This window comes from Miscanthus floridulus, chromosome 8 (assembly GCF_019320115.1).
Source record: "Miscanthus floridulus cultivar M001 chromosome 8, ASM1932011v1, whole genome shotgun sequence".
Taxonomy (NCBI): Eukaryota; Viridiplantae; Streptophyta; class Magnoliopsida; order Poales; family Poaceae; genus Miscanthus; species Miscanthus floridulus.
The window spans coordinates 103,490,571-103,634,749 of record NC_089587.1 but is presented as its reverse complement, the minus strand read 5'-3'; the positions used below and the strand labels follow the sequence as shown (position 1 = coordinate 103,634,749).

Below are 144,179 nucleotides of genomic sequence, written 5' to 3'. Positions count from 1 at the left end.
GATGCCCTCATCATCAAGAAACTCTTCAACTAGAGTGTTCTTGAATTCAGTCCCATTGTCACTTCTTATCTTCTTAATAGGAAGACCGAACTCCCTTTGTGCTCTTCTCATAAATATCTTGACTTTCTCTTGCACCTGGGACTTATCATAAACAAAGAACACCCAAGTAAAATGGGAATAATCATCAATAATAACTAGACCATATTTGTTACCCCCGATGCTTAGGTAGGCGACCGGTCTAAAGAGATCCATGTGAATCAACTCCAACAGTTGTGTGGTGGTTATGATGCTCTTTGGTGGGTGAGATACACCTACTTGCTTTCCTTCTTGGCAAGCACTACAAATCCTGTCTTTCTCAAATTGAATATTGGTTAGTCCAAGGATGTGGTTGTCTTTTAGGAGTTTGGCCAAGTTCCTCATCCCAACATGAGCTAGTCGGCGATGCCATAGCCAATCCATGCTAGATTTTGCCACTAAACAGGTCTCAAGCTTAGCTTTACTTTTGTTGAAATCAACTAGGTAAAGCTTGTTCTTGAGGCAACCCGTAAAGACAATAGAGGAATCCTCCCTCTTAGAGACTTCCACATCCTTATCCGTGAAGAGATAATTGTAGCCCATCTCACACAATTGAGAGACGGACAACAAACTATACTTCAAGGAATCAACATGTAAGACATTTGTAATTGAATGATCAAGTGTAATAGCTACTTTACTAAGTCCAATCACACCCCCTTTTGAATTGTCACCAAATATGATATTCTCATCTGAGTTTGTAGTTGGGGAGTATGATGAGAACATACTCCTTTCTCTAGTCATATGATTTGTACAGCCACTGTCAAGTACCCAACTTGATCCACCGGAGGAGTATGCCTACAACACAAGTTTAGTTCCTAGTTTTAGGTCCCCAAATATTCTTGGGGCCTTACACGTTAGTCATAAGAACTTTAGGAACCCAAATGAAAGTATTAAGATAAATATTTCGACCATTGCCAACAAACTTGGCAAACACTTCCCCTTGCTATTGTGCTGCAAAACAAAGTTAGAATTCAAATATGGTTGAGGTGTTTTTGCCTTTGGTTGATAAGCATATCTATTTAGAGTGACCCAGATAGATTTCTTTGGTTTCTGGACAACCTGCTCAGGACAAGACATCTTCTTCTTGGGCTTGACATGAGCAGAGGAGGAGGTGGTCTTCCCTTTTCTATGGGGGGCAGCACTGCTGTCCTTCACAGTGGCACTACCGCCCATAGGCTACGGTGCTGCTCTAGGCTGGCCTTGTGCCACTATCTGTGTAGACCTATCTATACCTTCCTGCCCTTTGCTCATGAACTGAACACACTCATATCTATTGATTACCTTTCTCCCATTGGTTTTACCTCCATGAGTGTGTCCAAGCCCATCCTTGATGCGTGGATTTCTTTCATCTTTGTATTGCGGCCTCTTTAGTTGTTCAACTTTGCCACCAGCAGATTTCTTACCTTCCATGCACCTTTTGCCTAACATAGCATTGAGCCTAGCAATCTCCTTTTTCATAACCTCCATGTTTGCAAGGTTAGTGGAATAAACATTTAAGTCAAGATTATAGCATTTTCGACACCCTTGGCTAGTGGAGGGAATAGAAATGTCATTTCTGTTGGAGGGCAGTGGGGTGCTCTCGCATAGAAGATTATATTGCTCCTCAAGTTTGTTGTGCTTTTCAACTAAGACACAATACTTGTCATTGAGTGCAATATTTGTCTTCTTTGTGAGAGCATGTTCTCTTTGTTCTTCGGCCAAGGCCTTGTTCAAAGAGTCCACCTCACTTCTCTCTAACTCAAGAGCTTCCTTGCAGCCAATATACATCTTTTTGGTTTTCTCAAGATTTTCATCTCTATCGGCTAGCTCGGCTTTGACACTTTCTAATTCCTCTATTAGATTTGTGATGAAGAGCTTGGTCTTAGGATCCAAATTTTTAGTCAATTTAGCATATTTCTCAACATCACTAGTTTCATCATCACTAGAATCACTAAGTTCACTACTAGAGATGTCACTAGGAGATGAAGGAGATTTGGCTCTTCGTTTTATCTTCTCACCCTTTGCCATAAGACAAATGGGAGTGGAGTGGTGGTCATCATCATCGGACATGTTGTTGAAGAGCCTTGGTGTAGAGGATGGCTTTAGAATGGCCACGGTTGCAACCTTCACATCCTCATCACTTGACTCTTTAGTTGAGTCCCACTTCATACCCAATGTGTGCCTCTCCCATTTGCTTATATCTCTTTTTATGTTCATGCTTGCCTTCATTGTTGTCCCTCTTGTATTTGTTGTCTTTCTTCTCATAGGGACATTTAGCAATGAAATGCTCGGTGCTGCCACAATTGTAGCAAGTCATCTTCTTCTTGTTTGGGAACCTTCTTTGCACTATTTTATACCCATTCCTTTTTTGCCCCTTGTGATAGTTCTTCATAAACAAAGCCATGTCATCAATCTTCATGTAATCAACCCCATCATCTTCATCTTTACTTGAGGATGAACTTGGATCATCATTTTGTGGAGTTGACTTGATTTCCTTGGGCTGACTTGTTGATGCTTGCTTACTGCCCTTCGCCTTGTTGGAGGTGCCTTGATTGCTTGATTTATTGGCCTTGAGAGCTACTTCCTTGATTTTTATGCCTTCTAGCTTGGCTTGCAACTCACCAAGTCTTCTCCTCTCATTGGCTTCTTCTCTTTGTATGTCAAATGTCAACAATCTTCCAAGCACATCATTTGGTGTGAAGTGCTCAAACTTCTTCTTATCTCTAATCAAGGTAACTACGGTCTCATTTCTTGGTGAGTAGGCTTCCAACATAACCTTCACCACTTTGTGATCATCAAGCTCATCACATCCATAGCCTCTAATCTTGCCCACCAAGATCATCAATCTATCAAACATCTCTTGTGGCCCCTCTCTATCAACAATCACGAACCTATTGAGCTTAACCATCAACAAATCAATCTTTGTTTTCCGCACTTTATCAACACCTTCATGTGCTAGATGCAATGTGTCCCAAATTTATTTTGCAACATTGACATTCATCACTCGGTTGTACTCATTTCCATCCAAGACACTAAGAAGAATGCTTGTGGCTTGGCCATTGAGATGGACAACAGCTAACTCCTCATTTGTTGGCACTTCGTGATCTTCCGGTGGCTGTAATCCATTCACCACAATCTCCCAAAGACCGGGGTGAAGACCTACAAGATAGGCACTAATCAAGTGCTTCCACTTGGTAAAGTTTGTCCCATCAAAATGGGCCAACTTGCCTGTGGGTACATTGATAAATGACCTTTTGTTACGGTTAGACAAATAAAAATAATTAAAGGATACGGCGACATATTTGTTCTTGTTGTTGTTGCTGCCCTTGTCATCGCTATCCTTCTTCTTGTCCTTGCTCTTCACCTTCTTGCTCTCTTTTGAATCATGGTATGACACATCATCATCTCCATCATCCGAGCTACTAGAGAGCTCACTAGATGATGCATCATACTCATTCTTCTCTTGCTCTTGAGCTCTTGCTGCCCTTCTCTTGACTCTTGCCTCTCTTGTGATTCTTCTAGCTTCTTTTCTCTTCTTCTTGTCCTTGAGCCGTTGCTCTTCCTTCTTCTTTTCTCTAGCTTCTCTTGTTGCGATCTTGGTGGCTTTTCTTTCTTTTCTTGCCTTTCTTCTTTTGGCATTAGTGGTCTTGGCTTCTTTGATGGTGCCATCACTTGTTGTCGACATGGATAGCTCGCTGCTGCTGCCGACATCCTCGATGTGCACACCACTTGCGTTTGCATCGCGAACGGTCCTCGAACCTCCTCCTTCTTCCATACTTCACGTAGTGAAGCGTATATGAAGCAACCTTGCTTCGATACCACTTGTAGGATCTACAGGAAGATAAAGGAGTCCTAGAGGGGGGGTGAATAGGCCTATAAAAATTCAACTCAAAACTCTGTTAGAACTGAGGGTGGCACTGCCGGCCTAAAGGGCGGCACTACCGCTCTTGGAAAATAAATCAACACAGTTGAGATTTTATAGAGATGAACCTGACCCCACTAGCTGCTTAATCCTACAATATAAAGATAAGATCCAGTTCGAAGACTGAATACCACAAAAACTCCACACAAGAGTGGATCGAGCAACCAAACCCTAGCACCAGCTACCAAAGAGCTAAACTAGCAAGTAAACAAGATAAAGCACGCGAGACACAAGATTTATCCCATTGTTCAACTCACCACAAAGGTTTATCTAGGTCCATGTTGTTGAGGAAGCCACAAAAGGCTTGGGCTTGCCACTAAGGCTTGCTTTACCCTCGTTCTCAAATCAAGAGAATGAACTCTTGAAGTGAGAGGTGGTTTCTTAGCTCTGAGAATGAGGTTACAAACCTTCTAAGACTGCCACACAAGTTGGCAAGACCAAGGGCGATGCCTAGCTAGCTAGGAGCAAGCTCTAAGAGTAACAAATCCTAGAATTGCCGGCCAAACATGAACCAAATGCTCTTAGACTTTGGGAATCAGTGAATCAACTCTTCAATCGAGTTTTGTTGCCTTTTCTCTCAAGTTTTGATGGTTGGAATCAAGGATTTACTTGAGGGATGGAGGAGCAACAATGGAGGAGAGAGGGTGAGCTTTGGTTCTGTTCTGTTTCGAGTAGAATAACTGAGTGAAGTAGATGACCATTGTGGGCTGGGCCTGAAGGGTATAAATACCCTTTGGGTCCAACGGTCAGTTAAGGGCGGCACTGCCGCTCTTAACAGGGCGGCACTACCGCCCTAGCCAAAACAGGTAGGTTGAGGTAAAATTTGGCTAGCTATTTTGACTAGGTGAGAGGATGTAAATCTGAGAATTTGAGCATCTGATTCAATAGTTGACCAACTGTCCTAAAATCCCTCTTAATAGTACGGCTTTCCCTAAACTCAATTTCAACACATAAAAGAATTTAAACCTCCTTTGAGCTAGGTCTAGCCACCTTTTGTAATTAGGACACCTACAACCAGTACATCATCCTCATTTTTCGATTCCCTGCTTGTCATCTCGATAAATCCCATTAGTCCTTTAATTTGGTGGTAATCAATGCCAAAACCCACAATAGGACTTGATTGCACTTACACAGTGCCATAATTTCGACAACGCATCGTGAGCTCTCTTTTGTTTTCTGTTTACATCCACAGATGAGGATATATTCTCATTATCACATGCAACATTCCCATCATTGCATACAACATTCACATCATCACGTAGTGATAACAAATAAAGCTCATTTTGTAAGATAGCAAGACCAACACATGCATTATTAAATGTTATCTTACATTTGCTCTTTCCAAAATGGCAATCATATCCATCATTGTCCAAGCATGAAACACTAATCAAGTTTCTCTCTAGGGAGGGAACATAAAGTACATCTCTTAGTAAAAGTATGAAACCATCAGCAAGCTCTAGAGAAAGATCGCCAACGGCTTCAACATCTGCTCAGACTCTATTTACAACTTTAACGTGTCTTTCGCTTCTTTGTGTAGTCCTCATCGAACGGAATCCCTGTAAAGAATTAGCAACATGAACAGTTGCACCTGAGTCAATCCACTAAGTAGATTTTGAATACTGTATATACATGGATTTATTTATGAACATAATAATGTTCTCACATTTCTTTGCCATGATTATCTTTAAGTAATTGGGACAATCTTTCTTATAATGTCCCATCTTCTTGCAATAGAGACACTGTTCTTTCTCTACTATGAACTTGTTTTGCTGAGGCTGATGCAGCATGGGACCCTTTCCCTTTGACCTTGAGGAGGAGTTAGAATTATTATTCTTTTTCTTATTGTTTTTCAAATAATTGATAGAGCCATCATTGGCAACTTTCATTCTCTCCTCCTTTTGCACACACATAGCCTTGAGCCTCTCCATGTCCCACGTCTCGAGCTGTATGTTGTAGTTGACAACAAAAGTGTCAAACTCTTTTGACAAGAAAGTAAAAATCAGATGGATAAGAAATTCTTCCTTGAGAGCCAGATCCATTGGTTTTAGCTTGGATGCCAAATTGCTCATCCTTAGTATGTGCTCTCTTATGCCACCATTACCAGAGTAACTCTCTATCACCAGCTGCTTTATCAGCTAGATAGCATATGTCTTTGAAGAGCCAGTGAACTGACTCTTTATTCTATCAAGGTACTCGGTGACCGTGTCACACTCTAGGATTGAGCCCATAATTGCAGGCTCAATCGTGTTCTTTATCATAGCTAAATATTTCTTATTGGCAGTGACCCACTTCCTATGCTCAAGGTCATAGGGTATGTTTTGGGATGCAAAATCTCTCTCTGGTTGCCCAAGCGGCATCAGCCTCGTTTGTCTCCCTCACCGGTGCCACAGGCTCAATGGGACACGGTGAGGTGACTACCCAGTCCACCTCAGCCAAAATGAAGGCTAGGTCAATCTTTTTTTCCACTTCGTGTAGTTATCACCTTTGAGAGTGGAGATCTCTTTGATACAACCCATCAAGTTGTATCTGTCTGAAAACACAATTCATATAGAGTGAGAACATAAACATAATAATAACAATTGCATGCCTTAGTTTCAATGTTGGTCAAATTAAAACATACAATTGTCCTCTACAACAATTCTACATCACCGTTGGGTAGAAATAGAATTAATGCAGGACAAAACATCATAATATTGCCATTAATCAACATTGGTCAGAATAATAACAATATTATAATAAACTAAAACATATCCATTTTTCAAAATTAAATTCTCCCGTTGGTTCGAATTTAATAATGAAAATAACAACTTTAAATATGCAGCGGAAAAATAATTCAATTTAATGAATTTTGCCCACAGGACCAATCTCTTTTCTTTAAGTCATTAATCAATTTCTAGGAAATAAACATTACTGAAAAAAGAAAAGGAAAACTGATTCATTTTAGCACTGTTCCTTCGGCCCAGCCGGTAAAATGGCCCGGCCCAACTCCTCTGCGCATGCGCTGCTCGCACCCAGGTCGCAACCTGGGACTGGGCTGGCAAAGCCGCGCGGTGCGCTCGCCCGCCTAGGCCACGAGTCGGCCCGATCGATCTCGGCCGCTCAACTACATCGGACGGCCGTGCACGCGCGTCGGTCGAACAAAACAGCTCCACGTCGCCCTAACCCGAAACCCTAGTCATTCTTTCTTTCTCCTTCCATTTCTCACTCACTCAGCCCCGCAGCACACCGAGCAATAGTGAGCATAGAGAGCCAAGCCATGGCGGTGCCGTCGCCGGTGAAGGGTTGAGATGGCGGACTAGAGGGGGGGTGAATAGTCTTTTCTAAAATTAATCGCGTCGGCTAACCGAAACAAGTGCGAAATTATAACTATCGGTCTAGCCAAGACTACACCCCTCTATATATGTTCACTAGCACCTTGCAAAGATAACAATTATGCAACAAAGGTGCCGAGCTAGTTAGAGCTCTCCTAAACAATTCTAGGAGCAAGGTTACACAAACCTATGCCACTAGTATTTTAAGCAACAAGGGAGCTCCTACACATGCTAGTAAGCAAAAGCAAAAAGCTAACAAAGCTCACTAGCAATGCTCAACAACAAGGCAACCAATGCCTAATTAGAGAGCACAAATACTTAGCTACACAAACTAAGCAATGTGACTAACAAGGTTACTAAAACCAAATTAGCCACGCAAGGGAGCCACTTCTATGCTACACAAGCAAGAAGATAATTAGCAAGCTACACAAACTAACTAATTACTAAAGCAACAACACAAGCTCAATGTATATGAAAGTAATTGCAAGCTTATGTAACGGGGATGCAAACCAACGAGAAGAACAAAGGTTGACACAGTGATTTTTCTCCCGAGGTTCACGTGTTTGCCAACACGCTAGTCCCCGTTGTGTCGACCACTCACTTGGTGGTTCGGTGGCTAATTAGCATCACCCGCTAAGCCCGCACATCGGGCGCCGCAAGAACCTACCCCTTGAGTGAGGGTAGCTCAATGACACGCTTTACTAGAGTTGCTCTTCGCGGCTCCCGCGGGGCGAGCACAATGCCCCTCACAAGCACTTCTCCAGAGCACCGCACAAGCTTCTTGCGCGCTTCGATAGAGACCACCACCAAGCCGTCTAGGAGGTGGCAACCTCCAAGAGTAACAAGCACCACCGGCTTGCAACTCGATCACCTAGTGCCACTCGATGCAACCTCACGATACAATCGTACTAGAATCGCTCACTTACACAATCGGATGATCGCTATCAAGTATGTGTGAGATAGAGGGCTCCCAAGCACTCACAAGCATGGACACTAAGTCCCTTGAGGTGCTCCACCCCAGCCATGGCCGAAGGCCACTTCTATTTATAGCCCCAAGGGCTAACTAGCCGTTACCCCTTCACTGGGCAACGGTCGGGCCAACCGGACGCTCCGGTCGTGTTGACTGGACGCTGGACCTCAGCGTCCGGTCGCCCATAGACGGCCACGTGTCCTAGTTCCAACGGTCACTTGACTTGACTGGACGTAGCAGCACTCAACTGACCGGACGCTGAACCCGCAACGCCCGGTCGTTTCCAGTAAGGTACCGACCTCAACCGGACGCGTCCGGTCACACTTGATCGGACGCAGCCAGCGTCCGGTCACACTCCAACTTCTGCGTTATCGTACGTCAGCCTGACCGGATGCAGCCTGCCAGCGTCCGGTGCATTCAGATCCAGTGTCCGGTCAGTTGACCGACACCAGCATCTTTGCGACCAACGCGTTTTCACTTCTAACATCTTCACCCTTGCTCCAATGAGCTAACCACTAAGAATTTGCATCCGGCGCAATAGAAAATAGGCATTCCATTTTCCCGAAAGCGCCGAATCCCGCCGAGCAAGCTCGGCGGGAGAGAGAGAGGGACCCAAACCCATCTCACCCCTGCAAACACCACCTCCTTTGTAAATGTGCCAACACCACCAAGTGTACACCACCATGTGTAAGTGTAACACCCTTGTGTTACATTGTAACGTTTTGCTGAAACATTTCGTAAGCATCTGATTTATGTGCATTGGTGTATGATAGGTTTTATAATCCATGTTTGGCTTGGAAACATTTTTACGAAATGGGAAAGCATAAGGTTATGTTTCGTGTCACATAACGCATTTATTACCTTAATTGATTTATTGTTAACGCTAAATGTTATAAAACGTTTCGTGAATGACGATAAAAAGGGTGCGGCCGATGACATGGATGGCTAGCACGTACGTTCCGGGGGGTCGGGTTTGGGGATTCGACGCGAAACCTTTCAAATCGACGTCCTCCGCGTAAGTGTTTGAAGTGGCCGATGAAGCCATCTTCGGCATTAGTTGTAGAACAATTGGTCTAAGAAGGAGAGCAATGTCGCGACTGATGGTGATGGCTAGGTGTACTCCTATTCGCATCGAGAAATTAGATTAGCGTTTGGAACATGGCGTACGAAATTTCTAGCTGCTTTAAAAATCGTGCACGCCATCTGGCTGAGCGCTGGGCGTGGTCACCACCTCGGGTGGCTTGCCAGCGCGCTCTGCCGCGTGGGCCTAAGCCACTGCCATGCTCGGCTGCGCTCACGACGCCGTCCACGCGCACGAACCGCGTGTCCTGACCACCTGCTCGCTGCTGCCGCCTGCGCGCTCTGCCTCGCTGCTGCTCGCCTTGCCAACTGACGCGTCGTGCTCAGACGCCGGCCGTGCTCTGCCTGCCTTGCCCTGCCCCCGCTGTGGCCGTGGTCGGGCGGGGTCCCGCGTCCGCATCGCTAGCGGCTGCGCTCGGCACCGCTCAGTTGACCCTTTGGCCGCTTACGCGTTAGAAAATTGCCGCTGCGCTGTCGCCTCTGCATCGCATCCGCCGTGTCCTTGCCTGACGCCGGCCGCAGATGTGCCATGCCAAGGCTTGTTGTTTGCTGCTGTGGCCATGCGGACGGCTGTCAGGAGCACGCCCTAGGGTTCCCCTTGGCCAAGCACGGCTGTACCTCACGTTGACAATCGCAGACGAGCCATGCCGCGCCGGGTGTTCCTCTGTCTCCGCTGTCTCCTTGCCGCCATCACGTTTCTTTCCAATTCACCGATGCGGTTGCACCACGTTCCAATTGGACTTGCTCGTAGCTCCGTTGGGCAGCCGGTAACCCTTCCCGCCCCTCATGGCAGCCTGTAGCGCTGTCCTGAGCGCCAATTTTGAAGGACCGAGCTCTCGGGCCATTAAGACCCGAGGTGCTGCGCTGTCGGTTTTCATCGCCGCCATAGCTGCTCGGCCAAATTCCTCGCGCCACTAGCCTTCCCTTCTGTCAGTTGTCACCATGCTCGCCCTATCCTAGACCCTACCGCCATAGTGCATCCCGTGGCGCGGCCGTGCCATTGCCATGCTCTGCTGCTCTCATCGTGCGCACGTGGCCGGCTTGGCCTAAGCCACCTCCGATCGCTTCTTCCCATCTTCCAGTTCCGTGCTGAGTCACTGGTACTCGTCCACTTCTTGTTTTGTCCCAGCAGTGCTGTTGTTCACCGGAACAGCATCGCCATCCTTGCAGGTTGCCCACCGTCATGGTCCGTGCTCGCTGCGACGTCTCGGCGCCTGTGTCTCCGCCGGGTGGGTTGCGTTCGCACGTAGGTGAGTATCGGCCCTTTATTTTGGTATGGAGAGGACCGGGGTGGCCAGCGTAGGCGTCCAGTGCCGCGCCGTCGTGCCGGTGCATGCTCTGGATGGCCAGGGACCTCCTCGCGGTGAAGAAGATGAAGTGGGAGGGTGCTGGTGTAAAACGGTAGACTAGCAAAACAGTATCGTTGAGCTCGTGGTAAATGCTGAGTTCGTCGGGGGTGTTCGTGCATTTTTACCGCCGCGCGCAGGCCTTCCCCTTCGCGGGCCGTTGGCCATCTGGGCCGCGCCTCCGTGTGGGCTACGCGCCTGACTGCTGCCGCGTGCGGGCGGGATGACGAGTTGGATCAGGCCGCGCGTCATGGGCCGGCCAAGAACGTTTCGGTTTCTCTATTTCATTGTATTAGAAATTGTTTATCTATTTAGGTTATGAGCCAAACTTCAATAATTAGTAGTAAATTGCATGGTTGTCCAAAAATAGCGAAACAAAGTTTGTTAGGTTCGCAAAAATGTCGACTACCTGTTATTACAGTTGGTTCCCCATTAGTGGTTAGGATGGTAGGCCCATAAGCTTGAAGTAGAGGGCTTAGCGGTATATCGATCTTTAATTGCAAAAATTGTTGTGGTGAACCGACGATAACTTTAGCTTTGAAATCGTTACCGTAGGTTCCTTAGGCATTTATATACTTGCTGTACAAATGGTAATCATAGAACGAGTCGTTGGATGACGTAGTTGTTATCCTTGATTTATCATAAACTGACATTAGGAGTATGAATATCCGTAGTCATCGTAAGAATGTAGGACACGGTCATACTTGTTAGTAGTACTGGTATGTGGCTGAGACTTTAATAGGAAGACCTCGCTTAGTGATGTAATAGAGGTACGTTTGCATTGAGAATTTCTGTTGCCATAGTGTAATCATTGCATCGTCATTTCATGTAGATCATGAACAGGTAGACTTCGTACCCGTCGGTGATCCAGAGTACGACAAGGTGATCGAGGAGTACGAGGAGGAGCTTTTCACACAGGGAGGAGACCAGGAGCCTGTTGGTACTGACTTTGCTGACTCGGCACCTACCCAAGGCAAGCCCCGGTGCATAACCCCTATTTTTAAATGATCACTGAATATATTTATATGATATGCATTTACGTTACAGGCATTTTATGGAAACTACATGCATAGATATATCCACCCTGAGTCCTACTAGTGCAGGTCGAGTAGCTGCTATGCTCAGGATGTCGGTAGCGTGAGTAACCTGACGTTACTCGCAAATAGGTGATTACACTATAATACCATGATGAAATAAGGGGAAGGAAAAATGGTGACCGGACAGGGATGTGGATTTGATACTGGTGGGTGTGAGGGGTTGTGTCCTGCGGCCAACAGGGCATAGCCCGGTTACACTTTTTCCCTATCTGTGTTGATTAAGGACCGGTCGTTGCATATGACTCTAGGCAAGTCACAGACTTTTGTCCCAAGCACATACTTGGGTATGGGCGCAGGGAAGGCTTGCTGCTCTCTTGTCATGGATCCGGCTCTTTCTGGACCGACTGATGGGAAGAGGAGGTGGAGGAGGTCCTTGCACCGCACTGAGTCCAGGATTCAGAGGCAGGGGCTTGGAGTCCAAGTTTGGACGGGGACCTGGACACCCGGGACAGGAGAGTGGTGGGTTAGTCCCGCTTGTGCCCGGGGTACAAGCGGGGCATGTGTCTTCGGGGCACCCAGCTGGGCACATTGATTCGTGAATCGCCGGGTTACTCGGTACGGCTTGTCTACGGTTTAGCACCGTCGTAAGAACTGGAAGTGGAAAAGGAGAAGAAACAGTATCGATTGCTCAACTCTTGCTTGAAAGTAGCACAGGTGCTTATATAGATTGACTAGATAAAAACTTAATACGGCTGATAGTAATAATATATCAATAAGGACTCACTATTAGTACTACTTTTGGCTAAAAGAAAACCAGCAACCATAAAGACTAGCATATTCCTTGGAGTCAGGAAAGTATTCCCACTATCGGATAAGTCTTGCGAGTACATTGTGTACTCAGGGTTTATTTACCCCTGTTGTAGGTGATGCTTGAGGAGTACCTTGTGTGGAGGATTCTTCTAGTGGGCTCAGACGAATCCTCGTTATCTTATCGCTAGACGTTATCTTTAATATTCCGCTGTTTATCATTCCGAACTCTGTATTTGGTGTTGTAATAATGTATTTTTTAGAAACTCTAATGTATGAGATGGACTTATGTTGTAACTTGTTTTCATTATTGGATCCTTGGGGAAAAATGTGGATCTTTTGGGCTCTCCCTCGGGGTGTGTCCGACGGATACCGCTCGCGGTATTGGCTTTCGGGGTGCTTAGTGTCTGGTGGAAGACGAGCGCCTCTGTAAGTACGCTATTTCGGGTGGTTCTACCACAGTTGGTACCAGAGCCAATAATGGTCACGAGTTCCTCACTCTTTTACAAAACTAAAAGTTTGAACAACAAAAGTTTTGCAAAAAGTAGGATGCGATTAAGTTAAGTTATATAAGTATAAGCCCTAGCTATATGGTATATCTAGGATAGCGGCACTGGTTTTAACTAATCAGTTTTCTGCAGGTACACTGACTTGCGTCGCGTAAGAAATCGCTTAGTATACGGAAAGTGAGTGTGCGATGTGCCAAAAATGTTACGAACGTCGCTATATTCCGGCTTGAGTGAACGTATAGGTCGAAGCATGCATCATATAATAGCATCTTATTGAACTAGGAGTTCCCCCTTCATGTATAATGAAAGTAGTAAATTGGTAGGACTAACTTAATGAATACCTTAATAAATGTGCTGCCATCTCTTTAATCCCTAGATTCTAATCGGAAGGGTGTTCTAATGGATGGTTCGTCTCTCTTACAGATGAATCTGAGGTCCGGACGTGGGAGCACCAGTTCGGGAGCGGCCAACGAGGGCCATGGTGACAGTACTCGGGCCGTTGAGCGTGACAACGAGGGAGCTCGGGAGGTTCCACCTTTGGTTCCTCATCCTTTCCCACCGCCTCCGCCGCTGTCCGCCGCGGAGGTCATGGTGGAGTTGTTGGCTGCTCGTCAGGAGTCAGCCGCTGCTCGATAGGAGACTGCTCGTGCCTTGGAGATTATGGCATAGGCCGTCGCGGGTCTCGCCCGTGGAGGCCCCGGAGGCAACGGTGGGAATGGGGGTGGTGCTCGTTGTCCTGAGGGACAGTCCTCTTACCAGGACTTTCTCAAGACCCACCCACCCACGTTCACACCGTCGGACGATCCGTTGGAGGCGGAGCACTGGCTTCGCACGCTGGAGCAGAAGTTTTGACTGCTCGGAGTGGCCAACGAGCAGAAGGTGCACTTTGCATCCCAGCAGCTTTTGGGGTCCACAGGTGCCTGGTGGGAGACTTTCCTGGCCACGGAGCTACCGGATCATCCGGCAACGTGGCAGGAGTTCTCCACAGCCTTCCACGAGTTCTTCATACCTGCTGGCGTTATCCACCAGAAGGTGACCGAGTTCATGGAGTTGCGTCAGGGGAGCAGGACGGTAATGGAGTATGTGAATCAGTTCAATCACTTGGCTTAGTATGCTGGTAGTCAGGTGGACACAGATGACAAGAAGAAGGATCGCTTCTTTCGTGGTCTCACTCCTGCTCTACAGGAGAAACTGTACCTGGGGAACTATTAGACCTTTGGGGCTCTGATGAACGCCGCCATTGCTCTTGAGGGTTTTCAGCGGGCATCTCAAGCGAATTGGAAGCGGAGGAGGGTGGCAGCTAGATCCTCCAGCCACCCTCATACTTAGAAGGTGCAAATTGTGAGGCGGGGGTCCTATCAACCATCTGGCAGGCCTCCGTTCTGGTCACCTCAGCAGACCCCACAGACTTCCGCTACTCAGTACAAGGCACCTCAGCAGCAGGTGCAGCCCTAGCAGACTTAGGGACAACAGATCCCACCTTGTCAGGGATTCGGGAACAAGCCTGGTGCTTGTTTCAAGTGTGGCAAGGAGGGCCACTATGCCAGGGAGTGTCCTCAGCAGCAGACAGCTCAACCGTCTTAGCCGTCTGCAAATTCCAGGATGATTAAGAGGACTTTCATCAAGAGGAAGGTGCCCAGCAGATCTGGTCAGGTGCACTTCACGGATGCTCAGCAGGTTGTGCATTAGGAGGCAGTTATGGCTAGTATGTTTACCATCGAATCCCATCCAGCTTTGGTGTTGTTTGATTCTGGTGCATCGCATTCCTTTATGAGCATGGGGTTTGTAGAGCAGCACAACTTATCACTTGTGGCTATACCGTATGCCTATAAGATCTGTACAGCAGGTTCTTAGATATTTATCAATACCCGTACGGATACTGTAAGTTTGGTATTAGCCACCCACACTTACCATCTATAGTTCATGATAATGCCTGGGCAGGGCATTGATGTTATTCTTGGGATGAACTGGTTGCGGGTGTATGGGGTAGTATTGGATATGAAGAGAAGAAGTGTAGAGTTATGGCTTCCGTCTTCTGAGGATAGGATGTCTCTCATCATACCCTCAGAACCGGTCTTACCTGTTGCTGCCCATGCTGAAGCCATTCCTGATCTTACCTCCATTCCAGTAGTATGTGAGTTCCCTGATGTTTTCCCTGAGGATCTTCCTGTATTACCACCGGACCGTGAGGTAGAATTCTCCATTGAGCTTGAGCCTAGTACTGCTCCTATCTCCAGACGTTCGTACCGCATGGCTCCAAGAGAGCTAGCAGAAATGAAGAAGCAACTGGAGGAGTTGATGGACAAGGGTTTCATCCGCCCAAGTTCTTCACCATGGGGTTGCCCAGCGATTTTCATGAAGAAGAAGGATGGTACACTGCGGATGTGTGTGGATTATCGCCCCCTCAATGCGGTAACAGTTAAGAACAAGTATCCCTTGCCCCGCATTGATACTTTGTTTGATCAACTAGCTGGTGCCAGGATGTTCTCAAAAATAGATCTCCGATCGGGCTACCATCAGATCAAGATCAGGCCACAGGATATACCAAGGACAACTTTCTCTACTAGGTATGGGCTATATGAATACCTAGTGATGTCTTTTGGCCTCACCAATGCCCCAGCCTTCTTCATGTACCTGATGAACTCAGTTTTTATGCCAGAGCTAGATAAGTTTGTGGTAGTTTTCATTGATAACATCTTAATCTATTCCAAGAATGAGGAAGAGCATGCCCATCACCTCCGGATAATACTGACTCGGCTAAGGGAGCACCAGTTGTATGCTAAATTCAGCAAGTGCGAGTTTTGGCTTGATCAAGTGTAGTTTTTGGGACATGTGTTGACACCTGAGGGCATTTCTATGGATCCCAGCAAGGTGCAAGATGTATTAGATTGGAAGTCTCCAAGGTCTGTGCACCAGATCCATCCGTTCCTTGGACTAGCTGGATACTATCGATGTTTCATCCCTGATTTCTCCAAGATAGCCCAGCCCATGACTAAGCTGCTCCAGAAAGAAGCTAAGTTTGTTTGGAGTCTAGCTTGTGAAGAAGCTTTTCAGTCCCTGAAGACTTTTCTGACCACTGCTCCTGTGTTGGCTCAACCGGATATTGAGAGGCCCTTTGATGTTTACTGTGATGCCTCGAAGACGGGATTGGGGTGTGTGCTTATGCAAGAAGGGCGTGTGATAGCTTATGCTTCGCGCCAACTGAAGAAGCACGAGGTGAACTACCCTACCCATGATTTAGAGCTAGCTGCTGTAGTTCACTCTCTGAAGATTTGGAGGCATTATTTGTTGGGCAACAAAGTGCATATCTTCATGGACCACAAGAGCCTTAAGTATATTTTCACTCAGTCTGAGTTGAACATGAGACAAAGGAGATGGTTAGAGTTGATTAAGGATTATGATTTGGAAGTCCACTATCATCCAGGAAAAGCCAATGTGGTGGCTGATGCTTTGAGTCGTAAGTCGCATCAGGTTGAGGAAATACCCTTGTCACTCCACCACACTGAGGTGAATTGCTAGAGCAAATTATTCAGGAACAGAAGGGAGATCACGGAGAGGTTCCTCATATCAAGAAGTTGCTAGCAGAAGGGCGTGGACCTCATTTTAGCATTGATGAGCAGGGAGTCATAAGATATAAGGATAGACTAGTAGTTCCATCCAATGAAGAGCTAAAAAGAAAGATTTTGCAAGAAGGCCATCATTCCAAGTTGTCTATCCACCCTGGTAGCAACAAGATGTATCATGATCTGCGCAGGCTGTACTGGTGGTCATACATGAAGCAAGATATCACCTAGTTCGTTGCGGAATGTGACACTTGTGGCAGAGTCAAGGCAGATCATATGCGTACTCCTAGATATCTGCAGCCCTTACCCATTCCTGTTTGGAAATGGGAGGATATTTCCCTAGATTTCATTGTGGGTTTACCCCGCACCTCCTCTGGTTTTGATTCTATTTGGGTCATCGTGGACCGTCTCACCAAGTCTGCCCACTTCCTTTCGGTGGACACTAGATACAATGCCAAGAAGTATGCGGAGTTATACTTTGATCGGATTGTGACCCTACATGGAGTTCCTCTTACCATTATCTCTGATAGAGGGTCAGTTTTTGTCTCTCGTTTCTAGGAGAAACTCCAGGAGTGTTTGGGTACTCATCTTCTCAGAAGTTCGGCATACCACCCCCAAACGGATGGTCAAACTGAAAGGGTGAACCAGGTGCTCGAGGATATGCTACGGGCTTGTACCATCTCTTTTCCTGAGAAGTGGGATCATTGTTTGAAGCTGGCAGAATTTTCATATAATAACAGCTATCAAGAAAGTATCCGCATGGCGCCATTTGAAGCTTTATATGGACAAAAGTGTAGGACACCCCTAAACTGGGTTAAAGTAGGAGACCGTGGGTACTTCAAGCCTGATTTCATAAAGGAGGCTCGAGAGAAAGTAGATATAATTCGGGAACACTTGAAGTCAGCTCAGAGTCGACAGAAGGCTTACGCAGACAAGCGAAGAAGGCCTTTAGAATTTGCAGCTGGAGATTATGTGTATCTCAAGGTATCTCCTATGAGAGGGGTACATCGGTTTGGTGTTCATGGCAAGTTAGCCCCTCGGTATGTGGGTCCATACAAGGTGTTGTAGCAGTGTGGTCCCATTGCTTATCATCTCCAACTCCCTGAAATTCTCTCGGCAGTTCACAATGTATTTCACGTCTCGCAACTGAAGAAATGCCTACGAGTTCTTGAAGAATCTATGGAAATAGAAGGACTTCCGCTCCAACCTGATCTGTCCTATGTGGAACATCCTATAAAAATCTTGGATGAGAAGGAGAGAGTGACCAGGAACAGGGTGATAAAGTTTTACAAGGTACAATGGCAAAACCATTCAGAGGACGAAGCCACCTGGGAGCAAGAGAGCTACTTATCAAAGCATTACCCCCATCTCCTCTCTGGTTCGGATAGTTAGTTTTGCACATGAATGTACTCCATACCTCTTTCTCACACTAGGCACATGAAATCTCGGGTCGAGATTTTGTTTTAGGGGGGTAGATTTGTAACACCCTTGTGTTACATTGTAACGTTTTGCTGAAACATTTCGTAAGCATCTGATTTATGTGTATTGGTGTATGATAGGTTTTATAATCCATGTTTGGCTTGGAAACATATTTACGAAACGGGAAAGCATAAGGTTATGTTTCGTGTCACATAACGCGTTTATTACCTTAATTGATTTATTGTTAACGCTAAATGTTATAAAACGTTTCGTGAATGACGATAAAAAGGGTGCGGCCGATGACATGGATGGCTAGCGCGTACGTTCCGGGGGGTCGGGTTTGGGGATTCGACGCGAAACCTTTCAAATCGACGTCCTCCGCGTAAGTGTTTGAAGTGGCCGACGAAGCCATCTTCGGCATTAGTTGTAGAACAATTGGTCTAAGAAGGAGAGCAATGTCGCGACTGATGGTGATGGCTAGGTGTACTCCTATTCGCATCGAGAAATTAGATTAGCGTTTGGAACATGGCGTACGAAATTTCTAGCTGCTTTAAAAATCGTGCACGCCATCTGGCTGAGCGCTGGGCGTGGTCACCACCTCGGGTGGCTTGCCAGCGTGCTCTGCCGCGCGGGCCTGAGCCACTGCCACGCTTGGCTGCGCTCACGACGCCATCCATGCGCACGAACCGCGCGTCCTAACCACCTGCTCGCTGCTGCCGCCTGCGCGCTCTGCCTCGCTGCTGCTCGCCTCGCCAACCGACGCGTCGCGCTCGGACGCCGGCCGTGCTCTGCCTGCCTTGCCCTGCCCCCGCTGTGGCCGTGGTCGAGCGGGGTCCCGCGTCCACATCGCTAGCGGCTGCGCTCGGCACCGCTCAGTTGACCCTTTGGCCGCTTGCGCGTTAGAAAATTGCCGCTGCGCTGTCGCCTCGGCTTCGCGTCCGCCGTGTCCTTGCCTGACGCCGGCCGCAGACGTGCCATGCCAAGGCTCATCGTTTGCTGCTGTGGCGACGGCTGTCAGGAGCACACCCTGGGGTTCCCCTTGGCCAAGCATGGCTGTACCTCGCGTTGACAATCGCAGACGAGCCATGCCGCGCCGGGTGTTCCTCTGTCTCCGCTGTCTCCTTGCCACCATCACGTTTCTTTCCAATTCACTGATGCGGTTGCACCACGTTCCAATTGGTCTTGCCCGTAGCTCCGTTGGGCAGCCGGTAACCCTTCCCGCCCCTCATGGCAGCCTGTAGCGCTGTCCTGAGCGCCAATTTTGAAGGACCGAGCTCTCGGGCCATTAAGACCCGAGGTGCTACGCCGTCGGTTTTCATCGCCCCCATAGCTGCTCGGCCAAATTCCTCGTGCCACTAGCCTTCCCTTCTGTCAGTTGTCACCATGCTCACCCTATCCTAGACCCTACCACCGTAGTGCATCCCGTGGCGCGGCCGTGCCATTGCCGTGCTCTGCTGCTCTCATCACGCGCACGTGGCCGGCTTGGCCTGAGCCACCTCCGATCGCTTCTTCCCGTCTTCCAGTTCCGTGGTGAGTCGCTAGTACTCGTCCACTTCTTGTTTTGTCCCGACAGTGCTGTTGTTCACTGGAACGGCATCGCTGTCCTTGCAGGTTGCCCACCATCGTGGTCCGTGCTCGCTGCGACGTCTCAGCGCCTGTGTCTCCGCCGGGTGGGTTGCGTTCGCACGTAGTTGAGTATCGGCCCTTTATTTTGGTATGGAGAGGACCGGGGTGGCCGGTGTAGGCGTCCAGTGCCGCGCCGTCGCACCGGTGCGTGCTCTGGATGGCCAGGGACCTCCTCACGGTGAAGAAGATGAAGTGGGAGGGTGCTGGTGTAAAACGGTAGACTAGCGAAATAGTACCGTTGAGCTCATGGTAAATGCTGAGTTCGTCGGGGGTGTTCGTGCATTTTTACCGCCACGCGCAGGCCTTCCCCTTCACGGGCCGTTGGCCATCTGGGCCGCGCCTCCGCGTGGGCTGTGCGCCTGACTGCTGCCGCGGGCGGGCGGGATGACGAGTTGGATCGGGCCGCGCGTCATGGGCCGGCCAAGAACGTTTCGGTTTCTCTATTTCATTGTATTAGAAATTGTTTATCTATTTAGGTTATGAGCTGAACTTCAATAATTAGTAGTAAATTGCATGGTTGTCCAAAAATAGCGAAACAAAGTTTGTTAGGTTCGTAAAAATGTCGACTACCTGTTATTACAGTTGGTTCCCCATTAGTGGTTAGGACGGTAGGCCCATAAGCTTGAAGTAGAGGGCTTAACGGTATATCGATCTTTACTTGCAAAAATTGTTGTGGTGAACCGACGATAACTTTAGCTTTGAAATCGTTACCGTAGGTTCCTTAGGCATTTATATACTTGCTGTACAAATGGTAATCATAGAACGAGTCGTTGGATGACGTAGTTGTTATCCTTGATTTATCATAAACTGACATTAGGAGTATGAATATCCGTAGTCATCGTAAGAATGTAGGACACGGTCATACTTGTTAGTAGTACTGGTATGTGGCTGAGACTTTAATAGGAAGACCTCACTTAGTGATGTAATAGAGGTACGTTTGCATTGAGAATTTCTGTTGCCATAGTGTAATCATTGCATCGTCATTTCATGTAGATCACGAACAGGTAGACTTCGTACCCATCGGTGATCCGGAGTACGACGAGGTGATCGAGGAGTACAAGGGGGAGCTTTTCACACAGGGAGGAGACTAGGAGCCTGTTGGTATTGACTTTGCTGACTCGGCACCTGCCCAAGGCAAGCCCCGGTGCATAACCCCTATTTTTAAATGATCACTGAATATATTTATATGATATGCATTTACGTTACAGGCATTTTATGGAAACTACATGCATAGATATATCCACCCTGAGTCCTACTAGTGCAGGTCGAGTAGCTGCTATGCTCAGGATGTCGGTAGCGTGAGTAACCTGACGTTACTCGCAAATAGGTGATTACACTATAATACCATGATGAAATAAGGGGAAGGAAAAATGGTGACCGGACAGGGATGTGGATTTGATACTGGTGGGTGTGAGGGGTTGTGTCCTGCGGCCAACAGGGCATAGCCCGGTTACACTTTTTCCCTGTCTGTGTCGATTAAGGACCGGTCGTTGCATATGACTCTAGGCAAGTCACAGACTTTTGTCCCGAGCACATACTTGGGTATGGGCGCAGGGAAGGCTTGCTGCTCTCTTGTCGTGGATCTGGCTCTTTCCGGACCGACTGATGGGAAGAGGAGGTGGTGGAGGTCCTTGCGCCGCACTGAGTCCGGGATTCAGAGGCGGGGGCTTGGAGTCCAAGTTTGGACGGGGACCTGGACACTCGGGACAGGAGAGTGGTGGGTTAGTCCTGCTTGTGCCCGAGGTACAAGCGGGGCGTGTGTCTTCGGGGCACCCAGCTGGGCACATTGATTCGCGAATCGCTGGGTTACCCGGTATGGCTTGTCTGCGGTTTAGCATCGTAGTAAGAACTGGAAGTGGAAAAGGAGAAGAAACAGTATCGATTGCTCAACTCTTGCTTGAAAGTAGCATAGGTGCTTATATAGATTGACTAGATAAAAACTTAATACGGCTGATAGTAATAATATATCAATAAGGACTCACTATTAGTACTGCTTTTGGCTAAAAGAAAACCAACAACCATAAAGACTAGCATATTCCTTGGAGTCGGGAAAGTATTCCCACTATCGGATAAGTCTTGCGAGTACATTGTGTACGCAGGGTTTATTTACCCCTGTTGCAGGTGATGCTTGAGGAGTACTTTGTGTGGAGGATTCTTCTGGTGGGCTCAGACGAATCCTCGTTATCTTATCGCTAGACGTTATCTTTAATATTCCGCTGTTTATCATTCCGAACTCTGTATTTGGTGTTGTAATAATGTATTTTTCAGAAACTCTAATGTATGAGATGGACTTATGTTGTAACTCGTTTTCATTATTGGATCCTTGGGGAAAAATGTGGATCTTTCGGGCTCTCCCTCGGGGTGTGTCCGACGGATACCGCTCGCGGTAGTGGCTTTCGGGGTGCTTAGTGTCTGGTGAAAGACGAGCGCCTCCGTAAGTATGCTATTTCGGGTGGTTCTGCCACAGTAAGTGTGTTAGCATTTTCACAATCATTTCCCAAAGGATGTTAGCCACTCAACTTGCCATGCCACTCGATCCTAGCGACAATGCAAAGTTAGATCACTCGAGTGGCACTAGATGACCGATATGCAAACAAGTTTGCCCCTCTTGATAGTACGGCCATCTATCCTAAACCTGGTCATAAACTTCTCTACACACCTATGACCGGTGGAATGAAATGCCCTAGGTTATACCTTTGCCTTGCGCATTCCATTCCATCTCCTTCAATGTTGATGTAACACATGCACCAACACGATCAACAATGATATGATCCACTTCATATCATCACATGATCATATTGGTTCATTGATATTGACTTTACTTGCTCTTCACCATTGCCATCGTCCATCGGCGCCAAGTCTTGCTCAAGCTTCACCGCCATGCGGTCCATCACTCCAAAGCCTTCGACTTGCCCTTCACGCTTGCAACCGGTCCATCAAGCCAAGTCTTGTCTTGATCTTCTCCACCTTGATCACATGACTCAATGTCATGTCTCATGTGCATTTAAGCTCCTTCATCATCACATGTGTGAGCTTTGCAACATCTCCAAGCCATTTTCACCTTCATGGCATATGTTGCTCACACACATGTACCTATGGACTAATCACCTGTGTATCTCACATAAACACAATTAGTCCACCTAGGTTGTCACTCAATTACTAAAACCAAACAAGGACCTTTCAGCCAGCCCCCTCGCCGGCGTGCGTGCTCCCCAATGGGTGAGCGCGTCGCCGTTGAGCCCATGCCTGAGCGGCAGCGGTGCTTTCTTTTCGCGCACCGACGAAGCGGTGCTTCCCGCACAACAACGGTGACGGCAGCGGTCGAGGCAGGCCTCCCCTTCCCCTTCTTCCCCTTCTGATTTGTGTTCTTTCTTTTGTTCTTCTCGGATTCAACCGATTGGGGATCTAGGGTTAGGGTTTCTTTTCCCGATTCAATTCGTTCGATTCGGTTCATCTCTTTGATTTGATTTCTTTTTTTTTCTATTTGTACTCATACCGAGATCTACTCAATAGAATCTGTCTAGCTGTTCCCATTTCCCGTCGTGAGTTAGGGTTTGACTCACTAGAGTCACTATTCATCTTCCCCGTCGGGTTAGGGTATTGTTCTTGTTCCCCGACGGGTTAGGGTCCGGATGAACCTTTGTTCTTTTCTCAGGTCCAAACGGATCTTGTCTGTTAGGCTAGATCTATACCTAGTTGGCTCTGGTTCCATTGTTAAACCTAGAACAGGATCTCTAGGCATAGAACTAGCACGTCTACTTGCTATTGAATAGAATCATGAGCCCTAGAACATCTACTAGTGAAACAAGAGAGATAGAGAGGGGTGGAGTAGAAGAACGTGTCGAACCTGGCACCGCAGAGGAGGATCCGCTCGTATCCGTCATGGAATCGGTGTCTGCGCTAGGGCAGCGACGGTCGGTGAAGACGGCGTCGGTGATGCGCGGTGGTGACCGGCGGTGAAGGCAGTGGAGTCCGGTGACGCAGTCCGGAGACGGCGCAGTGCTGTGGCGGAGGTGCTTCCCGTCACTGGCTGCGCCTCTCACTAGATCGGGTTTAGGGTTTGTCGGTGGGGAGCTCGGCTCAGGCGAACCTCGTAACTTAGCCGCCGACCCCACCTCTATTTATTGCGCAGTGTGATAGGAGCCCTCCAGCCATAGTGGGCTGGGCGTCCCCGATCAGGACGCGAATCAAAGGACCAACTGAACCGTTGGCCCAATTTGAGATCGAGAACAATCAGTGGCGGATGCACGATGCGGGATAAGGGGGGGCTAAAACAATGGAGATGTTGATTTTCATGAAGATTTAATGATGAAATCAAGCTTTTGCTACAGTGATTAGGCTTGAAATCAAGAAATTAGGGGGGCTGGAGCCCCCCCCCGCCCCTCCTGTGGATCCGCCGCTGAGAACAATCTAACAGACACAACTGAGCACTGTCCCGTACGCACTGCTGCATGCTTTGCTTCCGGCCACAACACAACGTGCCCATCCAGTACCGGCTGGGCGATCCAGCGGCCGTACGTAGCCAGGGCGCCCCGGCAGCCGAACCGCTGCCCGGCCGTGCCGTGCTCCAATGCACTGGCTGCCGCATAAGGATCCGATGATTCCGATCGGTCGGTCGGCGGCCGGTTCGCCACGCGTGGATCCTGCAACGCGCACGAGCACGAAGCCGCGCCGCGCAGCGCCGAGCCTAGACGAACCACGCAACGCAACGCGCCCCTGGCCTAGCCACTAGCAAGTACACACGCGCGCGCGGGGTCCCCGGCTCGCCGCCGAGCACCACACGCAGCTGCAGCTTACCTCAGCCGCCGGGTGGGCAGGGCTGCTGCGGCTCGCGCAGACCGCCAGACGCTCCCCCGTCGCCCCCACCTGCGCGCCACCCCCCTCGCCCCGACGGCCCGACGCGAGCCGGTTTATAAACAGCCGTCGGCCGCCACCCTTCCTTCCCATTTCCCAGGCTCAGGCTCTCTCTCTCTCGCACAGCGGCACAGGCACATTCCCCTGGCCGGCCGGACCCGCGCTAGCTAGCTCGCGGCCTCATACAGCAGCAAGGAGTAGATAGCTCTCCTCCAGCCCATAGCTTAGGCCGCCTCGTTTCGTAGGGTCTGTCTGGTTCGGCCGTTGGTCGATAAGTTGGCGGGCGCGCGACCCGCCATGGGGGAAGCGCCGCAGCCCAAGTCGCCGCCGAGGTACCCGGACCTGTGCGGCCGCCGCCGCCTGCAGCTCGAGGTGCAGATCCTCAACCGGGAGGTCGGCTTCCTCGAGGTACGCACGCACGAATCGCTTTTCTTTCTTTGTTCCTCCGTTCTTCTTTTAGTGGTCGCGTCGCGTGCGTGCGTGGCCGTTCGCCCGCTCCCCTACTCCATGTCTCCATCCCATGCGAGGTTGCGCATAGGGACCGGAGGAAATCTCATGGAAAAGTTTGTCGATGCGACGACCTCCTTCTCGGGTCTCGGGGCGCTGAGAGTGAGAGTCCGTCGCGAGGCTCGAGGCGACAAAAGCGTGCCCTCCCCTGCTCCTCCGACGTGCCGCGCCGTACGGTACCCCTGGGACTTTGATCACCCACGGGCTGATGGGCATGGTCACCTCACCTGGGTTTTGTCCCAAGATTTTTCTTTTCCGTTTCTCGATGGAAGGAAGTCTTGTCCTCGCCAAGAAATTGCTATAATACTAAGAAAAGGGGTGGCCATGAGCCAACGATGCTCATGGCTTAGTTTATATTACTATAATACTATATCAGTATAATTAGGCATGATGCTCATCATGCATTTGCCGAGTACGAGTACAGACTCTTCTGCTTCCTAGTTTCTAGTGTCTGCTGCGGTGTTGCCACGCTGCATCTTTCTGAAGCTCGGGAGAATGGGAGGTAGTAGTAGGACGAGTATCAGCTTCTGCTAGTAGCAATAAGAAAGCGTCTCAGATCTCTGCTGCTCGGATTTGCATCGGCACGGCATGGCAATGAATGGGTGGTGGAGCATAGCATACTGCCGCTTCCATTCATGGCACATGGACGGAGCAGCGCTGCACCTGCACCTGCACCTGCACCTGCACCTGCACTGCACGAACCATGTCTCGGCCTGCGGCACTGCATGCTTGCCTGCTGCGTCGTGAGGCAGGCCCTGACTGACCGACTGACTGACGGGGACTACTCGCCTTTTGCAGCAAGAGATACAGGGACTCGAGCGGATTCAGCCCGTCTCGCGATGTTGCAAAGAGTAATCACAATCCTCTCTCTCTCTCTCTCCCGCTTTGCCCTTTTTCTCGTCTGGAACTGGAAACCTATCAGTTACCACTGCATCTTGCTATGATTGTTTGCTTGGCTTCGATGGGCAAGTGACCATCCTTTGCTCCTTCGTGCTCTTGCTATTTTCATGCTTAAGTCAAGTCAAGGCTACTCTTTTTTTTAATTAAAAAAATAGCAGAGTGTTGTTTTCTGTTATTCCATTTTAGAATTATATATTGCTCTTGATATTAAGAAATGTGCAGTTACAGTGGTGATGTTCTGGTATTTACCACTTTATTTGTCACCAGAAAGAAAATAGAAAAAAAGAAGGAAATATCTTCCCTTGTGGCTCGATATTCCTTGACCCCGCACATTCCCCTTGAAAGAAAACAGACTCACATGAACAGCGACAAGCATACTGTGGTTTTCTTGAACGTTTGCTTTGTGTAATAATTGTATTTTGTCCTGGTTCTCTGATACTCCACATTTGGACTGTTGCTCAGATTCCATTTATATTTATATTCCTATTTGAGGTTGCAGGATAAATGCTAGTGTATCAAGAAATGAACATATTAGTACTGTAATAATGTAATACAATAGGTAGGTCCTGTGCCAGTTCACTCTTTTTTTAAAAAAAAGGTATTCAACAATAGTATTATACCTGTGTATCTTTTTTTTTTTAGGAAATATACCTGTGTATCTTTGATTACCGATGTTTTTGCTCACCAAGTTGTTATGCTTTCCAATAATTTTTTACAGTGTCAACGAGTTTGTCAGTGCAAAGACCGATCCAATGATACCAGTGTATGAATTCTTAACTTGATTCTCTCATGCCAGCAGAACCATGCGTTGATGCTGCTTATCAGTGTCTTTTTATATGCTGACCTCGCTACTTGCAGAAGCAAAAGGAAACATGGATCTTGCAGCTTCTCCAGGTGGATCAGGTACTTCATTTATCCCTAGAAGACTATTTTGAATTCATGGGCAGGCAGGAATGTTCAAGTTTTTTTTGATTGCTTGTTTCAAATTTCATAACACTGAAAACGGCAATGATTTGATGAAGATACGATGAACCACTGAACCAGTAAACAGTCCATCAATTGAAGTAGCACCACAAACCAATACAATAGGTTCTAGTAATTTGATGCTATGTTCCTGCTCCAACATGTAAATCAACATTACTTTTGAATACAATAGCATTTATCATGAAAGCAAAGCCCTTTAAAAGGTTCTTGTTTAATCTATACCACTGTTGCTGTAGATCTGTTTTTTTTCACTGTGTTTAAAATTAAAGAACTGAGTTTTGATAATATAATTTGGTAGCTTTAGAGTAGCAATAGAATTTAGAAGCATCAAGCACATAGGCGTATATAACACTGGCAAAGTGACTCCTCGGATAAGTTCAAGCGAACAGGCCAATTTGAAACATTTTTGCAAAGTGGCTATGCTGCCCTCTCAGAGTACTAACATGGGTTACAGCATTTCTTGCATACTAGGTGAACTGTTAGAAATTCATTAAAAACGAAATCTTGTGCAGATCAAAATTGCGCACATGCTCTTCATGCCTGTGCTGCTTCAGCTGCTCTTGCTGCACCTGCCGCGGCACGCAGTGCTGTACTCCGCCGACCTGCAGCTGTCCAAAGACCCCTTCGTGCAGCAGCAGCAGTTGCTGCAGCCCCGGCTGCTGCACCTGCAGCCTTCCCAGCTGCAGCTGCAAGCCGCCAGGCTGCGGCCATTGCCGACCCCAGTGCCAGTGCAGCAGCTGCTGTCCTAGTGGTTGCAGCTGCGCGGGCTGCCCGTGCTCCAGCTCCTGTCCCCCGTGCTGCACCGGCTGCTTCTCCTGTGCGGGGTGCTCGGCCGGCTGCCTCGGCGCCCTCAACCGGTGTCTCGGCTGCCTGTCGTCGTGCTGCAGCGGGATGCGACCTTCCTGCTGCAAGTGCCAGTCGTCGTGCTGCGAGGCAGGGTCGTCCTGCCGCGGCACCGGCACGGGAGCGTGCTGCCGCGGTTCGTGCCTCAGTGCCCCTGCCCCGGCGGCGCCGTCGTGCCCCGAGTGCTCCTGCGGCTGCGTGTGCTCCTGCTCCAGGTGCAAAGGAGGATGCCGATGCCCGTCCTGTGGCAATAATCCCTGCTGTGCCGGTGGATGCTTATGCTAGATTAGAGTATTACTAGTAGCTAGTGTGGCTGTTACTCTTCATTTCTGTGCTGGATGATTTGGCGTGTGATATGGATGAAACTTCGCTAGGGTATGGTATTCACTGTCAACAATTAACTTGGGCGCCAGATGTTGATACAAAATTACAGCTAGAAAAAATCTGCGTGAATGGTTGGCGTTGTTAGGGCGCGTTTAGATCCAAAATTTTTTGGGTTTTGGCTACTGTAGTATTTTCGTTTGTATTTGGTAATTAGTGTCTAATTATAGACTAATTAGGTTCAAAAGTTTCGTCTTGCGATTTCTCATCCAACTGTGCAATTAGTTTTTTTTTCGTCTATATTTAGTACTCCATACATATGCCGCAAGATTTGATGTGACGAGTACTATGTAAAATTTTTTTTTGGCAACTAAAGGGGGCAGTATCCGGGAAGAAAAGTCAGAAACTTAGGGGCCCGTTTGTTTGCCTGGTCGGAGCAGTAGAGCCTGGGTATTCTCAGACAAGCTAATTTTTTTGGATTTTGGCTACTGTAGCATTTCGTTTGTATTTGGTAATTAGTGTCTAATTATGGACTAATTAGGTTCGAAAGTTTCGTCTCGCGATTTCTCACCTAACTATGCAATTAGTTTTTTTCGTCTATATTTAGTACTCCATACATGTGTCACAAGATTCGATGTAATTGATACTGTGCAAAAATTTTTTGGAACTAAAGAGGCCCTAACTCCCATCCCTGGCATCGGGCCGAACGAGCCACGCCCAGGTGAAACGAAGTTCACGCCTTGTTTAGTTCCACACCAAATTCTCAAAAAGTGCTACAGTATATATCACATCGAATGTTTGCGGCCCGTACATGGAGCATTAAATGTAGACGAAAAAAACTAATTACACAGTTTGGTGGAAAATTACGAGACGAACGTTTTGAGCATAATTAATCCATAATTGAACACTAATTACCAAATAAAAACGAAAGTGCTATGGTAGCCCCCAGTTCCAACATCCTCCGACTAAACACGCGCTCACTTCCATTTCCTCCCAGTCTGGCCCAAGGGTGCTTTGGATTCTGTGCTGCACAAGCTCCAACAAAGTCCAGGCAAACAAACAAGCGACGTTGTATCTCCAGAGCCTGTCCCTAGCTGCCTTCTAGGCAAACAAACACGCCCTTGATATCCAGCCACCAGCCTTGCTCGGCAGCAGCTGTTTCACGTATTTGCTACAGTGATTCGTTGTAGTCGTAGCAGCTGTGCCTGTGAGGAAGCCCATCGTACCCGAGCATTTTGCAGGAATCTAGCATCTGAATTTCTTTCCCACCTTTTCAGCATATCCTCTTCATCTATCAACTTCTAGGATTGCGTTTGATTTAGAGACATGATGGAATGGGATGATACCGTTCTAATTTTCAAGAACGGGACGCTACCGTCTTCTTGTTTGGTTGAGAGGACAACGAGGTAGAGAATGAATTCCGTTAGCAACCATCAGTGTGGGGCCCACATGTTATTCGACATGTCACCTTCTTATCTCCCCAGCCAGACCTCACCCACCATGGCTGCCATGGATACCTGCTGCCCTGCCAGTCCAAGCCCGGAGCTCGCTCGCCAATTCACTACAATTGTCAGAGGACATTCGTCCGCAGTGGAGCCCTCACTAAGCCGGAACTCTTCCGCTCGCCCGTGCGCAACCTGTTAAAGGGTGCGGCTGCTCCGGTGGCACGACCTCCTAGTAGCACGGTGTCCCCTCCCCGATGGCGCCTCTCTCCCGAACCAACTCGTCCCCGGCGACCCCTCATCAATAAGGAGACCTCCCTGATGGTGCCTTCCTCCCGAGCCAGCCATCCTCGGTGGCCTCTCCTCAACAGGAGCCTTCCCGGATGGTGCCTCCCTCCTCAGCCACTCCTCCCTAGTGAGGAGTAGGTGGCCGCCACTCCTAGTGGCCCCTTGTTGTCGATTCTGACGTTCGCCCTCGACCCTTGACGCCATGGCCGCCCTTCTCTTGACCCTGGGTCGTGCATATGAGAAGAGGTGGAGAAGAGCGGTGCCTCGGAGGGACGAGCGCATCCCTTGGTTTTGGGGGATAGGTGTGTCCTTGAATCTAGGGAAATATTCTCCTTTAGATATGTCCCGTGTTCCCATATCCCGAGATCAAACACCACTCAAAGTGGGATTGTCCCACTCCGTCCCAGCCCATTCCTTCAACCAAATGCAACTTAGGATAATGTTGGGGCTAGGGCTCACTGGAGTCTAGCCTAGAGAAAAATGAGGACGGCGATGTGAAGTGATCGAGAGCAAGGTGTCATAGGTTGCGAGAGGTGTCAAAGAATTACCAATTGAGCTTGTCGAGGTAGCGAGTCAGGTTGCAGGAGGCAAAGAGCCACCAAGGCTCGTTTGCCGAGCTTTCTAGAGCTGCTTAAGTTCTGGCTTTGGCCGAAGCCTTGCCAAATGACTATTTAAGAAACGGCTCCGACGAAGAAATCTAGAGAAGGTGGTGTCATTTTTGTACTGGGCAAATGGAGCCAGAAAAACATGGCTTCTCATGAATTGGCACAAATTATAACAAAACTGACATTGGAGTCGTTTTTGCCTGATATTTTTTAAAATAGTTTTAACTCCACCAGAGAAGCAAGTACTTCATATGAGAAGCCGAAGCTGGAGCATTTTTAGGAGGAACTAGAGACCTGCCAAATTTGCGTTGAGTTGATGTGTGGCGTCACAAGATGGATCTATCAATTTTCATTGTTGAAGACCTAGAAATAAAGGAGAGTAGGCTGGAAAACATGACTGACGTTTAAGCTAATGATGACTCACTTGTCGAGGAGAATAGACTAACAACAGTTAGAAAGGAATAAGAATGTACAAAAACGAAAAGAATCGAAGCTTGTGCGAAGCGGGCCGTTCAAAATGATTTCCCTTTTTCAGCCATATAAGGTCCCATCATAAATGCCCATTCAACCTTTATTTTTGAAAGGGAAATACCCATTCAACTGAACTCTCACTGCTCAAAGAAAAAGCTGAATTCTCTCGTCTGGTTGGAAAGGAAAAGTCACCATGCAAAACGATTTAACCAGATTTCTCTGAAAACGATATTATGCTTTAATAATTGATAGTATTACATTGTAAAAAATGGTCAGAATTGATCTAAGAGTTCCATTGCGCCAGCTCTGAACTATTAAGAGTCAACTATAGTGTCAACGACGGATCTCACAGTCAACGACCAAGTCAACACGAAAGCCATTTGAGCTTTTCATACATACAGCATAAATCACAAATACTACTAGACAAAGTAAATGTAATCCAAAACTAGTTTTGATTGCGTTGTTAAAAAAACTAAAAAAAAATACATGCAACGGACCTCCGCTAGCCTTTAAACCATACTGTACGCCGTGCAACACGCTTAGCCCGCGCTCGCTGCTCGCATTCGCCGCCGCGGTAACCACGACGAAGCGACGACCTCGTCGAGGTCTCCTCGCTCGTCGTCTTCTACCTTACGCGGTAGTCGTTTATCATCAGAGAAAAACGGGTGTACTATATATTAGTGGCGTATACCTTGTGCGCATCACGAACCACCACCAACCGAACGCCGGCCACCAGCGCCCAAATACAGCAAAAGCTAGCATGGACTTGCCGTTCTTCGTCGCCTTCTCCGCCATCCTCCTGGTGGGCCGGTACCTCCCCTTCGCGCTCCCCGTGCACGCGCGCGCCGTCGTCCTCGTGGGCAACGACGACGTGACGCCGGCAACCCGCGCCGCGAAGTTCGCCGTCTCGGTGGCCTTCGCCGGCCTCGTGCTGCTGGTATCCAGCATGCAGCGGTGCTCCGGCTCCGGCGGCCAGCAGTGCTGCCCGGCGGAAGTGGCGATGGAGGGGAGGGCGCTGTGGTTCAACTCCGCCGCGCTGTTCCTCGGCGTGGTCCTCGGTGGCGCCGCGGTGGCGCTGCACCCGCATGCTCAGCGGCGGCGTCCGATCGTCGACGTGGCCGTCGAACATCTGACCCGGTTCACGGAGACCGTCACGATCACCGCGTTCGCGCATGACGTTTGCATTTTCTTCAAGGTTGTCGAGATGATACAGAAGTGAGACGCCACGTATATAGTTTCAGATATTACATGCATGCAGCCGTGCCCGAGAAATGAAGTTGACTATAGCTAGGTCGATTACTAGGTTATATTATACTTTTTTTTTCTCTCGACCGAACGCTTTAGCCCGTTTTTCATTAAGAATATTATATGCTTTCACAAATTAAGTTGCATGATGGCCGCAGAGTTTCAGTTGATCCATTTCATCACTTTCTGTCTGTAATATTGTACAGAATTTTGATTAAATAAACATTGTACAGAATTTATTATTTATAATCGCCAATTGCTACTTCTGTTTCTGTCAATAGTTTTCGGTGGCTCAATAGTTGTCCATGGAACATGGATTGGATGAAATTAAAACGTCGTTCCAGGCTTCCAGCACCCAATGAGCAGCAGTGATTATGTAGCATATTAGAGTGATGTTTGGGTTGTTGTTTTTACAAAGAATTAATAAACAGTACTCTTTACTACAATCCTTGCACCAGGCTTGGCTTGTTGTTTTCTTTATTTTTTATTTCTCGCGCTAGCCATGCAACCAATGCTCACAGTGTGGCACAACCAAGCAATGCCTATTTCTCCGACATTATGGAAGGCCTATAAAGGAATCCAAACTCATGTTCGAGTGTGTGTGTTTTTGTACAAAGGAAGTTTTTTTAATTAAAATTTGGAGATATATGGTACAAAAGCCTTTGAACGGTACTTCTGACCTTTGCCAACAAAAGACATACAAACCAGATTACAATTCAAACACACAACCATTCTATTCTAGTGAACCCCTTTGCCCATTTGGCCATCTGTATTCCTATCCAAGTTTTCATCTTATACGCACTCTCATAGTATAAACCAAGGCACTTGCAAAGCAAAGTGAACCCCTTTTAATTTGCTTTAGGTCGAGACGACGAAACAAACGCAATTCTCGGGTGCCGGTCTGGCGGCTAACAATGAAGAAACAAACTAAACTGATGATCAAAATTGATCTAGGAATGTTTATGATAAAATAAATGATGAATTAACTGATGGTTAAAAAATTGATGTGGGAATGTTGCAGCATCCAACGTTCCATTTTCACCTCAAAACTCAAGCTACTCTCAGCAGTCAGCACCGAAGAGTCAACTACAGCTTGTTGGGCTGCCTGTTTTTGGCTGGCTAGATCTTTTTTTTTTTTAGCCGGATCAGTGTTTTTCTTTTTTATGCTGGCGCCGTTCGTCCAGTAGGTGGCCGTCGACCACCTCACGTTGTCACGGAGATTGTCGCCATCAACGCGTTCGCGCACAACCTCTGCGTCTTCTTCAAGATCTTCAAGGTGTAACCGTGAGGAACTGAGTGAGGACGTACTGGAAGGGCGTGTGCTGCAGGGCAATGGGCATGCGTGTAGCACTTGTCTCGCTAGTTGTGTACTCGATCGTGTCGGGAACTAGATAGGTTAATCACAAATTAAGCAGCGAGAATGACGTACGGCAGCATAGCACTAGAATTCATCATCTTCTAGTTTCTACTCGTTTGTTGTTAGAAGTAAACTTCTAAAGGTTATTTTATATAAAATGTTCTTTAATCTTTACTGTGAAAAATGTTTAGTGTTTTACTTAGTATATAATATCAATCATTGGAGGTCGCTATCGCCTATAGTCCCGTGATCCACCAGAACTATATACATATACAGCGCAGAAAATTTGTCTAGTCTATTATCAAAGCGGTTGTTGGCGCCGCCTGTCAATGTTTTTTCTTTTTTTGTGACAACGATTTGGCTGGTGCAAGCGGTAGAGTTTTACCGTCTGCGACCAGAAGGTCCCGGGTTCGAGTCGCAGTCTTCTCGCATTGCACAGGAGAGGGTAAGGCTTGCCACTGATACCCTTTCCCAGACCCCGCACAAAGCGGGAGCTCTCTGCACTGGGTACACTTTTTTTTTTGACAACGATTTGGCTGCTCAGTAGTAGTACTTGTTGGTGGCTCGGAGATGATGAGAACGCGTGGTTCCAAAGCTTCCAGGTAACCAAATATCCAACTGTGTAACGACAGAACATAATGTCGTTGTCTCAATCTAGCTTCCTAGCGCAAAAATCTGGAGTGGGAGTGGCCCATCAAATCTAGCTTCCTAGCGCACCGCTCTCGGCCTTCGCAGTCGCAGAATACCTGGCCCGCCGCGCCGCGCCGCGCCGAGTGAGGACGCGGCCAACCTAGCCAGTGACGTGCGGAGCCAAGTGGGCAACAACGCCTGTGGCACGGTTGCTGCGGGCGAGCGTGGCGTTGGGCATCGTCGCATCGACATCGATGGTGGACTGGGACTGGGTCGGACGTCGGAGTCCGGCGAGCGGCGGGTGAGGCACAGCCGCGCAGACCGTGCCCAACTGCGACAACACGCAGCGGCAAGCGACGATGCGCCGTGAGTGCGTCACGCCGCTCGCCAAGGGCCCAACGCAGCGACCGCGCGGTCAAGGCCGATCCACGTGCTGTCTTGTCTCAAGCGTAATCTTTTTTTCTCCATGGGGTCTGAGCCCTTTTTCATTAAGAGGACAGGAAATTTTAAAAGTTTACAACAGTGTTTCCATTCTTGCTAGCGAGTCACCAGCAAGATCAGAACACTCGACAAGCGTAATCTTCTTTTCTTTTTCTGATGAATCTATTGCATACATTTTCACCATTGGAAAACTCTTTTGCTTTCCTTTTAATGAAAAACGCACGTCAACGGACGTGTTCACGAAAAAAAATTAACTCTTTTGCATGGCGCCTCGTGTACTTGTGTATTTATATGCAGGATCCTACGTTGCAGCTATTAAGGTCTAACTTGAGATGTTTTTACTCTCTAAAAAAACTAAAATGACTTATAATTTGAGACGGAGTAAGTAATCTCCTTACTGTCTTGGTCACTTGGGATACTCGTTGATTTACCAAAATTTTTTTAGGAACTACTGTTGATGCTCTTATTGGCTTTCAAATAAACGACCCTAGTAAATTCATCTCTAAACATAAAAAAGGAGCATGCATGTGTTCATATATTTCCTTGTTCAGCATGGCTCTCACCGGCTTTGGTTTCACCGGGCTAATGCTACCTCTCGTTGTCGCGTCCCTTTCTATACCCTAATTTTGTCTTTTTTTTTAATGTGCATAGACCAAGTAAGCAGCTAAAAGCGCGGTAACGCAATGACTGACTTGCCGCTTGATTTGCATCAGAAAAGTTCCAGTCCCAGCAACGTTTGCCACACAAGGGGATGAAAACTTCAAGATTGAAAATTATCAGCCGCGTCACGGACGTGAGGGGCACGGCGTACGTGTACGTCCCATGTCTACGCCTACGCGGACAAAACTCCGTCCAACCACACGCTGCGGAATGAATGAACTCGACCAGAACCCGCCATCCATGGCGCTCATATAGAAGGGCGCCTGCAGCATGCCCTACCACTTCGCAACCACGAGCAACAACGTAACCCTAATTAACATCTTCTTGGCTCACCCATTGCTCCAGCCATTTCAAATTCTCCCTCGCCATGGCGCTCAACTTCCTCAGGCCGGGGTCTCCGAACAACCAGCTGGTCGGCGACCTCCACACGGCGAAGTCGGCCATCTTCGTCGGCATCCTCAACGGCATCGCCTGGTCGTCCTACCTTCAGCCCTGCCTCAGCGACGGTGCCGCCGGCGACGTGGAGCAGAGGTACTGCCTCTACCAGCTCGCCAACTACTTGACGACCATGCTCGGCGTGGCGCTCCTGGTCGTGGGCATGGCGTTCTCTGCGACGACGGTGATCAGCTCGCCGGTGCTGACACAAGTGGTCAAGTACATGGTGTGGATCACCAAGGTCTTGACCGGTGCCACCCTCCAGTTTGGCCTCGGCGTCTTACATTCCTGTCTTAGGATGTGGGCCGGGGCAGGTTCATGCTCCTTTAGGACTTAGCTTTGTAATTGGCCGGACTTAATTTGCCATCGTTTTGGCCACAATTTGTTTTCGTAGAGTAACCAAATTCGTTTCATTTTTTTTTTGTCTAAACTTATGTGTTCATTTTTTTGTTCCTAAGACCAGTGGTATAAACATTGAATATCACAATGATATACAGCCATTTCAAAAAAAAACAATTGTTTCAAAAGTTATTGTGAGCCGAGTTGATTAAGTTTCTTGTGATAAAAACTCTGGTTCAAATCATGCAGTGGTCTAGGTCACCCTACCTGTAGCATTTTGGCGGCACTCACGGTTCGCTTTCACCTAGGTTTGCCACCTGGTTGAGAGCAAAATGTGATACACGCTGAACTCGCATTAGACACTACTGAGACATATCAACCACCTGATATGGCCGTGCATCCTAATTTTTTAAATGAATAAGGTGGGAGAGTTGTCAGTTATATTTAAAAAAGAAGCCCAAACTATGAAAAAGGAAAACAACAATTACACAAAAGGTCAAGTAGCCACAACAACTGAAACAACTAGTGACAACGACCAGTTGGAATAGGACTTCAAAACGTGCCACTCGCTGATGCTATACACTATTAATCTATGACTCCACAAACTTCCCCACATTAGGCCTTCCGCAGTGGTAAGCGGTGCCAAAAGAAAAGAGCTGGGCCCCACCACTTCTTTGGGCGTCACTCCTGAAAGGCTGCAATGGGTGGGCATCACTCGGCATCACTTTGGGACCCACTAGCTCTGCACCATGCAACCAAAACGAAATAAAGAATGAAAACCACTCCTTCTCTCCTCAGTTGCCACACACAGACTGTTGCCACTCGCTCTTCTTTCTTTGTATTATTTTATTGATTGGGCATCAGTTGGCACCGGAGCACGTAGATGCACCGCTCCCCATTTTCCAGGCATCACTCTCGAGTGGGCTTCACTGCCTGCAGTGTGTGGAGTGAAGCTAAAATCTTCTCTTTCTTCTTTTGGCACTGCACCTCAGTGCCACAGTCATCAAGACGAAAGCCCCAAGACATCATTTGCGCCATCATTACCAATGTGTCCCGCACCGAGCTAGCAGCCTTTGCCAAGCACAGGGCTAGTCGCCGCAAGCCATTGCAAGCCATATGAAACCTCTATGCCATCAGATCCACTTGAACCACCTCACAACACAGTCCCACATTAGACTATTCCCTGCCATGGAAGGCTAGCTATCATGGTCCACTACGAGCCACCAATCCAATACGTAGTGTCTTACATTCCTGTCTTAGGATGTGGGGGTAGGTTCATGCTCCTTTAGGGCTTTGCAATTGGTTGGACTTGATTTGCCATCGTTTTGACAACCATTTCTTTTCATAGAGTAACCAAATTTCTTTCATTCTTTTGTTTAAACTTGTGTATTCATCTTTAGATTGTTGACTTTCTGAAGCCAGTGGTATAAACATAGAATATCACAACAATATACAATCATTTGAAAAACAATTGTTTTAGGAGTTGTAGTGAATTGAGCGCTGATCGACTGGTTAAGTTTCTTGCCATGAAAACCCACGTTTAAATCCTACCTACACCATTTTGGTGGCACTATCCACTTCACGGTTCACGCTCACTTTTTCACCTAGGTCTGCCTTCTTGTTGAGAGCAAAATGTGATACACACTGAACCCGCATTAGACACTAGTGAGACATCAACCACCTCATTTTTTTAGAAAGGGCGGTAGAAACGTTGCTGCATTTTTATTAGTAGAGCAAAGAGAAAAACACATACGTACAACTAGGCCAACTATTTACAATTTCTCCCCTGTTTAGCTCCTAGGAGACAACACAGGTAAAAAGGAGGAAAAAAGACTACAAGAAAACAGCAAAAACACAAAACTCAGAAGTGGTCCGTGCTGAAAAGTTTTCCGGTTACGTTTGTTCCAAATATTCCATCAGAAATAGATGATGAGGCCATCAAACCCTCTCCATCTTGTTTTTTCAATGTTGAGTCTTGCTCTTCTCCACCATTTATATGGCGAGCCTTGAAGCGTGACATTACTAACTATTCTAAAATTTCCCCAACCTAGAAGCAAGTTCCACGCCTGTTTAGTCAAAGGGCAATCAACACACAGATGGTTAATTGTTTCATTGTCTCTGTGGCATAGCTCGCAAATCGGGTCATGTTAGAATTTTTTCGTAGTATAAGAATTTTCCTATGAAACATGGTTCACGTGAAGAAACGACACTTAGGCTCAGCCCTCACCCTCCAAATTGGGGTGATCTTCAACCTGCTTACACCACCAATGAAGTGGGCTAAGTAAGCATTGTGGGTCAAGTATTCACCATTTGTGTCCCATCTCCATGTTATATATCTCATCTTCTTGATTTAAATCTCTAGTTGTACCATCAATAGCGCTTCCCAAAGGGCGAAGAACTCTGTTGTTTCTTTTGGTGATGAAAACGAGACTATGTGATTGACCCATCTATTTCCTGTCAAAGCATTGCTCACCATGATTTCCTTTTGTCTTATCTTTTGGTATAGGCCGGGGGCGATGTTCCTTGCAGGCCTGCCACTGATCTAGCTTCAGCACCAAAAAGATGCCTTGTCCCCTTTCCAATAGAGACCACCAAGGAGGCATGGAACATGTCCCAATCAGCCTTGTCACTGGGAATGACTCTTCCTTTACGTATATATTGATCACCTAGATTTAACAAGCTTTTATCGAGAAATTAATTGGATAGTTTTTTTATTGGTACAAACAAGAGAATCGAACAGTTGAACTCTAGTTCTTCTATTACTTTCCAGTAGGAGGAGCTTATGTCTCTCACCAATGGATTTCAAGGGGTCGCCAGGAGAGGGAAGGTAGACCAGAATAGCAGGGTTTTGTTGGTTATATGAACGATGGTGGAGAATGTGTAAGGGGCAAAGGAGCCCTGCCTGGAGGAGTTTGAAGGACGGGGTGGAGGAGACAGCGGTGGAGAGTGGCGTGGGCCTATGAGCATCGTTAGTCATTATTGGTGGTAGGCACTACCACAGATATGATTAGTAGGGGCGGCTGGTGAGGCTTTGTAGAGGCGGCTCGGTCAGTCGTCCCTACCATACCATCTCTACAAATCATATATTTGTAGGGGCGGTTCCCAGACCGTCCTTACAAATCGATTTGTAAAGGTAGCTGGTGTGATCAGCCGCCTCTATAAATTAATTTGTAGGGGTGGCTGTAGTACCAGCCACCCCTATAATACCTGTTTGTAGGGGCGGTTCAGTCTAGAACCGCCTCTAAAGTATATTTTTCCGCAAAAAAAAAAACAAATTTACAATTCAAATTCGATCAGAACACACACACACACACACACACACACACACACATATATATATATATATATATATATATATATATATATATATATATATATATATATATATATATATAGACACACACACATAATTCAAATCTGACCAGAACATATATAATTTTCAAATCTGACCACAAGCACAAGAGCATTATATAAACTACCATTATAAGTCCAATTCACAAGAATATATACAATCCATCATTAAATAGACACAATTCACAAGTCTAATTCATTCCACGAGGTAAGACCAATGTCAAATTCCATACATATTGTTATCAACAGACTAGAGCTAGCCTTTCAGTCTCACGAAGGTATTGGTACTGAGGATTTCTACCTAAGTCAGAATCTCGGTCATGATAGGTGCCTTTGACATGTACAATATGGTCTAATATGAAGTTGCAAAGGTCGTCGACAAGCTCTAAGAGTTGATCATCCTTGTATGGGTCTCTTTTTATTTCTCTCTTTTTTCCACTACAAGAGAACAAGTTTCGGTTTAGTATTTCATATCATGTGTGAAGTTTTTATACTACGGGTGAAGAGGTTCAAACTTACCCTTAAGGGGTGTCTCCTGTAGGCACCGGTATTACTCATCATAGAACATACATAGTATCCACAATGTACACTCCCAGGCTTCTGCTTGGGGCACTGTGTGTTTTGCATATGGAAATGTTAAGTAATGCTTTTAACAACCATGTAATGGAGTACTAAAGTAAGTTACATTTATCGCACATAGTATTTTTATAGCCAGCTTTTCCTTTTTTTACTAGATCATGCCTTCCGTGATGTTCGTTGACATAGATCTGAATGCCCTATTCGAATTATTTTAGCAAATACAAATTGTTAGCATCCAAAAGTGATCGTTCCAAGTATGTGTACAAACATATAAGTTAATGAGGATTGTCGATATGTATGTCTTGAGAATCGATATGAAGTCTTTGTATGTCATCGAGTCCCTATCTATTGAATCAAAGACCCATGCCATGCTCCTCCTGACATCGATGCCTATACAAATCCAGTGGTTGTTGCATGAATTTAATCATAGAACTAGATAAGCTCTTTTGCATCAAATAAAATATATCGAACAAAGCTTTAAGTATAGAGTTGAACTTACTCGAAGTTGTATGGTAGCCATATAGTAGAGTGTTGTTGGAGATTTTAAAAGCCAGGGTAATGTATGCCAAAACCTTAAGGGACTCTTGCCTTAGTTTCTTCGCACGGATGTCCTCTTTCTCCCGAAGGGTCTTTCCAGCAGTTAGCTCTTTGGAATCCAGTTTTCACTGTCTAGGGTAATTAAAATTTGTTTGTGCTACAGTTTGAGGGTATATATACCCGGCTTTCACACTTGGCATATTTTATAATGTGCACTTACATTCTATAAATCATGGCATGGGTTAGTTACAACAAAATCCAAAGATTACATTCATATTATATCGGGAGGGCAACGACTTACAGGCACCACGAGCGAATTAGATTCATTTCCATTGCTCCGAGGTGAAAGCATGTCTGCATGTCATTGAAGTCAAAGATGATTTTCCCGGCTAGGCTTCCAAATATGCCGGCGGGGAAGCATGCTTGTACGAGGTCTATGCTTGTTAGGAGAACATGCAAGTACCAATCATGGAACCTTCTCATTCCAAGTGATAGGCGCTGGATGTCCCGGTTTAGTAGGAAGGGCTTGCCTCTTTCATATGTTTTTGGGCAATCCTTTGACTATTTGATGGCATCAACATTTGGATACTTCTTTGCTGTTTGGTGGACTTTGCTAGTGACGGCCTCCTCAGAAGCCCGTGTTGGGACTTTTTTTAACTTGGCTCTTAGGCTTGAACTGGTCATGGGCATACCACTTGTGCACCGATGAGACGTCTTTCATCGGAACATAAATTGGCCTTATGGTTATTGGATGCTTGTTTTGAAGTTTCCATTCAGGCACGTCCTCATCTTCTTATGCATCACCTTCTTTAGCAGGCACTCATTGTTCATGTATTGGCTACGCTTGTTGAGAAGACTGTGGCATCTCATCATGCACTTGCTCGGTACGAGCTGGAGATGGTTGTGACTTATCAGGCACATGCTCGCTAGGAGGCGGGGAAGAATTTGGCATCTCAGGAATGTGGTGGTCATGAGATGGTAAAAATATCTCCCTGTCCTCAACAACTCGCTCCAAATTTGAGAGAGTGGGAGGCGGCGAAGAAGCAGTCAATATAATGTCCCATTTGTGTCAGAGGATGAACTGCCCCCATTACGTCTCTGAGTAACACTAGCCCCTCAGGAGTTGCATAGTCTATCCTCCACTACATGAACTTGGGCTTCACGGTATGCACCTCGACCCTAGTGTAGTCTGACGGTATCTTATTATTGTGGTGTAAGCCACCGAGAGGATGTGCCACACCCATTGCCACGTCCATCACAATGTTCTACCGGCCGCTGAGAAACACCAAGGTGCAACTAGTTGGTTCCCGTATGCGATTGACGGGGGTTGTGGCTACAGTGGAACCTTGGTTGTTAGGAACTTTCGGAGGGCTACCAACTAATGCCAGTTCTCCCGATGGCGCCATTAATGTCCGTGGTTTCGTAGACAGTCCTTACTCCTCCAGCGCCTTCGCAACTAGAGCCTTCACTTGGAGCTCAAGATTAGCCTCCCAATCTCTGCCATGTTTCTTGTATATGTGCCTGTCCTCTTCGAATCCGTGCTTCTAGGTCATCCTTTTCCCTAGCCCCCTGGTGCGGCCTGTGTGCTCATTGTTTCCCAAGCCAAGGCTAAGCTCGTCCCTCTCTCTATAAGGATTGAATGAGCCCTTCTTCTTGTCTTCAGCATATTTCAGTATCCTTAATACTGCCTCTTGGGTCTCTAGCTTATCAAACTTAAGATTACCACTGGATGATTCTGTACTCCTCGCATATATCTAATTCCTTGAATGTATCTTCAAATTCTTTACATCGATATTCCTAGAAGCTGCAACCTCTTCATCCATCTTCCTAAACCGCACTTCCTTGGCATAGTAGCCACCGGGGCCTAGATGATGGTGGTGTTTATTCCTCTTCGCTAGCTTGGTGTTCTAGGCACTGATCTCTAATGCCTCCGGTGAAGTCTTCTGAGCCGCAAGCTCCTCCCATAGACTAGGAGTTATGTTGCCGAACTCATTGAAGGGAGTTAACCCCTTTTGAATATACTTCTTGTTGAGCTCCGACCTCCAATGTTGGAATGACTCTCCCATGATCTTGAAATCATTTTTTAACCAGTTCTTGCTTACCCTCCGAAAATCTAAAATTGAACTTTAGTTGCTTATCCCATAGTTCATCCTTTTTTCTTCTCTGGTATCTCTTTCCAGTTAGGGATTGCTGGATTCAATTTATCTCTTACTAGGGCCTCAATCGCATTATGGAATTATCCTCTGAAATCCTTTAGCTTAAGGATCTCCCCTGCTAGCTCGACCTCCGTTCTCATATAGCATGCCTTATCTGGATATTGGTTTGCTTTTCTATCCCCTCATTTCCTCTTTGGCTTGGTAGTCATGTTCATGGTTGTGTCTTGAGGTCATGGAGCAGAGGCCTCAATGTTCATCTCTGTGGCTATTGCCTCTGCTCTCCTTTCTTCTACTCTGTCTTGTCCGGCGAGATGTCGCAGACGTCGACGTCGTCTTTTCTGAGTTTTAGGAGGGATATGTATATATGACAGGTCAAAGTGTTAGCAGAGGTAACACAACCAAAGTTTTAACAAAATTTACAAGCTAAGGCTTTATCCCTACCTCCTTGTTCAGGTTACAATCCTTGTCCAAATCTTCCTCCATTGGCCTCCTAGCTTCACGTGGGAAAGGATCCTCAGGACTTACATATCCCTCTTTTGAGTCCTCCTCATCATCATCCTCTTCTGCTTCGCCTTCAGCAGCCTCTCCTGCTCTTCCTTCTGCTCCCCCTTCCTTCTCGTTACACTGCTCCTGAGTAAGTGTGGGGGTATTAACCCCTATACCCTTACGGCTAGGTTTGGGCCTGCCTAGACCAGGGGGTCCAACCCACTAGAAGACGACACATGGCCCAACCGATCTGCTCGGAGTCCCACGCAAGGAATCAAGGCAGACTTGGAGATCAAGCAAGATCCTGGTCGGTTAGAATAGGAATCCTTATCCGGCCACCTATGGCAATTGTAACTGGTTGGGATTAGTTTCCAGATCTGTAACCCTTCCCCCCAGACTACATAAGGCGGGTAGGGGACCCCTCTCAAAAATCATCTCATTTACATACAGCAATACAATCAGACACAGGACGTTGGTATTACGCCTTCACGGCGGCCGAACCTAGATAAAACCTCATGTCTGTCTTGCGTCACCATCTCGTTCGTAGCTTGCGCACCTGTCTGTCGATAATCTACTACCTTGGGCATACCCCTAGGTAGACTACCGACCATATTTTGTCGACAGTGGCGTGCTAGGTAGGGGGTGTGCATACTGCTCCCTAGATGAACAAGATGGTCATCATCCCCGGTTCCATGGCTACACCGAACGGCCTCATGTTCACCATCGGCCAGATCACCTGGACCACTGGCTTCGACAACTTCATCGCCATGACCACGGAGGAGGTGCAAATCCAATCTGTGTCGACCAATGCTTCACCAGCATCAGCTATGGCTCCAACCACATTGGATCTGGCTCCGGCCACACTAGCATCGTCTTCAGCCATGCCGACAACCCATCGTTCGCTTCCTCGCTACAAAGGGAGGCGGATCGACAACACCGACCTGCTCGACTCCATCGATCGGGTCAGCACCAAGCTTGCTGAAACCCTAGCTCTAGTAGATTCAATTCAAAATCAACCTACCGAGTAGGTAACCACTACCCATAACAGATCTACCCAACCAGCTCGGGCCAGTCGTCCTGCACAACTCGGTACGGATCTCGTGGTCATGTCTACTCCTGAAGGGCGCTCCGTTCGTTGCCGACCAGCCCCCGCAATGGGTCTCCGGCTCTCCGAGTGTGAAGCCTTGATGGAGAATGACCAGGCTCAGCCCTACAACCTATGAAACACTGCTTCCAACTATGTGTACAATATACAACGTTGCTCGGATCTATGTTTTATACATCGACCTCGGCCAAAGCCACGCAACTTCTTCAACATGGTTCGGATTGAGGAGTATCAAGAAGGATCGGTCCACATAGTTCAAGAGGGTGGTTCAAGCTCCCCGTCCAGCATCGCATCTATTGTTTCCATCCACACTGAGCTTCAGCATCGTGATAATGAAGAAGTTGAATACGATCTGGATATCCCAGACCACTCCCCAGGGTTCCCACAATTCCCATCCTTCCCACCAAGGCGAGGAGACTTGATCAATGTCATTAGTAATGATGAACCACCGGCAGTTGGCGAAATAGAACAAGAAAGGCTAGCGTGCAAAGTACGTAATATTGACCGGTTTAATCGTAGACAAGCCGAAGCTGAGGTAGAAGAGCAGGCATGACGCATAAGGTTCTAGCCACGCGATCTCAACAATGCCTTTGATAGGGTAGGGGAAAAGTAGGTCTTCAGGACTCCAAGTGCCAACGTAGCTGTTGCTATGGCGACAATGCAATGACTACCCAATACCTCGGAAATCCAGGCAATTCGTGATGATGTACAAGCCTACCTGACGGCTGCTATAGCCCAGACCGCAGAGATTGCAAACCAAGCCCAGGCTATGTCCGTCTCAGTCGAATCAAGCCATAGTCACTAGTACTCAAGTCGCCCACAGCCATCCAATCAACGTGGTTCGTGCAACAATGACCCACCAGACAACCGTCAAGGCGGAAACGGTGGTCATGATGGTGGTCGGGACGACAACCGCTGTGGGTACCAGGATGACAACCGCCGCAACAACCGGCACGATAATCGACGAGCAACCGCGACAATCGCCGTGATAACCATGGTCGCGGGGTCAACCAGGGTGGCAATCGGGATCGCCGTGATGGCAATAATGATCTCCGCCATTCCCTCGGAGAACGTGATCTGCGCGATCGCATTAACCAAAGAGCCAACGATCGTGCATCCCACGAAAGCTATCGCCGTATGGAATATGATACTACCCATGGCCCTCTGGGTTTGAAGCAGTTCACTCCTCACCTTTGCCAAGTCGTGTGGCCAAAAAACTTCAAGCTCAAAAAACTCCAGAAGTACGACGGCAAGGAGAACCCTGAGTTATGGGTCATGCTCTACGAAACCGTGTGCAGATCAGCCATGGCTAACAAGCACGTCATGTCTAATTACTTCCTAGTCGCCATCAGCCATGCAAGCCACCAATGGCTGGTCAGCTTGCCAGCAAACTACTTTGATTCTTGGCAAGAGCTCAAGCAAGCATTCATCGACAACTTCATTGCTACTTGCAAACAACCCGGCAACAAATATGATCTGCAGCGGATTCAAGATCGCAAAGATGAGCCACTGCGTGAGTACGTCCGACGCTTCTCAAAGATGCGCATCAAGGTCCCATCAATCTCCGACAACAAGGCAATCGAAGCTTTCATCACTGGTCTCTGCTTCCACGATGCCCTAAGGGACAAGCTCCTCCACAAAAGACCTAAATCGGTCATACCACTCCTAGCTACTGCTAAAAAATATGCGGACGCCGATGATGCTAAAAAGATAATCATCGAAGAAGCAGCAATGGTTCCACACTCCGACCACCCCCACACCACGACGACTACCATGGCAACCGTGGTTGGAACAACAATTTTGATCGCCACAACTAGCACAACGATTTTCGCAATCACCATGACCAGCGTAATCAGCAGCGTAATCGCCATAATGATTATAGGGGCAAGCGTGCTCGGGAAGATGATGGCAAAGTCAACATTGTTAAAAAAGGTGGCGGACATCACAACTACGAAGAAGACTATGCTAAAGCATTGAAAGGACCCTGCCAGCTCCATCCCAAGTCAAACCATACCATGGAGAATTGTCATGTTCTCAAATCCATCTACACGTGCCAATAGGCTCCGAATAAATCTGACAAGCCTAACGACGCAGGGGAGCAGCGTAACGAGGACAACGATGATGAAGACATAGATCCCCATCACAAGTACGTTAAGCCAACCGACCGCATCCACACCATCATTGGGGGCAGAGTGTCCATCGAGACCAAACGAGAGTGCAAGCTGCTCGCCCGTGCTTGCTTGAACGTGGCCAATGCCGACAACCTCATCGCCGATCTGCGGGTCCCTCCTTGGTCTCACCGTGAGATCTCCTTCAGCAGAAAGGACCAATGGGCTGCAATACCTAAGCCAGGGCATTTTCCTCTAGTTCTCGATCCTTGTATCAACAAGGTTCAGTTTGATAGAGTGTTGATTGATGGCGGCAGTTCCATTAATATACTGTTCAAGAATAGTTTGCCAGTCCTGAAGATAACCCAGGCTGATCTCAAGCCATACGAGGCATAGTTCTAGGGTGTTCTCCCCAGATAGAGCTCCACACCTCTCTGGCAGATCACGCTACCTGTGCAATTTGGTACCCCAGACCACTTCCGCACCAACTACGTCAACTTTGTGGTCGCCAACTTCGAAGGCACCTACCATGCTATCCTTGGCCGACCAGCGCTCACCAAGTTCATGGCCATACCTCACTATAGGTATTTGGTGCTCAAGATGCCTGCTAAGAAGGGGGTTCTAACTCTCAGGGGCAATTACACGCAACTTATACCTGCGAGGATGATAGCTTCAAAATAGCAGAGGCTCACGACCTCTCTATTCGCATGGCCGAGACCATGCTCGACGCCAAGCAGACCCCAACCGACCACCTACAGATCCCAGAGCTCGAGTCCCCATGCAAGAACATCAAGTCCAAAGAGCACAAAGAGATCCAGCTGGTCGATGGTGATCCTAGCAAAACGGGCCTTATCGGGGCCAACCTGGATCCTAAATAGGAAGACGCGCTCATTAGGTTCTTGAGGAGCAATGTGAGTGTGTTCACATGGAAACCTACTGACATGCCCGGTGTACCTCGAAACTTGATCGAGCACTCCTTAAATGTTGATGGCAAGGCCAAACCCATCAAGCAGAAGCTACAACGGTTCGCTCATGACAAAAAGGAGGCTATTAGGGTAGAAGTTACACGGGTTTTAGCAGCTGGATTTATCAAAGAAGTGTATCATCCAGAATGGTTAGCCAACCTGGTTCTTGTACGCAAAAAGAATAAGGAATGGAGAATGTGCGTTGATTACACTTATCTCAACAAACACTGCCCTAAAGACCCCTTTGGCTTACCTCACATAGACGAGGTCATAGATTCAACTACCAGTTGCGAGCTGCTTTCCTTTCTCGATTGCTACTCTGGTTATCACCAGATCGCTCTTAAAAAGGATGACCAGATCAAGACATCCTTCATCACGCCCTTTGGCGCCTACTGCTACATGACCCTGTCGTTTGGGCTCAAGAACGCTGGGGCTACCTACCAATGCGCCATACTGGCCTGCCTCAAAGATGAGATAAAAGACGACCTTGTCGAGGCTTATGTTGACGATGTAGTTGTTAAAACCAAGGAAGCATACACCCTTGTCGACAACCTAGAACATACCTTTGCAGCCCTTAACACATTCTAATGGAAATTAAACCCAAATAAGTGCATCTTTGGTGTTCCATCTGGTATACTGCTCGGCAACGTCGTCAGTCATGACGGCATACGCCCTAACCCAGAGAAAGTAAAAGCTATCTTGGACATGAAGCCGCCCAAAAAGGTGAAGGATGTTCAAAAGCTTACCGGATACATGGCTGCCCTCAGTCGTTTCATATCTAGATTAGGCAAAAAAGGACTACCGTTTTTCCAGCTGCTCAAAGCATCCAAGAAGTTTGAGTGGTCAGAGGAAGCAAACGCTGCCTTTACACAGCTGAAACAATTCCTTACATCACCTTTGGTCCTCATTGCTCCCAGAGAAGACAAAACCCTCTAGCTTTACATTGCGGCAACTAATCGAGTGGTCTCCACTGCCATGGTGGTCGAGCGCGACGAGCCTGACCATGTCTATAAGGTACAATGATCAATTTATTTCATCAGTGAGGTGCTCAGTGAATCCAAGACCAGGTACCCATAGATTCAGAAACTGATCTACGCCATACTAATTACATCCTGAAAGTTGAAACACTACTTCAATGGATATCGTGTGGTGGTCATGACAGAGTACCCTCTGGGAGACATCATTCGCAACAAGGATGCAAACGGTCACATCGTCAAATGGGTAATGGAGCTATGCCCTTTCTCCTTGGAATTTGCAAGCCGTACTACAATCAAGTCTTAGGCACTTGTCGATTTCATCGTCGAGTGGATAGACTTAAGCACACCTGCCTCTTAGGGGCCCACTGAGTATTGGAAGATGTACTTCGATGGCTCTCTCAACATCAATGGCGTAGGAGCAGGAGTCCTTTTTGTATCACCATCCAAGGACCAGCTCCAATATGTCCTTAGGATTTATTTCCCGGCATCTAATAACGCCACTGAGTACGAAGCATGCCTACACGGTCTGCGCATTGCGGTCAAGCTCGGTGTCAAGCGTCTCTATGTCTACGGAGACTCAGCTCTGGTCATCAACCAACTCAACAAGGACTAGAATATGACCAGCGAAAAGATGGATGAATACTGCAAAGTGATCAGAAAGCTGGAAGGCAAGTTCTGTGGCATTGAGTATACACATGTGGTTTGGGACAAAAATCAAGCAGCAGATGCGCTGTCAAAGTTAGGATCATCTCAAGCCAAAGTCCCATATGGTGTATTTGTTCAAGACCTGCTCACGCCCTCCATCAAAGAAGAAGATCCCACGATCGACAAGCCTCCAGACCAGCCATTGGTGGCTACGGTTCCGGCATCAAACACCACCAAACCACCTCCAACCACTAAGAAGCCTAACTACAGAGTACCTTTCATCAAGTACCTGATAGATGGTTGCGGTTACACTGATCGAATAGAAAACAAACACCTGATGTGTTGCAGTAAGCAGTATTTGCTTGTCGATGGCAAATTGTGGCGCAAGAACGTGAAGGAGGAAATCTTAATGAAGTGTATAACCCAGGAGGATGGTGAACATCTCCTAGACAAAATCCACTCTAGCTCCTATGGCAACCACGTGGCCTCAAGAATGCTGGTCGACAAGGCTTTCTGAGCAGGGTTCTATTGGCTGTCAGCCATAGCCGATGCAGAGAAGCTAGTTCGCCATTGTGAAGGTTGTCAGTTTTTTGCCAAGAGAATCCACGTACTAGCACATGAGATTCAGACTATACCAGCCTCTTGGCCCTTTGCATGCTAGGGACTAGATATGATCGGGCCTTTCAAACTGGCCCCTGGAAAATTTACATGCGTCTTTATGCTGATCGACAAATTCTCTAAGTGGATAGAGTACATGCCCCTGGTCAAGGCATCTTTAGAAAAGGTTGTCGCGTTCCTCGACCAGGTCATCCACCGCTTCGGTATACCCAACAGCATCATCCCTGATCTAGGTACTCAGTTCACCGAGAACGCTTTTTGGGACTTCTGCGATGAAAGGAACATAGTAATAAAATACGTCTCGGTGGCACACCCTAGAGCAAATGGACAGGTCGAGCGGGCAATGGTATGATCCTGGACGCACTTAAGAAGAGGATGTACAGAGAGAATGACAAAGCTCCTGGAAGATGGCTCAAAGAGTTACCAGCCGTGGTCTGTGGTCTCAGAACCTAGCCCAGTCACAATACCGGCGTATCACCATACTTTATGGTTTATGGCGCTGAGGCAGTGCTCCCAACAGATATAGCCTTCAGATCAGCATGGGTAGAGAACTTCGACGAAGACAAGGCCAATGAAGTGTAGGAGCTAGAAGTGAATAGTGCATAAGAGAAGCGGCTCGATTCTTGCGTACGTATAACGAAATACCTTGCTGTTTTGTGCAGGTACTACAACAAGAACGTCAAGGAGCGGTTCTTCATGGTTGGGGACCTGGTCCTAAAGTGGAAGATGAATCAGGCTGGTGTCCACAAACTCGCAACCCCATGGGAAGGACCCTTCATGATCAAGGAGGTTACACGCCCTACATCTTATAGGTTAGCTCGCCTAGACGGCACAGACATACCCAATTCCTAGCACATCGACAAGCTTAGGCGTTTCTATGCTTAGCTACTAAGATATGTACCCCTCTTGTACTTTTGATTTATTTCAATAAAGCTATTATGATTTCTCTAACCACTCTAATGTGTCACTTTGAAGTCTATTGTTATTCTAACTCTACTAGTTAAAATTGACCACCATTCCTTCTTGGGTTCTTGAAGCATGCCCTGTCTTTGGTTCCTCCCAATGCGTGCATGGGATCCGCTCTCTATGCTATGGGTGATCGGCAGGTGCTTTCTGGTTTGACTTGTGTGTTTCTACGTGTGCACAAGCTATGCACCTCACACTCCGACTATAAGACAAACTAGGGCCATACAAACCTTTTAGGATGACGTGTCAACTAAACTGGTACAACTAAACAGAACGCCAACACGTTCTAACTTAGTTACATCAACACGATATCCAAGCTTAAACATATTTTCTACAAAACAAACAAGCTTATGTAGATATACAAGTACGTTATTACAAGCTTGCCTGAAAAGGTCCAAGTTTACAATAACCCAACTACATCTTCTTCTACAGCTATAGCCTACACTATTGGCTGGTCGGGGCACGTGGCGCCTACTGCTCGCTGGGCCTGACATCATGCTCGGGTCTTGGGTACTCTGGCATTGATCGAGCTGAAGAAGATGGCCCCGCCGATGCCTAGCTGGTTGAGACCGCAGGCTTCGCCGGTTGGCTTGAATATGATGGTGCTCCCAGCTGACATGTTGATGGCATTCCTTGTACAGGTGGTGTCACACCTCCACACAGGTTAATATCGCCAATTATTTTCACCGACAAGTCCAGCTAGGTCATCCGTAGCTCCTCGGCCTTGTCTGGATCTACCTCCTTCGGGTATCCAGCCTCTAGGCACTTGAGATCGATCAGGGAGTAGTGAGCATGTACCATGCTTAGCACATGTGCACCTGCGTACTCTCCTGCCTCCTTCATGAACCCCTAGAACCATCCCCATGCCATTTGGCATCTCTCAATCAATCCCAGCTATGGCGTCCTTGGCACATCTTCTGCTAGCGCCGGATCGATGAGGTTAAGGACCGGCAAAATGCCCTTTGCCACCTCCTGGCATCGGCTTTTCCAGGTGTCACGGTCCTTGGTGATCTCTTGGCATTGCGCCTTTCAGCCGTCTCGGTCTTTCATCATGGCCTCCAGATGCTTCTTTGCATTGATTTTTATAACTACAAACCGCACACGCTGTAAGACGTTAGACCATGCCAAACTACGGTAGGCAACAAAAATGAGCAAAGGCGGTTGGACAACTTACCTTTCAGCTCCTCTGCATCTTGGTCGTGTGGTCCCGGAGCTACGACTGGTCTTGCGCCAATTTTCTGTTGTCCTTGTTTAGGCGATCACACTCCCCGACCACACGACTGTTCTCCTCTCAGAGACGGATCACTTCAGCTTCTAAGCCTACACTACAGCTGTTACTACCAACAACGCAACAACACTTGTCAGTAGTCGGTATGATAAAATGGCTACTTACTTGTTCGTTCCCACTCTTTCTTACTAAGCTAGATGACCAGGTTCTGGTTCTGGGAATCTTGCATCGTCTTTTCATGATCGGTGGCTTCAAGTTGCTGGCGCAAGCGGTCCACCTCCATCGTTAGCTCCTTATTGTTTGCAACGATCCCCTTGATCTGGTCGAAGCATTTCTTGCGGTATCTTGTGGTCTTCATTAAGTCCTGTGTGCAGATAGGTAAGTAAGACAACTACAACTAGACCACAAGACCAGGGGGTGAAGCGAAGCTTACCTACACTTCCATAACAAGCCGCTTCACCGCCCGTTCAACTTTCTTGGTTTCTTTGACCTCCGGGATTTCCTCATGGATAACCCATTGGTCTTTCCACCAACGTGACACATAAACATGTTGTCGCTTGTCTTGTGGATGGCCCAGGACCTCCTCCACCTTGTCCTCTTTGGGCTCTTCTTTGGGTCCTAGTGCTGGCCTGGCGTCAGCAGCATCTGTGATCACCACAGTCTTTCCATGAGCTGTAGCGTCGGTAAATGTGGTCTATGCTCTCACCTCCGGCCGCTACTCCTCGGTCTACTCTATTACCCTCGATGCTAAGGTGTTGCCCTCAGTAGGTTTAGCACTTGGAGCACTCGTGCCTGGCTCGGCTGGTCCCCCAACCACCTGCTCGGGGACTGTTGTCTGACTACTCGCTTGCTGAGGCCCCGATGGATCTTCTACTATGGATTCCTTAGTGGTTAGCTGCTGGGTAGTCTGTTCTGTACTTATTGGCAGTGCCACGCCACTTCCGACTAGCTAGTCCGGACTTTTCTATGGATGCCGAGCTAGTACACTCGAGATAAGTTCAGAAAGCAATCATATTAAATGCAAATTGCTAACTTATATCAAGGTTATAAATACTTACATGTTGGAAGCACGGAATGATGTGGAGAAGGCGCATCTTTTCAGCCATACTTGCTCCACGTGCTGTGCGGATGACTCCTAGTCTCCCTCTACATTCAGCACTATCGCTGGGCCTTGGTGCTCGACCCCTCCGCCACTTGTCCTTCGCGTTGCAGTAGTCGGTAGCGTGCTTGATTGAGTTGTTGCTCCTATCGCCGGTCGTGTTCCTTGCCCAGGTACTCCTGAGGTCGACCTGACTGCATCATTCACCGCCACCGGTGATGTGGGTCCCACAGGCGTGGAGGACCCACCTTGCTCCATTGACTCCAGTTGCTTCCTCCTTTTTTGAGGGACAAGTTGAAAGGTGTCTGCATCTTCTCCCTCCTCTGTGTCATCATTCGACCAAGCAAAAATCAACTGCCGATGCTTGCTGGCTGAGTTCTCCTCCGGGTTCTCCTTAGGCTCATTGATATTTAGTGCTCCCTCGATGAGCAGGGTGGTTACTAATCTCTTCTTCGACTGTTTGGGGGTAGCCGGTCGCTTACCAGTAGCTTTGGTCGCTGCCTCCTCTCTAGCTCCGAGCTCCGTCTAGTTGACGTCCTCGTCCTCGATCTCGACGTTGGTCTGGGTGGTGGGATCAGCTCCTTGTGGCCACTCTACTCTAGGGGGTGGCGACACAAACACTGGCGCTCTATCCCGACCATTAACCTGGGTAACAAAAGGGAGTGAACACAGTAAGTTTCCACTTACCCTACCACAATATAAGACTACGGGTATGCGGCAAGATGAGTTACCTTTGGGGGAGGTCGGGCAAGCTTGAAAGCATGCTCGATGTCGCTCAATCTGGCATAATTTGGATCGGCTAAGTTAAATAGCTTGCCAATTCTAGCTTTGACTTTGATTTTGTTAAGCGCCCTCTGCCACATCCTCATCGGGTCTACGCTCCCTTGATACTCATAGCCAGGATGTACCCTCCTCTAGCAGGGCTAGACCCGTCGGCTGATGGAACTCCTGACTACGCTCGGACCATCTAGTTTTTCCACGGGATCATTCCAAATATTTCTGGGATCTATCCTAGATGCTTGGGCTTCTCCGACCAGCTTGTCTTCTTCTCCAGAATGTAGCCCACGTCGCACAGCGTGATCATGTTTGACTCTTCGTGGATGTAGAACCATTTTTTGTACCAGTCGTCGAGCGACGTGTTCCATGGGTAGTGTAGGTACTGGGCTTTCATGTCGTCATGGAGGTTGAGGTATACACCCCCGGCTATCTTCGAACCACCGCTTCCTTTCTTCCGCAGACAGAAAAGATGGTGGAAAAAATGAAATGGGGCTGGAAGCTGCCATACGCTTCGCATAGATGAATAAAAGTGGCGACAAGGAGGATCGAGTTGGGATGCAGATTGTAAATCCCAATCTCGTAGTAAAGATAGAGCCCCTGAAGAAACGGATGCATCGGAACTCCAAATCCTTCTGCTCGGGGACTGTCCCGACCACCATCGTGCTTGGGGACTGTTCCGACCACTCTCGTGCTCGGGACTATCTCGACCGCCCTTGTGCTCGGGGACTGTCCCGACTACCTTTGTGCTCGGGACTGTCCCAACTATGGTTATTCTCGGGGATTCATCATTTTCCCCATGCTGCGCTCGGGGACTGCCCCGACCACTCTCGGACCATTGCTCGGGGACCGCTCTCCTCGGCTACATGTGATTTGTACTCACATACAGTTGAGAGGCATTTATTTTTTTCTCACTTAGACCTTGCTACAAGGCTGATACCTCACCTTCTAGCAAGCTCGAGGACTATATCGGTACGATGCACCTACCGATGCAGCTCGTATCGCTTGTACGATGATTGGATTCTCAACTTAACTAGGAATTCTTTTTAGACCCTGGCACCACGTGTCTACGTCACCTACTACCAGGCTCAGGGACTAAGTGGGCACACTTCACCTTGCGGTGAATGTGCTTATTTTATCGACCCCTACGCTCTGACTGTTGGCCATAACTACTACTGTACAAGGGTCACTTACATTTCTTTTCAGAAATACAAGTGGGCACACTTGATCAAGAAAGAAATCTTTTCCTTTTTTCTTTAGAGCACCATGCATTCTTCGGACAACCAGAATCTTCGGCTATAATCGTGGTCTACTACTCTCTGTGCTGACCAGAATACTGGCACATTTGCTTGGTCAATGTTTCAACCAGTTGGAGATGACATAAAGACAGACCGTATTAGCCAAAGATCAAACGGCGTGTCGCAACATAATACATGGTGCTTAGGGACTAGCTGTGGGGGTATTAACCCCTATACCCTTACGGCTCGGTTTGGGCCAGCCCGGACCAGCGGGTCCGACCCACTATAAGACGACGCATGGCCTAGCCGATCTGCTCAGAGTCCCGCGCAAGGAATCAAGGCAGACCTGGAGATCAAGCAAGATCCTGGTCGATTAGAATAGGAATCCTTATTCGGTCACCTATGGCAATTGTAACTGGTTGGGATTAGTTTCCAGATCTGTAACCCTGCTCCCCAGACTATATGAGGTGGGCAGGGGACCCCTCTCAAAAATCATCTTATTTACATACAGCAATACAATCAGACGCGGGATGTTGGTATTACGTCTTCACGACGGCCGAACCTGGATAAAACCTCGTGTCTGTCTTGCATCACCATCTCATTCGTAGCTTGTGCACCTGTCTGCCGATAATCTACTACCTTGGGCATACCCCTAGGTAGACTACCAACCATATTTTGTCGACAGTAAGCATCACTTCTAGATCCTTTTCTAACTCGTTATCGAACTGCTCCTGAGTAATCTAGTCCTCTAGTACTTGCTCCTCATAGGATGGCTGCTCATCATGCTCGGGGCATCAGGCTGCACTATCTGGTGTTCGTGACATTATTTCACGCTTTGTTCTAATAGATGCAAGAAAGTGTGTTTTAGATACACGAGAAGGTATAAGAAATAAAAAAGGTCTATAAACCAAAGTAGTCCTATAAAACAACAATATATATAAAAAATGAGTAGTAGCAGTAGTAGAGGCCTTAGAAACATGTCAATCATCATTTGATCATGAACTTGGAGCATCAAGGCATCATAACAGAGAAGAGAGGAGATGGTAATGTAGGGGCGACTGATAATGATGCCAAGTTCCCCACAAGTTCTTGATCATCAGCTCATATTCCATATAATGTATGGACTTGGACAATTTCATTGTCAGCAAAACAAACGAGAGGAGAGGAGAGGGAAGATTTGGCAAAAAAGCAGCAACTGCTTAGCAAATATAGAGCAGCAGCTGATGGCAAAAATATCCCAAAAATAGAGGAGAGGGGAGCTTTTGACGAGCATCATCCTCACCTGATGAAAAGACATGTAGAACAGTTTCAGATACACGGAGAAACACAACTTCATAAGCTTATTACCAAGAAGCTTGCAACATTCAAATGCAATCGAAGAATTGAGATAGCAGGCTCCGTTTGACAAAAATAAGATACCAAAGTGCAAGCCTACTGCATTGCTCAAAGGAAACACCAGTCGGTAGATACATAAAATGTAGATGCATAGATGGAATACAACTAGAAGAGAATTATCTATTAAGAAATAAGTATAAATAGTATGGATATAGCGAACCATGAGACCTATACCATCTAAAGTGTATGAGAGTTTCATCTTTAGAACTAGAAAGAGAATTTAGCACTGAAACTCGCGTTCAAGCCCCACGCCAAAGAAGGTGCCGTTCGAGCCCCACGCCAGATTACATTCCAAAAGCTGATAGTAGAGGAACTTATCAACAAAATTCAAAACTCATTTAATTCTAGCTCACGCTAATAGCATAATTTTAGTTTATAACAATAACAAAGACTCATATGTGCTTGTATTTTTTCTCAATATGCATGTATTTTACACAAATGAACATGATTTTATATGTGCTTGCTTGGAACTAAGCAGGAATTGAAATTCATTCAAAATTTCACAGGTTGATGTGAGCTGCTTGCCTTTACATTGCCTGCCGGTATACTACAACCTAATTATAGGCTCACTACTTTCTTTATTGGAACTTCTAAAGCTTTTTGACTATTTTGCTTACTTCTGTTTGAATATGAGCATTCATTGATTGATTTGCCTCCACCCTGGCTACTTTTTATGGGACCAACAATAGTTAATTCTATATTACGTTCACCTTTTGTTTTTGGAAAAGATCCTACAAGTTATAATTCTATTGCAGCCCTTTGTAAACATGGAAAGGTTTATTTTGTTAGATTGAAGATTGCAATAATTGACTGCAGACATACTAAGTGTTGCTTCACTTCACCCCCTGTGATTCTGGCCTCTAATTAGAAAATTAACCTTGAGAAGCTTCCTCTCAGTGGTGCATCTGGGTTAGGATGTTTAAATGTCTAAACTATAACACAAGTAGCTTTTCCAGGCCATAAAAATGCATGGGCGCATGGCATACTCATTCAAGAGGCTTTGTTAATATATGTGGCATTCCTCCATGTAAACAAGACATATATGTTCCCCGCATATTTATTATAATACTTTCTAAGAATACCCCACCACTGTTGAGGTTACAAACTAAATTTTCTACTGCTGAGTTCTTAGCAGTGAGGATGTATTAGACATGTTCCTCTTTGTTTCCAGTGTTATCAAGTCATCCAAATATTCACAATTAGCCATGATTAGTCGGGCTGATCGGTGTATTGACGATCAGGTATGCACTACGATTAGTCCGCAAGCATGATTGACTATTATTATGTTTCATTCATTATTGTTGAATTCCCAATTTAGTTTATTGTATCTGTCTTAATCCTGAAAATTACTACTTTTCACTTTCATGCTTTTGTTGGTATCTCTTGCAAAGTTTATTCTACTTTTGTCTTTCTTTTATTATTTTTTAATTTTTTGTTGCTTCAGCAAGCTATATTGTAGTACTAATGTTCAGTTTTACCTTCTTTCCTTGCTAGGCAAAGTAAGAAAGCATGTCTTCTTATCGACTTCTCTGACTATCTACAAATAAGTGTGTGAGTATTCCAACTCTTTGGCCCTTCATCTAGTATAACTCAATGAAGCGGCTCACTTGGGTTTTTGTTTCGGCTGGGTGCTATTTTTCTTCAGCTCTGCCAAGTTTTGCTACTTTCAGAGCATCCATTTATTCATAAGCTTATAGATCCCAGCCTTTTCATCCATCGTTTTACAGAAGGTAAGCTAATGACATATTCTGTTGCACTGTATGTTGAAACTAGACTATTTTAATCTTGAAACTAGAATGTCAACGTTTCAATGTAGGTCTATTTTTATAAATATTTGTTGAAATAGTCATTTCTGAAAAAAATATTTATCTAGATAGTGGAATCCTATTGGTCCAAAAGTTAAATAAAATCAGTGCTTTAGGTTAAAAAATTGAAGTGTTGGGTTACCATGCTTACTATCAGATCGGCATTGGAGTGGTCTACAGGTTTTGATTAATGACATTGCCTCTGTTTGTTCAGCTAATCCATTCAGTGCAATTTGAGACTTACCTTCATCTATGGCTAACTGAAAATAACGCCATTGAACAATTTGTAGACTGGATCATACTGTGCAAATATTATGATTTACATGCCACATGGGTTATGTTTATCAAAGATTTCTACATGTGCTGTTATGTTTGTTACAACTAATGGTATCCTTGCAGACCTTGCTTCTAGAATCGATCAGAAATTGTTCCTCTCTTTATGTACAATGGGTCTGATTATTTCAGATTTTTATTACAGTACATTCTCGTTTCAAAAAAAATTGCAGTACATTGGTTTCGTTTTTAGGTTTGCTCTTTCCTAGAAGGGATAAGGCTGTCTCAGACACAGCTTTACGCATTGTAGCTAGCATGAAGCGAGATTGGATGCAGGCAGGTGTTCCTTACTACATTTTTCTTTCCTATATCTTTCACAAGGCTGTGATAAGCTTATTGGCTTAGCCTCTCTTGCAGACTGGGAGGAAGCCTAGTGGACAATGTGGTGCAACATTATATATATCGCTGCACTCTCTCATGGATATAACTACACTAAGGCAGATATTGTAAGCTGTGTTACGCGGATACTTTCCTGAAGCCGCGTATCGCATATCCAATATGTATCGGATATGGATACGTGTCCGATACGCCCAGGATACGTATCCTTCAAGTATCCGCTTTTTTTATTATTTTCGTGATAATCAGGGGTCGAACCTACGGCCTTTGATCGACCACACGCAAGACCTGTGGCTGCACGAACGGTGCAGACAAAGTCGGTCTAACTCGGACTCATCTCGTGCACGAGCGCCAGTCAACGAAAGGACTCGACGCCTCTGGACGATTTGCCGCAGTCAGAGTAGCCGTTCAGCAGCATGACCCGGCCGGCCAGATCATTCAAGCTCTAAGTCCATGGACTCCGTCGAGATTAATACCAGAAAAATATGAGTCACGGTGACATCAACAACGCGTGCTAGATCCAATCTAAAATTTGCATGAAGGAATACGTATGCATCTACATCACCACGCAAACTAGCACACGAAGGCTACGTCCGATCTACACCTCCATGCAAATCATGCATATGCATGTATATCATCCGTGGAGCGATTCCCCAGCGGCTGGTCGGTCGGCGTCTCCGCTTGATCTCGCACAAGCTAAGTCACGCTTTAATATTCTTCTAAATATTCTCCAATCTCCGTATATCGCCATAATGTTTCTCCGAACTGTTTTCTCCATATTTGCTCTCCAAATGATTTTCCAAACCCTCGAACAGTCCTGTTGATACTCGGACGCCTCCAAAGACGGTCCTGTCTCCGGCTCCTCCCTACACGTGCATGAGCATCTGTCCTCTGCGTTGTGGGTGGTCGGCAGCGGCTCCTTGGTCACGCCTATTCCTCCTACACGTGCACGGGCTCCACGCTCGACGTTATAGACTACGGGCTAGCTAGGGCTGGAGACTCAGCTACACACTAACTGTTTGGGCGGTTTATATTAAACATAAATATATTTTCACGCCAACTGATCGCCGAACTGCATACGCTGTTTCATCACCATTGCTAATTTTTCTCCGGTGTTTCTTTATTTGTACATCATGTACTACCCGTTCTACATATTTATATTGCAGGATCGTCGTCCAGGTGATTAGACCACCTGGTGCTCGACCTTCTCCACCGATCAACTGGTCGGACCGCTTGGTTCATGGACTCCATCGCCGATCAGTTGATCGGACTGTTCACCAGTCGTTTCCACTCAATGTTCACTTCGCCGCTGACCAGTCGACCAGAATGTTCGTCGCTCGTGCTTCATCGCCAGTTACGTCGGTTACTCCTCGGCCCTTGGATTCTTCGTGCTCGAGGACTAAGTGGGCACACTTCACCGCACGGACGTCATCAGCTACGTCGGTGCTCGGACATTGCCGCCTACGCCGGAGACTCCTCGGTGCTCGGACCTCACCGCCTACGCTAGGTACTCCTCGCTCCTCGGTGCTCGGTCATCGCCAGCGATGCCAGAGACTCCTCGCTCCTTGGTGCTTGGTCATCGCCAGCGACGCTGGGGTCTTCTCACTCCTCGGTGCTCAAATATCGCCGCCTACGCTAGGGACTCCTCACTCCTCGATGCTCAGTTATCGCCAACGACGCCAGGGACTCCTCGCTCCTCGGTGCTCGGTCATCGCCAGCGACACTGGGGACTCCTCGCTCCTCGATGCTCGGTCATCGCCAGCGACGCTAGGGTCTTCTCACTCCTCGGTGCTCGGACATCGCTGCCTACGTCGGGGACTCCTCACTCCTCGATGCTCGGTTATCGCCAGCGACGCTGGGGACTCCTCGCTCCTCGGTGCTCAGTCATCGCCAGCGACGCCAGGGACTCCTCACCCCTTGGTGCTCGGTCATCGCCAGCAATGTCGGGGACTCCTCGCTGCTTGGTGCTCGGACATCGCCAGTGACGCCGGAGACTCCTCGCCCCTCGGTGCTCGGTCATCGCCAGCGACGCTGGGGACTCCTCGCTCCTCGGTGCTCGGACATCGCCAGCGACGTCGGGGACTCCTCGCTCCTCGGTGCTCGGTCATCACCAGCGACGCCGGGGACTCCTCGCTTCTTGGTGCTCGGACATCGCCACCTACGCCGGGGACTCCTCGGTGCTCGGACATCGCCGCCTACGCCGGGGACTCCTCGATGCTCGGACCTCACCGCCTACGCTAGGTACTCCTTGCTCCTCGATGCTCGGTCATCTCCAGTGACGCTAGGGACTCCTTGCTCCTCGGTTCTCGGTCATCACCAGTGACGCTGGGGTCTTCTCACTCCTCGGTGCTCAGACATTGCTGCCTACATGCGGGGACTCCTCGCTCCTCGGTGCTCGGTTAACGCCAGCGATGCTAGGGACTCCTCGCTCCTCAGTGCTTGGACATCGCCAGCGGCGCCGAGGACTCCTCGCTCCTCGGTGCTTCCTTGCTGCTCAGATCTTGCTACGTCTCGTCGATGTGCTATCAAACTGCTCCATGCTGTTTGAATCAGGGTGCTGATCTTGGGCAGCGTGTCTGGGTCTTGATACGCGCATGCCAGACAATGTCGGCAAGATTTTAGACTTCTTTGACCCTGCTACAAGATTCATTCTTCATCTTCCAGCAGGCTCAGGGACTAAGTGGGCATACTTCACCTTGCGGTGAATGTGCTTGTTCTCATCTCGAGGCTACGCCCGAGGACTGGCTGCCTGCTCGGCTGGTTTTCTACTTTATGACCCTGACACCATGTAACTACGTCACCTACTGTCAGGCTCGGGGACTAGCTGTGGGGGTATGGCCCCTAAGACATGGGTCGCACCATCAGAGGTGGCCCGGCCCACAAGATCAAGGCGTGCATGGGGCTACTCGGCATACACCGCAAGACATTGTATAGTACCAAATAGGCTACCTTACTTATAACCCTACCTCCTCCAGAGTATATAAGGAGAGGTAGGGGTCCCCTAGCAGGGAAGGATCTATCAGATCTCATTTACACACAGCAATACAATCAGACACAGGACGTAGGTATTACGCCTTCACGGCGGCCGAACCTAGATAAAACCTCATGTCTGTCTTATGTCACCATCTCGTTCATAGCTGGTGCACCTGTCTACTGATAATCTACTACCTTGAGCATAACCCTAGGTAGACTGCCGACCATATTTCATCAACACCATCGGACACGTATCCTACCTCCTAATATGGCCTGACCTAGTAGAAGCCCAGGAAGACAGACCTTATCCTCTACCCCGATGCCTACAGTCTACAGTATCGTAGTCCCACACGACGACGAGCTCAAGGCTGTGCTCGCGTGTTGCGCCGCAACCCTGCTCACCGGCCGCCGGCCACCGACGATGAGCCTCCACCTCTATCTCCGCTCGCCGGTGACGAGCCTTTGTCCCTACTCGTCGACCACCAGCGACGAGCCTCCGCCTCCACTCGCCTATTGCTCCTTCCTCAAGCAATACTGCTGACAGCAACAAGAGGAACAAGAGGGGGCCTATTTCTGCATTGGAAAAAGCTTGGGCATTGGAAGACCATAAGCACTTGGATGCTTTAATTAGTAGAGTAATTTATTCTAGAGGGGTATCTTTCAATTTTCTGAGAAATCCATATCTTCGAGAAGCCTTTACCTTTGCTTGCAGCCGCAACATGCAAGGTTATGTGATTCCTGGTTACAACAGAGTTAGGGAGGGACTTCTGAAGCAAGAAAGGAGGCACATAGAGACTTTGTTGGAGAGCACAAAGAGCACATGGGCAAAGATGGGAGTCACAATTTGCTCTGATGGTTGGTCAGATCCTCAGAGGCGACCAATCATCAATTTTGTTGTTGTTTTTTACAAGGCACCTATGTTCTTGAGGGCTGATAATTGTGAAGGTCAGTACAAATCAAAAGAATACATTGTTGAGAAGTTGAGGGGTATAATTGAAGAAGTAGGTCGACATAATGTAGTACAAATCATTACAGACAATGCTGCAAATTGTAAAGGTGTTGGTCTCAAAATAGAATCTGAGTATGATAACATATTTTGGACACCATGTGTTGTGCATACCCTCAATCTTGCTATCAAAAGTATATGTGAACCTAAAATAGGGAACAACCCTTCTGATGAAGAAATATTTGCTTGGGGGAACTTGAATTTATACATGATGTTAAAAATGAGGCTGCTATCATAAAGAATTTCATAATGAATCATGGCATGTGGCTTTCAATGTTCAATGAGTTCAGCCGTTTGAAGTTACTTTCTATTGCTGAAACTAGATTTGCCTCTGTTGTATGCATGTTGAAGTAGTTTGTTGAGGTAAAACAGCCCTCCAACAAATGGTGATTAGTGACAAATGGAGTGTGTACATACAAGTCAGAGATGATTCTCCAACTCCAACAACCCAAATTGTCAAGGACTTGATACTTAGTAATGTATGGTGGGACAAAGTGGACTACATTCTTAGGATTACTACTCCTATATATGAAATGATTCGTATGATAGACACTGACACACCATGTCTTCACTTAGTTTTATGAGATGTGGAATTCAATGATAGAGAAAGTGAAGAAAGTCATATATCGATATGAGGGCAAGCAAGAAGATGAGGAGTCAAGTCTATACTCGGTTATTTATGACATATTGATTGCTAGGTGGACAAAAGGAAATAATCCACTTCATTGTTTAGCTCATTCACTTAATCCAAGGTACAAAACTACAAACTACCATTCAGATTTTTTCCATTCACTTTGTCATTCAAATTTTTTCCATTCACTAAAATCATAATGCCAAATTGCAGATATAATAGCAAAAAGTGGCTTGACGAAGGTGTTGGCCATGAACCACCTGACAAGGATAAAGAGGTATTGAAAATGAGGATGGTTTGCTTTCAGAAGTTCTTTCCCATGCTAGAGGAATTGGCTAAAGTAAAAGAAGAGTACTCAAGGTTCTCTAGTTGTTTAGAAGAATTTAATGATCCTGACTCAATCCATGATAGATGGGTTATTTCCCCTATGACTTAGTGGACAAATCATGGACAATCTGCTCCCTTATTGATGAGTTTGGCCATGAAATTGCTTAGCCAACCAGCCTCATCTTCTTGCTGTGAAAGAAACTAGAGCACCTATAGCTTTATCCATAGTGTCAAGAGAAATGCCTTAACTCCAGAGCGTGCTGAAGATTTGGTCTTTGTTCACACAAATCTAAAGCATCTGTCAAGAAGAACCGATGCTTACAAGACAGGAGAGACAAGGATGTAGGATGTAGGAGGGGATTCTTTTGATTCACTCGGTGGTATTGGCATTCTTGAAGTGGCCGACCTATCCCTTGATGAACCAGAATTAGAAGCTGTGACTTTTGGTTTGATTGCTCTGCAGGTTGATGTTGCGGATGAGAATGAGACAATTGAGGAATAGGAATAGGAACTTGTTGCTGCATGAATTGCAAGCCTAAATGCATTTTATTAATTTTCTAGATTTGAGACTACTATATTTGAGAGTTGAGGAGACTTTAGAGCTGCTGTTATGTAATAATAGTACTTAAGTAGTTAATTGCGATGTTTTATTGTTATCAGTTTTAAATTCGGACCTGCATTATTATTATTTTTATTTTATTTTTTAAATAGTAAACGTATCCGCGTATCGGGTTTTTTGGGAAATTGTCGTATCTACGTATCCGTATCCTTCTGATACCGATACACGTATCCGTATCCGTGCAACTTAGATTGTAAGTCCAGATGTTCATGAGATATTGATAGAGTTTGAAAATACAAATTCTTGCAGCTTAAAGATATGCTTCTTTCTTCGATGGAATTTCCAAATTTGAATAACCTAAAATTTATAATATCCAATAGAAATTTCTTGTGATATTGTGCAATTATTCTTTTCACACTGGCAGTTAACTCCTGCAGTGTTGTTCTCATGAGAACACGAGTCTTTTGTTTGTAAGCTGCCGAACAAGAGTCCAAGGAGACTCTGAATTCTTAGGTTTATTTATTATGCTTTATTACAATCAATCTTCTGAACTCTATTAGAGACATTGCTGACTTCCTGGATAGCAAGCTTGCTGCTTCTGCTCTCACATCCCATCTGAAACAAACTCTGAAATGACTGAAACAAACAAACACATTCTAGCAACTCAACTAGGACATCACCACCTTTTTTCAACGTGCATACTTCTTTCCTATGAATTATATTTTTGTATATGGTAAGAATTAGGTCTCATGGGTTGAATTATATATTTGTATATGGTAAGAATTAGGTCTCAGGATAATGTTTGAAATTCTAGTTTTCGAGTAAAAAAACTTAGATGATACTGGTTCTTTCTAGGCCAGTAACTTCTAGCAGCCATTATTCCGCCATGTGTTTTTTATTTTTGATTTATAAATTCATAATTTCTAATGGAAAGTTCATAATTTTAGTTTGGCCATTACCTAGCTTTATCCCTTTCAAGAGACAGTTCTCATCATCAGTTTGAATTAAGAAAACAGATTGTATTGCAATGCTCTTGGGTTGGCATTTATTGTTGATTTGCAACCCTTATCATGATGTAATACACAAGTACTAATCTTGGCAGGCAGTAATAGTACTACCCTCCATTCACACAATCATTTCAGTTTAACTAGAAAAAGAACTATAAGTGCATGCTCTGTTCTTCCTCAGTAACCCATCACTGCAGGAATTGAGGTGAAGGGGATAAATGTAGACGAAGGGTTGGGGCATACCAAGGGGTATGACGGCAGTCAAAGCTCGAGGTCGGAGAGGGAGCACCGGGGGAGGTCGAGGTCACCGAGGGAGTGCTGGGAGAGGTCAGAGCATGCGGGCTGGTGACGTCGTCGGAGATAGAGGTCGGTGAGGGAGCGCTGGGGATGGAGCCAGAGCGCATGGCCAGGCTGGAGAGCACAAACCGTAGCCCCCGTGAGGTCGTCAGAGCGTGCGTGTGGGCCGGCGAGGTCGGAGCTCTAGGTCGGAGAGGGATCCGTGATGGTGGCGGGGAAGGCAGCCAGAGCGCACGGTCGGGCCGGGGGAGCACAAACCCTAGCCCCTGGTGAGGTCATCAGAGCACGTGCACGGGCCGGCGAGGTCAGAGGTCAAGGTCTGAGACCGAGCGGTGGCAGGCTGGCCGGCCGTGCGAGCTCTCGCAAACCCTAGCCGACGTGTAAATGTATATATAAATCTATAATTGTAATAAAAATAATTTGCTATATTTTCCCATACACATAAAAAATTACTTGCTTATATATATAGATATAATGATACATTTTATTTTGTAAAATAAAAAAATATATTTAAAAATTTTAAAATTTGAATTTGTGAACTTCGAATTGAATTTTAATACAAAAAATGATCTAAAATAAAAATGTTGTAAACATCAAAGTTGTAGAACTCATCAAGATGTACAACTTATAATTTGGTCCTCTTTTCATTTGACAAAATTTGAAAAGTTTAAATTTTGAATTTCAATAAATGGCAACTTCAAACAAGATTTTGAAAACCTTAAATGATTTCAAATAAGAAAGTTATGAACATAAAAGCTATTGGATGCATCACTATCTACAACTTTTATTTTGGTCATCTTTTCATTTGACTAAATTTGAAGAGCTCAAATTCTAAATTTTAATAAATGGCAACTTCAAATAAGATTTTGAAACCTTAAATGATTTCAACTAGAAAAGTCATGAACATAAAAGTTGTTGAACTGATTACTATCTACAACTTTTATTTTGATCATTTCTTCATTTAACAAAGTGTTAGTAAACATTGTTCACAAATCCACATATCATTCATAATTTCATAAACTATACGAGAGACATGTTGATTTATGAACAATGTTTACTATCTCTTTGTCAGATGAAGAAATGACCAAAATAAAAGTTGTAGATCTTGATGAGTTATACAACTTTAGTATTCATTACTTTTTTAGCTGAAATCATTTGATATTTCAAAATCTTGTTAGAACTTATCATTTTTTAAATTTAAAATTTTGAATTGCTCAAACTTTGTCAAACGAAAATAATGACCAAATCAACAAAGTAACTAGATAGGCCATGATTTTAGAAAGTTTTAGGAAAAAAATCATCACATTTGTAGTTAGTATGAGGGATAAAGACTAGTTACAAATTTTACCCAGAGATTAAAAAGAAAAATCATAACTTTTCATGATGAACAAGTGTGATTTCTCTTTTTAATCCGTGGCTGAAACTTTTAACTAGTTTTTCTCCCTTATACTAACTCTAAATGTGATGATTTTTTCCTAAAATTTTTTAAAATCATGCTCTATCATTTTAGTCTGGTCATCTATCTTTGTCACTAATTTTGGACAATTCAAATTTTTAATTTCAGAAAATGATAACTTTAAACCTGATTTTTAACCACTAAATGATTTCAGCTGTAAAGGTGATGAATATAAAAGTTGTATAACTCGTCAAGATCTCTAACTTTTATTTTGGTCATTTCTTCATTTCATAAAGTGTTAAGTGCTTGTTTTAAGTGTTTCAATAGTAGTCCGAACATGTTGTAGTAGTAATAAGTGCTTGTTTCAAGTGTCTGCATGTTACAGCTATTTTAGTAGTAATAGAGTGGATGTTACAATAGGTTCATCTGGATATTGCAAAAGGTAGTCTCACACACATGCATAAATGTAGTCTCACACACATGCATAAATGAAGTTTTACAAACACACACTTACACACATACTCCATGTTCAACAACTAGCTAGCCCGCTGTAACGACTTTTTCCTTAACACCTTTTCATTCCCATGGCAATATATCTTTGGACAGGTTCTTTTCCACAACACTGATCTTCTTAGGAAAGTCTGTGAATAGCGGCATCTCATCGTAGTTATTGTAAGCTTCAACATCGTCCACGCTATCAACTCTGATAATATACTGTTTTCCGAAGGCAACCACGTGCTTTGTCTTCTTCTTCGGGGGAGGTTACTTTGTGGGTCAGGCATATAGAAAACTTATGCGACACGTGAAGCGAGCACCCAATGGTCATCTTGGTAGCCTAGATTCTCAAGGTCCAGGACTCAATCCGATCTCGTTCAGTTGGTGTTGTTTGATCCAGCGACATCGAAACAGGGCCACCGTTATATCCCTTCCATAGTTAAGTTCCCATATCTCTTCAATGATGCCAAAGTACTAGATCTTTCGCCCTACTCCATCGAGAGCTTCTATTCGAACACCGTTGTTTTGGTTCACATATTTACTATCCTTTGCATGGGTATAGTACGTGTATCCATTGATGTCATAAGCTTTCCAAGATGTCACTTGTCTCGATGGCCCCTCCACCAACCTACTGATGGCAATAGAGTCTATGATTTCTCCAGGCGGTATGTCTTAGTCCTTCAACCATGTAGTTAGTCGTTGCTTGTGCTGTTTCATGACCCAATCATCTGAACGACCATTTCTCTCCTCCATAATGATAGCCATGTGTTCATCAATGTACGGTTGCATCAGTTGTGTACTCTATAAGACACTATAATGCGCCCGACTCATTTCTTTGTAATCATGGTCGATAAACACTTTTCTACCACTAGTGCCCTTCCCAGCTAGCCTACCCTTGTGACAAGAATCGGGTTTACCAATTCCTTTCTGTACTTTTAGGTACTCTTGACAGTACTCGATGATTTCTTCAGTACTATAACCCTCTATCATGGAGCCCTCTGGGTATGCTTGATTATGCACGTATCGGCTTAGAACCAACATGAACCGCTCGTAGGACCACATTTCATGCAAGTAGCAAGGGCCCAGCGCCTGTATCTGATGAACCATGTGAATCATGAGATGTGGCATTATATCAAAAAAACATGAGGTAAACACATCTCTAGTTGGTTTTGTGTCTCCACCATAAATTCATGTAGGTCACTCAACTCTTTCTTGCCAATCGTCTTCTGTGAGATCTTCGAAAAGAAGTAGCATATGCGGGTGATGGCCATTTTCAAGAACTATGGCTTTATAGCCCTGATTGCAATAGGTAGAAACATTATTAGCATCACATGACAATCATGAGCCTTGCAGTGTGTTATTGACAAGTCCTTCATCGACACTAGCTTCTTCACATTTGCTGAAAATTCAGTCGGGACTTTGACCCCCCTTAGGAAAATGCATATATCTCTCTTCTCTTCTGGTGTTAGGTTGAAGCACGCCATGGACAGAGTGTATTTTCCATTAGCCTCAGGTACCGGGTGAAGCTGTGGCATCACGTTTAGCTACACCATATCTTTCCGTGATTTCAGACCATCCTTTGACTTGCATGTGTCCATCAAGATAGCAATGAGACTCTCAAAGATATTCTTCTACATGTGCATATCATCAATGGCATGGGGGACCTCCAAGTCTGGCCAATGAGGCAGATACTGAAAGAAGATCGATTGTTTCTTAAAAGATACGCCTTCGACAGGAGGTGTGCTTCTATCTCTGTTCATCCTATTTAGATTCTTCTTTCCATAGACGACACGTATGTTTTTCACCATTCTTGACACATGTTCTCCGTTATGACGTCTCTCCGGAGGGGGTTCAATCTCCGGGGTGTTGACATAAAATCTAAAAAACAATTTGCTGCGGTACTTATGACTTGTCTTTAAGAAGTGTCGGTTCCTTAGGTAAACTATCTGCTCGAATGCATCTAGGAACACCCATGTAGTACCATCCAAACAAACTAAGCATCCCATCTTCCCTTTGATCTGTCCAGACAAAGCAAACAGCGCAGGGTAATCATTGGTAGTAACAAATATTATTGCTCTACATATAAAGTTCTCCTTTCAGAATGCATCGTACATCGGCTCCCCATGCCTCCATAGCCTCTCCATTTATTGCATCAAAGGCTCGAGGAACACGTCTATATCAATGCCTGGTTGTTTACGGCCAGAAATAAGAATAGTGAGGAGAAGGTACTTTCTCTTCTGACACAACCACGTTGGGATGTTGTACATGGTCAAGATCATTGGCCAAGTGATGTGGTCGCTCATCCTCTCATTGAAGGGATTCATTCCATCGACGCTCAAGCCAAACCGTACATTCCTTGGGTCATCACTGGATTCTTTGTGCTTCTCATCGATCCTTTGCCACTGACTACAATTAGCCGGGTGTGCAATCTTATCATCATCCACCTTGCGCTCATCATCCCACCATGTCATGAGTGCGGCTTCTTTAGGGTTTAGGAAGATACATCTCAAGCAGTCAGTCACTGGTAGGTACCACATTACTAAGGCAGGAATTCTTCTCTGTTTTGCATCGTTGCCTAATGGAGTGTCCTCCAGGGGCTGAGATTCTTGTACCACCTTTTTCGTACCCTTCTTATTCCTTTTTTTCCCATGGAGGCTTCGTCCCCACTGTAAAGGTCATTGTTCTTGTACCGGCTAGTCCCACACCGGGGACATTTATCCAATGACTTGAATGTTTCACCACGAAAAAGGATACAGTGGTTGGGGCATTCATGGATTTTTTTCAACCCCCATTGTCAATGGACTTATGACCTTCTTCGCTTGGTATGTGTTGGCGGGAACTGAGTTTGGTTGTGGCAGCACCCATGACAGGAGACGCAATAGATCGTTGAAACTATAGTCTGACCAGTTGTACTTAACATTTAGGATGAGTAGCTCAAGCACAAAATATAGCAATGTCCAGTGTGTCGGACAACCCTTTTTAACACCATACACAGCCTCCTTCGATGCTTTTTTCACCCTTTCAAAATTTTCTAGACTTTTCAGGCTCTTTAGTAAAATCTCTGGTCCAAGGGCTCGAATCATGTCCTCCAAATCATCTTCATCCCCAACACGTGCTCTGCCATCATTATTGGCACCACCTTCGTCGTTACCATTCCAACCACCGGCATCACCACCTTGTTTATTGCCAAACTCGGGATCTATTCGTACATCAAGCTCTGCTGAATATTGGGACAGGGATTCTAGGGTTTCGTCATCATATTCCTCCTCATCCTCGTCGTTAACAATATCTATTTTAGCATGACGAATCAACACTGTGTAGTCCTCAACAAATCCTCGCATAATCAAATATGATCGGATGATAGTCATATCTGTCCATGCCATACGGTTCTTGCAATCTTTATAGAGACAAATAATTGTATCCTTATTCTCTATCAATGTCGTTGCATGCTTCTCTGTGGCTTCAATAAATTTATCCACCTCTTCACGAAAACCTGCCTTGAACCTTAACGAACCATACATCCAAGAGTTCCTGTACTCCATCTTTTACAACAACAACAGAACAAACATTAAAGGACTACTTATTCAGATATATATAAAAATAAATCAAATTAATAATTACTTGAGAATAATTGTATATACTTCAGATATATATGAATATAAATCAAATATAATTACATGAAGCATACAAACACACCATGGTAGGGGAAAATTAATTAATGGCCTATTTATCCATAAATAATTAAAATACATATTTGTTGATTACAATAAACAATTTCAAAGACAACAATTAGCAACAATTATATTTTATCTAATATCTTTCATGCAAACCCTAGTCCAATTTCATCAAATATAAATTTACAAAAACAAAATTAATAAAAAGCCAAACCCTAGATCTAGATCTACATGCACATGAAACATTCATAAAACTAACTAATTGTTCACTAAAATCAAGAAACATGGACCAAATAAGGGTATGATCTTGTTCCCCTGCCTAATTTACCCCAGTACATTCAAAACTTGGGTCTAATTTATTTCATAAGTAGCTCAAGCACCATAGAAAAGAGAGAAAAGCAAAACTGTAATTACTCACTAACCAACCATTAAAACTTCAAAAAAATGTGGAATAGCATTTTCTTACCTTCTACGACCTCTCCACCAAAGGATTTGAGACCAAAACCTTCCCCCCTTAGAGCAATTTTTGGGAGGTGCCCAAAGCCTCTCAAGCCTTTTTTCCTCAGGTAAGAGTGAGTGACCCGAGGAGGAAGAAGGAGGTTGCAGCCTTTTGTACGTGCATTTGTAGGGGCGGCTGGTGATTGAGCCGCCCCTACAAATCGCAACACCGGGGACGGCTGGTGAGTGAGCCGCCCCTACAAATCAACCCATTTATAGGGGCGGCTCATATCACCAGCCGCCCCTACTATACCATTTGTAGGGGTGGCTGGTCTTGTGGGTCCCAAGCATGCCCACAGTAGGGGCACCTCCATCCCCAGCCGCCCCTACAAAAAAATTGAGCCGTTGCTACAAACCTTTTATGTAGTAGCGAGGAAAGGTTGTGGCGGTGGTGAGATTGTGGGAGAAGAGGATATTGGAGGTGGTGTTGGAATCAGAGTTAGAGAAGGTGGTAGCGCCGAAGTAGGTCATGAGTTGACAGATCTAGCCATTGCCCTCTAAATAATAAGGTAAGGGTGATTTAAGAGAATAGGGCAATGTCTAAAACTTTGACCAATACTGACATCTACGACGAATAAGGATTCACTACTTTTCTCCTTATCCTCTCATATGTATGCAGGGAATTTGACCCCATGCCCCCATTCTTCTTCCTAGTTATCCTCTATCTCTTACTACATGCCTATGTTTTTTTTATTGAAACTACATGCCTATGTGACTCTTATATTTTGACAAAATGGTCTAAAGTAGGGAAACTTAGGGCAACCATTGGAGCACAATGGACACTAGGGAATAGCATGTAGATCAAGAATTTTCTATTAAAGGAAATAAGAACCAGAAATAACTGGTTGGAGCTGACGACATGCATTTTTAGCAAAATCGAGTTTCCTTGACGTGCACAGTTTTGCTAGAAGGGACTTCTTTCAACTGATCCAACAACTCCGACAAAGAATTTTAACACTAATTCTGTTTTGCTAGTATAAGCGCGCATGTCCTTTCAGGCTTTCACCGATGCTGTTTGGTTCAGGGGACGGGCTGGGACGGGACGGGACGGGACGGGACGAGCCCGGTTCCAATGCTGTTTGGTTGGGAGGCAGCTAGAGTGGGATCATCCCACCTGTAGAATATCCCAGGAATATTCCCGTGAAACTGGGGCGAGCTCGTCCCCGAAAATTTGCCGGGCAGAGTCATCCCACCTTTGCCGCCGTCACCTTCTGTTTCCCTCCGTGCTGGACATGGCGGATAGGGTTGCCGGCGGATGTGGCAGGATGGGCGGCGAGCAGGAGCTGCATGGGCGTTGGGATCCATGGTGCGACTAAGCAGGACCGGGCAGGTGCGGCCAGTCGGGGCTGGGCGGGCGGCGAGCTCCGGATTGGGCGGCCTCCGAGCGGGCACTGATGGCCTCGGCGAGCTGTAGACGGTGAGACAACCGGGCAGGCGAGCTCCAGCTTGGGTGGCGGCCTCCGAGCGGGCACGGACGGCCACGGCGAGCTCCTGACGGCGCAGCACGAACGACATCCAAGCGGGTGGCGCGGCGCGGCCAGATGGCCTCCGAGCGGGCGGCGCGGCCAGATGGCCTCCGAGCGGGGGGCGCGGCGTGGCCGAGCGACCTCTGAGCGGGCGGCCGGTGTTGCATGACCGCCGGGGATGGGGCCGCATCCGGACGGTGGCGCGGCCAATCTGCTGCTGCGTGCGCACGGATGAAGAAAGGGAAGGATTTTATTTATTTATTATGTATAATATAAAAGGAGAAAATAGATGGACATGTATGTAGTAAAAGAAAAAAAGATTTACACATGGGTCCTGGTGGGTTTCACTACAACAGTAGCTAACGGCGTCAATTTTCTTGTGTATCCCATTCCTATTTATTATTTCAACCAAACACAAAATGGATCATCCCGTCTCATCTCAACCAAATAGAAAATATGATGGTCTCATCTCTATCCTGCCACAGAAAATAGAGATAGGACCATCCCACCCCATATTGACTCACGACCCAACGCTACCTAAGAGAACTTACTACTTCGCTAGTTCGCTGTCACTCTCGCCCTTCCGGCAGACTAGCGCGGATCGCAATGACATGGACTATTGAACACGCTTGTTTACTCCACATACGAGGAGCCAAGTCGTAGGTGAGAAATGCCACAGAAGCACCTCAAAACTTAGCCGCGTTTCTGCGCCCCGTAAGTTACGGGAACGGAGCAACAGCAACAACCTGCATCCACGCGGCCAAATCTCCGTCGAACCCCACGCTGCGAGCGAGACCTGACCTAAGGATGGCGACGACTTGCGACGACTTGCAACGAACTAAACGAACTACAAAAGGGCTCCTGCTGCCCTGCCACTTCGCAAGCACGGCCAACAATCAACAAGCCCAACGACGATTCCTTTTCATTCTTCCTCGAACAGACATCGCTCGCGAGTCGCGACGTTTCGACCGGCCGCTGCATGGCGCTCAACTTCCTCCGACCGGGCGTACCCGGCATGCAGCCGGTGGGCGACCTCCGCACCGCCAAGTCTGCGATCTTGTTCGGGGCCATCAACGGCCTCTTCTCGCCGCCCGTCCTGGAGCTCTGCCTCTGCACCGGCGGCGGCCGCCCCTGCGACGACGACGACGCGGAGCAGAGGTACTACCAGCTCGCAAACTTTGTGCTCGCCATGCTCGGGGTGGCCCTTCTGTTCGTGGACATGGCGCTCTCACGGGCGGCCGTTCTCGCCTCGCCGCTGTGGCCGCCCATGCTCAGGTGGATGGTGTGGCTCACAAAGGCCTTGACCTGCGGCACGCTCCAGTTCGGCGTCAACCTCGTGTATTTCTGTCTCAAGATGCTGTGCGCTAGGTTCATGCTCGTTTTCGCCTGACTTTGCCGTTGTTTCCGCTAGCAGGGGACCTCTCACCATTTTTTTCATACAGTAACCTAATGCAAACTTGGCTGAAACCAGCTGAAAACACTGTTCCGACTGAATTGTTGTGAGAGAAAAACACTGTTCCGGCTGAAAAAAGAAGCCGAACAATCCATTTTTAAGAGAAGCGAACGGGGCCATGGTAATGAAGCGCGATGTGTGTGAGCCTTTTCATTGTTTGAAGAGCAATATGGTTCGCTGGGTAGTAACTAGTAAGTTTGGAAACACTGTTCCTATTGATAATGTGTGTTCACGAGCATTGCTTGATAAAATGAACTTTGCTGTGGTACAGTATCCCAAATGACTCCGAGCCGTTTATTTGTTGGGCTTTGCTGCGTTACCCCCGAACGACTGATAAAATACAGTTTGTTTTTGTGCAGTAAAAATGGCAAACCGAGAGGAATCTACTACTGTAGTCTGTAGTATTGAGCACCACATTGTCAACGTAATTGATATGTGTTGTTCTAGGCCTTAGCCTTTGAACACCAGGCTGCTGCTCAAACTATCTAAGGCACAATGATATCGGACGAAAGGGACAGAAACGAACACAGGTGGGAACGAAAGGTATGTGCATATTAATCTAGGAACTTGGGTTCCATCATCCCTTTTACAATGCTCCTGTGGAGCTCTATTTATACACATCCGTATCTTTTTACAATGACCATAATGCCCTCCTAACCACTACGATGCTTGGGCATATTCCTCTGCTCCGGAGGCGTCTTTGGTCCAGCCTGCATTTGGCCTCCCTCGGATAGCGCCCCCCTCCTTTAGGTGGGGTCCCCCTCTGTCCGGCCCCCCCTGGAAGGCGCCCACCGGGCCCTCCTGGCAGGACAACGGGCCATGGAGCGACGAAAAACCTGTAAGCAATTGCACAGCTCCACAACGATTAGCTACTGGCACGCCGAAAAGCTCCTCCGGATACCGCACTTTGCTACTGATCACTTGCTGGCAAAAGCTGTTGATGCCTTTCGCCGTAGGGATCGCCGATGCGTCATCTGGCTCGCGCGGGCGAAACGTTGGTCGAAAGCTTTTGCGCCCTTCTGGCGCGAGCCGAGTGAAAACGTCGCTGGCTTTCGCCACATGTTTCGTCGGTAGGGCTTCCGCGTCAGTAGCGGGCGAAACGCTGGTCGACCAGTAGGAGAGGTAGGGGGCCTAGTCCTTAAGGCCTCCCCCAACAATATGGTTAGCGAGATAGTGCCAGCCAGGTATGTCCAGATGCACTCCCATCACAAGAGACAAGACTCGCTGGAAAAGTTGTTCGTGTAAAACTACTGAACAGGAAAAGTGATGATTACTTATTTCCTGCATCATGCATAACAGGGCACTTGATCGATATGGAAGCGTGTCTCCCTTTTTTTCTTCATTACACGAGCGACTGCTACAGTTGATATTGAGAACACCTGAGCTAAGTTGCAGATCGCTTGACCTAGGCTTTTTTTTTTTTTCCGAAGATACAGGATTCAGATTTCAGACGAATCTCTACGTGCTGACGTTCAACCGCCAGGTAAGCCTTCACTTCACAGAAGGTAGTCTACACACTAGGGCCTCTGACGGCAGGCCAGACACTTCATTAAGTTGTTTTTTATGGAAACAGGAGGGCTTTTAGGCCCCTACTTGTATATTAAAAAACACAAAGGGTTCTATAGCAACCTTTTGGATTGCAAATAAGAAACATGCTTTTACTAACATCATAACCTCTGCTGTTATCTGGTCGTTGTGGAATTTTCGTAACAAGATGTGCTTTCAGGGTCTTGTCTGGACAGGAGAAAAAGCGGTGCTACTTTGGATTGCCAGGATGTTAAGAAGATGGAAACCAATGTATGTTCAGGACCTGGAGATCAAGGTGGACTCCGTGATTCAGGAGCTGGAGATGCTGGCCAACCGACCTCCAAGACTTTGTTGGGATGGGGAAACGCGATCAAGGTTGGAGATGTTGGATTCTCGGTCTTCGGAACAGGACTACGGCGCTGTGACTCGGCTTAATCACTCAAGATAGGAGATATCTCTTTTCTGTTTCTAAAGATTTTCTGCTGTTTGTAAGGCCTTTAGGCCATGCTTTCTGGAACCTGTTTGGATATTGGCGGGCGCACCAAAACGCTGTGCTGAACGTATTTGGCTTTAGCAATAAAGCTTGGGAAACCTCTTTGTCTTAAAAAAATGAGACTAGGGAAACAGAAAAAAGATATAGGATTCATTGGAAGTTCATTTTCCATTCTTGGAATCTTGTGAGGTGCTCCTTCTTGACTCGGCATAGCAGCGCCTCAAGCTCAATGCAGAAAATGCCTTTGCAACCTTGGATCGATGCAGGTACGTTCTTGAAAACAAGGTTGTTTCTGCTCATCCAGATTGCCCAGCTATCATGGGTTCGTAATCACGGCAAGCACCGTGTTGTTCGTCGGAGGTCGGTGTGTGGATCTTGGGTGGCTCGGACACTCAAAACAATCAAGGGACATAGGTGATTTATCCTAATTCGGGCTTCTGAGCCCTATGTCCAGCACTATAGTGTTCCTCGTGTTACAAATGCCCAATCGAGGGTTCTTATAATGATGGAATCGAGAGAGAGAGAGAGAGAGTGTGTAGCATCCGGTTTTAAAGTCAAAACCAGATACACACTATATGTGAGCCTAGAAAGTCAAATCTCATATATAGCCACAAATAAGGATAATATCAAAAGACAATACTTATTACATAAAGTATTAGTATAAGGAATATAACCTCAGAGTATAGACAGCAGAAAGACAACTCCGATCTTCAGGCGAAGACTCCAAATCCATAGGGACAACTGACTGGTTGACCATAAACCTAACTCCTCCAGACTAGCAATCTAGTACCCATCCGGGATTTTTATCCAAAGTATAGAAAAGTAAAGCAAGCGTAAATACATATCGTACTCAGCAATATAACATTGGGTTCATGAGGCTCAAAAGGTTGACACTGGTTTACTGCGATTAGCTTTTAATAGGTCATCTTTTTAAGCAATTGAGTAGCAACTAATTTATCATAAGCCCATAACCACATGATCAGGTAAACATGAATAATGAATAGCATAAACAATTAACCATTAGTGATCATCTCTACTCCATAAGGGTTCCAAGGCCGCTCGTGTCCGTGAGTACGACTGATATACCAGTTTTACACTCTGCAGAGGTTGTACACTTTCACTATGAGTCGTGATTTACCTTTTCGCCCGAGGTGATTAGCCTCTTGACCCACTACCAAGGAAGGTCGGCAGGGTTCACTATGAAGTCTTTCAAAGGTTCGTCTAACAAGTTAGGACCGCTAAGGTTTTTCCATCAATAAGCATGAACCCCCCTCCAAGGAGTGACTAACCAAAGTGCACCCTCTTGGTAGGCCAAGATCATACCTGTCGAAGCACCTCTTGCTCCATAAAGGTAACCACTAATAAGCTAGAAAAGGTCCTCATAATGAGCTAAAGCCAGAGCCATATAGCCCTCACAGTTGTACTATAAGTCCCGGATGATCACTTACAGATAAATCCTTAGGGAGAGGAATCTAGAGTATTTAAACACTCCAGCCCCCTGTTTCCATGTTGCTAAAAACCATCTTTTAGTGTTTATTGCATATACCATTAGTCAAGTTACAAGATGATGGTTGTAGTTGAGCACTAGCAAAGCTACCCAATGCAATACCCCAAAGATGTCAAGGTACAAGATATCAAATATCTAGGATATCCTTATTGGCAACAAGGTAGACACATGAAATATGAATTAAGTGATTAACAGTGAATAGGCAACAAGGATGGTCCCATACTATACTTGCCTTAAACTCATATAAGATCTTCTGCTCCAAATCTTCCAAGAACTGCTTCTGGACTCACCACGTATAGCTCACCGACTGGACTTGATCATAAAACACCACACAAGCATCCAAACAGACATGCATAACATACATATATAGCCTATTAGAACAATACACCAACTAGTGGAAAAAGGATTTGAAACAGATCTACGTATTGCTACGATCACACAGACGCGGGAAGCATGCTAATCGGAGCTATGGTTGAAAAGATACATCTACCGAAAGATTTTGCTTATAAAATAGAAAACCATAAGCTTTATTTATTTTATTATATAAAAGCATGTATATGATATTTCAGAGAAAATACTTAAGTTGAATTAAGTCAAACTTATATTTTGTTTTAAAAATCGAAGTAGAATTTATTACATGTTATTTATAAATCTAGTGATATAATTATTATTCAAGTTGGGATTTAAACCATGAAATTCTAGAGATTTTGACATAGAAAACATTGATACTAATGCGTAGGTCACGTCGTTATGAATCCAACGCAACTTGTACGGACTATTTCGGAGTTAAAATGAATAAGTCATGATTTAAACAAGTTTTCTTTTAGTTAAATAATAGCTTAAATCTACCCATGAATTTTAAATATTGAAAACATGCATAACAGTAGTATAAACACGTAGAAAACATAAATACGGTCCTAACACAATTCGAACGGGTCAAATCGGAGTTAAAATGATAAAGTTATGGCCTAAACAAGTTTGATGGTATTTCTGTAATTAAATGAACTCAAATTTGAATTTAGACTAATTAATTCTGAATTTTAAATGCTAACTGGACTGCAAGTACTAATACTCAAAGCTACAGGGGCTAAAATGAATAAAAAGAGGACTAAAAAACAATTCATTTGAACTAATTTGGACTGCGGGTTGATTCTCTGGAAATCTAGGGACTAATTCGCAAAACGTTCGACGGCTGACCGCGGCTGCTGACTGGGCAGCCACATGGTGGCCTCTGGTTGGCGTGGTGCACCTCGTGGTGTGGGCGCGCGCTGATGCCACATGCGGCACCGTGGAACGGGGATCACGTCGGGGCGACGATCCCCATGGCGGTGCCATGATTGGCGGCTCGGGAGCTCGCCGTTACGGCACTCCAGTGCACCAACCGCGACAAGAAGGGGACGAGGAGGTTCAGGAGCTCACCATGAGTCCACGACGACGGTCGCGGCATCGGAGAAGGGTCTGAAGGGGCAGGTGTAGGGTTGAGATGGCGACTAGAGGGGGTGAATAGTCATTTCTAAAACTTAATCGCGTCAGCTAACCGAAACAAGTGTGGAATTAAAACTATCGGTCTAGCTAAGACTACACCCCTCTATCTATGTTTTTAGCACCTTGCAAAGATCCTAATTAAGCAACAAAGGTGCCGGGCTAACTAGAGCTCACCTAACCAATTCTATAAGCAAGGTCACACAAACCTATGCCACTAGTATTTCAAGCAATGAGGGAGCTCCTACACATGCTAGTAATCAAAAGCACAAAGCCAGCTAAGCTCACTAGCAATGCTCAATAACAAGGCAACCAATGCCAAATTAGAGAGCGCAAATACTTAGCTACATAAACTAAGCAAAGTGACTAACAAGGTTACACAAACCAAATTAGCCAAGCAAGGGAGCTACTTCTATGATACACAAGCAAGAAGGTAACTAGTGAGCTACACAAGCTAACTAATTACAAGAGCAACTACACAAGCATGATGTATATAAATTTAATCACAAGCTTGTGTAAGGGGATTGCAAACCAACGGAAAGAACAAGGTTGACACGGTGATTTTCTCCCGAGGTTCACGTGCTTGCCAACACGCTACGTCCCCGTTGTGTCGACCGCTCACTTGGTGGTTTGGCAGCTAATTGGCATCACCTACCAAGCCCGCACGTCGGGCACCGCAAGAACCTACCCCGAAAGTGAGGGTAGCTCAATGACACGCTCAACTAGAGTTGCTCTTCGTGGCTCCTGCGGGGCGAGCACAATGCCCCTCACAAAGCTCTTCTCTAGAGCACCGCACAAGCTTCTTGCAGGCTTCGACGGAGACCACCACCAAGCCATCTTGGAGGTGGCAACCTCCAAGAGTAACAAGCACCACCGGCTTGCAACTCGATCACCTAGTGCCACTCGATGCAACCTCACGATGCAATCGCACTAGAATCGCTCTCTAATACAATCGGATGATCACTATCAAGCATATGTGAGATGAGGGCTCCCAAGCACTCTCAAGCATGGACACAAAGTCCCCCGAGGTGCTCCGCACCAGCCATGGCCAAGACCACCTTCTATTTATAGCCCCATGGGCTAAACTAGCCGTTACCCCTTCACTGGGCAAATTTTAGGACGACCGAACGCGCCGATCAAAGTGACCGGACACAGGACCTTAGCGTCCGGTCAACGGATGCTTGCCACGTGTCACCACCGTTCAACCTCAGTCGCTTGATCTCAACAGTCAAGTGATGACCGAACGCAGCTGCTCAAAGCGACCGGACGTAGCAACCCCAGCGTCCGATCATTTCCAGTAAGGTACCAGTCACGACCAGACGCGTCTGGTCAGTCATGATCAGACGCAGCATCAGTGTCCGGTCCTTCACCAACCTTTTTGTGTCGCCTACGTCACCGTTCGTCAGCCTGACCGGACACACCCTGCCAGCGTCCGATCACTTTCAGCGCCAATGTCGGGTCGAAGACCGACGCCTGCACGCTCTCTACCGCCACTGATCGGACACAGGACCCCAGCGTCCAGTCACCACGTGACCAGCGTCCAGTCCACTTTGTGAGACCCTAGCACCATTGGACTATCCGCACTCTACGGGTGGACACTTTGCCGGTGGAGTTTCTAACCCTTCTCGTCTCCGTTTCATCGCCGAGTTGATCCACATCAACTCTAACTTCATCTCCTTTATAAATGTGCCAACACCACCAAGTGTACACCACCATGTGTATGTGTGTTAGCATTTTCACAATCATTTTCCAAAGGATTAGCCACTTAACTTGCCACGCCACTCAATCCTAGCGACGATGCAAAGTTAGATCACTCGAGTGGCACTAGATGACCGATATGCAAACAAGTTTGCCCCTCTTGATAGTAAGCCATCTATCCTAAACCCGATCATCAACTTCTCTACACACCTATGACTGGTGAAATGAAATGCCCTAGGTTATACCTTTGCCTTGCGCATTCCATTCCATCTCCTCCAATGTCGATGCAACACATGCACCAACACGATCAACAATGATATGATCCACTTCATATCATCATGTGATCTTGCTGGTTCATCGATCTTGACCTCACTTGCTTTTCACCGTTGCCTTCGTCCATCGGCGCCAAGTCTTGCTCAAGCTTCACCGCCACGTGGTCCATCGCTCCAAAGCCTTCAACTTGCCCTTCACGCTTGCAACTGGTCCATCAAGCCAAGTCATGTCTTGATCTTCTCCACCTTGATCACATGACTCAATGTCATGTCTCATTTGCAATGAGCTCCTTCATCATCACATGTGTGAGCTTTGCAACATCTCCAAGCCATTTTCACCTTCATGGCATATGTTGCTCACACACATGTTCCTGTGGACTAATTACCTGTGTATCTCATATAAACACAATTAGTCCACCTAGGTTGTCACTCAATTACCAAAATCACACAAGGACCTTTCAATAGGTCAACAACGATGGCGAATGGAGAGAGAGAAAAGGGTGCAGGTTAGGGAAATCCGAGCAACGGTTGACCAAAACGACAAATTGATGATACCTACAGCTCCGGTGAGTGACGATGGATCTCCGAGAGGCGTCGGTGACGGCGTTAGCGGCACTGGAGCGGTGAATTGCGATGGCGGTGGCGAGCTTGAGTGTTGATGGGAAAAGGGAGAGATGGAGGGGGTCCGGCTCGGGTTTTGTAGGTGGGCGGTGCTGCGGTAGATGGAAGGGAAACGGGAGGCTCGGGCATATTGGTCGCCTGCCCTGCATGCGCGATGACGGCGACTTGCCGTGCATGGCGTGCACCATAGCCGGTGGTGAAGAAAGGAAAGGGTGCGGGGGAAGGAATGGGAGGGAGACGACGGGTGCTGACGAGAGGGTCCCGTGTCACAGCGAGAGGAAGGAAGAGAGAGCAGGCGTGCGGCGGTTGACGGGTGGGGCTAGCGACACAGTGAGAGGGAGAAGGGAAAGGAGCACGTGCGGGCGTGACGCGCTGCGGTGAAGGCCGAAGCGGTCGTGGTGCCTAACTGGGCCGCTGCCTTGCGCGCGCGCGTGGAGCGAAGCCGAAGCAGGCCGATGCGGGAAGGAAAGAAGGAAGGGAGGAAGGGCGTGGAGCAGGCCGCCGAGCAGGCCAGGCCGAGAAGGGAAGGCGCGGAGCAAGCCAGGGGGAGAGGAAGCGTGGGCCTTCGGGCCAAAATGAGAGAGAGGAGCTTTTTCTTCTTTTTATTTTGTTTCCTTTTATTTCAAAGCACTTTTCAAACTCATTTCAAAAGCATTTGAATTTGTTTTGAATTTTGATCAAAACCACACATCACAATAAATAAAATGCAACAGCATGTATGCTCACACATGTTACTACCTTATGATAAATTTTAATTTAATACAAAATTATTATTTCCTATGTTTTCATGAGCACCAAGTATTCATAATTAAATCATCCTAGCTATATTTTCAAATGAGCAAATTTTAGGGTGTTACAGAGAGAGAGAGAGAGAGAGAGAGAGAGGGGGAGGGAGTGGTAGAGGATTGCACGGTGCTATCCTAGGGTTTTGGCCGATTCATGCTAAGTTTTCGTGAACTAATCCCCTTCTACGGGAGCCCATACCTCCCCTTTATACCGAGGAGGGCATGGGGTATAAAACGGGTAGATCCTAACCTAGGGCTTCTTGCCTTGGGCTTCTATTTGCTTCGTTTTGGCGCCACTAGGCCCTTCTTTGTCGTGTAGGAGGAGGCCCTCTAGGCTTCCTTGACACGCAAGGATCCTCCCCTTGCCCTGAGGGGCTGATCAGCGGGCCCAGAGCCCTCCACTCCGCGGGGTTGAGGAGTTCTTTGTCCTTATGCGTCATGCCCTAGGCCAGGCGTAATCCTGTCGAGAGAGTGGCCGACAGTGCCTCGCGTCTATGGAACTGGACGGCGGTGTGGTGGTTCTGCGCCTAGCAGATTTTGGAGCTGGCTTCTATCTTGGCTCGGGACGCTTGTTTGGCCTGAGCTAAGATTTGGGACTGCCGCCGGAGCAATAACTTGGTTGGGGCTCCCTTTGGTCGGGAATCCACATGCTCTGGCCAAGACCCGAGTGACAGCGGTCTCGCCTTCTTAGTCTTGCCTCTCTGATATCGAGAGCCTCCTAGCGGAAGGGCTATTTATGGGCTGTCGAACCATCCCTTTTCTGCCATAGGGTAGGAATTGATCCCTATGATGGAAGTTATATACTATATAACATAGGCCTTATACACGCAAGCAGTGGAGAGCATACAAAGGTTTTTGAAATATTATTTCCATGCGCTAGAACAAAACCCCTTCTTACCGCAAGCTTTTAATATGGGCGGGATCTATCATTACGTGCGACTATCTCCACAAAAGAACGCAATCCTCACATTTTGAGGAGTGAAACCATTCAAACTGACTAAAATTATATTAAAAACTACTAACACTCATTAGACAAAACAAGTATCATTAGATTAGTTATAGAATATATATATTCATGAACTTTACTACAGCACGGGCATGCAGTAATTAAGAGCACCGGATGCATAGTCTATATTTGGAAACTATTACCGGCCACCTTCCATATTTGGCTTGCGGGCATCATCGCGCACCTACGCTACTAGACGCAGGTGATCCGCTTGCGCCTTTGGACCCAACATCTAGAAAACCGCACAAAAAGTAAATAAACCAGTTACACGTGCCAATATGCCATGGTCAACGTGGCTGGTGCTACTACCTCTTTGGTCCGTGTGCGTCGATTGAATACCAGGTCTCATTTAGTTGGTGAAATTTTTTGGAAAATAATACTGTAGTATTTTCGTTGTTATTTGACAATTAGTGTCCAATCATAGTCTAATTAGGCTTAAAAGATTCGTCTCGTGAATTTTGTCTAAACTGTGTAATTAGTTTTATTTTTTATTTATATTTAATGCTTCATGCATGCGTCCAAAGATTCGATGTGACGGGGAATCTTGAAAAATTTTGCAAAATTTTGGGAACTAAACAGGCACCTAATGTGTTAGGGCACGTACGACGTCCGTCTTTTTACCGTCGGGGAGATGTCATTTTTACAAAACCCCCCTCGACTCAGCTAAGAGATGGGCACGCCATCTCTTCGCGAAGAAACGACAAGGGCTTGTGCTCGCAAGTCATATCGCCCGCTCCAGCACCGTTGTACGATGGGGGCTCGTGCTCCCAAGGCATATTTGAGCACCTTAATTTATGAGTCTACGCAAGAATTAATTAGCTTGTAGATAGCCTAACAGACAACACATTGTATAAGTTGTCTATATTGCTGTCTATATGTGACATGATCGGTATTTACAGACGACAGCCGTCTAAACTGTTGAGCGTGCCCTTACTGGCATGCGGGCGTGTGGCCCGGTGTCCCTCTGAGTCGGTGCTTTCCGTTGTTTCATCGTCAGATCAGATCTGACAGCAGCGAAGGCGTGCACTCTGTCACGCTAACGCCTGCGTGACCAAAAACTAGTATCTGTATTTTTATAATAAAATTATTTGAAGACATAAATGCTAATATTATTTACTATAAATTTTATCAAATTTAAGACCGCCACTTATTTCATAATTGTATTCTTTTATGAACAGATGCAGTACTTAATCTGTCTTCAAGCCGAAACGAGAAGAAGACTGTGCTTGTTTTGACATGAACCCTTCCCTATCCATCGGAAAGCAGGCAGGGTGGACTAGGCTGTGTCCACTCCTTGTAGGCTTTTGTAGATGAGATGATGTCTGAGTCCCAAATAAATGACCATTTGTCAGCACTCTCTGTGAAGGGTGTTGCGTCAAGGGAGTTTTGAAGTAGCAGTAGCTGAGAGAAAGCTTCATTAAGTGCCCTGTGTAATCTGGGTCACAGCTCCATTTTTTAGAATTGTTGAATAATAAGCGCCGAGAGACCCAATCAGATTCGTAGTCTCGTACGTTCTCCTTGTATCACCAGAGTATATTACACCATGGTGAATTGGTGATCGAGTTGACGTGCCCTGGTCATTTCGCCCTTTTAGGCCTGTCAATTTTTAAGTTCAGATCCCATCATTTCCACTGGCTCGTTTCCAAACGACTGAACTCAACCGCTCTCAGTCCCGCGCGCACATTCGCTGTCATGTGTCTTTCAACAACCTTATATTTTCGGAGATGGGTGCAGGGAATGAGGCCTCAGTTCGGTTGCTAGGTAATCATTTCGTGGAACAACGATTTCTACCTGGATTGCTTAACTAATTTATATAACTTTTCATCAACTGGAATAATTTGTAGGTGCATTTCTGGGGAACCGAATGAGTCCTATAGGCTAGCAAGTAAGGCCATGTTTATAATTTATAGTATTTTTCTCTCACAATAAAACAGTTTCAGTCGGCTTATCAGCCGGCTTATGTATCAGCCGAACAGAGCCTAAACCTCCACATATAGATTTAATGATATGGACAATTTGACAATTCGTAACAGCTGTATAATGAAGCTTATATACGTGGGTTATCAGGCTAGCCTGCTTACGTCCCAAAGCAAGCACGAGAAATTAAAACATAGAGTAAAGTACTTGAATAGTTCAACTGTTTCAGAATATACCTAGTTTTTCGCGAGCGTGTCCTCGTGACACGTATTTCATTAAGAAGAAGTAGAGTTAAACAGGTTACAACCAACTTAGGTAATTCAAAGATGACCCAACACGTAAAAAGAGAGAAAGAACAACGAAGGGGAAGAACCCACAACCCCAATACCCTACTAGTCAATCCTACGAGAAGATACATCAATGCAAAAGCTGCCTACAGAGCGGACCAGGCCATGGTGACAAAGCATCCACCTAGAGAACTCAAAGAACTAGCGACAACGGCGGCAAAGCATCCTCCTGAGAGGATCAAGGCAGCCTTGGCGGCAAAGCATCCGCAAGGTGAACCAACAGCAACGGCGGCTAAGCATCCGCCTAAGAGGATCAGCGCAACCTTGGCGGCCGCGCACACTCGACAGCAAAGTATCTGGCAAAGAGGGGGGGTCTAGAACAGCGACGGCAACAAAGTATCTACAAAGAGAGATGCCTACACAGATATGCAACAAAGTATCTGCCAGATAGCGGACCAAGGACAATGACGGCAAAGCATCCGCCAGAGACCAAGCGACGGTGGCTAAGTCAAGCACTCAAGTAGGACAGACCACTACGGAGAACAATAGGCACACACAGGAATGGCGAGAGGTAGAACCAGCGAGAGGAACAAAGGACCGAGTGAAGGTACGGTGGTAGGAGCACAACAATGACGCCTTAAGAAGGGAAGTGACATCCACGGACGCCACTGGCACCACTATCGTTGGACGAAGTGTCATGCAAGGATTGCCTTTCGGCCAGGATCGATGGCAAAATAGAATTTTCAACGACGCCTCCAAGGAGGTAGATGACGCAGGCTGCGACACCGTCGCCGGACCGGAGTTGAGGCCGGGCAAGGTTTTCACCCAAATTCATACGCGAGCCCTCGACGCTGCACATCGCAGCTCCACCACGACCAGCAGACATCAATGCGCCACGCCCGAGAAGCATAGACGGCCCAGGCGTGCCTGCTGCTGTTGCGGCATCATGTCGAAGACAACATGCTGCGCGTGCACAGGGATAGGACGCAGCTGCCGCCTCCGACCGCCACCGCTCATAGCCTAGCCGGTACTGCGCCGAGCGTACGTCGAGGAACGGGTGCCGTGGCGACGCGCTGCTGTTGGAGGCCGCCGTAGCGGTAGAGGCGCCTAAATCACAGTAGGCAGTAACATCCTCCCACGCGTCCTCAGTGCCCGCAAGCGGAGCCCAGCGTCCCCGTGCAGCACAGCAACACAAGCACCGCGACGGCCCCTACGACGCGGCTCCACGCACACGGCCGAGGCCCCGCACCCAGCGGCTCCCCACGGTCGGCGCGTCATGCATGCGGACGTAGGCAGAGGGTCCGAGCCTAGGCAGCCCAACGCACGCGACTGAGGCCCCGCGCCCAGCGCGTTAGTCAGGCGGACATTGGCGAGGGGGCCAGAGCAGTCGCCGCTGCCTCAGGCCGAGTGCACGACAGGGACGGCTAGATGACTATCACCTTCGATGGATCCGGTCTCCCCTAGCATGGATCCAACCACCAGAGGCACGGATCTGACAGGAACAAGCATAGATGAGGGATTTTAGGGGTGTGGAGGGAGCAGATTCGGTGGTGATAGGGGAGGGAAGGATGAAGGAGGGGGCCTTTTTTGAGCCCCATCCCCCTGGCCGCCGCCACCACCTGGGAGGAGGCGAGATGCCACAGCGGCGGCGACCAAGCTAGCTGGCGGACTCCCTCGAGTCGCCTCCGAGGGAGACAATGCGAGGGAGATGCCTAAGCGCTCTGATACTAATGTTTCTGTCAGAATATACCTAATAGTTGAGCCAGATGGCACAGGATTGACCCAGGAAAAATTGTGTCACAGGGCCGACAAGAACACCTAGCGTACGGGTGACTGCCAAAAACCTTCCGCATTCTACACACCTATGCAAAGATAAACCCACGAGGACAAAAATCTACGGATCCCCCTCCTGCAAGCTCAGACTTGACCTCTCCATTGATAAAGGGCCGCATGCTTAGACGCGGGCCCCGTCCATCCGGAAGCCACACGTCCCACTCCGCCTCACTACTGCCACCTTCCCCCGCCGTGTGCCCCATCCCACGTCGCATCCCATCCGCCGCTGCACTACGCTCCATCACCTGTCGTGCCCACTCCACCTCGATGTGCCCCATCCCTCGCCGCATTGAGGCGCTGCCGAGGTGCTTCCGCTACCGCAGTTCCCCACCAGGAAGGGCATGGCCACCGCGATGTGCGATCTCAACAAGGAGATGTTGGCTGAAAGCATATGTTACAAATATATGTTTTTAAGTGTTTTAGAGATATGTTGCAAGTGTTTCATATGGATGTTGCATATATTGGAAGTGTTTGTATGTTGCAAGCGTCTATTCGAAATGTCTCATTTGTTTCAGACGTATGTTACAGATGTTTTATCTGAATGTTGCATATGTTGCAGTGGATATACACATATGCTGCAAGCATATGTTTCAAATGTTATATCTGTTCGAATCGTATGTTGCAGCAAGTGTTTCATGTTGCAAGTGTAGACTGCCAGCATTGGTTTTGACGAGTGCGGCAGGGCCAGGCTGCAGCCACCGATGCGGGGAGGAGGCACAAGCCGCCGCTGGCGGTGTGGGGAGGAGGTGTAGGTCGCACGATGTCGGTGTAGAAGATGGCTACACGATTCCTCAGCCGAAGAGTCCGACACGGTGGAGGTGGATCGGCGCCCAACACGTCCACACGGTGATTAAGCCAGGGGCGGGGGTGATCATTCGGGCGGTGTGGGCGGTCCCATGTGCGTGCGTGAAACGGTGTCAGTGCGGGTGGCGTGCGAATCTAAGCTAACGGGGTGGAGTAGACGTTGGCGAGCGTTTACCTAATAGTTGAGCCAGATGACACAGCACTGACCCGGGAAAAATCGTGCCACAGGGCACGACGAGAACCCATAGCGTACACCTTCTACACGACTATACAAAGATAAACCCATGAGGACAAAATTCCATGGATCCCCCTGCTGCAAGCTCAGACCCCGAATTTTTTATTTTTTGGCCCTTTTTTGGAAGTTTTCATCTTGGCGCCATCATTGGTGGCGCCGAGCTTACACGTGTCGGCGCCAAAGGGTTTGGCGCCTAGGTCTTGGGCTGACATAGGCGTCGACACACACGTGGTGGTGACTTGGCAGCTACCTAGGTGCCGTAGATCTTGGCGCCGAGCTTGACGCCAAGATCATTGGCGCCGTACGCTGTCTTAACTCCCTTCCTTTGTCTTTTCCTCTCTCTCTCTCTACCGCTCCCGAGCCAGGGTGCCACCACTGCTGCCGCACCGCCGTGCCCGCCGCCGCACGGAGCCCCAGCCGTCCTGTGCTCGCTATGCGGAGCACTGACCGTCCCACGCCCGCCGCCCCTCCCGACCAGCGCCCGCCGCACGCCGCCCCTCCCGCCGTGTTGGTTGCCCGCGTCCCTAGCCTGCTCACGCTGGCTCACCGCACGGAGCCCCAGCCGCCCCACGCCCACCGCGCGCCGCCCCTCTGAAAGCTCTAGTTTAGTTTTGGTGAATTGATGAAACCCTAAGTGCTAACTTAGTTTATCAAGTGATCATGAGATAGGTAGCACATTCCAAGTGGAGAAGCAAATGAAGATCATGACATGACGACGGTGATGCCATGGTGATGATCAAGTGCTTGGACTTGAAAAGAAGAAAGAGAAAAACAAAAGGCTCAAGGCAAAGGTATAAATTGTAGGAGCCATTTTGTTTTAGTGATCAAGACACTTAGAGAGTGTGATCACATTTAGGTTTGATAGCCGTACTATTAAGAGGGGTGAAACTCGTATCAGAATGCGGTTATCAAAGTGCCACTAGATGCTCTAACTCATTGCATATGCATTTAGGATCTAGTGAAGTGCTAACACCCTTGAAAATGTGTGTGAAAATATGCTAACACATGTGCACAAGTGATAGTGATACACTTGGTGGTTGACACATTTGATCAAGGGTGGTGAAGTTTGGGAGCAAGGGTAAGAAACTCCACCGGCGGAGTGTCCGGCCGTAGAGTGCAGACAGTCCGACTGTGCCACCGACGCCCTAGACAGAAAAGACGGAGGTCACTGATAGTGATCAGACGCTGGCCTCGGTTGGACCGGCGCGTCTGGTCAGGTGTAACAGTGAAGACGCTGGCGTCGGTCAAATGACCGGACGCTGGGTCGCTCTACGACCGGATGCTGGCAGGGTGCATCCGGTCAGTGCTGACGTACGCTGACGTGAGGCACACAGGGGAGACATTGAGTGACCGGACGCTGGGTGAGTCCAGTCGGGAATGACCGAACGCGTCCAGTCGTGAAAATTCACGTTTGGAACCTTACTGGAAACGACCGGACACTGAGGTCCAGCGTCCGGTCACTTTCTAACTGACGCGTCTGGTCATCTCTTGACCATTGGGATCAGGCGAACGGTATTTGAAGTAGGGGACACGTGGCATGAATCACGTGATCGGACGCTGAAGGCCAGCGTCCAGTCGATCGGACCAGAGCGTCTGGTCACCCCGCGCTGTACCTAGTGTAGGGGTACAATGACTCTATTTTGTGGGGGCTTCTATTTAAGCCCCATGGCCAGTTCAAGCTCACCCTCTTGGCCATTTGCATTGACATAGCAACCTTGTGAGCTTAGCCAAAGCCTTTCCACTCATCTTCATCATTGATTCATCATCTTTGTGAGATTGGGAGAGAATCCAAGTGCATTGCTTGAGTGTTTGCATCTAGAGGCACTTGGTGTTCGTGTTTCGCTGGGGATTCGCTTGTTACTCTTGGTGGTTGCCGCCACCTAGATGGCTTGGAGCAGCGAGGATCGTCGAGCGGAGGGTGGTGATTGTCTCCGGCTCCGATCGTGGTGATTGTGAGGGATTCTTGACCTTTCCCCGACGGAGCGCCAAAAGGTACTCTAGTTAATTGCTCGTGGCTTGTGTGATCCTCATCTTGTGTTGGTTGTACGGCACCCTATTGAGGGTTTGGCGTGTGATGTCAATTAGCGCGTGAACCTCCAAGTGAGTGAATCGCCACAATGAGGAGTAGCTTGCCGGCAAGCAAGTGAACCTCGATAAAAAATCATTGTGTTCATCCTTGATTCCGAGGTGATTGGTCTTTATTGTTATTCACTCTTGTGATTGATTGGTTCCTTCATCTACATGCCGGTATAACTTTCTTGATCACTCTCTTTATATTACCGCAAACTAGTTATCAAGCTCTTTAGTGTAGTTAGTTGTGAGAGCTCGCTTGGTTGGTTGGTGTGGCTCTTTAGTTAGCCTTTGAGAGCACACTAACATAGAGTAGTGTCATAGTTATTGAGTGATTAGATTCTACCTAAACTAGAATTGTGGTAGGCGGTTTGCATTTTGAGTAGGCTAGCGCAACACTTGCTTCGTCTCATAATTGTCTAACCCTTTTGTTAAGTGTTGTTGTAGAATTTTTTATTAGGCTATTCACCCCCCCCTCTAGCCATTAGGACCTTTCACCCTCCCGGCCCACGCCCTCGTCGGCCCCCGCCTGTCGACCGCACACGGCCCCAGCCCGCTAGCGCCGCCTCGTCTGTCCTGGCTCGCCGCATCCGCTGCGTGCATAGGCGCTCCCTCTGGCGACCCCGGCCGCGACACAGCCCCTGCTCCTAGCGTGGCACGACCTTGTCGTCGATCCCGTCCTTCGCGTCCCCATCCTACTCCGGTCCCGACGTCCGCGTCCGCGTCGTATCCCCGGCCTGCTTCGCCCAGCCACGACCACGGCCCCTGCTCCGGCATCCGCGAGCCTGCCACTCCTCGCCCATAGGGGAGGGGCTGGTGTCCTGTTGCAAGGCCGCAACAACCACCAGAGCTCTGTTCGCCTCCAACGTCGCGTGCTCTATTCGTTGCATTGACTTAGACATGTAAATTTTTTTAATATGCAATGTAGGTACTTAGTTAGCTTGAATTGTAGTGCTACTTTGATTATTTGGTAGTTTCTAGTAAATTTGATGATGTAGGTAGTTGATTTAGTTAGTGAGATAGATATAGTTAGATAAATATAGTTAGATAGCTAGTGACATAGGTACATAGATATAGATATTAGATAGCTAGTCGATTTAGTTAGTGAGATAAATATAGTTAGATAGCTAGTGACATAGTTATTTAGGTAGGATTTAGCTACGTAGTTAATAGATTGTATTTATATACTTAGGGTATGGTTGGTTAGTATGTATTAGAGAGGTACTATATAGCAGCTACTTTGAATAAACGAACTGTATTTCAATTTTTATTTGAACTACTAGATAAACAACCTAGTGAGCATATATCATGGAGGCACCGTGGAAAGAGATCGCTATGGATATATTGAGTTTGTTGACATGCAAAGCATGCCTGTGTTATTCAATGAGAAGCCTTCATTTAGTGAGTTAGTTGCAAGGGCTCGGGAGGAGCTACATTGTCGTGGAGCTGATGATGATGGCATCGCAGTGGAGGGTGTACTTCACCTAGGTTCCCCTCCCAACATCCTAAGGAAGATGATCCCAATTGGGTGTGCAAACCAGTGGGAGAACTATGTGAGATCGTCTATGAAGTGCCTGTTCTAAAGTTTGGACGTGGTTATGTGTCGGGTGTTTGTTGATCCCATCCCTCATGGGTTTTTCCCACCAATGGGTCAGCAGGCACACTTTGACCTCCCGTCCCGGAACCTGATATGGATGTGGAGGTTGCACCTACGGTTCCCGATGCTCAATCTGCCCCCAATGAGCTAGTTGGAGATGCTTGTTAGACTCATGATGTTGTGGCAGATCCTCCTCATGAGATCCCTTTGACACATAATCATCCGAGTAAGTGTCTTATTCGCATGGTTATTGGGAGCTTACCCCCTTCCTTACATCTATTTTTTCATTCTTTCTCCATTTTGCTACTTATATTGCAGAAGACATTCCTAACAATGTGGATGTGCCCCCTGTTGCTGCGCAAGTGCACTATGGAGATGGATTATGTGGCTCTAATAGTGTTGAAATTATGAATGATTTGGAGTCATATGAGATGGCAAGGGCTCTTGATTCTGATGATGATCGCCCTATTGGAGAGCTGACAGAGAGTGATGTTGAGATGCTGAGGTGGACCAGAGGCATGAGGAGCTTGGCCTGTCTCAGCTCTAGGACGCTCCCTCGACTCAGCCTACATAGCCTTCAGGCACTAGGCGATGCCGTCCACCTGACCCTTACACTCCAGGCACCGACACTCTTGGTCACAAGGGTAAGGGTAAGACTAGGAGGCAGTGAGGGTTTGTGGTAGATGCTATTATGTACTATTATGGACTTTGTGGACTTTCATTATGAACTATTGTGGACTGTATGGACTATTATTATCGACTATGAACTACTATAGACTATAATTATGGACTATGTGGACTATTAATATGCTCATGTATATGGTTTTAGATGAATATGGCATATATTTGTATGTTTGAACATGTTGTATTGAGGTTAAATATTCATCTCATATTTGTGTATGGATTGCATCAAAAAATAGGAGAAATTTTGCCAAAATTTTCTGCCTAAAGTACGTATTAATCAACGCCATCAGTTTTTTTGGTTCATTAAGTAATCAATTTGTTTTTGTTATGAGTATGCATGTATGCCTCTCGGCCTACCGCATTGGTTGAGATTATCTTTTCTTTCATGCAAAAGAACCGAACATGATTATATACCACATTGGTTGAGATTTTCTTTTCTTTCCTTCCATTTTATGCAAAAGAACCAAACGTGATTACATACATTGCATGTGTGTGAGCCAATCTTGCATGCGAGTGGCCGAGCACTGAGCCGCTGAGCAACAGCGGAGTAGACTAGCGGGCAGTTACGTTTATGTCATCGTCTCCAATTGCAGTTAGTAAAATAATGTAGCATTTACAGTGATTTGTCATGTCACCGTCGAATAGACTTTTCAGTGTCCTTTGAAATAGTGATTAAAGTCTAAAATTGAATAGGCTTTTCAGTCATGGAATCTAGGCTCTACAGTGTCCTACGATGTAGGCTTTTCAGTGATTCTGAGTAGACTTTCCATGAGCATTTACAGCACAATACAACGGCTAGCAAACATGCCTCCGCCTATATATACGTGTTCTAGGATGCATTGCTAACCAAAGGGAAAGCCAAACTAGTATTCGGTTTCGTTGGAGTAGGAATGTCTGGAGGGTCATCTAGAGGAAAGGGTTTTGAGAGTGGAAGAGGAAAGGGAGGACGAAGGGAACTCCCATTGTGTGGGAGAGGTCTCTTGGGCCTGATTTCTTTGAGGAACCAGTATATCAGTTTCTCCCCGAGAGCAAGAGTGATTTCACTAAAGAGTGCCCTCTCAGAGGATACGATAACATGAAGGAAGATTGGCCAAAATGCATGCATAGTGAGGACTGCTTAGTGCAGATGTTCACCGAGGGAATCGACGGAGGTCGTCGCTTCTTCAAATGCCCACGAGCATGGGTAATTGCTATTACATTTTTTTGTTAAATATGTTTCTTGAATACCCTTATAACTCACAAGACATACTTATTGTAGTCTTCCGAGTTCGAAGAAAACTATGGGTTCACTAGGTGGGTCGATCCTCGACCAATTTATCCGCATCAGTAGTACATCTACTACCTGCAGGACCAAATCTTTGATCTACAAAGGGAAGTTAGCAGCGGGTACAAGAAAGACGAAGACGACAACAACAACAATGGTGCAAGTTCACAGGAGGCACTTTGCAATGATCTATATTGCACCTGCCCTAATCACAAGAACAAGGGGCCTCCGTCGTCACCCCCCCCCACCACCACCACCACCAACAACAATAGGAGGCTACTGTGGAGAAGGTGTAACATAATTTGTTATGTGGCAACACTACTAGGACAACCCTATCTTATTCACATGGCACATCCATATGTTTGTTGTTTGGTTTAATTACCTAAGGTATGTTAGGTTTAGTCAAAGGAACTATGTACTCTTATTTGATACATGTTCTCACATGCCATTTCGTGTACTTGTTGTTCGCTTCAATTACGTAAGGCATGTTAGGTTTAGTTCAGGACCTCTGTACCCTAGTTCGGTACATGTTCTCACATGCAATTTCATGTGTTGTGTGTGTTGAATTATATAATGCCCTACTTCGTTAGATTTTGTTTGCAGCACGTGATCATATTTCACTACATCCGCAATATTAAACTGGGTATTATTACGTTCGCAACAGTAGACAATATTGTTCATGAATAAACCATAGAACTAGCAAGTAATGGAGACTACTGAGTGCAACAAGGCCACTTTCCCTTCCTCAGGGCATCGAAATTCTCCTCCATCGCTGCTTTCGCTCAGCGTGCATGCTCAAGCTTCTTCTCCCTGTACGCATCAACACGCCTCCTTTCCTCCTCTTCCTTGTGCTCCTTTTCTGCAGCCTCCTCTCCGCATCTCTTCTCTATCATCTCCTTGTCCTCTGCCTTCCACCGCAACAGTTTCTACATCCATTCCTTGTCTTCAGGCTCGATCTCAGTGTCGATCCACTACTCAAAATCATAGAGCGGTGGAGAGGTCTACAACAAATGCAATTGTTACAAAACAAAAAAATCATGCAAGATGTCATATGACATAAAATAATTATTACACATCAATTCGTCACCATCTTGTTAATACGGCGCTGACGAAGTGTAGGCTCAAACGTAAAATTGGAACACATCCAATACCTCTGTCTATACATGTCCTCTTCGTCAGACTTGGCTACCTTGCAAGGATCGTCGCAAAAGCACATGGGCACTGGAACACCACTAGGCAGAGGCAATGGATCGAAGGCATTTTCGGTCATCCGGACATAACTATAATTTAGCCATTTTCGTTCTAAGAACCGAAAGCAATTAACATTAAACCCTACACCTAGGATTTTCCATTTGATCCACAACAATGAATCAATAACATAACAACGTGCGCTGAGGTTATCTTGGTTTGCTAGATTTTTCATGTCTTGGCATCCTACGGTTGTATAATATAAATATTAAAATTCAATGAAACCCTAAGTAATGACGATTCTTAAGTTAAAAAATCCAACTAATATATATCGAATCGATGTAAAAAAACAAGGAGGGAGCGAGGATACCTTGCTCTCGAAGATCTACGGATCAAATCAAAGTTTCCTAGGTCCAACATGCCGATTCGTGAGGTAGGGCGAAGTGGGGAGAGAAAAAACCCGAGAGGGAGGAGAAAGAAGAGAAAGAAGGCTAGGGCAGCTAAGTTGGGCGCCGGGTTAGAACACCACTCGACTCCAGGATCTTTGGCGCCAAGCTCGGCGCCAAGATCCATGGCGCCGAGCTGGCTGGCAGGTCAGCGTCCACGCCGCCAACGTGGCCCTGACCTAGGTGCCAAACCCTCTGGCACTGAGACGTGTAACCTCGGCGCCACCAACGATGGCGCCGAGCTAAGGGTCCAAATTTTGAAAGCATACCTGCTGGGACATATTTGTGAATAACTTTAAAAAAAAACGTGCCAAAAAATAAAAAATTCGGCCTCAGACCTGACCTCTCCATTGATAAAGGGTCGCGATCCCTCCATTTGGCAAGCACCCAGCTGCAAACCCAACTTCCCGGCCAGGCCACTTCCCTCACCCGCTTTGCACGAACGGCTTGTCCGTCCCCCCCTGGTTGTGCACATGACCTCGCTTCTGGGCGACGGACGACGGTGTTCAGCTCGGCCCTGCTGCCTCTCGTGCTTCAGTGGATGGTCGGCTGGAACACCAAGGTCTTGATTACACGAGCAAATGAGCAATGGCAGAGCACGGCCTCATTTCCATTCCACTTCTGCTCAACCGCAGTCTGCAGATCGCTTCAGCTCGCTCTTCCACTGCCTTCAACAATGGGCTGGTAGCATATCTATCATGCGTGCAGGCTTACCAAGTTAAAAAATACTTACTGTTGCTGACCCTCAGCATCAGACAAATCCTCAGACAAGGTTAAGTACTAGCACACTCTAGCCAGGCATCCTATTCAGGGCTACAGACCCACAGTGGCATTCCAGAGGAAACATTTTTTTTTACTTGCTCCTTTTTATATAGAGAGAGAAAAGGATGTAACAGATTTCGGCCCTCCTTTCCTCACCAAGTCACCATGCATTTATTTTGAATGGCGAGCGCTGCAGTTTATTATTTCACCAAAAACAGCCCATGGATCAACATGAAAGCACAAGGCCTATCGTATCTCGGCATTTCCCGTTGTCAAGCAAATGCAGGTGGAAGCAGCCACTCTGACGGCAAAGGCGGGAGGGCAAAGCAGGTAACAAAAGAAGCCTACTACATCGCAGGGCAGTCATATTCCCAGGCAACATCGCTCACATTACTTCTGCTCCATGTTCAAGTTTTTTGTACCACCGACCTCAAAAAAAAAAGTTACTATCATACTATGGATCGAATCAGATTCGCAACCAAAATACCAGCCATGTAGCTAGTATGACACAAGAACATCGATGTACTACTATACTATACGGGGTATGGATAGCAAGAGACAGATTCTCCATGTGAAGCACCGGATCAGATCAACCCGGGGTGCCTTTGTATCTAGGATGAGATTGGCCAGAGGATTGTCCAACAGCGTCTGCAGGAATGTAGGAAGCATGGCCAGCGTCCGATCCCTTCTGCTTGTTTACAGGTTTATAGGTAGGGCTACCGATCAGCTCCCATTTCTTTTCGAGCACTTCAAATTGAGCAAAAAAGATGGTCCTGAATTCAGAAGCCAAGTAACCGACACACAGAAGGTTAGGTAACAGAGGAAGCTAGAGTCCTCTTTTTTCCAAAGTGGCAAATTGGTAAGTGAACAAAACCACGAACGGAAGATGACAGGAGGGTGTCCACCTTATTAAGATGTAGTTATGTCCTATATAAGAACTTGTTTCAAGCAATAAAAGGTCCACTAAAGATGAATCAAAAGTTTTCTAAACATATAGTACATCATGCTTCATGCAGATACACACACAGCCAAGGCAAACTCGATCTCTCTTGCACTGCACAAGTCTGCACATATAGTGCAACATGAAAAGGGATCCATACCTGCAATTCCGGAAGGTGTCAAAGAAGAACTTGTGGAGGCGAACTATAGTTCCTTTGCAGATGCAATTATTATCAACCAGATGTCTTAGGTTGGATATGAGAAAACCGCACATCCAGTAGACACCATCTGAGAGCGAAATATGGTACCGTTCTTGATTATCTTTTGAGACATCAACTACCTGCATCACTGGCTGCTGTTCTGCTATCATCTGACCCTCCAGAATTGCCACCACTGCCCCCCAAGTCAGATGGCCCTTGAAGCCTTGGCCACTAGGACAGGGTTTATTCATTGGTTGAGCATAATTGGCCACTGATCTGGGATATGGTTCCCTATATTTACCCTCAGGCACATAGGGTTTTTCAAATAATGAGAGCTCATATGCTTTAGGGCTTCCAATCAGTTCACATACTGTTTGCAGTACTTCAAGTTGGATAACAATGATCATACTGAACTCAGAAGTAAGCATGCGGACAGGGAAAAAACAAAAAAGGTCAACAAAGTATGGTGAATTTGTTAGGTAAGTGTAATCGTTTTTCCTCGACTGAAAAACATTTTCCAAGAAATAAATTACAACATTTATAGTGGCCAGCACTCAGCACAAACCAGAACACAGACAAACTAGTAACATGACAATCCTAAACCCCCTTTTTAAAGGCTGTAATATTGAGTAGTGGAAATGACAACTATCTACAACATGACACCATGTAGTGAGTAGAATAGGCGGAGTAATAATACAGTGCTCAACCAAAACTAAGCACTACACGTTCAAGTGAAAGCCCCATAAATATAATAAGAAGAAACAGCATATCAAAATTATGAATCCAGTTACTCCAACCAAAGCACAGCTGACAGCAACACACACCATTACTAGGTTTGGTAGTTCAATAATATGGCCAACTGGCCAATATATAGTGTCAAAGATGACATGAAATGATAAAATAGAGTGGTGAATTATTTCAAACTTTGTTTACAAGGTGATCTTTGAAAAGTGAAAAGGAAAACAAAACCTGATCACTTGAGGACCTGAACCTAGGTGGTCAGGGTGTACACTTAACACCTTTAACCAACTGAGGTCAATCTCATGACCAAGAATACACACTCAATCAACAACTGAAGATTTGACAGTTTAGCTCTGTATAGTGCTGATTGGGCAAATCATACCAGTATCTACAAGGTCAATCTCATGACTAAGAATAAACAAGAGGGATAGCAAATACTGTTTCAAATGTTACATCTCGGTACCAGATAAATTTGGAATGACATGAATGACATATTGACCATTCAACACAAGTTGGGACACAAAACATGATAAGTGGAAGTCATGCAAAAACAAATGTTGTTGTAAAGTATAAATTCAACTAAAGCAAACCATGTGTGACATGCTGAGATATTTTCCAATGTTTCAATATGACAAGGCTAAATTCAATCATTGACAAGGTTGACTTTCCACTGCAACAAAGAATGTAGAAATGTATCTCTCTTCTTGTACAGTATGTCAGTATTTTGATCTCTCTTCAATCACTGTTAATAGCTAAGTAGGACCCGAAAAACACCATCGGATGAAATTATATAAAATGTGGACAAAGTATATAATAGTATTGATCAAAAAGTACACCCCATGGATGAGCTATCGATCAGTTAGTATTCTTGCAAAGTTGCATGCAAACTATCTGCACACGCTGTGAAGTGAAAATGTATTGAACTGCAACTAAGTGGCCACATTATAAATCAGTACATATACTTCAACAAATAAAAATATTTCAACTAACAAAGTGATAAATGGCCCTAAGGCCTCAACCAGTCTTTCTTGCACAAGGATCCATTTTGAGAAAACAAGGAATGATTCGCACCTGGGACTCTTGGCGGTATCGCAAATAAACTCAAGGAGGCGGATGATGGAACCCTTGATGAGAAGAATGTTTTCAACCAGGTGATTCAGGCCGGGTGCTAGTGTAGCATCCTGTGTGTGCACAGTATCAGAAAGTATCAAGTGGTACCTCCCAAACTTCTTCAGCTCAGATCTCATCAGTGACACATCAACCACCTGCATCACAGGCTGCTGCAATGCGGTTACCATCCCCCTTCTTGTCAGGAATTCCTTCAGGCGTTGCCCAGCAGAATAGGCTTCACAGTTCAGTTTGGCATTACTGGACACTGATTCAGCGTCCAATTCCTCACGCTTGTTTTCCAACTTGCCAGATGGATACTGTTTGGGATTTCCAACCAACGTGCAATCCGTCCGCAGCACTTCAAGTTTTAACACAACGATGACCCTGAATTTCAAAGACAGCTTATGAAAGGGTAGATAGAAGTGGACAGCAAATTTATAGCATTGAACATACTGCACATAGCTAATGGAGGATTTAATTGTACATCCCTTAGATCATGTTGTTAGCAGCCCTAGCATAGGGCCAATAAGATCACCTTCTTATCAACAAGATTGGATGGATTTAGGGGAACGTGGCCACGACAATAATTCAATTATTATCACAAAGGAATTACAACTCAGAATCTATGATAGCACAGCACGAATATCTAAACTGAAATTCGAGCATGCAACCGAACCAAAGCACTGAAAGTTTTTTTTTTCACGCGGGAGAGCTATGTATCTTTGTATTATAGAGGGGAAAAAATGGCCCCTATACATTACCAACTCATGCCAGGACCATACATGAGAAAGTTGGATACACTTGCAACACAATTACCTGGTATCTGGTAAACACGTTTAACCGCCAAAAAGAAAGGAAAACTCATCCGAGTGTTTCTACCCCATCCAGTCCCAGAGCTTGGAGCTTCTTAGCTCCGGCTAGACACCATAGCTTATACTCATCCCAAAATTGTTGCAAAACTTCGCTAACGAAAGGGGTTTCTCTATCAAAGACATAAGTGTTATGGTGCTTCCATAGCAACCATGCAGTCAATATGATAAGCACTGAAAGTAAGAGTTCAAATCACCAAAAAATAAAATAAAATAAAAGGAGAAAAAAGGCATCATTCTAAACACTAGTAATTTAGTTGATATTTATATTAATATAAAAAATGAGTTTTCACAAGACTTTATACAAGCCTACAGGCCTAATATGCCACTCAAAACTTAATTCATAAAACAAAACACAAAAACTTCCCTTAAACCAACCAGTGCTGAATTATAGCCTGAAATGCAGATCATATGAAAATACAAAGAGGTGCCTCAAACTACCCAACAAGAAATTAATGGAACCGAATGTTAAATAGAAAAAATTAATTACATGGTCCACGTTAATTTATTCCTGCAAGTTACCACCCAGCTACAACCGAATGAGTTGCATATAATCTACTGGACGTACTGCATGAGCTGCTTGTTCACCTAATAGCGATTGTGAGCGGCTAAAGTGTTCCTACAGGAGCAAGGCACGCAAGAGAAAATGAATGATTTATAGAAGCATATCATAAATCCCCTAACCTTACTGGGAATTTAGAGCAGGGAAGGCTAAACTCACATACCCCAACAACTGCGTAACTGCACAACAATCAGAACACGTGATGAAACCACCTTATAGTTGATAGGAGTTTCAGGTCTATGAATCCTTTATGCACAAGCAGTTTATGGTGTGGGTAAATGTGTGTCCATGCACTATGAGTATGAGGTAACGTATTTGTCCCACATCTACAAGTTTAAATATGTCCTTGGAAACATACTTTTGTGCGGTAGGTGTATTTCTCATGCGCATGTGCATCAAACATAGTAATTAATAATTAATAAAAAAAAGGAACTTGTAAATTTTCACAAACCCAATTTTCTGCTTTTGCTTCTGATTCACACATAAGCCACCCAACAATTACCAAAAACTTGGCAATATCAAATACCAATTGAATTTGGATGCAGGGAAGCAACCCATACCTCTCACTTCTGTCATTGTGGCACGTGAACTCAAGGAGTCGGACCACTGCGCCCATGTGGAGGCAGCTGTCCCTGAAGATCGATGAGCTGATTATGTATGGGGAAAGGCCGCCGCGGATCAAATGGGTGCCATCCGAGAGCAAGATAGGGGATAACCAGGGCTCATCCATCTCTGCCCATACAAGCAGGTCAAACACTTGCAGCACTGGCTGCACCACCACAGCCACATCCTCCCAGATGGCCGCCACAGCTCCCCACGTCAGGCTTGCCTGCATCTCCATGCCTCCCTGATCGTTGCAGAAGCTTCCAGAAATGGGCAGTAAGGACTCCAAGTTGGAGTGGCTCTGTTTATTTCCAAGCTCATAGAAGGTTGGGTTTCCAATCAGCTCACATTCTGTTTGGAGTACTTCAAGTTCCACAGCAATGGCAATCCTGAATTTTTCATGCCAACAACAGGTGAAATAACACAAGATGGATGAGTTCAATTTTAGCAAATTGTAAGACTTAGAGACTGTCAGCTGAGGGAATGCACCTTATTGAGAATTTGAGATGTACGTGGTGTGCTGTACAAGGACCTTATTTCAAGCAATAAATTCACTTTGTAATAGGTCCACCTAATGACGAGTAAGAATTCTTCTAACATGTGCAAATGAAAACGCACAGGCAACAAAAGATACTATATCATGCATATGACTAATGTGGCAACATTATTTGTCAGACGAACATAGATGAAGGCCAATCTCGCCTCCAACAAAATAAAGCCAAGAGCTCTCAACATGCAAGAAAGTTTGATATCAACTCAGTTAGTTTATTTTATATAAGAACACAAGGGATCCTTACCTGCAATTCTGGTCCTGGTCGACTGTGTCACGGATGAACCTGAGAAGGCGGACTCTTGTACCTTTCCGGAGGCAACTGCCCTCAACCAGGTGGCTTAGGTGGGGAAAGAGGTTGACGTACACCTGGTGGACACCATCTGAGAGCAATATACGGTAAAAGCTGAACCCATTGTGACTCACTAGTGAGAAATCAACCACCTGCAGCACTGGCTGCCGCTCTACCGCCATCTCACCCTCCATTATTGCCGCTACTGCACCCTGAGTAAGGTACCAATTCAAGCCTTGACAAGTAAAATAGGGTCCATTATTTGGTTGAGCATAATTGGACACTGATCCAGAATATGGTTCAGCAGATTCACTGTCGAGTCCATAGACTTTTTCAATGCAACAGAGCTCACATGCTTTGGGGCTTCCAATCAACTCACACTCTATCGGCAGCACTTTAAGTTGCCAAACAGTGATAATACTGAATTAAGAAACATACAACAGGAAAAGCAATAAATCATAAAGCATTGAGAATTTGTTGGACAAGTAGTACTTTAGAAATACTACCAACCGATCTTAGCATGCCACAACCATATTCCTAAGATTATAGCACAATGTTCTTCTTGCTCTAACAGTAAACATTTTCAAGAAATAATGTTGGAGTATGAGAGTATGTGGATTAGGCCCATGAGGCCCATGTATGACCAATATACATTGCTACCCTCCTTCTAGGGTTAGTCTGATGAAATCACAACTCTAGCATGGTATAGAGCTAGGCTTTCCTCCTCCCCTTTCCCACCCAGCCGCCAGGCGCCGCCGGCCGATTTCTTGCCGCCGCCATGGCTGGCCGTCCTCCCCCTCCCTCCCCAACCTACTCCCAGGCTTTCCCCTCCCTTCCCTACCCGTCCTGGGCCCAGCGCGCGGGCGCAGGCCTCCTTCCCGCGGACGCGGAAGGCCCGGCCGCCGCCGCTGTCGCTGCGGGCGCGGCGCGGGTGCCGGCGCGGCCGCGGGCGCGGGCGTGGGTGGCCCCGCCGCCGCTGCGGGCGCAGGCGGGCCCGCTGCTGCGGGTGCGGGCGCAGGCGGCCCCGCCGCTGCGGGCGCGGGCGCAGGCGGCCCCGCCGCTGCGGGCGCGGGCGCAGGCGGCCCTGCCGCCGCGGGCGCGGGCGCAGGCGCCTGGCCGCTGGCCCTGCCGCCGCGGGCGCGGGCTTGGACAGCCTGGCCGCTGCCGCCGCCGCTGCTTGCAGGGGCGGGCGCAGGCAGCCACTCCCCTGCCGCTGGGGGCGCGGGGGAGAACCTGGAGCCTTTCTTCTTCCCCGCTCCTCCTCCTCTGCCCGCCCTCTGCCCCTCTCCAGACGGCAGGGGCCAGCTCCGCTCTCGCCGCTGCTCTCGTGGCTGCACGGGCTGCTGCTGCTGACAGCCAGGCCCGGGTGCGGGCGGCCGCCCTCGCTTTGGAGCGCGAGCGTGACGCGGCTGATGCCCTGGCCCGCCAGATCGCTGAGGCGGAGCAGCTCCTCGTCCTCCCTACATCCTACGACACCGCGGCCACCTCCTCAGGCTCGACGGGTCACCGCGCGTCTCACACCACGGTCATCTGGCACGACCCGGCCGACCCGCACGTCGCTCAGCTCCACTACCAGGCCGGGGGTGTCCAGAACATCCGACTCCTCGTCCCGGTCGTCCTCGAACCTGAGTCGCCCTCTTACGCCCGCTGGAGGGACCTGGTTCTCCTCACCCTCCGCCGCTACGCCCTCGACGACCACGTCCTAGTCGACGCCTCGGTCGCAGTCCAGACCTCATCGTGGCTGCGCCTGGACAGTGTCGTCCTCTCCTGGATCATCGGGACGATCTCCCTGGACCTCCACGACCTCGTCCGCAACTCTGCTGACGCTCGCCGGGCCTGGCTTGCGCTCGAGGGCCAGTTTCTGGGCAATGCCGAAGCCCGGGCCCTACGTCTCGATGCGAGCTTCCGCACCTTCGTCCAGGGTGACCTCTCCGTTGGCGACTTCTGCCGGCGCATGAAGAGCATGGCGGACTCCCTCGGCGACCTTGGCTGGCCCGTGGAGGACCGCATCCTGGTCCTCAATGTCCTCCGCGGGCTCAGTGACCGCTACGCCCACCTCCGGACGTGGATCACCCGGCAGAGGCCCTTTCCCTCCTTCCTGCAGGTCCGTGACGACCTTGTCATGGAGGAGCTCACTCAGGGCGTCCAGCCAGGGTCCACCTCCACGCCAGGGTCCTCGTCTTCCTCGACTGCCCTGGCCGCTACTCCTCCGGCGCGTTCCCTCGCTCCACCGCCGTCGTCGCTTCTTGGTTCTCCTCCTCCCGGGCCGGGCGGGGGTGGGGGGGGGCGTGGCGGCCGCCGTCGCCGCGGAGGGGGACGTGGGGGCCGCGGAAGCCACCACACACCGGTGCAGTCGCCCTCCGGAGCCCCTACGCCCGCGACCCCACGGGGTGCACCCTGGCCCTCCTTCCACAACCCGTGGTCGGGGCGCATCTACATGTGGCCCTTCCCGGCTCCAGGCGGAGAGCCTCGCCCACCAGCAGCCTTGCTCACTGGAGCTCCTCCAGGGTTTCACTCCCCGTCTGCGTGGGCTCCACTTCCCGGCGCATCTTCGTGGGTGCCACCTCCCGACATCTGGCCCGGGCCTGTCGGTTGGAACCCGGCGGCCTTGGCCAGATCCTTCAGCACCATGGCCCTGACACCGCCTGCTGGTACCGACTGGATTGCCGATTCGGGTGCCACTTACCACACTACTCCAGACCCTGGTATACTCTCTTCTTTTCACCCTCCTTCTTCCTCTCATCCTTCGTCCATCATGGTCGCGAATGGTTCGTGTATTCCAGTTACGTCCGTGGGTGCCGCCGGCACTCATGGTTCCTTTCGTCTTCCTGACATTCTTGTTGCACCCTCTATGGTTCACAACCTTCTTTCTATTCGTCGTTTTACAGCTGACAATTCTTGTTCTGTTGAATTTGACTCTTCTGGTCTTACTGTGAAGGATTTGGCTTCCCGGCGTCCTCTTCTCCGATGTGACAGCGCGGGACCCCTTTACACCCTTCGGTTTCCGGCGTCCGCTTCCTCTTCGTCGCCGTCTACTTTGTCAGCTGCCTTCGCCGCCACTCCTTCTTCCACCACTTGGCACCGTCGGCTTGGCCATCCTGGACGTGATGCTCTGACGCAGCTTAGTCGCAGTTCCGACATTGGTTGTACTCGGGCTCACGATGAGCACTTGTGTCATGCGTGCCAGCTGGGCCGTCATGTTCGTCTCCCCTTTTGTTCTTCTTCTTCACATGCTACGCATGTGTTTGATCTTGTACACTGCGACCTATGGACATCTCCTGTCATCAGCATTTCTGGGTATAAATACTATCTTGTGGTGGTTGACGATTTCTCGCATTATTCGTGGACTTTCCCTTTGCGTGCGAAGTCGGATACTTTCCCCACTCTTCTCCACTTTTTCGCCTGGGTGTCTACTCAGTTCGGCCTCACCATCAAGGCCGTCCAGTGTGACAATGGCCGTGAGTTCGATAACGGCACCTCCCGTGCCTTCTTCCTCTCTCACGGTGTCCAGCTGCGCATGTCTTGCCCGTATACCTCCTCCCAGAACGGCAAGGCCGAGCGCATGATTCGCACCACGAACGACACCATGCGCACCCTTCTGCTCCAGGCGTCGCTTCCTGCTCGCTTCTGGGCAGAGAGTCTGCACACCTCCACCTATCTCCTTAACCGCCTTCCTTCCGCTGCCTGCCCGGCTCCCACACCGCACCACGCTCTCTTCGGTACCCCTCCTCGGTATGACCACCTTCGTGTCTTCGGGTGTGCGTGTTACCCTAACACCACTGCCACCGCTCCCCACAAGCTGGCTCCCCGTTCCGCTCTGTGTGTCTTCCTTGGGTACTCCCCGGATCACAAGGGGTACCGGTGCTTTGACCTCACCTCCCGTCGGGTCATCATCTCTCGCCATGTGGTGTTTGATGAGTCTGTCTTTCCCTTCTCCACCACCACCACCCCATCTCCCACCCCCGATCCGGACCCCTTCTATTTGTTTCCCACTGACACGGTGGTCCAGCCACTTTTACCGCTGTCTCCTGCAGGTACTGCTTCCCCGTGCCCCTCGCCGGGCCCGTGCCCCCGCTCGCCACCCACCAGTGACGCCCCTGGCCCTGCGCCCTGCCCGGGTCCGGAGGCGTCGCCCTCCGGAGCTGCTCCTGCCCCTACGTCCGCAGCGGGTACGGAGACGCCGCCTGTCGCACCTCCTGCGCGTTTCGCCCAGCCGGTGCACGTCTACCGGCGCCGTGTGCCGGCGGCACCGCTGCCTCCGGCATCACCGGGGTCCCCTTCTCCACTGGTGACGCCTACACCACCGGTGGCCCCTTCTCCGCCGGCGACCCCTACACCGCCGCCGCCGCCTCAGGCTGCCCGTGTCGTGTCACCGGTGTACCACCCGCAACTCCTTCACCGACACCCGCGGCATGTTCACCCTATGGTGACGCGACACGCGGCTGGAACCCTGCGGCCCCGGGCTCTCGCGACGATGCCCGACGCCTCGCAGATCTCTCCTGTACCCTCTTCCGTTCGCGACGCCTTGTCGGACCCTCATTGGCGCCGCGCGATGGAAGAGGAGTATGCGGCTCTCCTCGCCAACCAGACATGGGATCTGGTGCCCCGTCCACCCGGATCCAACGTTGTCACCGGGAAGTGGATCTGGACGCACAAGCGGCGGGCTGATGGTTCCCTTGAGAGGTACAAGGCTCGCTGGGTTCTCCGGGGTTTCACTCAGCGCCCTGGAGTCGATTATGATGAGACTTTCAGCCCCGTGGTGAAGCCGGCCACTGTACGCACAGTGCTCTCACTGGCTCTCAGTCGCTCTTGGCCCGTGCATCAGCTGGACGTCAAAAATGCCTTTCTCCACGGGACTCTCACCGAGACGGTCTACTGCAGCCAGCCAGCGGGGTTTGTTGACTCTTCTCGTCCGGACATGGTCTGCCGGCTCAACAAGTCTCTCTACGGGCTCAAGCAGGCCCCCCGGGCGTGGTATTCTCGGTTTGCTGCTTTCTTGCTGACACTGGGGTTTGTGGAGGCCAAGTCAGATACGTCCCTGTTTATCTATCACCATGGAGCTGAGACTGCCTATCTGCTGCTCTACGTTGATGATATTGTCCTCACAGCCTCCAGTCCGTCCTTACTCAGCCGTGTCATCGCCTCTCTTCACCAGGAGTTTGCTATGAAGGATCTTGGTGTGCTCCACCACTTCCTCGGGGTCACTGTTGAGCCTCGCCCCACCGGCCTTCTCCTTCACCAGCGGCAGTACACTCTTGATATCCTGGAGCGTGCTGGGATGACTAACTGCAAGCCCTGCTCTACTCCAGTTGACACACAGGGCAAGCTGTCAGAGGCCGTGGGAACCGCCGTGGCAGACCCCACTGCTTACCGGAGTCTTGCAGGTGCCCTTCAGTACCTCACCTTCACCAGGCCAGACATCACCTATGCCGTACAGCAGATATGCCTTCACATGCATGATCCCCGAGAGCCTCACCTCACTGCGCTCAAGCGCCTCCTCCGCTACCTCCGCGGCACTGTCAACCACGGCTTACTCCTTCAGCGGTCTTCCTCCACCGAGCTCGTTGTCTACACTGACGCCGACTGGGCCGGGTGTCCGGACACTCGGCGCTCTACCTCAGGCTACGCTGTCTTTCTGGGCGGCAACCTGGTGTCCTGGTCGTCCAAGCGCCAACCGGTGGTCTCCCGATCCAGTGCCGAGGCGGAATACCGAGCTGTCGCTAACGGCGTGGCTGAGGCCTCCTGGCTCCGACAGCTCCTTGCCGAGCTCCACAGCCCTCTCTCCCGGAGCACGCTGGTCTACTGCGACAACGTCAGTGCGGTGTACCTCTCCACCAACCCTGTGCAGCACCAACGGACCAAGCATGTGGAGATCGACCTACACTTTGTCCGTGATCGGGTTGCTATCGGCGATGTTCGGGTCCTCCACGTCCCGACCACCTCCCAGTTTGCCGACATCTTCACCAAGGGCCTCCCGTCATCGACCTTCACCGAGTTTCGCTCCAGCCTCAACATCATTGGTGGCTAGTTGCGTCTGTGGGGGGGGATCGTGTGATCGTGTGTGCTTCTTTTCATGACCAGTCTGTAACTCCGCTGCGCCGGTAGTTCAGACTGCGGGGGGGTGTTGGAGTATGAGAGTATGTGGATTAGGCCCATGAGGCCCATGTATGACCAATATACATTGCTACCCTCCTTCTAGGGTTAGTCTGATGAAATCACAACTCTAGCAAATAAAGTTAGTTATACTCCCTCCATTCCAAATTATAAGACGTTTTGGCTTTTCTACATACATAGTTTTTGCTATGCACTTAGATATACATTATGTCTAGATACATAATAAAAGCAACATATGTAAAAAAGCCAAAACGTCTTATAATTTGGAACGGACGGAGTACTATCTAATGATCAACAGGAAACATAAACCATGAAAAATACCGATATGACTGCTACAACATTTGAATAACTTACAGACATGATTTGCATACTGACACCTATCATAGTAAATGAAATATGGGAACTAATAATAGAGCATTCAACCCATGCTAAGCACTAAAAGTCTAAGTTTAAGCCATAGAGAAACTAAACACTACTACAAAACTAAGAAATCTAATTACTCCAGTCAAAGCACAGCTAACGGCAACACACTCCATCGCTTCTTTCGCTAGCTAATCATGTGGTCACATCCAGAAGGATGGCATGAAATGACTAACGGGATGGTAAATTAGTTTTAGAAATGTGTTTAAATAATGATTCCAGTTATCCTTGAAAAGTATTGACAGATCTAAACAGATATATACCAATGTTTTCAGGTCGTCCGATTAATCGCGATTAGTCGTCCTGGTCGGTCTCTAGTATTCGATTAGGAGGACCAACTCCATTAGCTCGACCAGAAAGCTGGTCGTTCGATTAGTCGACGACTAATCGCGATTAGTCGTCCGACTAGGACAGGGACGACCAGTTTGGTTACTCTGTTTTTGGGCCTGTTTAACTGGGCGGACATGTAGGACTATTGAATGTCAATGTTTGTGACTTTGTGTTGAACACTTTAGCTTATCTGTACTGAACTAATTTGGTTATGTAATATGATGGTTGTGTGGCTGCTATGGTCTACTAAATGTTAGTTATTTTGCTACTGCAGCAGTGCTGCTGTTCAGGTGCGTCAAGATCAAGACTGCATTAGTGTCACCAGCTAAACACTAATGCAGTCTTGATGCTTGCTTTATTGTGTATACTATATATGTGTGTGTGTGTGTGTGTGTGTGTGTGCGCGCGCGCTGATATACATGGACGACTAGATGGACGACCAGGGTCGACTAATCGGCCTGGTCGACGACTAATCGCGATTAGTCTCCTGGTCGGTATATACTCCAGGTTCGACCAGACGACCTGAAAACATTGATATATACTCAATAAAGATGGAATGGAACTATGGAAATGGTCTCTATAAAAAGATACATTGATAAAAAAAGGGTACCAGTCTTTGGAGGGCCAGCTTGACAACAAAAAATAACCTAGAGATCTAGCAAATACAAGTGGCACTGCTCCAATAGTTACAGCTTACGAGTTACAACTCAGTCCATCTCTATAATCACTAACCACAAACATGATACCTATGATTCTACAGGTAAGACTTCTGAATTGAGCACTGAACATTAAACTCAAAGTTCAAACATTTCAATCTTAAGTCACAGACCAAAAGAGCAAACACTACTAAAACTTGCACTCACTAAGACTGAAACAAACGTGATAGGCAGTAACTTGTTTATGGCTTCAATATGAAACTTAAGACTATTGATTTTTCAGCATTGACAACAGGTTACATACTTTCCACAGCAATGAGCATATCGGTCATATCACAACTAAGTCATAACAGAAAATAGAGTACATGAGAACATTAGGAACTAATAATTCACATAGTGTGGCATTCTTCACCTCAATGATTGTTAATAAACAAGAAGGGGCCCAAAAAAATAAAAATAAAAATAAAAAAGATTCACCATAGCCTGGACTTGTAAAGTATAGCCAGTCTATCAGAGGTTATTCCTGTATCTATATGAAAACTATTGGTAAGCATAGTGGCACTGAACAAAAAAGGAGAATTGTGCTGCACTCTTGCCTCTATGTGGCACAGTGGCAGTCTAGCAAATAATGTTAAATAAATCCGAAAGAATAATAAAGTGATTAAAGCGAAGAAACCACAAACATCAAGGATCCAGTTTCAGAAAAATAAGGAACTATTGGCACCTGCGATACCGAACATTACAGCAAACAAAATCGAGGAGGCGGACAATGGTGCCCTTGCGGAGGTGAGTTTCCTTGACTAGATGGTTGAGGCGGGGATGTAGCGTAGCATTCTGTGTATGCACACCATCAGAGAGGATCAAATGGTACTTCACGAGAGTTTTTGGCTCTGGTCTCAATAGTGAGACACCAACCACCTGCATCACAGGATGCTGCAACATCGCCACCACCCCCCTCATCAAAAGCTGTTTCAAGCCTTGACCGATAGGATGGGCTCTAAAGTTCTGTTTGGAAGAACTACTCACTAATTGAGCATCCAATTTCTCATGCTTTTTTACCAAGTAGCCAGGCTGGTATCTTTTGGGATCCCCAATTTTCAAGGAAGTACGCAGCACTTCAACATGTTCAGAGTCAATTGACCTGAAATTCAAAGATAAAATACGAAAAGGTAAATAATAAATAATGGTGAGTTCATTGGATTCAAATTTCAAAGTACTCAATAAATAAAACAGCTAAGTACTGTATCCTTCAATGGTGCTGTTATTTAGCTCTAGCATTACCAATGCGTAGAGAAGAACCAAAGAATTTAGGGGAAATGGCCATAGAAATCATTAGCATCACATCTCCGAAATCACCTCCACCAACATGAATACTATGATAGCACAAGGACAGCTAACCAGACATTGAGTATGCAACTAAATCAAAGTACTGAACGTAATAGTTGAATCTATCAGATAAATAAAAAGGGCAAAGTTCTTCTAGAAATCAAGTAATTTAGCTGGCATTTTTTTACTATATAAAAATTGTTGTGCGCAAGACACAGTAATGTAAGTTGTCTACAAGCTTAATACACCCCACAAGACAAGGTCATCAAGAATTTGAATGAGTTGCAGCTGCATCCCCTGCACCCCCCAGCGCTAAGCCACTCATGATAGCATGAAGTGGATGGAAACATAAAGAGATATCATGAGCTAGTCAACAGGAAATATGAAACCAACGCTAAATAGCCAATACTAACAACATGGCCCATATTAGAGAAATTTACTCCCTGCAAATTACTGCATATCTACAAGTGAAACAGATAGCACATCATCTACAACTACTAAATGTACTCAATCAATTGTTACCACAGAAATCAATGATAGACAACCGGAGTATGCCCTTTTTTCCCACAACGGAATACCCGAATTTCATTACTGAGGCAACGAAATTACAAAGTTCACAAGTTCAGAGTTGAAGCAAGCACCGGAGTATTCCTGCACGCGCAGACACAAAGACCAAATGATTACTGTAACTGCAAGGAACCGCAAAACCTCCCCACCCAACTCTTTGCCAACACCCGAAACTACCTGATGGTAAACATCCCCTCCCCCTCCAAAGATGTACTGCCTACTTACTACTCATTTGCGCCACATAATAAATTTGCAAAAGTTTAGACAAAAATCTAAAACATCCCCCTCCCCCTCCAAATTAATGGGGAAAATTCAATATCAAATTGTTCCTGCGAAAAACGATCCGAGCAGGTGGGTGGGAAGCGGCGCGCACCTCGCACCCTCGATATTTGTTCTGGTCTCGAAGTCGAGGAGGCGGACCACGGCGCCGTAACCACGCGGGGCCGCCCGGACGGCTGCCGAGGCGGTTTCGTCGAGGCGCAGATGACCGGCAATGAGGTGGGCGCCGTCGGAGAGCGCCGCATGGCACCATCCTGGTTCTGGCCGCTTTGGGCACGAGCACGTGCGCACCACCAGAACCTGAAGGACCAGCGGCATCTCCCGCGCCACCTCGCCCTCCCAGATCGCCGCCACCGCCCCGAACGACAGGTCCACCTCCATGGCTCACCAGTCCTTCTAGAAGCTTCAGGAAGCAGGCAAGCGGTTGCTAGCAAGGGCGTGGGGGAAGCAAGCGGGCGGTTGCTAGCGAGGGCGTGGGGTGGGTGATGGGTTATTTGAACAGGGGGCGGCGGGGAGGGCGGAGAGAACTGGAGCGGCGCCGAGGCGGTGGGATTTCGGGGAATGGCCGGTCAGAGTGTGGGGTCGATTTCAGTCAAAAGGAAAAGGTGTCAGTAAAAATTTAATGGCATGGCATTAATATACCAAGAGAAAAGCGTTGTAAATACAAAAAAAAAGAAATACTATTGTGTTTTTTAAGGGAAAATACTATTGTGTATTACTGTATACTCCGTATCTATAGATGTTATCGAAAGTTTAGACACGAATTCAATCAAAAAATTATATAAAGAGATTCATGTGTATCTGAAAACAAACCATTAGCTCAAAATCCAGGAAAGAAATCGGCAAATCAAAACATGTTCAAGCGCCAAATTCAGAAGTTACCCAAAATTCCACTAGTAGTGCAACAGGAATGAAACCTTCGACCTGTTCGCTGGTTTCTGGGTCCGGTGCTAGTTTATTATGAAAAAAAAACACTGTTGACTGGTTAGTTTTCAACAAGCGAATAAGCTGCTTAACGAAAATCATAATTCCACTAGAAGCGCCAATTTCAAAAGTTGCTACAGAACAGAGTGATCACATTCACATCAACATCACAAAATTACAAGCGATCTCGCGCCAGCAGATGATCACATTCAACGTCACGAAATACACATTCAAAGTGATCACATTCACATTCACATTCAAAGCAGATGATTCACAGATAAACAAGCAGCTGGGTTAAATAAGTACCATTACTTTTCCATAAGATAACGCAGTTGCTACAGAAGAACAGACAGAGAGAAACCACCAACATCTAACTACAGCAAGGCACATGGCCAGACTAGAGAAGCCTGCAATCGGCACGGCGGCCGCGCAGCCTAGGCCGAGGTGAACTTGGTGACAGCCTTGGTGCCCTCGGAGACGGCGTGCTTGGCGAGCTCCCCGGGGAGGACGAGGCGGACGGAGGTCTGGATCTCGCGGGAGGTGATGGTGGGCTTCTTGTTGTACCGCGCGAGCTTGGCGGCCTCCGCGGCGAGCTTCTCGAAGATGTCGTTGATGAAGGAGTTCATGATGGACATGGCCTTGGAGGAGATGCCGATGTCCGGGTGCACCTGCTTCAGCACCTTGAAGATGTAGATCTTGTACGTCTCCACGCTCTTCTTGCCCTTCTTCCGGCCCCGCTTGCCCTCGCCGCCGCCCTCCTTGCCCGCGGACTTGCCCGCGGGCAGCCGCTTCTCGGCCTTCGGCTTCTTCCCGGCGGGCGCCTTCTCGGCCGCCGCGGGCTCCTCCTCCGCCGGCTTCTTCGCCGCGGGCTTCTTCTCGGCCTTGGGCGCCATCGGTTGCGAGGGAGGGAGATCGGTTGGGATTTGGGAAGAAACGCGAGGAGATGTGTTCGCTGTTGTTTGGATGGGAGAGGAGGCGGGCGGCGGTGCGTTAATTATAGGACGGGAGAGGTGAGCGCTGATTGGTGGAGGGGCAGGTGCCGCGGATCGCTGGCTTAAAGCGGCGTGGGCCGTTGGTGCTTCTTCCCACGGACGGTCGCGATGCGCTTTTGACGCGGATCCCTGACGTGGCGGAGAGGAGGGCGGGAGCGGATGGGAAATGATGCTTTTCGTCGCCCGCGCGCCGTTGCCAAATCCAGGCAGCATTATCGCCTGCTCGTAAACGATCGTAAATTTTTAGCTAAAAATAGTGTTTTTCTCTCATACCAAATCAGCCAGCAGTAAATAATTTACGATACGATATGACCACTCGAACAGGCCAAATTCTAGGCCTTGTTTAGATCGAAAGTTTTTTCAACCTGATGAATAGTACCACTTTCGTTTTATTTAGCAAATATTATTCAATCGTGGACCAACTAGGCTCAAAAGATTCATCTCGTGATTTTCAACTAAACTATGTAATTAGTTATTTTTTTTACCTATATTTAATACTCCATGCAAGTGTCCAAAAATTGATGTGATGGAGAGAAAGTGAAAAAACTTAGAATTTTGATGGAAACTAAACAAGGCCCTAAAGAAGGTCTTGTTTAGATTGCAAGTTTTTTCATTCTCTCTTTGTCATATTAAATTTTTGGATATATGTATGAAGTATTAAATATAGATAAAAAATAACTAATGACATAGTTTGATTGTAAATTACGAGACGAATCTTTTGAGCCTAGTTAGGCCATAATTGAACAATAATTGTCAAATACAAATAAAATGCTACAGTGTCAAATACTAATTTCTAACCTCAATCTAAACAAAGCCATAGTAAAATGGAATTACAGCAGGCTAGCCACGCTGGGCAACGCTCGTGAGCGGTGACCCTTTTTTTTCCTAGAACAAGGCCTCGTTTAGATTGAGGTTAGGAATCAGTATTTGGCATTGTAGCACTTTTGTTTGTATTTAATAATTATTGTCCAATCATGGTCTAACTAGACTCAAAAGATTCGTCTCGTAATTTACCATCAAACTGTGTAATTAGTTATTTTTTTATCTACATTTAATACTCCATACATGTGTTCAAAGATTTGATGTGATGAAGAGAAAGTGAAAAAAACTTGCAATCTAAACAAGATCCAATTTCTTGCTCCTTTCGATTCAACTTGTCAGCCCATAGCGATAAATCAGGCTGAGAAGATAGTTCAGCGAGTTGCTACTTCAAAATAAGTGCTACAGTATCTATCCCATCGAATCTTGCGATACGTGTATGGAGCATTAAATATAGACGAAAAAAATTAATTGCACAGTTTGGTGGGAAATTACGAGACGAACGTTTTGAGCCTAATTAGTTTATAATTGAACACTAATTGTCAAATAAAAACAAAAGTACTACAATAGCTCAAATTCCTAAATTCACCCAACTAAACACGCGCTCAAGGAAAATCGAATGTTTTGAAATAGTGTTTTTCTCTCGCAACAAAATCAACTCAGTCATGAAACAATATTTTTCTCTCATAACAAATCAGTTTCAGTCGACTTATCAGCCGTAGAAACCATCAACCGAACATCTCGAGCAACTGCAAGCTTTGTGAACAACATATGTTGAGTTGTTTTGAGCATCGTCGGATTATGGCATTGCTGATATTGTACTCCGTATTTGACAAGGTACGTATAATCATGACACTGTATGAAATTGCAAGTATCACTACCAGGAACAAAAAATCATTTTCAGCTAATTTTCCCTTCAAGAGAGTGGAATGTATACAAGTCGATATTATCCTTTGGACGCCAAATTGAATAAAATTTAACTGAATTTAAATATATATTGGCTATTTTGTTTGTTTATTATAAGATTGAGAAAAATAAAAAGAGCAATATGTCTGTTTAAAATGGCAAATGTCAGACATCATTGTGCCAAGTATGTCTGTTTCATTTTGTCTTCCTCTAGAAAGTGCATGCATCTGAAACCATAGGCGGATCTAAAGGAATATGGCTTCTAGTACATGTATATATATTTAAAAATAATAATAAAAAAAAGCATTATCTATTTAATTATCGGCTAAAAAATCAAATAAATATACGTCTATAGTTTGAACGACCCATATGTCATTTGAACTAGTTTTATTGTAATTTACTTTTATAAATCACAATAAAACTAGTTCAACCAATTAATATCATAATTACCTTGTCCCATGCGTTATAAACTTTTTTCTGCCAAACTTTACCATAAATATAGCTTTGATTTTGCTCGCTACACTGTGGTAGCCACAGTTTCAGCTACAGGTGGTAAACTACGGCATCAACCAATTAGATCCTTAGTGGATGTATATTGAATTATGTTGTAAAAATTATAATTTTTTATCGAATTAGCAAATGGTTTTACCTAATTGTATATGTAATTTTTTTGTGCGCCTTGCCCTTGAAAAATACTAGATCCATCGCTAACCAAAACATCAAGATAACATTGTTTCCCTATTGGGAGTTTCCTTTTCAAGATTGGGTACTAGAGAGACTTTCTCCTCCCTCATACAAATGGGGGAAATCATTCCCCAACGGCCATCATAATTTCCCAATAGGGCCTCACTAATTATAGATCATAATGATCTTGTAATGTAATAATAATATATAATAACCGATGAATAACGGAAAGGATCAAGTCAAAAAAATGCCAAAGAATAAGGTGAATTGGACTAATTTAAAATTCTCACGAAATTAAAACCTATCCTTCAACTCATTTCACCCTAATGCCCAAACAAGTGTTTCTAGCCTACCGCACAAAGTTTTGCAACCTAGTTTCAACCTATTCTATTATGGCGTTTCAACCTATTCTATTATGGCGATTCTATGAATGAAAATTGCTTGAAACTAATGCTCAAAGCAAAGAGAGGGTTAGGAACACGTTGATGTTTTCTCTATGTGTCGGGGTTATGATCCACAGGTGTCTCAAGACATCGATTAGTTAGTGGGACGAGTGGTCCACGATACATCCACTAGCGAAAGACCAAACAATCGAGGCCCAGCTAAGCCAAGCGGACCAGGTTAGATGCTAAGGCCAAGGTTAGCCACGACCTCTCCCTTTCGCCTTAGCCGCACGACGCCCGAGAAACTCACGACCTCTCCACCATCCCAACCCTTGGGAGGAATGGGGAGAGGTCGAGCCCAGCCAAGCATGCCTGCTCTGACAGGAGTGAGCATGCCACACTAACCCCGCAAGGATCGAGGGGACAATGGTCACCTCGGTCCGGTCAGACGCCATCCCTACGCCACGTAGCACAAACAAGAAAACACCGCACTGTGGTGACTGTCAGTACAGCAATCCATCATCCAAATACGGCCCAATAAGATGCATGTACGATTCTACCCACTATGGGATAGAATCCACAACGAAGGCCTTGACTTAGAGGCCATCTAAACTGGCGGGAGCCACGACCCAGAGCTCAGGATCGTGGCCACCAACTCCACAAGCTAGCAGGCGATCGATGACCTAGGGGCAGACACCAACTCTAGTACGATGCCCCTAGGAGATTTGGAGGCGATGATGAAAGCCATGATGGAGACCACATCGCGCAAGACGGCTGGCGAACCACCACCGTACCTCCAGTGCCACCACGGCCGGCACAGTAGCACCATGCCACACCTTACCATGATGTGGGCACAAGACCATAATAACAACCATGCCCAGACGTACACCACAAGACAGCGTAGCTTGCAAGCCAAGTTAGGTAGGCCCCTCCGTTAGGCTCATGACCCCTTGGTTAGGAGAACCTCCTTCTTTGTATATGCACTGGCCCTGAAATCTATATAAGGGCAACTAGGGCATCCTTCCTAGGCCATCTTCTTCTTCATTCTCTCATTCTTCACAACCTCTGGACTCTTGAAGCATTCCTTCAGGCAGTTTATCTTCTAGCTCTAGCTATCCTACCTCTTCCACCATTGTTGCACCCCCCCATTGTAAGAACTTCATAGCATTCAAGCAAGGAACATGCACTCGATCATCTTTGAGACTGGATGTAGGGCTCCGGCCTAAACCAGTATAAATCCTCATGTCTTTTGTATGCTACTATCTTCTTTCTAGAGCAGTGCGGCAATCATATAAGTTTACTAGTCTGGTTTATAAAACATCGATAGTTGGCGCGCCAGGTAGGGGATAGTCGTGCACTCTCGTTGTTGAGAAAGAAGTGATGGCTCCCTGCACCTGTGTTGGTTTGGCCCCCAACGGCCGTATCCACTTTGGAAGCCTTGAGTTCACCAACACCAATGGACAAACTCCCGTTAACAGTCTTCTCCCTGGCCAAGCCCAGCGCTTCGGGGACCTAGACTTCGTAGTCGACCGCCTAGGTCAGATGCAACTCAGCGAAGAGAATGTGGCTCCACCGCTGAAAGGTTCCTAGTTTGGTTTGGTAATTAAGTGACAACTGAGATGAACTAATGTGTTTAAATGTGAGATACACAGGTGATTAGTCCATAGGTACACTTGTGTGAGCAACTCATGCCATGACAGTGAAGATGGCTTGGATATGTTGCAAGGCTCACACATATGATGAAGGAGCTTAAAGCTATATGAGACATGACAATGAGTCATGTGCTAAGGTGTAAAAGATCGAGACAAGACTTGGCTTGATGGACCAGTTGCAAGTATGAAGGGCAAGTTGAGTGATGCCTTGGCGCCGATGGACCGAAGCAACGGTGAAGAGCAAGTGAAGTCAAGATCGATGAACCAATACGGTCATGTGATAATATGAAGTGAATCATATCATTTGTGATTGGTTGGTGCATGTGTTGCATCAACATTGGAGGAGATGGAATGGAATATGCAAGGCCAAGGTATAACCTATAGGATATTTCATTTCATCGGTCATAGGTGTGTAGAGAAGTTTATGATCGGATTTAGGATAGATGGCCGTACTATCAAGAGTGTCAAACTTGTTTGCATATCAGTTATCTAGTGCCACTTGAGTGATCTAACTTTGCATCGTTGGTAGGATCTAGTGGCATTGTGAATTGAGTGACTAGTCCTTTGGAAAATATTTATGAAAATGCTAACACACTTGCACATGATATTGTACACTTGGTAGTGTTGGCACATTTGTAAAGGAGAAGTTGTTGGAGTTGATTTGGATCAACTTGGTGAAGTTGGAGAAGAAAAAGAAGAAGAAAAGAGCAAGTTTGGGTTGTCCTAGGGTCGGAAAATGCAACTAAACTTGTGGCCAATACACAACCTAGCCTAGGGGGTGGCACCACCCTTTCCAGTGTGCGCTAGACACCCTACGGTGGTGGCACCGCCACCCCATGCACTATGCACCGCCACCCCATGCAACGTGCCCAAATCAGCACTACCACCCTTTCGTATTTTGGGCATAACTCTTAGCTCTGAACTCCGATTTCGACGATCTAGGACTTTTCGGAAAGTTAATGAAATGATCTACAAGCTTGAGGTGGTGGAAATCATGTTTGAGCTGAATATGGCACCACCATGGTCATCGGACTGTCCAGTGTCTAGCACCGCCATATTTTCCCAGAGAGCACCGGGTTTGGGTTTTGGTCGGCAGGAGGCACCGCCACCCATAGGGCGGTGCACCGCCCCCCTATGTCTGATGCCCACTTTTCCAATAGCTAGTTTGAAATAGCCATTGTAATTCGACCGTTGGGGCACCGCCACCCCTTGTCCAGTGCCCACACGTTACTGTTCGGTGACCACGCAGAAATACACAGAAATTTGGCTTAAGGGCAATAAATAGAGGTGGAGCTCGGGCTTGGCTGAGGTTGAGCACCTTGGGGATGTGTTGCCCTTGTGTGTGCTTGGTTTGAGAAGCCTCTAACTCACTTGTGCTTGCAAGAAGTGCGAATCCATTACGAGTGAGTGATTCTAGTGCGTTGCATTGTGAGATTGCCTCAAGTGGCAATAGGTGATCGAGTTGCAAGCTGGTGGTGCTTATTACTCTTGGAGGTTGCCACCTCCTAGATAGCTTGGTGGCAAGTTCTCCATTGTGAAGCATACAAGAAGATTGTGCGGTACTCCAGAGAAGTGATAGTGAGGGGTATTGTGCTCGCCCCGTGGGAGACATGAAGAGCAACTCTAGTTGAGCGTGTCATTGAACTACCCTCACTTTTGGGGTAGGTTCTTGTGGTGCCCAACTTGTGGGCTTAGCGAGTGATGCCAATTAGCCGATGAACCACCAAGTGAGCAGTCGACACAACGGGGACTAGCTTGGTGGCAACTAAGTGAACCTCAGGATAAAATCATCATGTCATCCTCTTCCCGTTGGTTTGCAACCCCCATACATAGGCTTTGTATTTAATATCATATATATTGTGCTTGTGTAGTTGCTCTTATAATTAGTTAGCTTGTGTAGCTTGCTAGTTACCTTCTTGCTTGTGTAGCATAGAAGTAGCACCCTTGCGTAACTAATTTGGTTTTAGTAACCTTATTAGTTACATTGCTTAGTTTATGTAGCTAAGTAATTTGCACTCTCTAATTTGGCTTGTGAAGCCTTATTATTGAGCATTGCTAGTGAGCTTAGGAGCTTTGTGCGCTTTGCATCACTAGCTGTGTAGGAGCTCTCCCAGTTGCTTGAAGTACTAGTTGCATAGGTTTGTGTGATCTTGCTTCTAGAATTGGTTAGGTGAGCTCTAGCTAGCCCGACACCTTTGTTGCCTATTTAGGATCCTTTTAAGGTGCTTGAGAACTTAGATAGAGGGCTATAGTCTTGGCTAGACCGATAGTTTTAATTCTGCATTTGTTTCGATAAGCTGGTGCGATTAATTTTAGAAAGGACTATTCATCCCCCTCTAGTCCTCCATCTCGACCCTACAGCCGCACATCTCGATGCTCGATCATGGATTGGCCCACATCGGTCCAGCGATCATTGATTCTGATGCGCTAGCATGTAGAATCGACACCTATCTCAGGGCAAATCTCGAGTTAGAGCTAAGCCAACACATTTTCTATGTGTTAGCAAAAGCGTTTGCCCAACTCTCTAGAAGTGGGCCTCTACCACCAGAGGTCGAATTCTGGAACCCCAGCACCACACCACCCTCTAAAAATGAGGGACGCGATAACACTCTTTGATCAAGAGAGCTAGATAGGCATAATGGTCGTACGATGACACCAGGTTCCTTTGGGTTTGTGGGGATGATGGAGAAGGATCCGAAGTCCGTCTATGACCTACTACTTGCGACACCTGAGAACACGGACTCTGAGTCGATTCTGAAGGGAGCTGCCACCCACTGAGGGAATGCAACATGTTGCACCTCTCAGAGGATGGGGTGGCACTGATGGAGGACGCAGAGGACGATGCCTATCTGATTCTGCGCACCCCTAAAGAACAAGCATAGTATGACTAGGAGCACCTAGAATGAGCCAGGGCCCATGAGGCTAATCAGGCCAACAAACACTGCAATGACAAAAGCCCTTGCCCCCAACAACTCAATGCTGAAGGTGCACGGGCGCGGCTGTGCCATGTGTATGATCAAATCCAACAAGGCAAGAGGGAGACGTATGTCTTCCCTCGAGCTAGCTAGAACATCACAAAGTCGCCATGATCATGTGGATGGCCCCTAAACCCTCTACCGATGAGGGGAAGCATGTCCATTAGGAGCGAGACCTGCTGGAAACCACGGTGGTACAGCAGGCTCAAAGCTCTATAGAGAGGCAGCATCCCGAGGCCAGCCTTGTACATATCTCCTCAGCATGCTCTGGCCCAGCGATAGCAGTGTGGTGCGTGGGAGGGAGCCTTCCCCATTGCACAGTCGCTATGTCGGAAACCATAATGCCCATCTGACTTGAGGTGCCAAACACCCTGGGCTAGACCTGGTGGGCAAGGATCAGCTACACTACGGCGACAGTGACCCGGACAACCATGGCCAACACCCTAGGATCTGAGATCCTCAATGCAGCTAGCACCCAGACGCTTGCGGCCCGTAGGCGTTCATGAAAAGGATTTGGCAGACATCGTTCCTGGCGCATTTTTTTGCGCCACCAAACATCGTCAAATATTCTAGGGATACCAACCCTGCTGTGTGGTTAGAAGACAGACAGGGCAAACAATGATCTCTTCATCATCCAATACCTACCACTATACCTCATGGAAAGCGCCCTAGCATGGCTTGAGCATCTCCCTATGGATAGCATCCACTCATGGACAGACTTCAAATGCATCTTCATAGGGAACTTTCAGGGCACATAGGTGCGCCTGGGAAGTTCTTGGGATCTCAAAGCCTATAGAGTACAGACAAAAAGCGGGAGAAACTCTACGCGAGTACATCCACCGCTTTTCCAAGTAGTGCAACGAGCTTCCTAATATTGTGGATATATATGTGATCGAAGCGTTCATCTCCAGCATGACCAACAAAGCACTCATTCATGAGCTCGGATGCTATAAACTGCAGACAATGCAGGAGTTGCTTAACCTCGCGACAAGCCATGCCTCTGATAAGGAGGCCATCCATGCAATCTTCTCCAAATACAAGGGTAAGGCTCAAGCCCAACCCACAGACGAGGCTAAGGACCGCAATTGATGGGGAAAGGGCAAGAAGGACAACTGGTGGCGCCGCAACAACGAGTTCATCGCGGCGGTCAATAGGGTCCATAGGCAGAAGACTAGCAAGCTCAACCATGTTAGTTTTGACAAGATAGTCAAGATGCCATGTTGTTACCATAGCTATCTAGTTAAGCACACCCTTAAGGAGTGTGACCTCATCAAGTGCTGCTTTAATGGCGATTACAAGGCAACCGGCATGGACGCGCTGACTGGATCCACTGGCAATGAGGAGAAAGGGGATGTGTATCCTAACCCAAAAGGGTGCCTCATGATCTTTGATGGACCGATGGTGTACGAGTCCAAACACCGGTAGAAGCACATGGCTAGGGAGGTCAACGTGGCCACCCTGGGTGAGGTTGTCCCAGCTTTCCTGAAATGGTTGGTGATGAGATCCTAGCATACAGGTATGTTAAGCCTCAAGATCAAAGGTTCCCAACCCAAGAGACCCCCCAGCCAACCCCTCCAAGATTGCCTGGGGGCTTAGAGGCTATACATCAGGTACGCTTGCGCGCACCCTCCGACGAAGGAAACTGATCGAGCCTGGGCTTAGGCCATTCCACGCTTAAAGCTCAGGGGCTTGCCTAAGCCTTGGGCTTCTGATCAACGACATGCTAGAGCTCGGGCCTTGGCTCCTGCCTAGCCTATGATGCTGGCTAGGGCCTAGGCACAAGAAGACAAGCCTCGAGCCATCAGGGCTTAGGGGCTCCTAGACACTATGCTTCGAGCATGGCCTTACCGGCCGCTCCCGCGATAGGGTCACGCACGGGGAGTGACATAAGAAGACAAGCTTCCTTTGGCCTCTAGGGGTTGGGCAGCTCCTAGGCCCACACGTCAGCCCTTGGAGCTGACCTCCTTCACTACCAAGAAGACTCTAGAAGGTCCACTTGGGGGAGGCTAGTCCAAGCTGACATAGCCTGACATGCAGAGTGTCAGAACAGAGCAGCCGAACAATGCCCAAGGCTTGTTCAGCTCCATGACACCACCACGGTCCATAGAGTGCTGCTGTAAGACCCTCCTAGACTCTGACGCATGTAAACCATAGACTCATCTCCCCAAACCACCATGTACCTGACCTATCTTGTTATAAAGGGATGAGGTTGGACCTAAGGGGGGAGGAGGATCCAAGACATTCCATTATATCCCATAGCCTCCTGCTCAACACCGAGAGTAGGGGCAACCTAGAGAGGGGCACCAAGAGCTCCTCCACCACATCCCATTGTCTTCCTCTTCTCTAATGAGGGGAAGGCTCCACCAGCGTCGAGGCAACCTTAGGATTAGCACTGAGCTAACTCCCTACCAAATCTCTCTCTACACTCTATTGTAACCCCCCCCCCCGATTTTGGGTGCTTTTGAGTATAAGGATCATCAGCTGCTGGACATAGAGCACCGATCGGCCCGAACCAAGATAAACCGTTGTGTCCTCTCTGTGATTCTTATGTTCTTGAGTCCACCCGAGCCACTAGAGACATGTACTCTGACACTGACTCGAACAACAATGGTTGCTATGGTTCTGACCCCATGATAGCTAGCGCACCAAATAGGGGGCTCTATGATGGCCAGAGAAACCCGCCTCATCACCGAAGCAAGCGGCACCGCCCTAGATGGTGGTGTCCAATTCCTTAGCGAGTTCTTCATCATAGTCGGTGTCTTTCCTTCGAGCTAGGTCCTCAACTTTGGGAGCCTAGCCTACATCACCAACTGCTACAGCGAGCTTCGTCCGCTCAATAGGGCCTCTTGTAGGATCTCTGGTTAGCCTAGAGGGGAGGTGAATAGGCCTATTAAAATAGAACTCAAGCAAACGTCAAATTTAACCCGTGGCACTACCGCACCTACAAACAACATTGTGGCATAGTTCAAAATCTTTGATTGGAAACTTAGATCGGAGAAAATACTGAGCTTCCTATAGGGTAGTAGATTACAGAACGACAGCTGAAAGTAGTAGCACAAGTGTATACAAGTAGATCAACCTCAAACCCTAGAAATTACCTCAACAACAATATGAAATGGAAGTAAAGTAAATCAAGCACAAGGTGACACAAGTATTTATCCTATGGTTTAGCTCGCCACCAAGACTTGCCTAAGTCCATGTTGTTGAGGTTAGCCACTAAGGCATAAGGCTTTGCAACCCTTCCTCAATCTCAAGTCAAAAGAGTTAACTCTTGAGATGAGGGGTGAGTTTACTAGCTTCAAGAGATTGTTACAAACCTCCCAGGGCTACCACACAAGTTGGCAACTCTATGGGCGATGCTCTAGCTGGCTAAGAGCAAGCTCTAAGAGTAACAAACACAATCCACCAGCTAAAGCATGAACCAAGTGCTCTTAGGCTTGGGGAAACAATGGATCTGCTCTCTAATCAAGTTTTGGAGCCTTTTCTCTTAAGGATTGATGGGAAAATCACAAAAGAATGCTTGGGAGCTCAAGGTCACCAATGGAGAAGAGAGAAAATGACCAAATAGCTGTTGGCATCCGTCTAAATGGCTAGAGGAAGAAGAAGAGCCATTGGAGGGGTTTGTGAGAGGTATAAACACCCCCCGAGCTCCAATGATCAGTTAAGTCATGATAGTGTCATGGCTCAACTATGGTAGTGCCACACTACGATAGTGCCTCTCTTCAGGTGCGGCACTATCACACCAAGCAAGATAGCAAGGATGAAATCAGTGAAAAGATGGCTATCTTGGCTGAGCAACTGAGGATGTATGTGTATAAGATTGAGCACTTGGTTGCACACTTTAGCAAGTTTATTATGTCCCCCTTTATAGTACATCATTCCTAAGTTCAAAATATAAAAGAATTTAAACCTCATTTGAGTTTGAAGCCTTCATCATTTGTAATTGGAGGCTCTACCATTTCGTATAACATCCTCGATTCTAAATTCCCAAGTTGTCATCTTGATAAATCTCATTAGTCCTCTAATTACATGGTCATTATCACCAAAACTCACAATTAGGGCTTGAATGCCCTCTTAGGAGCAGATCTCGAGGTCCTGTTTCAGTAGATCCAGCATGGTCTGGGTCTGCACCCCTCCATGTTGGACTGGCACAAGATGTTCTACATGCTGGCCAATGTCCATGTAACACCCTAGGTGTTTGCCACCAGTTAAGCAATGGGTTTGAGCTCGAACATGGCATATTAAGTGATGATGAAGATGTCAAGGTCCAACCTATAGAAACGAGCCCCAACCTAAACTTGGATATTGCACCTTTGTTCGCCTATAGACCTCTTTTTCAAGATATATGCTTGGGTGGTGTTATTGGAATATCTTCGTGTGTCTCACATCAATAACCATCTATATTGATCTATGGAAAAGTTTCGTGAAGTTTGGAATCAAGAAGTCACATGAAATGACGAGTTATGTCGTTGCTTGAATTATTTTATAAAGTGAAGGGAATTCTCGATCATCAACCAAATCTTGCAACCATGCCCAAATGACTCTAGATGAACTCTACAACAAAAGTCATGAAAGGTTCATGTTGGGAAAATGCCACGAAAACGCTCCAATGGATCAAAAAGGATAATTTAAGCTTCATCGTGATCCTACTTTGGTCAAAGTAGAACAGTAGGTTCTATACCAGTTTTGAGGTTGGACCTTAAATAAAAGTTGTAGTCCATATCATGTAGAACAAACTTTGTTTTTGGACCAAGAGCTAGATTGTAACATCCCAGCCCAGGGCTTAACAGGATTAATAGGATACTCATACCAATAAGTTGCAACTTCTTTTTTGGAAGCCCATCTGCAAATAACTCTGAGGTTAAGCGTGCTTGGCCTAGAGCGATGGGTGCCTGACTGGGAAGTTCTTTCCGGGTGCGCACGAGTGAGGACAAAGTGCGCAGAAAAGACCTATGTTGGTCTGTGAGGGCAGTCTATATCCTAGAAAAGCTGCCAGATGTAAGCGGACCCGGCCTCGGAGAGGCGGGACGTTACAGAATGGTATCAGAGCCGACTCTCACGGTTTCATGGGCGCGTGTATCATAGTTGCGCAGGCATGGTGCGCATGGCTGGTGTGGATCCAGTGTGGTCACACAGCATGGCACATGCGCTGGCTCTGGACACACGGACGTGGCCAAGAGAGGACGCTCCTGGCTTGGGATTGATCGACGAGGACGTCGATCTCTTAAGGGGGTGAGGATGTAACATCCCGGCCCAGGGCTTAACAGGATTAATAGGATACTCATACCAATAAATTGCAACTTCTTTTCCAGAAGCCCATCTGCAAATAACTCTGAGGTTAAGCGTGCTTGGCCTAGAGCGATGGGTGACCGACCGGGAAGTTCTTCCCGGGTGCGCACGAGTGAGGACAAAGTGCGCAGAAAAGACCTATGTTGGTCTGTGAGGGCAGTCTATATCCTAGAGAAGCTGCCAGATGTAAGCGGACCCGGCCTTAGAGAGGCGGGACGTTACACCCCAGGTGTTTGCCACCAGTTAAGCAATGGGTTTGAGCTAAAACATGATATATTAAGTGATGATGAAGATGTCAAGGTCAAACCTATAGAAACGAGCCCCAACCTAAACTTGGAGATTGCACCTTTGCTCGCCTATAGACCCCTTTTCAAGATATATGCTTGGGTGGTGTTATTGGAATATCTTCATGTGTCTCACATCAATAACCATCTATATTGATCCATGGAAAAGTTTCGTGAAGTTTGGAATCAAGAAGTCACATGAAATGACAAGTTATGTCCTTGCTTGGATCGTTTTATAAAGTGAATGGAATTCTAGATTGTTCACCAAACCTTGCAACCTTGCCCAAATGACTCTAGATGAACTCTACAACAAAAGTCATGAAGGGTTCATGTTGAGCAAATACCAAGAAAATGCTCCAATGGATCAAAAAGGATAATTTAAGTATCATCGTGATCCTACTTTGGTCAAAGTAGAACAGTAGGTTCTATACCATTTTTGAGGTTGGACCTTAAATAAAAGTTGTAGTACATATCATGTAGAACAAACTTTGTTTTTGGACCAAGAGCTAGATCAACTTGGAAATAAGTCAAACAGAGGCTCGAAGTTGGAACCTGCTGCTGATTTCAACACTTAGAATTATTCTAAGTCAGTTTCGCTATGCAACGACGTTGGCATTCCGCGTTCTCCGAAATTCATTAAGCAACTTAAGTTGGTCCAAAAAGAGAAGTTGAAGGTTATACTATGGAGAAGAGCATGCAAAAAGTTGCACTGAGTTTGACCGAGTTTTGACCTCCGAAAGTGAATTTCCGTGACCGTTATCAAGGCGCTGACACTAGCAGTTTGTGGCTTAATTACCCGCTGTTGAAGAGCTCTAATGACCTTGGTCTCTAAATATAGAGCAGTTCGCGGGCTTCAAACTTTGTTTTGGGCCCAAGGTCTTAATCAGCCCAGAGATGGCCCAATAACAGCGCCCACCGTGCCCACGTTGCTGCCCGCCACCTGTTCGGGAATATGCCTCTGTGAACAACGCGTGGCCGTGCGTGGCAGCCATGCCCGAGCTGCGCCCCTGCTCTCCGCCACGTGCCGCGCGCCTCCTTGTGCTCTGCTCCTCCATAACGCGCGCCAGACGCTCCCCACTCCTCCCTGCTCTCACTTGCTCGCCCTCCCACTCGCCCTCACTTCCTCTGCTCTCGCCATGGCTGCGGTTGCCATGGACGCCGCCGTCGAGCTCCGCGGTCACTGCGTTCCCGGTACTCCGCGCCTCTCCACTCCTCCTGAGGACTACCAGCAGCTTCGCCTTCACCTCCTGCATCTCGTGCTCGTGCTCGCCGTCCAAAACCACGTTGGGAGCACCGTAGTCTCCGACCGCCGTCGCCTCCGACCGCCGGTGCACATGGCCGGTCCACCACGGGCCACATCTCGGCCATCCGTGACCACCAGCGGGCGCGCGCGGGACCCCTGGTGCTCCCCCGCCCCTCAGCCGCCGACGGCATGGCCTCCTACGGCCGGAGCAGCGAGCTCCAACGGCCTCCCCTACTCAAAATCCCGTCAGGGACCTCCTACTAGAATTCGACGAAGTTCAGGGTCTTAACTGCGAAGTCAGTGACTCATGTGAATAGTATCGTAAGGACTGGTTTGTAATTATTTTGCAAGAACTTTGGAAATTCATAGTAAATCGTAGAAAATTCGTAAAATAGTAAATGAGGACTTTTTGGAATCCTTGTGAAATTGTCTATGCAGTGGATCTATAATATGGCATGTTTTAGTTTAAATATTTTGCGGTAAAAATAGATTTATGCAGTAAGGTTGTAATGCTAGTTGAATTTGTTATTTTTCATAACTGTAGATCTAGGGCTCCAAATGAAGTGAAATTTTTGTGGCATGCTACTTATGTGATAGTTGATGTGTGGTAAAAATTTCATGAGTATTGGATGAAGTATGAGTGAGTTGTTGGTTTATCTTGCTCTCACATGAATTCTTGCTTTAGCAACTTGTCTTTTTCATAGAGGTTGCTATACATATCCAAATGGAGTGAAATTTGTACAGTAGACTATTGAGAGGATATGTGAGCCACTGTAATTTTTGTAGAAGTTATTGTGCACTTTTGGTATATGTTCATTTAGTCACCTTATTATCTAAAATAAATTAAGAAATGCATTAAAAGAATTTATTTGGTCATGGACACTAGGTTTTCTGGTGTTCTTTAGTCATGTGTGACATGTTGGTAAAGTTGGTTTTGCCTAATTATGTATTTGCAACATAAGTTAATAATTATTTTCTTGCCGATGTGGTTTATGGACAGATCTGGGAACTTAGCAAAGTTCTTCATGATAATGTGCTTTGTTGGGAAACTTGTTTATACAAAAGTTGTAGATAATTCATGTATCTAGCTTCTATTAAAATTTGGTGTCATTTGGCCAAGTAGTTTAAGAGTTACAGCTGTTTAAAGTTGGGTTTCAGAAATGGCTGTTTTCTGTCAATTGTGGACCAGTTTCTGTAAATGGATACATTTGACTTAGTTAACTTGAGAATCATGCTAAGATGATTAAAGATGAATTGTAGAAAATTTCATAATCTTTCAATAATGTCTTCTTGCAAGTCATTTGGATTTGTGTAACTCCAGTTATTGCTAAATCTTGTAGCTGCTGTTTGCATGTCCAGAAATTAGCAGATTCCAATTATAGTGTTTGCTTGTATATTGTTAAGTGTGTTAGTGTAAACTATGCTTGTCTTGCTTGCTATTTTGTGATGCATCTCATGGTACTATTCTTCATATTTATGCACTTGCATATTGCATCTCATCTAGGTACCTAGATGCACCACGTGAAGGACGTGATGTTGGAGCCAAACCCGAAGACGGTGTTTGATGGATCTATCCCGAAGATGGAAGGACTAAGCAAGTGTTAGGACCTGTGATGTCACCAGGACGGTGCAAGCTAACTGAACTGACTTGTGGCGGATCCCAGGCAAGCCCCGGAGCATTATAAGTCTCCTAATTTATAAAGCAATTCTTTCTATATATGAGTTATATATTGTTGCATTAAGTTGTAGGAGTTGATTGAAACCGTTGATGCATTTATTACTATCCTTGCCTACCTTATTACCTTTTTACCCTGTTAGGTCAGGATCGAATAACTGCTTAGCCTTGCTTAGATCGGTAGCGATCGGTGATATCCGGTCACCTACATTTATAGGTGGTTACTGGAAGAATTTAGCTATGGAAAGAATAATATCCTGGAATTAACCATGTGTGATGGATAATTGGAGACCGGACGGAAAAAGTTGGAGGCAACCAGACAGGGTTCTGGGGTGCTGTTAGTTTCCGTCTGTGTCGATTAAGGACCGACCGTTGTTGGGCCTCAAGTCATGTTGAACGCATGCCTTACATTTAGCTAGCCGGATAAAGTACCTTCCGACCGCGAAGCTGGGAGATTTTTCGGGCCGAGTAGATTGCCGGCAACGCACTGTGCCAGAGCAGGTGTGGTAGGACACGGGGGCGAGATGATAAGACCAAAGTGCAGTCGGTCGGCCCCCGGGTACATGTGGTTCCTGGCAAACTCGAGATTCCTGGAAAGTTGACTCGGTGATCAATATCTCACTTTAGCGGGTGAGTGAGGTTTATGTAAGGAATAAATCACCAGCTGGTTAGGAATCGATTCGAATCGCCATCGCTCCTGGATAGTGAGCACTTGACTTGAGTTACTGCATCGTAGTAATTATTATGGAACAATGATGGTTATCTGGATGGTACGGGATATGCTAAATATAAATTGGTAACTGGATGTTATTGGTTAATCAAGTGATTGCTATAGTACAGGTGCTTACCTAGCTGGATAGGTCATAATAAAGATGATGCAAAGTACTTAAAATGGTTTCTTCATGATAGCTTATGCTTTTCGCAAACAAGTCAGCTAGCCCACTAAAGAAAGCCTTGCATAATCCTTGTTGTCGCTTTATTTTGGTTTAAGACGGGTAAGTCTGGCTGAGTACATTCAAGTACTTAGGGTTTATCCCACCTTGTTGCAGGTGATGTTCTCGACCTGTTGATGATGGTGGCTAACCACCGGTGGGCTCGGTGATTCTATACTTACTTCTCATCTATATACTTTTGTCGGATGATGTCACTATGCTAGCAATATATTTGGAACTTATATTAATGTAATCATTTGAAAGCTATGTTGTTTTCACTAATCGGTTTTGAAACCCCAAACTTGTACTACTATTTGTTAACTCCTTTGTAATATTATTTCCACTGCAACCCGATGTATGTGATGTGTATTTGCTTAATCACGCGATCTTGGTTGTAATGTTGATTTACCGAGGTCTTTCGGGACACTCGGCGGACTACCGGGTTTATATGAGTGAAAGTATGGGTGTGTCAACGTGTTAGTGGGGACAACCGTACTTGATCTTGTATAAATTGGGCGGTTCTGTCACAGCTGGTATCAGAGCAAGATTAAGCATAATACTGTTAGGTACATAATTTTAAAAGCCAAGTTTTGGTTTTAAAAGGTCTATTTTAACTAAAACTTTAGCTACAGGCAAATTTGACAAAACTTATTTGCAAAACTATGCTAGCGACATCCTCCTTTATGCCCAGTTAAGGACTATTAGGTGGCTATCTAAGTACTAACTTTGGGGGATGTACTGTATTGCAATTTTTCTTTCGTCGTCCATACGGCGTGCTATTGTATGGATGCCGTTCACTTGAATGGTAATGTATGGATCAATTGCCTCTACGCCCAGGTAAGTGTGAGTTGTGAGAGCATGACCGTTCAACTATCGGTCTAGGGGAGAGTTAGCTGTGGTTACTGGAATATTTACATGTTACACACATGTATATATGAAGGTACTTAATTGTGGTTATATCTACCGGGTAGCTATGGACACCGAAGTATATATATCTGGGGATGTATATATGGAAAGTATCTTAGTTTACTGCTTTCATTGTGTGCTTATTTATCTCTTATGGGAATGGGCTGCAATGAATTTGCCTGCAGGTACGCTAACCACGAATGCGTAGATTGAATGTAGCTGACGACTAGCTATATATCGAGAGAGTATGTGTTATGCCACCGACATAGAACGTGATTGCCACCTTAGGCTGGCAATTTTGTGAGGACGAATAGGACAAGCATGCATCATGATTGTGCTTGTGCATAAATATGCTTCCCTCACCTTGTTCTAATACTAAGTAACTTGTGATCAATGTGATGTTACTATCTTCTCTGTGTGAAGCTAGACAAAATGCATGGTACCATGTTGCTTGAATAGTTGTGCTTGAAGATAGGATGTGATTAGCTTTGCCTTGTATGATTGCTTCCAAAGGAAATAGAGGACAAGTTATTAATTAGCAAAAACTTCACCCCTTTGAAAACTAAATTGCTAAATGTAAATAAAACTTGTTTTATAGAGATATCCACCTACTCAGTAAGAAGTAAATAAAAGATAACAATACTTTACCACCATGTTTTGCATGATATGTGTAGCAGTGTTGTTGTAGGTGACTACTTGTTAGGTGTGAGCTTTGTGCTTAGTAATAGTCGCTTAAGCTAATCGGATTGAGTGTTTCGAAATGCTCGCTTAAGACCATGATGTAGGCGTGGATGCTCATTATCTCGGTAGTGCCGTAGTTGTCACCCTTTTGTCCTCAGTAAGCATATGAGTGTGGAAGAGCGCTATCCTAGAATAGTGTCCAAGTTTTGATAATCTCATGGTGGTCGTCTCCAACTAAGTTCTCTCTTAGGAACCTAAGCCTGTGCACGTGATTGCTAGCCCTTGAACGTTGTGCTATGAAGACCTTTATCCAAGCCTTTGCTTGACCTTCGACCCAAGCTTAGCTCCCTTCTTTGCTCGCATGTTTTGTGGTTGTCCCGCTCCTGTGTGGGAGGACCTTGCAAGAAATCCTTGATAGATCTCATTGCTCCTTCTACTGATGATCTGGTGCAACGCTAATCGCTATCTACCCTGCTTTGGAACCTTTTCCTCGCAGATCCTGTCATTGCTTTAACAACTGAATCCTTAGTCAGTGCATTGGCTCTGTCCCTTGAATCTTGTTTATTTTTGTCTCCAAATCTCTCAAGTCTCTGGACATTTATCAGTCTTGATCTCATGTTGCTGCTCGACAAGACCAAATCGCATGTTAATCTTGACCTGGTAATCACTTGGTGGACACAAGACGTATATGGAAATTTGGCAAGAAGTCCCCTGCTCAGTGGTCTTTGGCAATTAAGTTATGCTCTCTTGCGTCGTGTTTTGATCTTCGGATCCCCTGTTTATTGACTCCTAACCTTATGACTACCTTTGTTTGCTGTCCCTCCTTTGCGTAGTGCTTGCTCCTATGCAACCCAATTTGTGCCATGTGAGATTTCTTGTAGGTTATATGTTCAGTAATGGTGCCACGATTAGCGATCTATGGTGCCGCGACGAAACCGAGAGCCTCCTGTGGGTGCACACACAAGGCTGTGCTGCTCAACACGCGCTGGTATCGAGGTTTCTAGTCATGATCCATTATAGAACTACACCGATATGTTATTCTCACTTGAGCTCTTCCTTGGTTATCTCTCCTTATCATGTCAAGAGATATATATGTCGAACTAGATGCAATAGGACTCCCTTGTGAAGTCGTCCAATGGTTAACCTTTGAAGAACAGGTCACTAACAGGAACATAAACAGACTGCAAGAGGTGGTAGATAAGTGACTCTACTCGACGTGACTGTCCCTGTAATGACATCGATCATCTAGTGAGCAACTTATGTCATTTTCATTGGATCAAAAAGGTGCACCACACTTAAGGTTGAACAAGTTATCAGTCGGATAATGAATGGACCAGGAGATTATGTGCTGTAATAGATCACCTGGTATATATGAGATTCCTGTCCAAATTCTCAATCTTTAGGTGCATAAGGATGACGTAGATGAATCGACCTTCTTGGTGTGACCCCTTTTCTGCTGACTTCAATGGCGACCATCTGTAGGCTTCGACCAAAATTTTTATTATCAAGAGTGAAGATTTGGAACCTTTTTAGTGTTGAGGGACAACTGATTTGTTACCAGTAGGAAAGTTAGTCTTCAGATAGGTAACAACTATTTGGTAACTATGAAGACCAGATCTCACAGGACAATGTTGATCAAGGAAACAGCAAACCTGGCCCCGCAATGCAAGTGCTACTTCTTCTCTAAATGTGCTATCCAGTCAATTCCATCTTGGACGATCACGTATATAGTACAAGACGTGGTATCGGCTAGGTAGGAGCTAGCGAAAGCACGTCCCTAGTTTTTAGTCAGCATCTTTGTGCCCCAAGGTGCCACTAACACATGTGTCCAGACTCTATTGGATGAAGTGCCGAAGGATATATAGGAATGGTTCCTTGTCAATGTAGAAATGCCCTACATGTGGAATAATGTTTTGTGCCCTGCGAAAACAGCCCACCAGTCCAATGCTTGCGCATCGTCAAGTTGGTGTCTAAAATGATGGTTGAAGTATTACCAGAGAAGCATGTAAGGAAAACTCTCGCCTCCATCCTTAGCTAGGGAAAGGCTGCTGCTGCTATGAGAAACGTTAGAGAGTGCAAAACACACACATCAATGTGTGAAAGCAAAGAAAAGGGAGAACACGAAATATGTCCAGATTTTTGTGGCACTAAACCAGTTATCTTCAAGCCGGCGATTAGTGACTCAAACGAAGTTGGATTGACCTCAAACTTGGTGATCTCATTCCTCGCTTAGGACCCTTCAATGTCTTAAGTTGGTTTGAGTATTGGTTGAGTAAAACATCAGATTTGAGAGATATCTTGTCGGCTCGGTTTGCTGCCATTTCAGAACACAACAGTTTTGGTAGATGAATTGTTTGGATGGTCAAACGGTGTCCGTTTGAGTTGAATTTTGGTGAGTGTTTAGAAGACTCATGGATCTGTATGCCTACCAAAATTCATACATAATGGAGCTGTAGATTGTGAGTTATGAACAACAAACAAAAAGATATAGAATCTGCAATTTCGTTGTGACTGCGATCATCATTTGCATTAGACGGTTGTGTTTGTAATTCATGCCAAGGAATTACAACTTGTAGGTGTATCGCTGTTAGACAACCCTCCATGCCCTAGAGATGACTCCTTGCACCCATGTTTGTGCCGTACCCTTGTCCTCTCGTATCGATAATAGTTGAGCAGTCAAGATGTTCTACAAGTCAACTTGTGCCGTTGCAAGTCAAAAATAGATTGGAAGGGTGTTAAACCGCAGATTTTCGGATTATGGTTTTTTTAGATATTGATTGGCCTTAGAATGGAAGCCTCAACGACAAATGTAGTAAGAAGGCTGGTTTTGCTACGATGCAAGTCAACCAAACTTGCTGTGCAACTGCACCACGAAGGCAAATTGTACTTAACCTGCCTGGTAGTGAACTAGTCCCTAGTTTTGCGATTACTTGCAACTTGGGTTGTCCTCCAAGCCTCGCTAACATCCTTCTACATCAATGGTTCTCCAATGCTGACATGCCTTTGGTACCTTATATGTGTTTTTACCCAAGAGGTTGCATCAGATTCCACCTAGATCACTGTTGCAACTTGGATCCCAAGGCTCCCTAAGGAATGATCATCGAGAACGTTGAGCCGACAGAGTCAACTATTACGTTTACCACTCACTCGGTAGACTCAGACCATACAATATTGTTATCAAAGAAAGAGCACTGCGCACCTGGAACATTATGTAGCTTTCCATCAGTTGACATCTAAGTGATTGCACCGCTACAACTAGTTTGGATATTGGTTAACTAGCTTCTCATACCCTCAAAGGACATTTACCCGTTTATGATCACATCCTTTACGAGAAGTTGTGCTCAAGCCACTTTAATAGAGAACTGCTTTTCAAACCTTGGGAGCAAATATAGCACCGTTGCAAGAAATATCCGTCAACCGACTGCGGTCTAGTGCAAAGTCCATATGGTATGTGCTATATCCACTTGGGAAGTAGATGTTGCAAGTATTTAGTCTACGTTTGTATCGCTCTTCGTACAATGAGGACGAAGTACGTAGGACATTGCTATCTTGGATTCCTCCCAAAGTAACAATACTTCATGAAGGCCAACAAAGGAAATTCTTCAGACAAAACTTACTACAAAGGACAAGTATCAGAAAGTGTCTTAACCAAATTAGCCTCTCTTATGCATGAAGCTATGTAGCCTAAAGCTCTGGCTGATATGGGAAACTGGTAGCATGTCTCTCTTCCACAAAAGTCTTTCGTCCTGAATCTCGGGACGCGATTCTTTTAAGGGGGGAGGGCTATAACACCCCAGGTGTTTGCCACCAGTTAAGCAATGGGTTTGAGCTAAAACATGGTATATTAAGTGATGATGAAGATGTCAAGGTCAAACCTATAGAAACGAGCCCCAACCTAAACTTGGAGATTGCACCTTTGCTCACCTATAGACCCCTTTTCAAGATATATGCTTAGGTGGTGTTATTGGAATATCTTCATGTGTCTCACATCAATAACCATCTATATTGATCCATGGAAAAGTTTCGTGAAGTTTGGAATCAAGAAGTCACATGAAATGACAAGTTATGTCCTTGCTTGGATCGTTTTATAAAGTGAATGGAATTCTAGATTGTTCACCAAACCTTGCAACCTTGCCCAAATGACTCTAGATGAACTCTACAACAAAAGTCATGAAGGGTTCATGTTGAGCAAATACCAAGAAAATGCTCCAATGGATCAAAAAGGATAATTTAAGTATCATCGTGATCCTACTTTGGTCAAAGTAGAACAGTAGGTTCTATACCATTTTTGAGGTTGGACCTTAAATAAAAGTTGTAGTACATATCATGTAGAACAAACTTTGTTTTTGGACCAAGAGCTAGATCAACTTGGAAATAAGTCAAACAGAGGCTCGAAGTTGGAACCTGCTGCTGATTTCAACACTTAGAATTATTCTAAGTCAGTTTCGCTATGCAACGACGTTGGCATTCCGCGTTCTCCGAAATTCATTAAGCAACTTAAGTTGGTCCAAAAAGAGAAGTTGAAGGTTATACTATGGAGAAGAGCATGCAAAAAGTTGCACTGAGTTTGACCGAGTTTTGACCTCCGAAAGTGAATTTCCGTGACCGTTATCAAGGCGCTGACACTAGCAGTTTGTGGCTTAATTACCCGCTGTTGAAGAGCTCTAATGACCTTGGTCTCTAAATATAGAGCAGTTCGCGGGCTTCAAACTTTGTTTTGGGCCCAAGGTCTTAATCAGCCCAGAGATGGCCCAATAACAGCGCCCACCGTGCCCACGTTGCTGCCCGCCACCTGTTCGGGAATATGCCTCTGTGAACAACGCGTGGCCGTGCGTGGCAGCCATGCCCGAGCTGCGCCCCTGCTCTCCGCCACGTGCCGCGCGCCTCCTTGTGCTCTGCTCCTCCATAACGCGCGCCAGACGCTCCCCACTCCTCCCTGCTCTCACTTGCTCGCCCTCCCACTCGCCCTCACTTCCTCTGCTCTCGCCATGGCTGCGGTTGCCATGGACGCCGCCGCCGAGCTCCGCGGTCACTGCGTTCCCGGTACTCCGCGCCTCTCCACTCCTCCTGAGGACTACCAGCAGCTTCGCCTTCACCTCCTGCATCTCGTGCTCGTGCTCGCCGTCCAAAACCACGTTGGGAGCACCGTAGTCGCCGACCGCCGTCGCCTCTGACCGCCGGTGCACATGGCCGGTCCACCACGGGCCACATCTCGGCCATCCGTGACCACCAGCGGGCGCGCGCGGGACCCCTGGTGCTCCCCCGCCCCTCAGCCGCCGACGACATGGCCTCCTACGGCCGGAGCAGCGAGCTCCAACGGCCTCCCCTACTCAAAATCCCGTCAGGGACCTCCTACTAGAATTCGACGAAGTTCAGGGTCCTAACTGCGAAGTCAGTGACTCATGTGAATAGTACCGTAAGGACTGGTTTGTAATTATTTTGCAAGAACTTTAGAAATTCATAGTAAATCGTAGAAAATTCGTAAAATAGTAAATGAGGACTTTTTGGAATCCTTGTGAAATTGTCTATGCAGTGGATCTATAATATGGCATGTTTTAGTTTAAATATTTTGTGGTAAAAATAGATTTATGCAGTAAGGTTGTAATGCTAGTTGAATTTGTTATTTTTCATAACTGTAGATCTAGGGCTCCAAATGAAGTGAAATTTTTGTGGCATGCTACTTATGTGATAGTTGATGTGTGGTAAAAATTTCATGAGTATTGGATGAAGTATGAGTGAGTTGTTGGTTTATCTTGCTCTCACATGAATTCTTGCTTTAGCAACTTGTCTTTTTCATAGAGGTTGCTATACATATCCAAATGGAGTGAAATTTGTACAGTAGACTATTGAGAGGATATGTGAGCCACTGTAATTTTTGTAGAAGTTATTGTGCACTTTTGGTATATGTTCATTAAGTCACCTTATTATCTAAAATAAATTAAGAAATGCATTAAAAGAATTTATTTGGTCATGGACACTAGGTTTTCTGGTGTTCTTTAGTCATGTGTGACATGTTGGTAAAGTTGGTTTTGCCTAATTATGTATTTGCAACATAAGTTAATAATTATTTTCTTGCCGATGTGGTTTATGGACAGATCTGGGAACTTAGCAAAGTTCTTCATGATAATGTGCTTTGTTGGGAAACTTGTTTATACAAAAGTTGTAGATAATTCATGTATCTAGCTTCTATTAAAATTTGGTGTCATTTGGCCAAGTAGTTTAAGAGTTACAGCTGTTTAAAGTTGGGTTTCAGAAATGGCTGTTTTCTGTCAATTGTGGACCAGTTTCTGTAAATGGATAAATTTGACTTAGTTAACTTGAGAATCATGCTAAGATGATTAAAGATGAATTGTAGAAAATTTCATAATCTTTCAATAATGTCTTCTTGCAAGTCATTTGGATTTGTGTAACTCCAGTTATAGCTAAATCTTGTAGCTGCTGTTTGCATGTCCAGAAATTGGCAGATTCCAATTATAGTGTTTGCTTGTATATTGTTAAGTGTGTTAGTGTAAACTATGCTTGTCTTGCTTGCTATTTTGTGATGCGTCTCATGGTACTATTCTTCATATTTATGCACTTGCATATTGCATCTCATCTAGGTACGCTAGATGCACCATGTGAAGGACGTGATGTTGGAGCCAAACCCGAAGACGGTGTTTGATGGATCTATCCCGAAGATGGAAGGACTAAGCAAGTGTTAGGACCTGTGATGTCACCAGGACGGTGCAAGCTAACTGAACTGACTTGTGGCGGATCCCAGGCAAGCCCCGGAGCATTATAAGTCTCCTAATTTATAAAGCAATTCTTTCTATATATGAGTTATATATTGTTGCATTAAGTTGTAGGAGTTGATTGAAACCGTTGATGCATTTATTACTATCCTTGCCTACCTTATTACCTTTTTACCCTGTTAGGTCAGGATCGAATAACTGCTTAGCCTTGCTTAGACCGGTAGCGATCGGTGATATCCGGTCACCTACATTTATAGGTGGTTACTGGAAGAATTTAGCTATGGAAAGAATAATATCCTGGAATTAACCATGTGTGATGGATAATTGGAGACCGGACGGAAAAAGTTGGAGGCAACCAGACAGGGTTCTGGGGTGCTGTTAGTTTCCGTCTGTGTCGATTAAGGACCGACCGTTGTTGGGCCTCGAGTCATGTTGAACGCATGCCTTATATTTAGCTGGCCGGATAAAGTACCTTCCGACCGCGAAGCTGGGAGATTTTTCGGGCCGAGTAGATTGCCCGCAACGCACTGTGCCGGAGCAGGTGTGGTAGGACACGGGGGCGAGATGATAAGACCAAAGTGCAGTCGGTCGGCCCCCGGGTACATGTGGTTCCTGGCAAACTCGAGATTCCTGGAAAGTTGACTCGGTGATCAATATCTCACTTTAGCGGGTGAGTGAGGTTTATGTAAGGAATAAATCACCAGCTGGTTAGGAATCGATTCGAATCGCCATCGCTCCTGGATAGTGAGCACTTGACTCGAGTTACTGCATCGTAGTAATTATTATGGAACAATGATGGTTATCTGGATGGTACGGGATATGCTAAATATAAATTGGTAACTGGATGCTATTGGTTAATCAAGTGATTGCTATAGTACAGGTGCTTACCTAGCTGGATAGGTCATAATAAAGATGATGCAAAGTACTTAAAATGGTTTCTTCATGATAGCTTATGCTTTTCGCAAACAAGTCAGCTAGCCCACTAAAGAAAGCCTTGCATAATCCTTGTTGTCGCTTTATTTTGGTTTAAGACGGGTAAGTCTGGCTGAGTACATTCGAGTACTCAGGGTTTATCCCACCTTGTTGCAGGTGATGTTCTCGACCTGTTGATGATGGTGGCTAACCACTGGTGGGCTCGGTGATTCTATACTTACTTCTCATCTATATACTTTTGTCGGATGATGTCACTATGCTAGCAATATATTTGGAACTTATATTAATGTAATCATTTGAAAGCTATGTTGTTTTCACTAATCGGTTTTGAAACCCCAAACTTGTACTACTATTTGTTAACTCCTTTGTAATATTATTTCCGCTGCAACCCAATGTATGTGATGTGTATTTGCTTAATCACGCGATCTTGGTTGTAATGTTGATTTACCGAGGTCTTTCGGGACACTTGGCGGACTACCGGGTTTATATGAGTGAAAGTATGGGTGTGTCAACGTGTTAGCGGGGACAACCGTACTTGATCTTGTATAAATTGGGCGGTTCTATCACATAGATCAACTTGGAAATAAGTCAAACAGAGGCTCGAAGTTGGAACCTGCTGCTGATTTCAGCACTTAGAAATATTCTAAGTCTAAAATTCATCGACATCGGCATTGACGTCTCGCGTTCTCCAAATTTTGTTAAGTAACTTGACTTGACCCCAAAATAAAAGTTGGAGCATACATCGAGAAGAAGACCATGCAAAAGGATGGCACTCGTTGGACCTTTTTATGACCCTCAATTTTGGAGTTTGCTAATTGACATCAATGCATTGGCAATGCCACTTTGGAGATTAATTAACCATGGTTATGTTGCTCAAATGACTAGAGTGCCTTAATGAAAAATGTAGAGCAGGCTGAGGTGAACAAACTTCATTTTTGGCCCAAGGACTGATTCGGCCTAGAAGTGGCCCAAATCGGCTCCCCACCTTGCCCTCACCGACGCACGCCAGGTGTTCGACAGCAGGCCGACGCGTCAACCATGCAGCAGAGCGCGCCCTCCATTGCTGTCGCACGTCCCACCTCCACGCCACGCGTCTCTGCTGCTCCCTCTCACATTTGGTGAAGCCCAGCACCCTCCATGCTCGCTCAGCACTCTCCCTCACTCGCCCCCTTCTCGCTCTGCCCCTCTGTAGCGCTGAGCGCGGCCGCGTCCACCATGGCCGACGGGCCGAGCTCGCCGTCGCCGCGTCCTCGCCGCTCCAAGCCCCCATGGCCACAGCCACGTGCACCACCGCCTTTGCCTCGTCGTGCTGCACCTCGCGCGCACGCTCGCCCAAGACATCGGCCACCGGAGCACCGCCGCCGGTAAGTTGCCGCCTCCCGCCGTCGTCCAGGCCAACGGTGTGCGTGGCCAGGCCACATCGGGCCTCCTCGGAGCAAGCTGCGGCCACCTACGGGTGCGCGTGGACCCACTGGTGCTCCCCCGCCCCTCAGCCGCCGATGGAATGGCCTCCTCCGGCCGGAGCAGCGATCCCCGGCGATCCTCTGCTCCAAATTCGCGTTAGGGACCTCGCGCGACAATTCGACGAAAGTCAAGGGCCTAGCTGCAATGTCATAGACTCAGGTGAATAGTGCCGTAAGGACTGGTTTATAATTATTTTGCAGGAACTTTGGAAATTCATAGTAAATCGTAGAAAATTCATAAAATAGTAAATGAGGACTTTTTGGAATCCTTGTGAAATTGTCTATGCAGTGGATCTATAATATGGCATGTTTTAGTTTAAATATTTTACGGTAAAAATAGATTTATGCAGTAAGGTTGTAATGCTAGTTAAATTTGTTATTTTTCATAACTGTAGATCTAGGGCTCCAAATGAAGTGAAATTTTTGTGGCATGCTACTCATGTGATAGTTGATGTGTGGTAAAAATTTCATGAGTATTGGATGAAGTATGAGTGAGTTATTGGTTTATCTTGCTCTCACATGAATTCTTGCTTTAGCAACTTGTCTTTTTCATAGAGGTTGCTATACATATCCAAATGGAGTGAAATTTGTACAGTAGACTATTGAGAGGATATGTGAGCCACTGTAATTTTTGTAGAAGTTATTGTGCACTTTTGGTATATGTTCATTAAGTCACCTTGTTATCTAAAATAAATTAAGAAATGCATTAAAAGAATTTATTTGGTCATGGACACTAGGTTTTCTGGTGTTCTTTAGTCATGTGTGAAATGTTGGTAAAGTTGATTTTGCCCAATTATGTATTTGCAACATAAGTTAATAATTATTTTCTTGCCGATGTGGTTTATGGACCGATCTGGGAACTTAGCAATGTTCTTTATGATAATGTGCTTTGTTGTGAAACTTGTTTATACAAAAGTTGTAGATAATTCATGTATCTAGCTTCTATTAAAATTTGGTGTCATTTGGCCAAGTAGTTTAAGAGTTACAGCTGTTTAAAGTTGGGTTTCAGAAATGGCTGTTTTCTGTCAATTGTGGACCGGTTTCTGTAAATGGATATATTTGACTTAGTTAACTTGAGAATCATGCTAAGATGATTAAAGATGAATTGTAGAAAATTTCATAAGCTTTCCATAATGTCTTCTTTCAAGTCATTTGGATTTGTGTAACTCCAGTTATAGCTAAATCTTGTAGCTGCTGTTTGCATGTCCAGAAATTGGCAGATTCCAATTATAGTGCTTGCTTGTATATTGTTAAGTGTGACGTATGCCTTGAATGATGACTGAGTTAGAGCACTTGAGATCTGGGAAAACTTGTGTCATGATTGGTGTTGTCGTCTTCTTTGCCATCTTAGCATGATAGATTGTGTGATGTTTAAGTTAAGCATCGCAAAGTACTTAAGTGTGTTAGTGTAAACTATGCTTGTCTTGCTTGCTATTTTGTGATGTGTCTCATGGTACTATTCTTCATATTTATGCACTTGCATATTGCATCTCATCTAGGTACGCTAGATGAACCACGTGAAGGACGTGATGTTGGAGCCAAACCCGAAGACAGTGTTTGATGGATCTATCCCGAAGATGGAAGGACTAAGCGAATGCTAGAACCGAAGATGTCACCAGGATGGTGCAAGCTAACTAAATTGACTTGTGTTGGATCCCAGGCAAGCCCCAGAGCATTCTAAGTCTCCTACTTTATAAAAGCAATTCTTTCTATATACGAGTTATATATTGTTGCATTAAGTTGTAGGAGTTGATTGAAACCGTTGATACATTTATTACTATCCTTGCCTACCTTATTACCTTTTTACCCTGTTAGGTCAGGATCGAATAACTGCTTAGCCTTGCTTAGATCGGTAGCGATCGAAGATATCCGGTCACCTACATTATAGGTGGTTACTGGAAGAATTTAGCTATGGAAAGAATGATATCCTAGAATTAACCATGTGTGATGGATAATTGGAGACCGGACGGAAAAAGTTGGAGGCAACCAGACAGGGTTCTGGGGTGCTGTTAGTTTCCATCTGTGTCGATTAAGGACCGACCGTTGTTGGGCCTCGAGTCATGTTGAACGCATGCCTTACATTTAGCTGGCCGGATAAAGTACCTTCCGACCACGAAGCTAGGAGATTTTTCGAACCGAGTAGATTGCCCGCAACGCACTGTGCCGGAGCAGGTGTGGTAGGACATGGGGGCGAGATGATAAGACCAAAGTGCAGTCGGTTG

General features: G+C 46.6%; 5 protein-coding genes across 8 annotated transcripts; 3 read left to right on the top strand and 2 right to left on the bottom strand.

The window, feature by feature from the left end:
• Window positions 1–24,260: 24,260 nt before the first annotated feature.
• Window positions 24,261–28,170, top strand: LOC136473140 (guanine nucleotide-binding protein subunit gamma 4-like). Its single transcript, XM_066470828.1, has 5 exons — window positions 24,261–24,906; window positions 25,804–25,856; window positions 26,624–26,668; window positions 26,764–26,808; window positions 27,402–28,170. Exons 1-5 carry the CDS (start codon window positions 24,796–24,798, stop codon window positions 28,015–28,017), a joined length of 870 nt encoding a protein of 289 aa, XP_066326925.1. The 5' UTR covers window positions 24,261–24,795; the 3' UTR covers window positions 28,018–28,170.
• A 3,406-nt stretch (window positions 28,171–31,576) lies between these two features.
• LOC136473139 (uncharacterized) lies at window positions 31,577–32,353 on the top strand. Its single transcript, XM_066470827.1, has one exon. It carries the CDS (start codon window positions 31,620–31,622, stop codon window positions 32,076–32,078), a length of 459 nt encoding a protein of 152 aa, XP_066326924.1. The 5' UTR covers window positions 31,577–31,619; the 3' UTR covers window positions 32,079–32,353.
• A 41,535-nt stretch (window positions 32,354–73,888) lies between these two features.
• LOC136473137 (uncharacterized) lies at window positions 73,889–74,797 on the top strand. Its single transcript, XM_066470826.1, has one exon. It carries the CDS (start codon window positions 73,976–73,978, stop codon window positions 74,384–74,386), a length of 411 nt encoding a protein of 136 aa, XP_066326923.1. The 5' UTR covers window positions 73,889–73,975; the 3' UTR covers window positions 74,387–74,797.
• A 22,506-nt stretch (window positions 74,798–97,303) lies between these two features.
• On the bottom strand, window positions 97,304–113,020 carry LOC136477105 (uncharacterized). 4 transcript variants are annotated; one of them, XM_066475128.1, is made up of 8 exons: window positions 112,580–113,020; window positions 111,038–111,454; window positions 102,946–103,213; window positions 102,749–102,870; window positions 101,909–102,340; window positions 99,879–100,301; window positions 98,028–98,474; window positions 97,304–97,700 (listed from the first exon to the last, which is right to left on the bottom strand). In XM_066475128.1, the coding sequence occupies exons 1-8, from the start codon at window positions 112,864–112,866 to the stop codon at window positions 97,517–97,519; spliced, it is 2,580 nt and encodes an 859-aa protein (XP_066331225.1). In that variant the 5' UTR covers window positions 112,867–113,020; the 3' UTR covers window positions 97,304–97,516. The 4 variants fall into 4 exon arrangements, with proteins under 4 accessions (XP_066331225.1, XP_066331224.1, XP_066331227.1 ...); XM_066475127.1 differs by having other exon boundaries at window positions 102,749–103,213; XM_066475130.1 differs by having other exon boundaries at window positions 102,749–103,005; window positions 111,340–111,454.
• Window positions 113,021–113,699: 679 nt separating this feature from the next.
• LOC136473136 (histone H2B.2-like) lies at window positions 113,700–114,373 on the bottom strand. The gene has a single exon (XM_066470825.1). The coding sequence runs from the start codon at window positions 114,300–114,302 to the stop codon at window positions 113,844–113,846; it is 459 nt and encodes a 152-aa protein (XP_066326922.1). The 5' UTR covers window positions 114,303–114,373; the 3' UTR covers window positions 113,700–113,843.
• Between the last annotated feature and the right edge of the window lie 29,806 nt (window positions 114,374–144,179).

What these genes read in the sequence shown, in the direction of transcription:
- LOC136473140 (XM_066470828.1), top strand. Translation starts at nt 24,796, where the DNA reads ATGGGGGAAGCGCCGCAGCCCAAGTCGCCGCCGAGGTACCCGGACCTG. An exon ending in GGGAGGTCGGCTTCCTCGAG is followed by an intron (nt 24,907 to 25,803) that starts GTACGCACGCAC and finishes CGCCTTTTGCAG; the next exon opens with CAAGAGATACAGGGACTCGA. An exon ending in GTCTCGCGATGTTGCAAAGA is followed by an intron (nt 25,857 to 26,623) that starts GTAATCACAATC and finishes AATTTTTTACAG; the next exon opens with TGTCAACGAGTTTGTCAGTG.
- LOC136473139 (XM_066470827.1), top strand. Translation starts at nt 31,620, where the DNA reads ATGGACTTGCCGTTCTTCGTCGCCTTCTCCGCCATCCTCCTGGTGGGC.
- LOC136473137 (XM_066470826.1), top strand. Translation starts at nt 73,976, where the DNA reads ATGGCGCTCAACTTCCTCCGACCGGGCGTACCCGGCATGCAGCCGGTG.
- LOC136477105 (XM_066475127.1), bottom strand. Translation starts at nt 112,866, where the DNA reads ATGGAGGTGGACCTGTCGTTCGGGGCGGTGGCGGCGATCTGGGAGGGC. An exon ending in ACAAATATCGAGGGTGCGAG is followed by an intron (nt 111,455 to 112,579) that starts GTGCGCGCCGCT and finishes TTTGAATTTCAG; the next exon opens with GTCAATTGACTCTGAACATG. An exon ending in GATACCGCCAAGAGTCCCAG is followed by an intron (nt 98,475 to 99,878) that starts GTGCGAATCATT and finishes TTCTGAGTTCAG; the next exon opens with TATGATCATTGTTATCCAAC.
- LOC136473136 (XM_066470825.1), bottom strand. Translation starts at nt 114,302, where the DNA reads ATGGCGCCCAAGGCCGAGAAGAAGCCCGCGGCGAAGAAGCCGGCGGAG.